General features: G+C 40.8%; 11 protein-coding genes across 11 annotated transcripts; 3 read left to right on the forward strand and 8 right to left on the reverse strand.

The window, feature by feature from the left end:
• Positions 1-1,922: 1,922 nt before the first annotated feature.
• On the reverse strand, positions 1,923-2,852 carry LOC102269073 (olfactory receptor 4C12-like). Its single transcript, XM_014483518.2, has one exon. It carries the CDS (start codon positions 2,850-2,852, stop codon positions 1,923-1,925), a length of 930 nt encoding a protein of 309 aa, XP_014339004.2.
• A 21,004-nt stretch (positions 2,853-23,856) lies between these two features.
• On the forward strand, positions 23,857-24,787 carry LOC102269627 (olfactory receptor 4C5-like). The gene is given in 3 exon segments (XM_070383244.1): positions 23,857-24,103; positions 24,106-24,231; positions 24,234-24,787. Coding segments are annotated over 3 exon segments (927 nt in total).
• Positions 24,788-32,459: 7,672 nt separating this feature from the next.
• Positions 32,460-33,380, forward strand: LOC102268799 (olfactory receptor 4C45). The gene is given in 1 exon segment (XM_005911224.2): positions 32,460-33,380. A coding segment is annotated over 1 exon segment (921 nt).
• Positions 33,381-40,952: 7,572 nt separating this feature from the next.
• Positions 40,953-41,879, forward strand: LOC102269349 (olfactory receptor 4C3). The gene has a single exon (XM_005911225.2). It carries the CDS (start codon positions 40,953-40,955, stop codon positions 41,877-41,879), a length of 927 nt encoding a protein of 308 aa, XP_005911287.1.
• An 8,357-nt stretch (positions 41,880-50,236) lies between these two features.
• LOC102268524 (olfactory receptor 4C45) lies at positions 50,237-51,169 on the reverse strand. The gene has a single exon (XM_005911223.3). It carries the CDS (start codon positions 51,164-51,166, stop codon positions 50,237-50,239), a length of 930 nt encoding a protein of 309 aa, XP_005911285.2. The 5' UTR covers positions 51,167-51,169.
• Positions 51,170-56,869: 5,700 nt separating this feature from the next.
• Positions 56,870-57,778, reverse strand: LOC102268236 (olfactory receptor 4C3D). Its single transcript, XM_005911222.2, has one exon. The coding sequence runs from the start codon at positions 57,776-57,778 to the stop codon at positions 56,870-56,872; it is 909 nt and encodes a 302-aa protein (XP_005911284.2).
• A 20,411-nt stretch (positions 57,779-78,189) lies between these two features.
• On the reverse strand, positions 78,190-79,119 carry LOC102274159 (olfactory receptor 4X2). The gene has a single exon (XM_005910246.2). It carries the CDS (start codon positions 79,117-79,119, stop codon positions 78,190-78,192), a length of 930 nt encoding a protein of 309 aa, XP_005910308.2.
• Positions 79,120-84,408: 5,289 nt separating this feature from the next.
• LOC102273870 (olfactory receptor 4B1) lies at positions 84,409-85,338 on the reverse strand. The gene has a single exon (XM_005910245.3). It carries the CDS (start codon positions 85,336-85,338, stop codon positions 84,409-84,411), a length of 930 nt encoding a protein of 309 aa, XP_005910307.2.
• A 15,396-nt stretch (positions 85,339-100,734) lies between these two features.
• On the reverse strand, positions 100,735-101,664 carry LOC102273589 (olfactory receptor 4X2-like). The gene has a single exon (XM_005910244.2). The coding sequence runs from the start codon at positions 101,662-101,664 to the stop codon at positions 100,735-100,737; it is 930 nt and encodes a 309-aa protein (XP_005910306.2).
• Positions 101,665-114,621: 12,957 nt separating this feature from the next.
• On the reverse strand, positions 114,622-115,551 carry LOC102273298 (olfactory receptor 4X2). Its single transcript, XM_005910243.2, has one exon. It carries the CDS (start codon positions 115,549-115,551, stop codon positions 114,622-114,624), a length of 930 nt encoding a protein of 309 aa, XP_005910305.2.
• A 19,316-nt stretch (positions 115,552-134,867) lies between these two features.
• On the reverse strand, positions 134,868-135,814 carry LOC102274655 (olfactory receptor 4S1-like). Its single transcript, XM_014483695.2, is given in 3 exon segments — positions 134,868-135,093; positions 135,095-135,760; positions 135,762-135,814. Coding segments are annotated over 3 exon segments (945 nt in total).
• Positions 135,815-144,179: the final 8,365 nt, after the last annotated feature.

Raw genomic sequence — 144,179 nt, forward strand, 5'->3', positions numbered from 1 at the left:
ACGTACATGCATGACTGATTCACTTTGCTGTACAGCCAGAAACTAATGCAACATTGTAAAGCAACTATACTCTGATTAAAATTAATTTTAAAAAAGAACTATGAGGATCTGTAGAAATCTGTGTGCCAAGTTTAATTTTTAAATATTAATAAAATAAAGTGTTCTGTAGGTTTCCTCACATATGAAAAATCTTTTAAGAATCAGAAGCCAAATTATATGATGTAATTATTATATAATGTGTTGTTGGTACCTTAACATAAAGATACCAATATTTTCAACTATTATTTTCATAAATCATGTGTATACCCATGGCGGATGCATGTTGATGTATGGCAAAACCAATACAATATTGTAAAAGAAAATAATAAAAAAATAATTTAAAGAAATATAAATGTGAGTGTAGTTTGGCATACCCGCAACTGTTGACAGCAGTGAATAGCAATAAAACAAAGCACAAAAACATATGGAATGAGTTTGTGGTGGCAGCAGGCTGGTCTGAGGAACATGGGTACATGGATGCAAAGGAAGAGTGAAATAGAACTGATAGAAGAACAGTATTTCAACTGTTTTAGGGATAATTAAAATTGTCTTGTGATATAAGTACCAGAACGTCAAGAGAAAAACGTTATGCTTAAAGTAGCATAAGCAATGAAGTGCAATGTGAGTAGAGATCACTGTTACAGCTGATGAACCAATGATCATCTCTGGACCCTCTGATCATGCTCAGTGGGAAACTATGTGAAGTGTTTTTTAATAAATATCACCAGTTTCATTACCTCATTTCTGTCCAAACTGTCTGGAAAAGACACTAGAGTTGCGTGTAATGAGTAAACAGTATGTGGACAAACAGTCACATCTCAGTATGGGTCTCAGCCCTACCACTAGCCTGAAGTTGGGTCAAGCATGCCATCACTTCACCCATGGGCAAAATCTACACTTTCTCCAAAGAGTGAAATCCTGGCCTGGGAAGTAAGTCCACATTCTAAATGAATTCCTTCCTTGGATACTCATTTCTCAGTCAAAGGGCTTTTATAGAGAGAGCTCATTACCCTTTTTATAGTTAGTGCCTGACATAATTAATGATTGCCTGTGAACTTTTTTGGTTCAAATCACTCTGTTCTGTTCTCTGACTGGACCCCACCTAACACAATATGGAAAATACATAACACAATGCTAGTCTTCTAAGCATGCCATAAATAGTATTTCTTTTACTGTACAAACAAGATTTAATGAACAAGAAAATTCACACACAAAAAATCTATATTGAGGCCAGAGTCCAAAGTAAAGGAATATCATTAGGCACTCTTTTTAATAATCAGTAGTAACCAACACATCTCCACGTTACATAATAAGACCGATTCAAAACTCTAGATTTGTACTTTTTAGCTTCTGAAGATATTTCCAGATTTCCCTTTAATACATAAGTATTTATTGATTAAGAAGGATTAAGTTGTGATAAGGAGAGTGAGAGATGGGAGACAGTAAGTCTGGATTCCAACCCAGGCTTTAGTTCTTGTGCTTAAGTGGCTATCAGCAAGTATTATTCATTCTGTTTTTAGATTCGACATATTCATCAAGAGGCTTGGACTGCTGCTACTGCTACTGCTAAGTCGCTTCAGTCGTGTCCGACTCTGTGCGACCCCATAGACGGCAGCCCACCAGGCTCCCCCATCCCTGGGATTCTCCAGGCAAGAACACTGGAGTGGGTTGCCATTTCCTTCTCCAATGCATGAAAGTGAAAGGTGAAAGTGAAGTCACTCAGTCGAGTCTGACTCTTAGCGACCCCATGGACTGCAGCCCACCAGGCTCCTCCATCCATGGGATTTTCCAAGTAAGAGTACTGGAGTGGGGTGCCATTGCCTTCTCGAGGCTTGGACTAGAGTACCTCTATTACTTCTATCTGTAATGTTTAATGATTCTGTTTAACTATTATCTGAACGCACTTTTTTCTTCCAGAGTTTCTTCATAGCACGTTTTACCTCGGTATTTCTGAGGGTATAGATTAAAGGATTTAACATAGGGGCCACCATAGTGTAAAAGACAGCAACAGCTTTATCAATGGGCAGAGTGGTGACTGGGCGAAGATACACAAAGATACAGGGCACAAAGAATAAGACAACTACTGTGATGTGAGAGACACACGTAGAGAGGGCTCTGCGTCTCCCCTCCAGGCTATAGCTCTTTAGGGAGCTCAAGATGACCACATAGGAGACCAACAGGAGCAGGAAGTTTAACAGGCAGATGAACCCACTGTTGGCAGCAACAAAGAGACCAAGGATGTGGGTGTCCACACAGACAAGTTTCAACAAAGGGTACAAGTCACACATGAAGTGGTCTATGACATTGGGGCCACAGAAGGGCAGCCGGACTGTAAAGAGGACCTGAATGGTTGCATGGAGAAATCCTCCAGTCCAGGCCACCCCCAGCAGGAGGACGCACAGCCTGTGGCTCATGATGGCCGTGTAGTGCAGAGGTTTGCAGATGGCCACGTAGCGGTCATAGGCCATCTCTGTGAGCAAGATGATCTCAGTAGCACCAAAAATGTGTTCTGCATAGACTTGAGCCATACACCCATTAAACGAGATTGTCTTGATCTCCTGAAGGGAGTCCACAATCAACTTAGGAGCTGAAGAAGAAGAGTAAATTGTGTCTATCAAGGAAAGGTGGGTCAGGAAGAAGTACATGGGGGAGTTCAGAGCCTGGCTGGTGGTAATGGTAACCACAATGAGCAGGTTGCCTGAGAGGGTTACCATGTACAAGACCAAAAACACCACAAACACTATTTTTTGCATTTGGGGGTTCTGTGTAAGACCTACTAGAATGAACACAGTCACATTCCTTTCATTCTCCATCATTGTGGTGTGGGTAATAAAAATTTCGAGAAAGAATGCTTTGCCTTAAAAAGAAAAGAAAAAAGAACCGTAAAAAAGTAAAATACACTGAAACTCTGCCTTTTAACAGTACTCTGATAATGTCACAGATGAGTCTTGCTTTTCCCAAAACTCTGTAGGAATAGTATCTTAAAAGTTATTTTAGTTGACCTAGTCTTTTTTTATTCTGGTCTCAAACTATTTTTATAAGACATAGAGTAACCAGAAGAAAGAAATTCAGTTTCCTTGGCCATAGTGTCTGAAATACTTTAATGGAACATCAATTTATTGGAATAATTTGGACATTAGAAGTAACAATTTTGGAGGCTAATTTAAAAGTTTGTGCACAAAATAATGTGAATTTAAAAATCACAAAATAGTCCATTTTACAAATTATGTAAAAATAGGGAAAAATTTAGTGAATATACTTATTGAATTAGCATTTAAAGATTACAGATTTTATATACATCTTTTAAAAATAAAGTTAAAATTTAAAAATTTCACTTATAAAATTTTATATACTTCTCTAATGTATGTTAAAACATATGTATAGAAGATTGGTAAGAAAAATAATTTAATACATTGAGGACATTTGCTCCTGAATGTGAGATTATGGTTGATATTTTATTTCCCATGTTCTTCAGTATTTTCCAAATTTCTACAGCTTACATAACTAATTCTATGATTAGAAATTAAATATAATCTTCATGTTTTGTCTTAGAGTTCTAAAGCTGAAACTATGTGGTTTTAAACTGATTGGAATATGCATGAGAAAACAGACATAGGGAATTGGATTTTGACACATCATGGGACCCCAAGAAATATCTAAATATAAGTAAAGTAACTGCTCTAATGTACTCAAAATTGTTATCAATTCACCAGCTAGATATAGAGTAGGGGCAGGTCTGGGTACTCACTGCTTTGAGAAAATTACTGTGAGCGGTGAGGCTGCCCTGACTGCCCCATGGGTCTCATAATTACCCTAAATCCCATCTTTATTCTATCAAGCAAAGATTATTGACCTCTGCATTTAACTTACACCATTTATACTTGTAGCCAATAAGTCCTCTGAATAATCAAACCGATCAGTTTACTCCAAAGTCTATTTCAACTTCCTTGATGAGGAATACACATATTATTCAATTAAACTTTAAGGTAGAATATAAAACTAAGTTTTATTAATGTTCACTTTTTCCATTATTCTCTTTATATACTCTTAAAGCAAAAAAAAAAAAAAAAAAAAAAGCAGTGAAGAGTAAAATGAGTTCTCCCAGTTACACATGGTCAAGTTGAATAACGAGGTATGTGGAAAGGAAACCTCTTGCAGATGATCCCATCAACTCTTCATTGAGAAGCTAGCTTTAGAATTTCAAGCTCCATGATAGTGGTCTCCCTTCTGGATAGGTCAGTGCATCAGAGAATCCTTCCAGGGAAAAGAATACCTGAGCAACAAGTTAAATGTACTTCTAATTGCCAGTTCTTCCCTAGAGAAGATGGCCCTTGGGGGAACCAGGAACCTAATAATACATTTTTATAATTTCCTGAAGGCCTGTACCAAAGGTTGGATTTCATGATCAAGATAACATAGAAAACCTCAAATATGACTCATTCATTTTTATTATTTCACTTATTGTTTCAGCTTCTTGGAAACCTTGAAGTAATCAGGACATAAGTTAAAAATAGTTCTATCTTATCAATGTCTTTGATATCCTCTATTAACAGATAGACTCAAACACAAGATCATTTTCTTTCCAGTACTAGATTTAGCTGTGCCTATTAACATTCAAATTCTCTACAATACATATTTTTGGAGAAATGAGAAATAAAGTATTAATCTCACTTTATTATTATTCCAAATAGGAAAAGGAGGACATCAAGGCTGTATATTGTCACCCTGCTTATTTAACTTCTATGCAGAGCACATCATTAGAAACGCTGGACTGCAAGAAACACAAGCTGGAATCAAGATTGCCGGGAGAAATATCAATAACCTCAGATATGCAGATGACACCACCCTTATGGTAGAAAGTGAAGAGGAACTCAAAAGCCTCTTGATGAAAGTGAAAGTGGAGAGTAAAAAAGTTGGCTTAAAGCTCAACATTCAGAAAACGAAGATCATGGCATCTGGTCCCATCACTTCATGGGAAATAGATGGGGAAACAGTGGAAACAGTGTCAGACTTTATTTTTTGGGGCTCCAAAATCACTGCAGATGGTGATTGCAGCCATTAAATTAAAAGACGCTAACTCCTTGGAAGGAAAGTTATGACCAACCTAGATAGCATATTCAAAAGCAGAGACATTACTTTGCCAACAAAGGTTGGTCTAGTCAAGGCTATGGTTTTTCCTGTGGTCATGTATGGATGTGAGAGTTGGACTGTGAAGAAGGCTGAGCGCCGAAGAATTGATGCTTTTGAACTGTGTTGTTGGAGAAGACTCTTGAGAGTCCCTTGGACTGCAAGGAGATCCAACGAGTCCCTTCTGAAGGAGATCAGTCCTGGGTGTTCTTTGGAAGGACTGATGCTAAAGCTGAAACTCCAGTACCTTGACCATCTCATGTGAAGAGTTGACTCATTGGAAAAGACTCTGATGCTGGGAGGGATTGGGGGCAGAAGGAGAAGGCTGGATGGCATTACTGACTCAATGGACATGAGTCTGAGTGAACTCTGAGAGTTGGCGATGGACAGGGAGGCCTGGTGTGCTGCGATTCATGGGGTTACAAAGAGTCGGACATGACTGAGCAACTGAACTGAACTGAACATTATTATATACATTATTATAACATTTGTTAACACTAATGAGAGTAATTCTTTTCTCTCATAAGGGCATTCATACTGCAGTTGATAGGCAAGAACTTAAACAGACAAACTTCCTTCTAAGCAGAGAAACCTTTATCACTTGTTTAAATTCCATGTACTCACACATTCGGAGAAGGCAGTGGCACCCCACTCCAGTACTCTTGCCTGGAAAATCCCATGGACGGAGGAGCCTGGTGGGCTGCAGTCCATGGGGTCACTAAGAGTCGGACACGACTGAGCAACTTCACTTTCACTTTTCACTTTCATGCATTGGAGAAGGAAATGGCAACCCACTCCAGTGTTCTTGCCTGGAGATCCCAGGGATGGGGGAGCCTGGTGGGCTGCCACCTATGGGGTCCCACAGAGTCACACATGACTGAAGCGACTTAGCAGCAGCAGCAACTCATACATTATGAAATATAAACTTTTACTACAAATCTACTGTTTTCTCATTCTTAATAGAATGCAGAGATTAATTTTAACCATATGATTCTAATAATAATTAATTAAATGTTGTGGGTTTTTGATGTGTTCACACTATACTAACAGTTTTACATTCACTATTCCATTTACAAGACCTTCACAACAATCCTACAAGGTTGGTAAACTATTATCTACTTTAAAGATAAGGAAATGTGGTTAGAAGGTAAACAATTTGCCCAAGTCATAATCAGATCAGATCAGTCGCTCAGTCGTGTCCGACTCTTTGCGACCCCATGAATCACAGCACACCAGGCCTCCCTGTCCATCGCCAACTCTCAGAGTTCACTCAGACTCATGTCCATTGAGTCAGTGATGCCATCCAGCCATCTCATCCTCTGTCATCCCCTTCTCCTCCTGCCCCCAATCCCTCCCAGCATCAGACTCTTTTCCAATGAGTCAACTCTTCACATGAGGTGGCCAAAGTACTGGAGTTTCAGCTTTAGCATCATTCCTTCCAAAGAAATCCCAGGTCTGATCTCCTTCAGAATGGACTGGTTGGATCTCCTTGTGGTCCAAGGGACTCTCAAGAGTCTTCTCCAACACCACAGTTCAAAAGCATCAATTCTTCGGCACTCAGCTTTCTTCACAGTCCAACTCTCACATCCATACATGACCACAGGAAAAACCATAGCCTTGACTAGATGGACCTTTGTTGGCAAAGTAATGTCTCTGCTTTTGAATACGCTATCTAGGTTGGTCATAACTTTCCTTCCAAGGAGTAAGCGTCTTTTAATTTCATGGCTGCAGTCACCATCTGCAGTGATTTTGGAGCCCAGAAATATAAAGTCTGACACTGTTTCCACTGTTTCCCCATCTATTTCCCATGAAGTGATGGGACCAGATGACATGATCTTCGTTTTCTAAATGTTGAGCTTTAAGCCAACTTTTTCAGTCTCCTCTTTCACTTTCATCAAGAGGCTTTTGAGTTCCTCTTCACTTTCTACCATAAGGGTGGTGTCATCTGCATATCTGAGGTTATTGATATTTCTCCCGGCAATCTTGATTCCAGCTTGTGTTTCTTGCAGTCCAGCGTTTCTCATGATGTACTCTGCATAGAAGTTAAATAAGCAGGGTGACAATATACAGCCTTGATGTACTCCTTTTCCTATTTGGAACCAGTCTGTTGTTCCATGTCCAGTTCTAACTGTTGCTTCCTGACCTGCATACAGGTTTCTCAAGAGGCAGATCAGGTGGTCTGGTATTCCCATCTCTTTCAGGATTTTCCACAGTTGATTGTGATCCACACAGTCAAAGGCTTTGGCATAGTCAATAAAGCAGAAATAGATGTTTTTCTGGAACTCTCTTGCTTTTTCCGATGATCCAGTGGATGTTGGCTATTTGATTTCTGGTTCCTCTGCCTTTTCTAAAACCAGCTTGAACATCAGGAAGTTCACAGTTCACATATTGCTGAAGCCTGGCTTGGAGAATTTTGAGCATTACTTTACTAGCGTGTGAGATGAGTGCAATTGTGTGGTAGTTTGAGCATTCTTTAGCATTGCCTTTCTTTGGGATTGGAATGAAAACTGACCTTTTCCAGTCCTGTGGCCACTGCTGAGTTTTCCAAATTTGCTGGCGTATTGAGTGCAGCACTTTCACAGCATCATCTTTCAGGATTTGGAATAGCTCAACTGGAATTCCATCACCTCCACTAGCTTTGTTCATAGTGATGCTTTCTAAGGCCTATTTGACTTCACATTCCAGGATGTCTGGCTCTAGGTCAGTGTTCACACCATCTGGTGTGACCCAGTGATTATCTGGGTCGTGAAGATCTTTTTTGTACAGTTCTTCTGTGTATTCTTGCCACCTCTTCTTAATATCTTCTGCTTCTCTTATGTCCATCCCATTTCTGTCCTTTATCAAGCCCATCTTTGCATGAAATGTTCCTTTGGTATCTCTGATTTTCTTGAAGAGATCTCTAGTGTTCCCCATTCCGTTGTTTTCCTCGATTTCTTTGCATTGATCACTGAAGAAGGCTTTCTTATCTCTTGTTGCTATTCTTTGGAACTCTGCATTCAGATGTTTATATCTTTCCTTTTCTCCTTTGCTTTTCGCTTCTCTTCTTTTCACAGCTATTTGTAAGTCCTCCCCAGACAGCCATTTTGCTTTTTTGCATTTCTTTTCCATGGGGATGGTCTTGATCCCTGTCTCCTGTACAATGTCATGAACCTCATTCCATAGTTAATCAAGCACTCTTTCTATCAGATCTAGTCCCTTAAATCTCTTTCTCACTTCCAGTGTATTATCATAAGGGATTTGATTTAGGTCATACCTGAATGGTCTAGTGGTTTTCCCTACTTTCTTCAACTTAAGTCTGAATTTGGCAATAAGGAGTTCATGGTCTGAGCCACAGTCAGCTCCTGGTCTTGTTTTTGCTGACTGTATAGAGCTTCTCCATCTTTGGCTGCAAAGAATACAATCAATCTGATTTCGGTGTTGACCATCTGGTGATGTCCATGTATAGAGTCTTCTCTTGTGTTGTTGGAAGAGGGTGTTTGTTATGCCCAGTGCATTTTCTTGGCCAAACTCTGTTAGTCTTTGCCCTGCTTCATTCCATATTCCAAGGCCAAATTTGCCTGTTACTCCAGGTGTTTCTTGACTTCCTACTTTTGCATTCCAGTCCCCTATAATGAAAAGGACATCTTTTTTGGGTGTTAGTTCTAAAAGGTCTTGTAGGTCTTCATAGAACCGTTCAACTTCAGCTTCTTCAGTGTTACTGGTTGGGGGGCAGACTTGGATTACTGTGATATTGAATGGTTTGCCTTGGAAATGAACAGAGATCTTTCTGTCGTTTTTGAGATTGCATCCAAGTACTGCATTTCAGACTCTTTTGTCATGATACCAAAATAAAATAGAGCAGTATGTATTAAAAAATTGGGATGTCTACCTCTAGCTCTTTGGAATTTAGCTCTCCAGTATAGGTCTAGTTTACCTCTTGGAATCAGCCATGTCAGAGTTTGGACAAAGCCACCACCTTTGATCATGTGTAATCCATGGCAGTTATTTGGCTAAACTGCGTGATGCACAGTCAGATGTTAATGAGTTCAGAAGCTATTTAACAAGTTCAGAATTTTTGTGCCCTAAGACTCTTTCAGTACCAAGGGATAGTTAGAAAGTTTGGGGTGGATGTGTACACACTGCTGGGTTTAAAATGGATCAACACATGGAACTGTACAGCACAGGGAACTCTGCTCAGTGTTGTGTGGCACCCGGGAGGGGAGGGGAGTCGAGGAGAAAGGGCACGTGTATATGTGTGGCTGAGTCACCTGAAGCTATCACAACAGTGTTAATTGGTTATACCCCAATACAAATAAAAAGTTTAAAAGAAAATTCTTCCAGGACCTTGCATTTTATCAACTCATATGCTCTTTAAAGATAAGGAAGCTGAGGCCCAGAGAGGAAACACAGCTGATTAGTGGTAAATAACAATCCAAGTCTTTTAATGCCCAACACAGTGATTTTTTTATCACACCACACCTTACCTCCCACAAGATGACTTAAGTCCAGTGTATACAAGGGGGAAAGAAAAATCACCTTAAGCTGACCGAGAAAATTAACTTTCATCTCTTATCTTCAGCAATATGTGTCTTGACTCTCTAAGAGAAAGGTCTAAGTCTTAGGTCAGGGATGCAAAAGTTCAGTTATATTGCAGGGACCACATCCAGTTCAGCAGAAATAAGATCTTGCCTGGTTAGAAGACCCAAGAAAGTTTGAAACTAATCAGAATAAAAAGTGCCTCAGAACTTGGGGTTTAACGTGTATTCCCAACCACAGCAAAGGGTACGTTTTCCCTTGTAAATGCTATAAATTTATATATTCTCCATTTGGAATTCAATATGAGCTGACAAATTCCTTCAAAAAACAACCTAAATGCTGACCTTCCCCTCAGTCCCGTGCAGACTTAAAAATTGTCTTCAGAATTCACAGATTGTAATCCTATTCTGGATAAATTATAAATAAATCCATATATAGGAAGGAGAACAAATATTTCTGCTAAAGATCCCAGGGTATCTAAAAGTACTCTCCCATAAAATATCAGAGAATAAATCTTTAATGATTTTCACTGTAAAAATTCCTTGAAAAAAAAGCAGAACTATAAAAACTCAAAAAAAAAAAAAATCAGTTCTAGTTCACTTACTGTGGTTTCCCCTGTAGTTAAGAAGAATGCCCAAGGTATTTAGAAATACGAAATAACCATTACTTGTAATGTCAAATCATGCATATTTCTCAAGTCCCCACTGCCTGGACAATTCTACAGGAAGCGTTTCTGTCAAGATGATACACATTTATTTAAATAGATTCAGCATGCTCCAATGCCTTGGAAAATCAAGTCAAAAGAAAAGAAAATGCTATGTTGAATTTGAAACCCAAAGTCTTAGGTGCTAAGAGGAATCTTCTGATCTTCAGAACCTAGTCTATGTATATAAAAGAAGAGACACAAATATTTCTGTTACCTAATAAGCCCTTCTTTTTTTTTCTTTTTTTTCTTTTTTTTTCTTATGTAATGATATACAACATTTATTGAACACTTAAACATGTGTCAGTCACTGTCTCAATAATCATTTACAAGTATTACACAATTCAATCCTCTTCACAACTCGATAATCCCCAGTATAGAAATGAGAAATCAGAAGCAAGAAGAAATTGAGAAGCTTGCCTGAGTGAATGAAGGAGACAGGTTTTGAATTGGTCACAAAGCCCATACTCTTACAAGCTTTATTAGGCTTCTCTTAAAATAAGAAAACATCTTCTCCATGAATCTTAGTGTTTAAAGACAATACCGAGAACATCAAAGAACCAACCTTTCTATCTAAGGCGTTATCCTCCCAGGAATTAATTATCTCTGTTTTTTTAAGATCTTGCCTATAAGCAGATATTTGGGAGGACTCACCCATGAACAACACATTTTCACCTGATTGGTTCTTTCCCTGCACTTTAACAGCCTGCATTCTTGGTCTGGAAAACTATGTGATAAAGTACTCTTCATGCAAGCCCTTGGGTATCAAGAGCTGAGGCGTGAAAGACTCTAAATGATGCAACCATGGTGTTTCATCCAGGTGGAGTATCCCTAAGGAAATTTACTCACCGACTGAGGTCACCAGAGGAGGTTGAGATACATATAGGTTCATGACTATTATATCTTGAGTAACTAACTGCTTAATCATTATAAAATGTCTTTCTTGGTCTATCGCAACAATTTATGGCCTACAGTTTATTTTGTCCTATATGTGTATTGCCTGTTCTTTTACCTCTCTTTTTGTTACTTTTTCCATAATATATATTTCTTGCCACTTTCACTTTCCACTTATCTGTGTCTTTGAATTATGCAGCTTGTAGAGAAAATATATATGAATCACGATTTTGTCCATTCTGCCAATCTCTGCCTATTAGTTGGAGTGCTAAACCATGTGTATCTTATATAATTACTGGTAAGACAGGATTTACATCTTGCATCCACTCCCGCTACTCCTCTCCCCTGTGCCAGGTCTATAAAACTCTGGGAAACTTTTGTTCAGGGCTCCCTCAACAATGAGATGACTCCCATATCTGTGCTAATCCACCTGACCCCTGACTGCACAATGTTTCACAGGGGATAATGGAACAGGGGGAAGTTGATACTTACTCTGGTTTTAACCTGTCACTTATACTATGTCAGCAAATGATTAAGGCTGCTGCTTTCATTTGTGGCTTATTAATTTATTCACTCGTCTGTCATCTGACAACTCCGTTCTCTCTTCCGCTCAGCTGAGCCCTTGAGTCTATATATAAAATTATGATATCTGTGAATAATGATGGTCTTATATTTTATTTTCCCATCTTTATACCTTTCATTTTAGATTCCTGTTGTATTGTACCAGATGGGCTTCCCAGATGGTGCTAGTGATAAAGAACCCACCTTCCAATGCAGGAGATCTAAGAGATGCAGGTTTGATCCCTGGGTCAAGAAGATCTCCTGGAGGAGGGCATGGCAAGCCACTCCAGCATTCCTGCCTGGAGAATCCCATGGAAAGAGGAACCTGGTGGGCTATAGTCCAGAGGGTTGCAAAGAGTAGGAAATGACTGAAGCGACTTAGCACATTATATTGGATAAGACCGCCAATACTATATTAAATATAGTATTTAATATATCCAATGCTGTTTTAAATTTCTGAGACTTTTCAGAAAATCATGCCCCAGAAATCCATAGATTCTATTCTCTGACTCCTGGTCAAGCCATTACATTAAAATCACTTATAATTATTTATCTCCTGCACATATCATTTACAGAACAGAAAAAAACAGATGGACACCTGCCAAACTGCTAATACATGGTGTCATCAAATGAGGTGTGGGCATTTTTAAAAGAGGCATTTCAGTTAACCAAATATTTCACCACACACTTGTTCATAAGGATGCATGACTTTGGTAACTGTTTTATCTCCTGCCACCACTAAAATTTAAACTTTATGAAAGGTATCAATATATTGATTATATAACACTTCTTTTTTTTATTATATAACAATTCATAGATTGTTAATTAACTCTAGTTCCTCCTCTAACAAATCAGCTATCATCGGATGAATATCATGGGGAGATTTTAATTCAATTTCCTAACATGTTTGATCATCGGTATCAGTATTGTCACAGATTTCATTGAAATCAAATTAATCCTACCAGTTATACCTTTATTAATCCAAAAAACAGGTACATTATGATTTATTTATTGGCTCCCTTTTTAGTAACAATTATCTTTCTATTATTTGAATTAATTTTCACTCAGATCCCCCCATTTGATATAATCCAGGGTTCCCCTTATCTTCCAGTTATCTCAGACTCATTTTGCAGACTCTATTACAAATCCATTGGATACTTAGTAAGAATCAGTACAGTCCATCTGATGCCACTACCATTATAATCCACTTCTCATTCCACAAGGAACACCACTCTTCCTTCTACTCATTGAATGGATTTAAATTTTCCTCTTCAGTGAATTGGTTTCTATGCTGCTACTTACCAGATTGATAGATGGCTTTTCACTCTTGAGCCACCATTTGCAAATAATACTGATTTTAGTCATCCTCCAATAACTGATCATAGGGAGGGACTCCTTCAGCCATGAGGTTTAGATATTCTTCTGCTGCTGCTGCTAAATTGCTTCAGTAGTGTCCAACTCTGTGCAACCCCATAGATGGCAACCCACCAGGCTCCACCATCCCTGGGATTCTCCAGGCAAGAATGCTGGAGTGGGCTGCCATTTCCTTCTCCAATGCATGAAAGTGAAAAGTGTAAGTGAAGTCACTCAGTCATGTCCGACTCTTCGCGACCTCATGGATTGCAGCCTCCCAGGCTCCTCCATCCATGGGATTTTCCAGGCAAGAGTACTGGAATGGGGTGCCATTCTTCAGGAGGCTCTAATAAAGGGCTTGAAGGCAAAGCAGCCATTGCTCATACATGCAATGACTGACTGTAATTCTACGAAAAGTAAGTCAGAAAGAGAAATATAAATACCATACAATATCATTTATATGTGGAATCTAAAAGATGACACCAAAAAACGCGTGGGTATATGTATACGTATAATTGCTTCACTTTGCTCTACACCTGAAACTAACACAACATTGTAAATTGATTCTACGTCAATAAAAATGTTAATAAAAAAATTAAACATGACACAAATGAACATATCTACAAGGCAGAAACAGACTCACAGACATGGAGCACAGAATTGTGGTTGCCAAGGGGAAGGTGGATGGGGAGGGAAGGAACAGAATGGGAGTTTAGGATTAGCAGAGGTGAACTGTTACAAACAGGATGGATAAACAAGGTCATACTATTTAGCACCAGGAACTATATTCAATATCTTGTGACAAATCATAATGGAAAAGAATATATATGTGTGTATTCTGAGTCACTTTGCTGTACAGAAGAAATTAACACAGTATTGTAAATCAACTAAATTTCAATCAAAATTTTTTAAAAAGAATACCCATAGCTTTTTTTCTTAGCTATAATTGTGTCACATGCCTATCCCTAAGTTTATCACTAGAAAGGAGAAAAACAGACATAATTACTTAAATTAATTCAGAGTCACACTATGAACTGGGGTTGAACCACAGTTTCCCCCAAACACATGACCACCTGGCACCAGAACAAAGGGAGCTTTGGTTGAAAAAAAAGATGAGAAATAACTACTCTGTGGACAACTAACCCTGTCTGCCATACCTAATACGCCTCTATTAATTCTATTAATTACTCCCTTCTCACTCCTGATCTATAACTTGCTCTCTCCTTCCCTTCCCCCTCCCATTTCCCTTCCCTTCCTCCTTCCTCTTCTCTTCCTCTCTCCCAATTTCTCACCCTTCCTCATCTCCTCTCTTTTAATGCTTCCCACTGGTATTTAAACATGACCAACTTTCTCCCATTTTGAAATACAATCATCTTCAATCCCATATCCCAAGATAGTACCTAAGTACCTAATTTGATTCTAATCAACCTATGAGGTACTGTTATTATCTCTCTTTATAAGATAGGGAAACTGAGGCACAGAGAAGTTTAATAACTTAGCCAAGATCACATAGCTTAACCAGGATTTAATAAATGATGATAAATAGTATTATAGTAGGGGAGAAATGCAAAATTTTCTCTCAACTTATTTCAGGAAATATTTTTTAGGCATAAAGCACTAATGGATAATTTTATATGCTATTTTTTGGTGTTACTCCCAATAACCCCTATTTATTTAAGCTGTACTTAAGCTGTTTTCCAGGTTCTGGTAAGTTCCATGACAAGCATAAAATCTTACAGTAAATAGAATTGATTTTCAATACCCAGGTTCATGTCTTTGGTATATTATTTCTCTAGGACTCCACCATGTCCCATTGATATAGAGTATATCCCTGGTCCTAGGTATGAATATCTGCTCAGTCTTCCCTTCTACTCTGAATGCATCAGGAAATTTCCAGAATGAAAACTCCCAACAGAGTGCTTAGGAAGACATCCCAGATGGGGGCCAAATGTGGAAAGGAAGATGAAAAATATTCTCTTTACTCAACAGTCCTTTCTGGTCAGTGCTACACAGGGGGTCTGTCTGAGGAATATGTCCTTCCTGCCACTGGTGCTAAAAGCAAAGCCTCTAAATAATGCACAGCTGGTCTGAATCACCACCTCCTCCCCACCCAATCCCAGTGCACGAAACTCATCACGAAATCAACGTCCAGTGCCCTACAACAACATAATTGTTAGAGCTCAAGCTTAGAAATTAGACCAGCTTGTGTTTCAATTCAACGTCTACTTATTAGCTTGTAGGTCTTGGTCAAAAGATACTCAAAGTAAGCATCAATTTTCATTTACATAAAGTAGGATTAATAGATCCCACATGGAGATTATGTGAGAATTAGATGAAACACCACATGTAGCACTGTGATGTAAATACAGAGCTCATTATCTGTTAGTTCTCACCGCATCCACATTTCCTGAATCTCCTACAGCCTTTCTAGGACTCAACTACACTGTCAGATTTTTTAGTGAGAGATGGCTAAACATCCATAGATTTCTGAACTATAATGACTTATGAATCAGTATTCAATACTTTAAAACTTAACCTTCCTTCTCTCTTAATTTTTGTATTAAGAAATTCTACCAACCGTAAGAATAAGGAAGCCATGTATGTGAGTTGAGACAATTCTTTGCAGAAACTTGAATCAGTCAAGCCGTGTGCTCTATACAGAAAGTGACAACAGACACCAGTGAGCTTTTGCTTTACACCAAGCACCGCTGGAAGCACTTTACATGTGCTCACTCATAGAAACCCCACAATATCCTGTGGCACATACTCCTATCGCCCTCTTCTTACAAGTGTGAGAACTCAGGTATAGAGAAAGAGGCTGAAGAACTTGCCCAAGATCATATAGTTAGCAAACAGAAGAGGCAGCAAAACTCTTACAGTTAATCATGATTCACTATTCTATTACTAAAAGCAGTTTCTCTAGCCTGCAGTTGCTCAGTTGTGCCTGACTCTTTGCAATCCCAAGGACTGTAGCCCCCTAAGCTCCTCTGTCCATGGAATTCTCCAGGATTGGGTTGCCATTCCCTTCTCCGGGACACCTTCTCAACCCAAGGACTGAACCCAGATCCCCTGCATTGCAGCAAATCCATTATCGTCTGAGCCACTCTAGCCTGCATGCCTTTATCTACAGGGCATTAGCAGTAGAATAGCAGTTTTGCAGGGACTTAGATATTTCCACATGTTATCTTCCTCAATCCCTCCTACAACTCTGTGAGACAGGTATGAATAAGGCTCTTTTGGTGATGGACAGGGAGGCCTGGAATGCTGCAGTTCATGGGGTTGCAAAGAGTCAGACACGACTGAGCGACTAAACTGAACTGAACTGATGAACACTAGGGAGCTCATGCATCCATTATGCCATGACAGGACCTTCTGTGCCTTGGGTCCCAGAGTCCAAGATCATTTTCTAAACACACTCATAGAGGGGCTGCAAACCCAGCCCAGATGCCTCCCCCTCATCTCCTTAATCACAGATGCCGTGGCCACAAGAGAGAATGGATAAGCTAGTTTGGCTGCCATCTTGGTTGAAGTTGCTAGTTTTAATCCTCTGGGAGTTGAGAGATCAGAGACTCTCTAACTCCTTGCACTTGAGTAATACTTTTTGAAACATTTCCCTGTAACCACACTTGAAAGTGTTGGTAAAGATAAACCCAGGAAGACCATATAAGCATAACCATCCCCAGATCACAGAAGCTGTGTGGTGTGTTTTTGTTTTGTTTTGTTTTGTTTTTTTTTCTTGACACCATGCACTCAAACTCTTAAAGAATATCAGCCTTCACTTGTATTCCAGTTAAAAGTAGGGTAAACTGGGCCTGTCATTCATGGCTGACTTCCAGGAGGAAGAGAGTTTTGAGCCAGTCTACTGCTGCTAAGTCGCTTCAGTCGTGTCCAACTCTGTGTGATCCCATAGATGGCAGCCCACCAGGCTTCCCCATCCCTGGGATTCTCCCAGTCTGAACAGTAGTAAAATGCAGAAGCCAAAGTAGGCTGGCTGCCAGGTGTGGGACAGCCATGCACAACGCACAGATATCACTGCCCTCATGGTGCTGACTTCAGTGTTTTGTTTGGGCACTTTGTTTTGTCTTTTCATTTTTTATGGGCTTCCCAGGTGGCTCAGTGGTTAAGAATCTGCCTGCCAATGCAGGAGATGTGGGTTCGATCCCTGGCTGGGGAAGATACCCTGAAGGAGGAAACGGCAACCCATTCTAGTATTCCTGCCAGGAAAATCCCATGGACAGAGGAACCTGGCGTGCTACAGTCCATGGGGCCGCAAAGAGTCAGAGACGACTGAGTGCCTGATCACCCAAAATATATTTAACATAATACTTATCATCAAAATAATTTTTTGAATTTCATTATTTTTTTAAATTTTCATTAGAGTATAATTCATTTTAGTATTGTGTTAGTTTTGGGTGTTCAACAAAGTAAATCAGTTATTATATACACATACATACACTCTTTTTTTTTTTTAATTCGTTTCTCATATAGACCATTACAGAATTTTGAGTACTTCCTTATGCTTTGTAGCAGATTCTTATTAGTTATCTGTTTCATATATAGTAGTGTGCCTATGTCAATCTCAATCTCCCAAATTTTAAAAAATTTTTTTTTATTTTACAATATTGTATTAGTTTTGCCATACATCAACATGAATCCACCACGAATGTACACGTGTTCCCAATCCTGAACCCCCCTCCCTCCTCCCTCCCTGTACCATCCTTCTGGGTCGTCCCAGTGCACCAGCCCCAAACATCATGTATCCTGCATCCTGCATCAAACCTGGACTGGCAATTCATTTCTTATATGATATTATACATGTTTCAATGCCATTCTCCCAAATCATCCTACCCTCTCCCTCTCCCACAGAGTCCAAAAGACTGTTCTATACATCACTGTCTCTTTTGCTGTCTCACATACCGGGTTATTGTTACCATCTTTCTAAATTCCATTGGAGAAAGCAGTGGCACCCCTCTCCAGTTCTCTTGCCTGGAAAATCCCATGGATGGAGGAGCCTGGAAGGCTGCAGTCCATGGAGTCGCTGAGGGTCGGATATGACTAATCGACTTCACTTTCACTTTTCACTTTCATGCATTGGAGAAGGAAATGGCAACCCACTCCAGTGTTCTTGCCTGGAGAATCCCAGGGACGGGGGAGCCTAGTGGGCTGCTGTCTATGGGGTCGCAGAGTCGGACACGACTGAAGCGACTTAGCAGCAGCAGCATACTGTATTAGTGTTTTTCTTTCTGGCTTACTTCACTCTGTATAATAGGCTCCAGTTTCATCCACCTCATTAGAACTGATTCAAATGCATTCTTTTTAATGGCTGAGTAATACTCCATTGTGTATATGTACCACAGCTTTCTTACCCATTCATCTGCTGATGGACATCTAGGTTGCTTCCATGTCCTGGCTATTATAAATAGTGCTGCGATGAACATTGGGGTACACGTGTCTCTTTCAATTCTGGTTTCCTCGGTGTCTATGCCCAGAAGTGGGATTGCTGGGTCATAAGGCCGTTCTATTTCCAGTTTTTTTAGGAATCTCCACACTGTTCTCCATAGTGGCTGTACTAGTTTGCATTCCCACCAACAGTGTAAGAGGGTTCCCTTTTCTCCACACACTCTCCAGCATTTATTGCTCGTAGACTTTTGGATCGCAGCCATTCTAACTGGTGTGAAATGATACCTCATTGTGGTTTTGATTTGCATTTCTCTGATAATGAGTGATGTTGAGCATCTTTTCATGTGTTTGTTAGCCATCTATATGTCTTCTTTGGAGAAATGTCTATTTAGTTCTTTGGTCCATTTTTTGATTGGGTCGTTTATTTTTCTGGAATTGAGCTGCAGGAGTTGCTTGTGGTTTTGAGTCTCCAAAACATTTGGATCCAGACTCCTAGGAATCAAAGAAGATATCCATAAGCTGAGCACAAGCTTAGTTAGAAAAAAATTTGAAAGAGCTAACCTCAGGGAATTGCTACTTCAAATCAACTTTTATTTGTTGCTGATTTTATAGTGTTTGCAATTCCTAATTTTTCTACTTTAACAGTGTGATATTTCCAGGGCTTTAAGTCAGGATAGATCTCAGGTCAAGTGGCTCTTTCTAATACACTTCATCTGGGCACAAGAAGGACTGACAAATCTATAGTAAGATGGCATAAATGGAAATTTCCTCCAATGGTTAGGCTTTTTCCCATCACTTTCTTTTGAAGCCTAACACTTCGGAAGGTGTCAGACTAAAGAAATTTGTTATCTGAGCTGAGATGTATGTGCCTCACTCACATAACGATATGAGCCAATAAAGCAAACCTAAAACCCAGTCCATGAACTCAGCATTATTTAGGAATTCTCTTTCAGCAGTCATTTTCAAACCATTAAGTAAGGGAAAGGAAATTTCCATTTAAGATAAAAAGTGAATAAACCTTTAAAGCAGCAATTGTTGATGGGTCAACGATCGCTACCCCCAGGCAAATTATGCTCTACAAGTAACACCTTGTTATGAAATGAGCATGTCACTTATTTCCCAAAAGCATCTGGAGAGGTAAGCACAACCTGTGGTTTCTTTATCACATTTTCTCAAAGTGATACTTTGTTGTTGCTGTTCAGTCATCATGTCCAACTCTTTGCGACCCCATGGACTGCAGCACGCCAGTCTTCTCTGTCCTTCAACATCTCCCAGAAAGTGCCCAAGTTCATGTCCATTGAATCCGGTGATGCCAACCATCTCATACTAGGGTATTCAAATTACAGGTGAATTAGGTTTAAACACTTCAGTATTCATGCCTGGAGAATCCTGTGGACGGAGGAGTCTGGTGGGCTGCTGTCCATGGGGTCGCACAGAGTCAGACACGACTGAAGTGATTTAGCATGCATGCATGCATTGGAGAAGGAAATGGCAGCCCACTCCAGCACTCTTGCCTGGAAAATCCCAGGGACAGAGGAGACTGGTGGGCTGCCGTCTATAGGGTCGCACAGAGTCAGACACGACTGAAGCGACTTAGCAGCAGCAGCAGCAGTAGGTTTAAACATCCATTTCTATTGTCACAGACTTTTATAAATAGTGACCAACATACTGAGAAAAGGAGTCAGAATACTCTCTTTTATTAAATTATTTTTCTTATTATAAAGGTAATATATTCTCTTTGTAGGAAATTCAGATCAGAAAAATTTAAAAAGAATACAAAATTTATCTTAAATCCATAATCCAAATAAGCATTATTAGTCTTTAGAGCATTTCTTTTAGGTACTTTTCTATATTTATATGTCATTTTGGACCACTTAGATCATAATAAAGAAGTTGTCTAGTACCTTGTGTTTTCTGCTTAATATTATGTTGGAAGAATTTTTTCACACCATGAATTTTTCTTGTAAATAACCTCAATGTTCACCTGATATTTCATAACTATAATTTGCTTAATTTTCCCTCTTTATGTAGATATTTGAATTGTTTTCACTTTTTCATTATCTTACAAAATATGAAATATAGCCTGTATGCACAGTTTTTGTCCATAATCTTTATACAGAATAGATTCTGAAGAATAAGGAGTACTGGGTCAAGGGGATGACCAATTATAAAGCTCTTATTATACAAAGTCAAACTTCTTTCCAGAGTATTTACATCAACACAGTACTAATATAATTATCATAAAGTTCTGCTCATTTTCCAATTTAAAGTATTTCACTGTTTTTAAATTGCTTTTCCTTGATGGCTTATGAAATAGGGATTTTTTTTAAGGGATCTAATGTTTTTTCTAAGAATTTTCTTTTTATTAAAAAGTTTTGTTAATTTTTATAATTATGTAGGTAGAACATTTTTTTGTAAAAACTACATCTATGATAATAGTTATCTATCATACTTGTTGCAAAGAGTTTTCCAATGTGTTCTATACCTTTATGTAGTTAAATCTGTTCGCTTTGTCCTAGTTTTTATTTTGACTTTTTGCTTAAAATGCTCTTTCCCACACCTAGATTAGATATACATTTGTTCATTTGATTTTCTGTTTTTCTTTTGTTTTTCTGAAAGTTTTGAAGTTTTTTTTTTCTCTTTTTTTCTATTTATTTTATTTTGATGGCATACTAAGACCTTTTTATTCTAAAAAATTCTTACTCAGTTGTTTTTAAAATTTGCTTTATGAAAGTCTTTAATGCATAAGATTTCTTCAAATTTTCTTTTTTTTAATTAAAGAAAATTTTTATTTTAAAAATATTCAGTTGTTAAAAAATCTTTTATGAACTACACATAATATTTCTTCAAATTTTCTTTCAAAATAATGCCCTTTTACAGTTTGACCATATTTGCCTCTTACTGAGCTTGTCTGCTCATTTATTTCATTCATTTTTTAATATAAAGTTATTTATTTTAATTTGAGGCTAATTACTTTACATTTAATATAGTGGGTTGCATTCAACTTTTTATGAATATATTGACATGAATCTAACCCACAGGTGTATTTAACATGTTCCCCATCCTGAACCCCTCCCACCTCCCTCCCATCCCATCCCTCAAGCCAGGTCATCCCAGTGCACCAGCCCTGAGCACCCTGTCTCATGCATCGAACCTGGACTGGCAATCTGTTTCACATACAACAGTATACATGTTTCAATGCCATTCTCCCAAATCATCCCACCCTCTAAAAAAAATTTGAATTCATTTATAGTCTACTAGTTTTCTATTATTTAATATATTGATTTCTGCAGTCAACTCTTTCTGAATACAATTAGTTGCTTTTCTAACCTCTTGAGTTGATTACTTAATTCACTTATTTTCTCTCTTTATTTGTGTTCTTTCTAAATACTAACTATAATAATCAAGTATTTCAAGGATAAGAATAATGATATGTCTGTTTCTTCACTTTTATAGTCATCAAAAATTTGGAATATGTGGAAAGTTATGCATTTTACTTTTAGCATAGCATGTTGACCTATTATTATTATATAATAATATTCTTCAATTCCTCCATACCATCTGTTATTTTTCTTAATTTGTATATGAGAAAGTTTAGATGTAGTAAGACTAAGGTCGGTACACAACATCACATAGCTGCTAATCAGTGGAAACAGAATTTAGGAATACCTGACTGCACAGAAGCACATGCTGGTAAACAAATTGTAATGCTTGTTTCCTTGCCTTAAAAGTACCTGTGTTCTAAAGAGGTCTAGAGAATTTTTCATAGTCTTCCCTAAACAGCTTGATTTGCAAAATTCTTCTGAAACCTAAACACGATAAAAATTCTCCAACTATAAAGAAAGCTAAGCGCCGAAGAATTGATGCTTTTGAACTGTGGTGTTGGAGAAGACTCTTGAGAGTCCCCTGGATTGCAAGGAGATCCAACCAGTCCATCCTAAAGGAGATCAGTGCTGGGTGTTCATTGGAAGGACTGATGTTGAAGCTGAAACTCCAATACTTTGGCCACCTCATGTGAAGAGATGACTCACTGGAAAAGACCCTGATGCTGGGAAAGATTGAGGGCAGGAGGAGAAGGGGATGATAGAAGATGATATGGTTGCATGGCATCACTGACTCAGTGGACATGGGTTTGGGTAGACTCTGGGTGTTGGTGATGGACAGGGAGGCCTGCGTGCTGTGGTTCATGGGGTCACAAAGAGTTGGACACGACTGAGTGATTGAACTGAACTGAGTGAATCATAATGTTTCAAATAAAGCTGGGGGATATTGCATTGCATCGTGCTATTTTATCCTCTTCAGAATAATCTTTTTTCTTCTTGTGTGATGGTATCTTAGAAAGTTTTATTTGAATGTAATATAAACTCACAAATCTAACCACTAGTTATACCTCAAAAGTGAAAGTGAAGTTGCTCAGTCATGTCCGACTCTTTGTGACCCCATGGACTGTAGCCCACCAGGTTCCTCTGTCCATTGGATTCTCCAGATAGGAATACTGGAGTGTGTTGTCATTTCTTTCTCCAGGGGATCTTCCCTAGCCAGGGATTGAACCAGGGTCTCCTGCATTGCAGGTGGATTCTTTACCACCTGAGCCACCAGGGAAACCCTCAGTTATACCTTGTTAAGAAGTATACCTTAGGTAAAGAAGCTATACCTTACTGGAGCCTTAAGGATTCAATCAGTTCAGCTTTTTCTGAGGTGCAACTACATTACCCCTAATTTTGAGTTGAATTTACCCGATGTTTTATATTCACCCTGAAACAAGTTAAAAGTAAGAATAATAAATTCTGCAGCTTAACCTCATCAGCACAAGTGACTAGAGAAGGGAAACAAGGGAGTAAATTCTCATGAACTCAAGCCTCTGCTCCTTTGTATGGGTTCTCTTTTTATTCCTCTTTTCCTACAGGAGAAAATACATGAGCATTTTGGGGGGAATACCCATCAATGTACAATTATAGAAAGATGACTGAATGTCAACAGTGATAAAACTGTGGTTGTGTATATGAATGTGTATGTGCATGTGTGGGTGAGTGGGAGTGTGTGTGTGTGAGAGAGAGAAGACAGTTATGTGTTCATTTTGTGGCTAATAATATGGCCCAACTTTAAGTCTTGGGCTTATCTACTTGATGTTTTTATCAGTCTTACAAAAAATGATTCTGAGAAAACTTACTAAGATTGGTCTAAATTGATCCTCACAATTGTGATCCCTGTGCTATTCTCAGAGAAATCAGTTATCTGAACACCAGACTGGATTCAAGGAGCAAATGAAGAATGTGACGGAATTCCTCCTGTTTGGCCTGACACAGAACGCAGATGTACAGAAACTCTTGTTCGCTCTGTTTACCCTCCTCTACTTTCTCACTGTGGCAGGCAACCTACTCATCATTGTGACAGTCACCACTAGCAGAGCCTTAGGTTCCCCCATGTATTTATTCCTGTCTTTCTTGTCCTTCATAGACCACTGCTGCTCTTCTACCATGGCACCCCAAATGATATTTGACTTACGTGCTCAAAAGAAACCATCTCCTTCGGTGGGTATATGACTCAGCTCTTTGCAGAGCATTTCTTCAGAGGAGTTGAGATCATCTTGCTCACGGTGATGGCCTATGACCGCTTTGTGGCTATCTGCAAGCCCCTGCATACGCCATCACAATGAACAGGCAAGTGTGTGGCCTCCTGGTGGCCATGGCCTGGGCTGGAGGATTTCTTCATGCTCTGATTCAAATTCTTTTTATAGTCTGGTTGCCCTACTGTGGCCCCAGCATCATTGACCATTTCATCTGTGACCTTTTCCTTCTGCTGAAATTCTCCTGCATGGACACTCACATCTTTGGTCTTTTTGTTGCTGCCAACAGTGGGCTGATGTGTATGCTCATCTTTTCCATTGTTATCACCTCCTACGTGCTCATCCTTTGCTCTCTAAGAACACGCGGCAACACTGCAGAACAGCAGAGAGCGCTCTCCACTTGCGCCTCCCATGTTACTGCAGTGATCCTGTTCTTTGTACCCTGTACATTTGCGTACCTTCGGCCCACGATCACCTTCCCTATTGATAAAGCAGTGGCTGTGTTTTATACCATGGTAACACCCATATTAAACCCTTTCATCTACACCCTCAGAAACTCAGAGGTGAAAAATGCCATGAAGAAGCTCTGGAGCCAAAGAGTAACCTTGGGTAACAATTTTTGTGAGTAGACAAGATAAAACAAAATCTATTCATATCTTAAGAACAAGTGTGACTAATAGAAAGGATAATGATTTTGAAGTTAAAAGGTATGACTTTAAGGATATTATTCACCCCTTGCTTTCTGGACTCTTTAATGATTCATCTTTCATAAAATGTCACAATTTGATTAAATGATGACTAAAGTTCTTCAATTAGAAATTTCTTTGCTTCTACAAATTACTACTAATCAAGGGGACATTGTTTTTAAAAAATTATTACTTTTTAATTTTATTTTTTTTTTTTTTGTGTTTTTTTTTTGTTTTTTCTGGTTTGTTTTCTAATTTTTTCTCTTTTGTTTTGTTTTAAGTGTTTTGCTACACTGAGTCTTTGTTGAGTTGTGACACACGGGTTTTCAGCATCTGGATAGCGGATGAGACTGAGGGCTTCTCTCTAGTTGAGGTGATTCTTAACCACTGGACCACTGCAGCTGCTGTTCTCTAATTTCACAGAGGCTGGGGCTTTAGGTGTCAGGGAACTTCAGTAAAGTCATATATAGAATGGTGCCTGGGCAGTATTTTAACAACTACATATTTTTTTTTAATGAATAGGTACACAGGTAGGTTTTTTGTGAGAGATTCTCAGCATGAGGGGATCTTCCCGGATCAGAGATTGAATCCATATCCCCTGCAGTGGCAGGTGGATTCTTAACTGCTGGACCACCAGGGAAGCCCCCAAAGGGGCATTGTTAATCAACTTAAAGAATCACAGAGGCTGGAAAAACTTTGAGTTACTGTATTCAGTAGAAGCACTCTCTGTAAAGCTTCAGATATAGAGTGTATAACCAATAGGCCAAATAATTAAAATATCTAAACAATAAGTCCTAACAACCAAATATTTTTTTAATGACGTTTTAGTCCAAAGTACTGTAGGCAAGGTAGAGCTATTATTGTGAGAGATAATGACCAATGAGAAAAGAATGAGTTTTGAGAAATGAGAGTGACATAAAGACAGGACTCATTTCAAAATTAGTACCAAGTGCTGCACAATTCCAGGGGCACCCTTTACAGTGTAATCTGGGCTCTTCTCAAAATGAATTATTTTCTATGTCTAAAGCTAAGAAAGGATATAAAATTCTTCCAGGCACAACTGTAGAGCCATCTTGCACACAATTTCCCAGGCAGTGTTTTATGGAGCACTGTTTTTGTAAAATATATTCAAAATACTTTTGGGGGGCGCCAATTTGTGCTTTAGCTAATGGATAGAGAAGTATCCAGTACAAACAAAAATTAACTTGGTGATAGGTGAGTAATCAAGTCAGAAAGTGTGCACATTCAAATTTGAATGGGAAATTTTAGACCAATTGCAAACCAATGAGATGGAAAATCATGTGAGATATAGACAGAGTGCAAGTTCAGGATTCATTTGTTGCACAGCAAAATGGTCCTATCCTGACTAGTTACATTGAACCATTTCATCTTTTAAAAGACTTATAAATATCAAGGAGAGAAAAGGTTTCCATCACTTTTGCAATTATCTTCATTCTCTAAGCACAGAATGAATAAATGTCCATCTTTACGGAACCAAGTCTAAATAGAGCATTTTCTTCAGTGTAATGCATTACATTAACTGAAGTTTCTAAACCAGAAATTCATACACCATCATGTCTTTCCCTCCACCAGAGATATAAGGCGATCTTGAAGAAAATTATTAACTAGCTATTGCTGCTCAGTCAGTCAGGTCTGACTATTTGTGAACCCAAGGGCTGACTGTAGCCCTCCAGGCTCCTCTGTCAGTGGGTTTTCCAGGTAAGAATACTTAAGTGGATGGCCATTTCTTCCTCCAGGGGATCTTCCCAACCCAGGGATCTAACCTGAGTCTCCTGCAGCTCCTGCATTGGCAGTCAGATTCTTTACCACTGAGCCACCTGGGAAGCCCATTATTAACTAGGAAGGAGCGCCAACAAAAATTTCATCTCTAACGTGAACCATGTCTTCAAAACTTGTTAAGCAAATGTTCTGGCTGTTCCAAACAGTTCCTTCTTCCAACACATTCTTTTTAGTATATGTTCTAAATTTTCACTGATTTCCTATAAACTTTATCCCCACAAAATGTCCATGTATCTCAGGAGGATGCTATGCTTCCCACTTCTCAGGAAAAACCAGGACCAAAACAGAATCTTTCTCTTAATCTCAAGCCTCCTCATCAATAATTGTATCCATATCACCTTTTAGCCCTCTGTTGCAAGCTATTAATAGATATGCAAGGGTTCCTATTTAGTTTTAATGTAGCTATGTGTGTTCTGCATGCAACTGCCTTCTCTCTTCTTAGAAATCTTAGTTTGTTAACTATCAAAATTTTAACCTTTGGTCATTAATCTTTATGCTCTAACCAAACCGCCATTCACATGCAATCTGGGGTCAAAACAAGGAAACAGTACCTTTGGCTCCAATCTATGTGATCACTTAAATCCCTTCTCAGTTATTCCTAACCTCATCCCTACTCTTCCTTCTCCCACCAAATTCTCATTATTAGCTTATTTCCCTTTCTAATAATCCTTCCTTCTATAAATTAGGAGACAAGCTCTTCCTATTGAATTCTCAATCTCTTTGCATGATTTCACCATTCTATCAACTACCAGATTACACTCAAATTGTCCTTGTCGTTTTTCAGTCACCAAGTCATGCCCCCCTCTTTGAGGCCCTATGGACTGACCTGAAGTATGCCTGGCCTCCTTGTCCCTCACTATCTCTCAGAGTGTCTCTGGGTCTTGATAAATCTAAGGGATTGGGTCCCAGAAGAAAAAAAATAAGAATGATAACAAAAGCAGTTTCCTTCTGATCTTCTCAAAATCAATGATCAATCAGAATTATAGTTATTCTGTGTCGTTACTAGGAAGTTCCCACTATGGGTCAGTCATCCTGTGTCTGTTGGCATCCTCCTCCCAGGACAAAACCCCAACCAACCAGTCAAGCTGATGGAATCCATGTTCTACATATGTGAATAAGTGTTTCTCTAAATTCCCAAGGACTCTGACATTTTCCCCAAAGACAGTTTTTCAATAGGGCATTGTTCTGTGGGTAGGGAGCATAACCATTCCTGCTCCTGATCAATTCCTTAGGTAGAGGAACAACCTGAACTCAAAATGCCCAGTTAATTACATCACTCCAGATAATTCCTGACAAGGTTGCAATCAACTCCACATCAGAGTCTGAAAAAGAGGAAACAGAAGCAAAGTTCTCCTACTTACAGTGCTTTTTTTCATTTTTGTACAGGGGTATTCTACAAAGAAGTTTGACTGAGTGTGATTTTCTCAGTCACTTCTGGACAGAAGCATAATCCTTTACTTTATGTCCTCAAGATTCCCCATCATAGAGTAGGAAGCAAACTGCTATTCTCCCAAACAGATTATGATATATTGACACCTGGATTGTCATGAAAAAAAAAGTTATATAATGATGACTAGGACGTAGGGGGGGGGAGGAATGATAAATTATTATTTAATGAATATGGAGTTTCAGTCTGAGAAGGTGAAACATTATGAAGATGATTGGTGAGGTGTTTGCACAACAATGTGAAGGTATTTAATGCCACTCAAGTGTGTACTTGGGTGTGAGAGTTGGACTGTGAAGAAGGCTGAGCGCCGAAGAATTGATGCTTTTGAACTGTGGTGTTGGAGAAGACTCTTGAGAGCCCCTTGGACTGCAAGGAGATCCAACCAGTCCATTCTAAAGAAGATAAGTCCTGAGTGTTCTTTGGAAGGACTGATGCTAAAGCTGAAACTCCAGTACTTTGGCCACCTCATGGGAAGAGTTGACTCATTGGAAAAGACTCTGATGCTGGGAGGGATTGGGGGCAGGAGGAGAAGGGGACAACAGAGGATGAGATGGCTGGATGGCATCACTGACTCGATGGACGTGAGTCTGAGTGAACTCCGGGAGTTGGTGATGGACAGGGAGGCCTGGCGTGCTGCGATTCATGGGGTCGCAAAGAGTCGGACACTTTGCAACTGAACTGAACTGAAGTGTATACTTAAAATGGTAAATTTCATTCTATACATATTTTATGACAATTAAAAAAAAATCAGAGAGTGGGCCAGACTGAGAGTGAGGGTGACCGCTAACAGAAGCAACATCATTAACTGTCAAGAACATGAAAGCATTGCTTCTCTCTCTGCTCTGAATTTCAGGAATGCATCAGTTTGGTTTAAAGTTAAAGGTAGGTGAGAAAGAAAGATGACTCTGTGCAGTTCCAGCCAGCTCTTCACTCGAAGCTGAGGGAGAGAAGACTATAGTGGAGTGTCCTTTTTGTAGTTTCTTTTCTTTCCCTCTGGATGTCTCTATACACGAGTGCTTGGCTGAGCGTGACTTTTTTCAAAGTTTACTCTGAGAAAGCATGGAGAGCAGTAAAATCGCTATACATCCCAGTGGTTCCCTCTGTGTGTGGCAAAGCTACAAGCTCTATAGTACATCATGAGGCTGTCACCTAGGTACTCATCCCAGAGATAGTTTATATGTTCATGGCTTTTAAATTACTCGAGGTCTGGGAGCTGGGAACCTGCTAGTTAAGTCTCCTCGGTCAGTCACTAATAAACATGTCACAATGTCTGAGGGTAATCTGGCCCAGACTGGCATTTCTACTCTCAGGGTAACCATATAGTACCAAACACTCATGTTTTCAGAGAGAAATCCATTCTCTGAACTCTGACCTATGCCTAAAACCACCCCATATATCCTTTGGCAAGGTCACCAACGTCAAAATGAGCAACAAAATCCTAATATCAAGCTTTGCTCTTATCTTACCTAAGTTTCATTCTAAACTATAGCCAGAAGTGTGTGTGTGAGTCAGTCATGTCTGACTCTTTGTAACCTCATAGACTGTCACCCACAAGTCTCCTCTGTCCATGGAATTCTCCATGCAAGAATACTGGAGTGGATAGCCATTCCCTTCTCCAGGGGACCTTCCCAACCCAAGGATCAACAACATCTCCTGCATTGCAGGCAGATTCTTTACCACCTGAGCCACCAGGGAAGCCCATAGCCAGAAGTATATTTTTAACCAAAGCTCAACTGCATTTCTAAAGCTGGTCTCTAATGTTGTTTGTGAGAGTCAAACAGGAGCAAAAAAAAAGTCCGTGGCTGATGCTTTAGCAAAGATTCCAACAGAGCCAATTACTAATCCTCTGAGGACTTGGGAGATTGATGTATTACCAAACCCTGAGCTTTTTTGAAAGTCTATTTAAACATTTCTCTAGAGTCAATGAAGAAAGAATTACAAACAAGGGCCTTGAAGTAAATAACAGCCACAGAGCCATGCATCAACAAGGTGAAGATCTGTTTGGGAGACCCTGCTCCCAAGGTTAGTACGAGTTAGAAGAATGGATTAAATCAGGAATAAAAGGAGTTCAATCCCTGGGTTAGGAAGATCCCCTGGAGAAGGAAATGGCAACCCACTCTAGTATTCTTGTCTGGAGAATTCCACGGATAGAGGAGCCTGGTGGGCTACAATCCATGGGGCCGCAAAGAGTTGAACACAACTAAGTGACTAATACTTTCACTTTCACATACATTCCACAATTTCATATGCAAGTTTCTTCTTACTTTGAAGAATCAAATTTGAATAATTTGATGTATACATTTGAATAATATATTTGAAGATGCATGTATAATCTCATAAGAATCCTGGAAAGTGAGTTAAAATTAAATCTGAAAGCTATCAAAGTTTCCTAATTCAAACAGCTTGTTTTCTGAGTAAATCCAGAAAATGGGAGAGTTGTCTAGAGACATAAGAATTCTACTGTCCTCCTTGTTAGTTGACAGTCTATTTGCAGCTGTGGGGCAAATGCCTGGTGGGAAGAAAGCGATGTCTGGATTTAATCTACAAACTGAGGAATCCACAACCAACTGATCCAAGTTAGTGATAGCTAATTCTCTTCCCCAAAATTTAAGATGGTTAACTTAGCCAATTTCATTTCACTGAAATAATATTTGTGGTTAGATTCTGTAAATTGAAACTTAGCCTTTCTCTCTAAAAATGAATTTGGACACAATGATGTGAAAATGTCAATAGAAAATACTGTATGGAATGTTCCCAGCCAAGATGCTGTTGAGAATCACTAAAGTCACTTTTACAAGATTGGGATTAACATTTATGTCTTAGCACCCCACTCCAGTACTCTTGCCTGGAAAATCCCATGGACGGAGGAGCCTGGTGGGCTGCAGTTCATGGGGTCGCACAGAGTCGGACACGACTGAAGCAACTTAGTAGTAGTAGTAAGTAGATTGATCCTGAAGATCTCTGTAATTATTAAAAATTATTTCCTCTTTTCATGATTTCCATGCCACCACATTGAAGTATTTGTGAGTTAAATCTTTGAAGAATGATTGGCCATCATTGGAGTCATGGAGAGAGAAAAACAGCTGAGGCATAAGCTTTCCTGAAAACTCTAAACTATCTTACTTCATCTTTATTGAAACCTCCAAGATCATGATGCTGAGTTCTGTGCCCAGAAATTTTTGAGGAAAAAAATATGTAGTTATGTTTTTGGCAAGCGTTAGGGAAAGAAGAGAGAAAGAAAGATAACGAATAAAATAGCTTATGATCTTGGTTACAACAATGTGTAGTCTATCTTGAAAACCTATATACAGTCTCACTCCCCAGGAAAAGAATGCATTCTTATATATATTCAATATTTTTACATTAATGTAAAAATGTAATGTAATTTAAGTAATGAAAATTTCAAGTTCATCTTAATTGATAAAAACTTATTCCAAAAGGGGAAATTGTATTATTTCAGGTGGTCCTGATATTTTTGTCTGGTCAATAGGAAACAGGAAAACTTCTTGACTTACATCATTTCATAGCAAAATGTGAGTAGGGTAATATAACTAATCCAGAGCATTATTCTATATGCAGTGAAAGAACAATTACACAGAAAGCTCATTTCAGAAATATTGAGGACTTTTCAGGGAACTTTGCACCACTTACATGTTCACATTCGAAGATGTGGAAAGAGTGAGCATAACTATCTTGTTGGGCCAGACACAACATCCAGGGTCGCTGAGTGAATGCTGCTCAAAGAGCTGTTATAAAGAGAGTTTCTTGGCATTTTGAACGACAAAAACTCCATCTGCAGCTCTGTCTGTGTGTGTGCATGTGTGTTAATTCAAAAAAAAAGGAATAACAGGTCACAGAACACAGCTGGTATAGAGTAAGGTTTGATTGGTACTTTTCATGTCTGATACAAAGTTAATTTTTAAAATATTGTGTCCATATACCTATGAATATTCATTTCAATAGACAAGCATTAATATAACTTTATAAAGAATTGTCAATGAAATCTGTCCCCCAGAGTAAAAAAAGGCTATCTGTGAGACATTCAGAGCTAAAAAGAAAATTTAGAAGTTAACTGCATGTCAATATTCATAAAAAATATCTTGCTTTTATTGTGGTATTTGTAAGGTATTGTCACAATATATTTAAATTATATGAATCAGGAGAGATTTAAACTCCTCCCATTCTTCTTTACAACTCTCTGTAAAATATCAGAGATAAGTGAAGGGAGTAGCTTCACCAGTCCCAGGGACCCAGGCTAAAGAGATGATGAAATTTTTTCCATAGAATTTAAAATATCATCACTCAGAAATATTGTAATCTTTCCAGATCAACTACGTGCGTACAACTCAAGATGAACTGAGGGAAAGGATGAGCAACATAACAGAAATCCTCCTACTGGGCCTGACCCAGAATCCAGGACTGCAGACACTCTTATTTGCTGTGTTTCTGATCGTCTACTTGATCACATTGGCAGGTAACCTGCTCATCTCCATCACCGTCTTCACCAGCCCAGCCCTCGGCTCTCCCATGTACTATTTTCTGTCCTATTTGTCCATGATAGATGCTTTCTACTCTTCCTCCACAGCACCCAAGTTGGTCTTTGACTTGGTCTCTGGAAAGAACACCATTTCCTTCAGTGGCTGCATGACTCAGGTCTTTGCTGAACATTTCTTTGCTGGAGCCGAGATTGTCTTGTTAACTGTCATGGCCTATGACCGCTATGTGGCCATCTGTAAGCCCCTGCACTACATGGCCATGATGAGTTGACCCGTGTGTGCTCTCCTGGTTGGAATGGCTGGGGCGTTAGGCTTTCTCCATGGAGGGATCCAGATTTTGTTCATGGTTCAGTTACCATTCTGTGGCCCCAATGTCATTGACCATTTTATGTGTGATTTAATACCTCTCCTGGAGCTAGCCTGCACAGACACTCACCCTCTGGGGCCCCTGATTTCTGCCAACAGTGGGTCACTGTGTCTGCTAACTTTCCTAATGTTGGTTGCTTCCTATGTTGTCATCCTGCGCTCCCTGAGGACTCACAGCTCTGAAGGGCGTCGCAAAGCCCTGTCCACCTGTGCCTCTCATGTCACAGTTGTCATCCTGTTCTTTGTACCTTGTTCGTTCCTCTACCTAAGACCCACGACCTCCTTCCCCATTGACAAAGCTGTGACTGTGTTTTGCACCATAGTAACTCCTATGCTGAACCCTTTAATCTACACCCTGAGAAATGCAGAAGTGAAAAATGTCATGAAGAAGCTCTGGGGACAAATAATGAAAACTAGTAATGAATAAATCTTGTGTGGAGTATTTAGGCAAGATTTCTCCCCTTCTTAATTGATTGAACTGGGATGATTCTTCTGTCTGGATCAATTTTCTCTAGGGGCTCATACATTGTAAGCCAGGGTTGATATTCAGAAGGCATAGTACACTCAGTGCTGAGAGCCCACGATAGTCTTAGGAGGTCATGAAATGTTTTAATTTCTTTTACAACAGAAAGAAAGAAATTAATATAATCTAAATGCAGCTTAGATTATAGTCATCTATACAACCATGCAGTCAGAAAAGATAATTTTTAACATTTTCATGGAGGAGAAGACCCAAGAGGAAGAAAGTACCAAAGGTCCACGAAAGTCATAATGTTGCCCTGAGTGTGGGTACGAAACAGATCAACAGCAATATTCTTGAACACTTGTTATACCCAGCACCATAGCTAGAATGAAGTTTTACTTTAAAAGAGGGAAGACAACTACAAATGAAAAAAGGACAGAACAGTAGGAAATAAGCTTTCAAAAAGTACATTTATACACTTTTTCTGATCTTTCTAAGTTTGAGAGGTTTATAAATAAAGACAGCAATAAAAAGAAATTTTTACTTATCACAATCCCAAACAGATGGCATTTGCACACAAAAGTACTTTTTGAAAATTACACTTCATCATTCCTTGTAGTATACAAGAGTTTACAAAAAGAATTAGAATTGGATGGCATAAAATAAACATAGTTGATAAAGTCCATAGAGCTAAGGCAGAAAATATCTATACATTAAAGTCTGGTTTTAGACACAGACAAAGGAAAAGAAGATTCTCAAGACAAAACAGTGGTTATAGGAAATTTCCAGTGATTTAAGAACAAGTCATGGAACTGTCATGGAACAGCACAAAATCACAAATCTGAGCTAGAGTAAAGAATCCATACCATGTACGTAATGAAATTCTAAGAGATTCAAAAATAGAGATTAAGAGCTTTGGACAAAGTAGGCTTAATTTCTCTTATTGTCTCCAGCATTAATTATTCGAGTAAATGTTAGCAAATTGTTTCATCTATTTTTTTCATCTTTAATAAAAAAAAAAAAAAGAATTTCCCAGGTGGCTCAGTAGTAAAGAATCTGCCTGCCAAGTAGGAGACACGGGTTCGATCCCTGGGTTTGGAAGATCCGCTGGAGAAGGAGGACTTGGCAGCTCACTCTAGTGTTCTTGCCTGAGAAATTCTATGGACTGAGAAGCTTGGTGGGCTACAGTCTGTGGGGCTGCAAAGAGTCAGGCACAACATCACAGCTAAGAAACAACAACAAATAGGAAAATAACATTACATGCTTCCTTAAATTGTGCAGATTAAATGATTTCAAGAGGAAAACTGAGTCAGCTAAAAATTAACAAAAATTGCTTAGACTTTGTTTCAACTTTCAGAGATTCCACAAGAGCATAAACTATGCTGGGGGCAGTGGTTCCTAACAGAGGAGCCCAAGAGCATCGCTACCATTATTCACTAACCAGGACAGCAGGGAGACCAAACGTCCATCCCAGCCTCACTTCACTCCAAAATGTGTCATCTCAGCCAATAAAAAGTTCTCTGAATGTTGAGAGCGAGTGCCTCACCAACTCCCTATTCTGGGATTAAACTCCATTTAAATATCTCTGTAGTGACAAATGGGAGAGCCGGTGGGATCAGCTATGAGATGTTTGAAAGTGAAAGTCACTCAGTCATGTCTGACTCTTTGAGATCCCATGGACTATACAGTTCATGGAATTCTCCAGGCCAGAATACTGGAGTGAGTAGCCAGTTTCCTCCTCCAGAGGATCTTCCCAACCCAGCAATCGAACCCGTGTGTCCCACATTGCAGGTGGCTTCTTTATCGGCTAAACCACCAGAGAAGCCCAAGAATACCAGAGTGGGGAGCCTATCCCTTCTCCAGTGGATCTTTCCAACCCAGGAATCAAACCGGGATCTCCTGCGTTGCAGGCGGATTCTTTACCAGCTGAGCTACGAGGGAAGCTTGAGCAGCATCTATTTCAGAAGCTCTCGCTGATAATGGATCCTTTTATCCTGTTTCCATCCTCTAGAAGAAAGAGAAAAAGGGAGCGCTCAGTTGGAAAGACGAAGAGATCAATTTCTGTACAGAGTTTGTGATTTATGGGGAAGACTTCAGAAACTTGTTTTCAGGAGGGTTCCCAACCAGGAATTTGAACATAAGGTGATGCCAGCATTGCATTTCTAATGTTCTTAAGATTTTATTGTCAGGTTAGCTCTCACTGTATTTATAAAGGCTTTAAACAACAGATACTTTGCCATAATCTCCTATGAGTGAGTATTTTGAAAAATATATATATATATATATATAAATATATATATAAGCAACTGTGTATTTAAAAACTCAAAATTATCTTTTAAACATCTAGTGGTAGTTCCCAAGAAACATGGAATGTCACAGGATGATGTAGAAAGAAGGCTGATGATGGTGATGATGATACTGGTAACGCTGGTGACAATAGCTGTTTACTGAGCCCTTTCTGTGAATAAAGTCTTGACCTGAGCACTCATTCTGTGTGTTTGGGAGGCAACAGATTTCTGACCTTAATTTATGACTTTAAGTCTCAAGCCGAGAAAACCTCTGTCTAAAATATTTCTTTATTTGAACATAATGGTGAACCTACCCTTGCTGCGCTGCTGCTAAGTCGCTTCAGTCGTGTCTGACTCTATGCGACCCCAGAGACGGCAGCCCACCAGGCTCCCCCGTCCCTGGGATTCTCCAGGCAAGAACACTGGAGTGGGGTGCCATTTCCTTCTCCAATGCATGAAAGTGAAAAGTGAAAGTGAAGTTGCTCAGTTGTGTCTGACTCTTATCGACCCCATGGACTGCAGCCCACTAGGCTCCTCCATCCATGGGATTTTCCAGGCAAGAGTACTGGAGTGGGGTGCCATTGCCTTCTCCGAACCTACCCTTAGGATGGGGTAAACATCAAAAAATCAATGCTAGTGTAAAAAACATAATTATGACAGCTTTTTCTATTTGTGTGTTTACTCTGTGCAAGGAGCTTTTCTTTTGCTATTTAATTCTTATTAAAGCCCAGTAAGTACAGTAATTGGAGAAGGCAATGGCACCCCACTCCAGTACTCTTGCCTAGAAAATCCCATGGATGGAGGAGCATGGTAGGCTGCAGTCCATGGGGTCACTAAGAGTCGGACATGACTGAGCGACTTCACTTTCCCTTTTCACTTTCACGCATTGGAGAAGGAAATGGCAACCCACTCCAGTGTTCTTCCCTGGAGAATCCCAGGGATGGGGGAGCCTGGTGGGCTGCCGTCTATGGGGTCGCACAGAGTCGGACACGACTGAAGCGACTTAGCAGCAGCAGCAAGTACAGTAATATTGATATTTACCTAACATTGTTGTATGTAATATATGGCCTCCCCGATGGCTCAGTGATAAAGAATCGCATGTAATGCAGGAGACTTGGGTTCGATCCCTGGGTTGGGAAAATCCCCTGGAGAAAGAAATGGCAAACCACTCCAGTATTCCTGCCTGGAGAATTCCATAGACAGAGGACCTGTGGATTACAGTCCATGGGGTCGCAAAGAGTCAGACACAACTTAAGGAGTAAACGACAAAGGATACTATATGTGAAAGCGCCTAGGACCTGCACTTAGAACACGAAGATGATCAATAAATGCGATTAATTTTTGTCCTTGTTGTCCAGTCATCAATTTTCCTAAAGACACTAACCCTCCAATATCTGTTCCTGAAATATCCTAACTCCCTTTTCCTCCTGACAACTGGTGGACTCTCTCTAGATGCTAGAAGGACACTAGGCACTTTTAGGAAGTAAGGTGAAAGTCTCTTCCTTGTGAGACCAAAACTGCATTCAAAGGGACTAATTAACGATGGCACCACAGTGTTCTAACCTGTGAATGAGGCAAAAACCAAGCCCCAGAACTGTTTCAGCAAGTGATGCTGTGGGGAGAGGATTAGCCTTCAGAGAAACCTCGCAGTGATAATCGCATGTTATCACGCCCACCTTATAAGTCACCCTTTTCAGTGGCAAGGGAAAGATTTTCTGAGACCATGTTGATGAGCATTGTCAGTGGAAAGCAGAGACGACAAGCCAGCTATTTTGTTTTGAGGCTTTTCTCCCTAAGCTGAGCCACAGCATTTTTTTGGCTTCTCAATGATAGAGAAAGCAGATACTGGATTATCTACTATTATCTGTTATATACTGTTCTCTACTGATTGGTGGTGGTGACACTGGAAAGCACAGAGGAGTGCCGAGTGGCCTGGGTTCCAGCTGCGCCTCCACCACGGACCATCAGTCCAACTTTGGACCATCTGCTCCTCATCTGAGTCTTAAATCCACCACCTTTAATACAGAGACAACTGGAAAAGGTGATTTGTAATGCCGTAGGGTTTTTCAGGAAATAAGAGGGAAATGGATAATGGAACAAATTCTCAGCTGCTTGTGAATGAATGATGCCCTTTGGAATTTTCTCCTAATACTAGTCTAAGAAACTTGCAGCTCAGATGCATTCCTGCAATCAACAGCACATCCCCAGTGTGAGATCTGCCTAAATGAGAAAAGCAATTTTAATCTCACGCAGGAGTTTAGGCACATGAAACAGTGATATTTGGGTTGATATGCTTGGAGCTGGTCTAGGTGACCCTTCAATAACTCGCCCAGGTCCACTATTTCATGATGTTAGGATGTAAAAGAACAAAAACAAAGACAAAACTCCTGACGACATACTCGTGTCCTCAGATCCAGTGAATGTAACTTGCTGTCCGTGGCATTGATGACAGTGACTTCAGCGATACCATTGCTGGAGTGGGTGTCATATCCAGGCTCTGTACAAACACTTGATATGCACTGTTTTCATGACTGCTGTTTGCAGACTCAGGGTGTAGCAGTACTCTTATTTTTCATTTTATAGATAAGAACACTGAGGCTTTGAGAAATTGCCCATGATTACACGGAAAATAAATGGTACTGGGAATACTCAAACTTAAGTGAGTTTATGTGTCAGGATACTATGGTGAAGCCCACAGACTCTATAGCAGAACTGCCTGGGCCCAAGTCTTAACTCTGCAACTTATTGGCTGACTATGCTTCTGTAAGTTTCTAAATGTGTTTCTCACTTTCTTCCTCTGAAGAAATGAGAAGAAAAGTAATAATCTATCTTGTGGGGATGTTGAGGATTAAATGAGCTTATATATTTAAAGCTCTTAGGACAGTGTTTGCAAAGACTAAGTGTTATACAGATGGCACTTATCACTGCTATTTGTGCTCTTGGCCATAATGTTCTCTTCTGAAAAGTTCATAATCAGATTTGTTTCCTGCATAAACTGCATTTGCCTGTGTAACCACGCTTAGAAAGAAAGTGTGCAGCTTCCTGATCAATACAAGAATCTTCTCTCCAGCACTTCTTATATTTGCATGTCTCTTCCTCTGACACTCAGTGACTCTCCTTTCATTCATATCATACTGAGCATAAAATCTTCAGCAAGTTGGGAGATTTAGTTACTTTAAGAAGATTTATGTTTCCAGGAAAATTCTGAAAGAGATGGGAATACCAGACCACCTGATCTGCTTCTTGAGAAATCTGTATGCAGGTCAGGAAGCAACAGTTAGAACTGGACATGGAACAACAGACTGGTTCGAAATAGGAAAAGGAGTACATCAAGGCTGTATATTGTCACCCTGTTTATTTAACTTATATGCAGAGTACATCATGAGAAGCGCTGGGCTGGAAGAAGCACAAGCTGGAATCAAGATTGCCAGGAGAAATATCAATAACCTCAGATATGCAGATGACACCACCCTTATGACAGAAAGTGAAGAGGAACTAAAAAGCCTCTTGATCAAAGTGAAAATGGAGACTGAAAAAGTTGGCTTAAAGCTCAACATTCAGAAAACGAAGATCATGGCATCTGACCCCATCACTTCATGGGGAAACAGTGGAAACAGTGTCAGATTTTATTTTTCTGGGCTCCAAAATCACTACAGATGGTGACTGCAGCCATGAAATTAAAAGACGCTTACTCCTTGGAAGGAAAGTTATGAGCAACCTAGATAGCATATTCAAAAGCAGAGACATTACTTTGCCAACAAAGGTCCGTCTAGTCAAGGCTATGGTTTTTCTTGTGGTCATGTATGGATGTGAGAGTTGGACTGTGAAGAAGGCTGAGAGCCAAAATATTGATGCTTTTGAACTGTGGTGTTGGAGAAGACTCTTGAGAGTCCCTTGGACTGCAAGGAGATCCAACCAGTCCATTCTGAAGGAGATCAGACCTGGGATTTCTTTGGAAGGAATGATGCTAACTAAAGCTGAAACTCCAGTACTTTGGCCACCTCATGTGAAGAGTTGACTCATTGGAAAAGACTCTGATGCTGGGAGGGATTGGGGCCAGGAGGAGAAGGGGGCGACAGAGGATGAGATGGCTGGATGGCATCACTGACTCGATGGACGTGAGTCTGAGTGAACTCCAGGAGTTGGTGATGGACAGGGAGGCCTGGCATGCTGCGATTCATGGGGTCACAAAGAGACGGACACGACTGAGCAACTGATCTGACCTGATCTGATCTGATGTTTCCAGGAAAATAATAGATGGTTGGTGGGTGCGATGAGTGACAGTTTTTGTTTAATCAAAACTTAGAATAGCGCAAACATTTCTTTAATGTAATTAGGAGAATAAAGCATGAGTAGCAATATTTTGTCAGATGAGATTCTAATTTACAAGGACATTGGTTAAGACAGAATATCTCTTCTTCCTCCTCCTGTAGCTTCCTTTATGTAGTGAATAGGCAGATAATCATTTAATAGAATCTTTCACTGCTGGTCACTTTTAATTTTTTAACTTTGACTCATCCCTGTCGATTGTAGAAGGACTGGAAGCCTTTAACTAGAAGGATTTCACCAAGTCCAGAGAAAGTAAAGCCCAGACATACATATAGTGTGTACAGCAAGGGGGAAGAGTAATTTAACTTCTTATACATGATACTGCCCGCAGCTCAGGCAGAAGTGGGAGCAAATGAACAAGGAGAAACAGAGAACTTGGGCGTCTCCAGCTGCAACCAAGTCAATGTCTCCCTACTCTACTTCAGTTTGCTTTGCATCAATTTCTGTTACTATTGGAAGCACAACAGAAAATGTAGCAAACCTCATTGCAAGGAAAAAGAGTTAATTCAAAGGGTATGAACTATGCATGCAGAGATTTCAGAAGATCCTAAGTATTCATGGGTTTCTTGAGAGCCATTGTATCCATGTGGAACCCTGCTGAAAACTGTCAGAGATGTTTTCTGGTCAAATTAGAAAATCGATGTCCACCAAATGTTCCATTTAACAAAATAAATTCTAGAAAATTGAATAATTATTTTCATATAATAACTTAGATATCTATTGCCCAGTGATGCTAAAGTTAACAGACATGCTTACATTTTGTGGTTAACAGGATGAATTGGTACACAAGTTTTGGAACAGAATGGGTTAAGAGGGATGAAGAGAAGTGGGTTTGGCTAAACGAAATCTTGTAACATTTTGTGTCTCTCTTGACTTTATAGGCAATGCTGTGCTTGCATCCTCGGTGTCCTTGGACTCTATGGAAATACCACACAACATCACAGAATTTTTCATGCTGGGACTTTCACAGAACCCAGAAGTGCAAAGAGCTCTCTTTGTGGCCTTTTTGACCATATACGGGATCACAGTCTGTGGCAATATTCTCATTGTGATCACCATCACCTGTAATCCCACGCTGGTTTCCCCTATGTATTTTTTCCTGGCCAACCTGTCCTTTATTGATACCTGTTATTCTTCTTCTATGGCCCCTAGACTCATAGCTGACTCCTTGTATGAGGGGAGAGCCATCTCCTATGAGGGTTGCATGGCTCAGCTCTTTGGAGCTCATTTTTTTGGAGGTGCTGAGATCATCCTGCTCACGGTGATGGCCTATGACCGCTACGTGGCCATCTGCAAGCCCCTGCACTACACGGCCGTCATGACCAGGCATCGCTGTGCCCTGCTGGTGGGGCTGGCTTGGCTGGGGGGCTTCCTGCATTCCCTGGTTCAGCTCCTGCTGGTCCTGCAGTTGCCCTTCTGCGGGCCTAACGTGATCAATCACTTTGTCTGTGACTTGTACCCCTTGCTGGAACTTGCCTGCACTGACACCTATGTCATCGGCCTGCTGGTGGTGGCCAACAGTGGCGTGATCTGCCTGTTGAACTTCCTCCTGCTGGCTGCCTCCTACCTGGTCATCCTGCGCTCCTTGAGGTCCCACAGCGCAGAGGGGAGGCGCAGGGCCCTCTCCACCTGCGGGGCCCACTTTACAGTTGTTGCCTTGTTCTTCGTGCCTTGTATGTTTACTTACATGCTGCCGTCATCTACTTTATCTATAGACAAAAACATGGCAGTATTTTATGGTATCCTGACTCCCATGTTGAATCCACTCATTTACACTCTGAGAAATGAAGAGGTAAAGAATGCCTTGACAAAGTTCTTCACACAGCAAGATCTTAAATGTAGCTAATAAGTTGGAAAGTAGGAAATAAAATGGCTTTATTTTGGAAAGTGGAACAAACCAAAACCTGTTACTTATTGCCATATACATCTTAATCCATCTTATCCATTCCTTCATCGTCACAGACTTCATTGATTTACTTAGACTTTCATATGAATTGCCTAATTTGATAATAAAACAACTATATGAAATGCATATGGCATGAATGATTATTATTCCTGTTTTAGAAATGAAGAAACCATATCTACAGATGTGGTTAATTGATTCATTAAAATTATCTAGCTTTGAACTGCCTGATACAAAACTCAGAATCAGTTATTTTTGATCCATCTTACCGATCTTTAAATGGCAACCTATGCTGACATCATTGGAGTCTGTATGATAATCAGTTGAGTTATAGAAATGAGAGGCAAAACCCTTAAAGCAAATAACTTCACTCATCGCCATATGTAGTAGTCTGTGTGCATACAAGTCTGGCTTCTCTTCCTTCTCATCACCATTTATGGCATCAGCAGCACAGCTGCTACGATACAGCAGAGGGAAGGTCTCAGTTCTGGAGACAGATCAACCTGAGTTGAGTCTCAGTTCCCACACTTCTTCATGGCACAACTAGAGGCAAGTGGCAAAGCTTCATAAGCCTCTGGTGCTTGTCTTGAAAATAGACACAAACGTGTCCAAAGCAGTATCATAGGAATTAAATTAGACAATCTATGTAAAGTTTTTATCCAATTTACGGCACATATGGCCCCCTAAATTTAGCTGCTATTTCTACTTCAACCTTCTGTAACCTTCCATAAAGAGGCTGCTTTCTTTCACTTTTCTATATCTATTTAAAGTTTGAAACACATACTTCATTTAGAACAGACTGGCTTATTTTTCTGCCAATGATGGAAATTGACGTTTCCTTATATATTTACTGACTCTGTTTCAAACTCTGAGGGATCCTAGTGTTCTGGAGTTTAAAACATGCATCCATATTCATTTTATTCCTTTCCTGGAATGAGAGAAATGAAACTCTGACCACATCCATCCCTATAATTTACAATAAGCTTATATCTTGTTTGACAAATGATTTGTAATTCACTGTGCCACAAATATCCATTTTTTACACTAAAAAAGGAAAAACCAAAAAACTAGAAATTAGTATGGAAAAATAATTTTCCTTCTACAGGTATTCAAAATCAGTCTCCAAGAACCATTAAGTTCAGAGATAATTAGGAAATAGTTATTGCTTTACCCTGAACTTCTATGCATAACAAAAACAACAGTTGCCGAATTCTTAGGCAAAATATTGTCTTTCTTAACTTTACCACATTTTGATGATGTAGTTAATAATAGCTAAGTATAGCAGACCTTGAGCCTTTACCAATTCATTTTTGCTGTTAGATTATAAAAATATAATTGAGCTAATTTTCCAATTAACTACAAAATATGAAATCATTGGGAGGGTTACTAAAAAGTTGCCAAGCCAGCTTCCCACAGTTAACTCTCAGGAAGCTTTCTAGAAAAGAATACTTTTGAAATTCAAAAAGCACTTTTATTTTTATTACAGTTAAAATAGCAAATAGCCAAAAGGACTGATGTAGTGCCCTCTTGTTTTTTGTTGTTCAAGTCGTGATTAACAGCAGCTCAACCATCTTACAAATACTGCTCATTTTTGAAAAATTTCAACCTGTTGGAATAAACACATCAGTAAATACCACCAGAAGTTTTCTAGATGACTCATAAATTATTGCTGATCTTGTTTACAAAGGAAGTGTTATCTCCAAGACTATGTAAAATATTTTTCCTCCTAAACACATATCTCTTTTAGAATTTAGAAAATAAGACTGGCAACACACACACACGTGTGTGTGTGTGTAAATCCACTTATAAGCCCACTACCTAAAGGTAATCACCATCAACAATTTGGTAACTATCCTTTTAATCATCATCATCTTTTTCTTCTCTTCCACTTATTCCTTCCACTATTTCTACAAACTTGGTTAAGCTTCTACCATTCTAAAAGTTACTCTCTGGGACTAAATTGTTTCTTTGTTTAGTTTACAAGGCATCTTAGGCAAACAAGCATTTCTGATCCTCAGTTTGCGCATCCAGCAATGGGCAGTTTAGGGGACTTCCCTGAGGGTCCAGAGGCTAAGACTCCACGTTCCTATTGCAGGGAGCCAGATTCAGTCCCTGGTCAGGGAACTGAGATACCACAACAAAGCCTGAAAGCCACAGCTACTGAGCCCTAGGGCTCCAGTGCCCATAGGCCAGGACTAGAGAAGCCCACGTGCCTGAAGCAAGACCCAGTTCAGTTCAGTTCAGTCACTCAGTTGTGTACAACTCTTTGTGACCCCATGGATTGCAGTACGCCAGGCTTCCTTGTCCATCACCAACTCCCGGAGTTCACCCAAACTCATGTTTATAAGGTTGGTGATACCATCCAACCATCTTATCCTCTGTCATCCCTTTCTCCTCCTGACCTCAATCTTTCCCAGCATCACGGTCTTTTCAAATGAGTCAGTTCTTCACATCAGGTGGCCAAAGTATTGGAGCTTCACCTTCAGCATCAGTCCTTCCAATGAACATTCAGGACTGATCTCCTTTAGGATGGACTGGTTGGATCTCCTTGCAGTCCAAGGGACTCTCAAGAGTCTTCTCCAACACCAGAGTTCAAAAGCATTAATTCTTCTGCACTCAGCTTTCTTTATAGTCCAACTCTCACATCCATACATGACTACTGGAAAACCATAGCTTTGAGCAGATGGACCTTTGTTGGCAAAGTAATGTCTCTACTTTTAAATATGCTGTCTTGGTTGGTCATAGCTTTTCTTCCAAGGAGGAAGCGTCTTTTAATTTCATGCCTGCAGTCACCATCTGCAGTGAATTTTGAGCCCCCAAAAATAAAGTCTGTCACTGTTTCCATTGTTTCCCCATCTATTTGCCATGAAGTGATGGGACCGTATGCCGTGATCTTAGTTTTCTGAGTGTTGAGTTTTAAGCCAAGTTTTTCACCCTCCTCTTTTGCCAAAATAAATATTTTTAAATTTTTTAATTAAATTTAATTTTTAATTTTAAAAAATTTTAAATTTTAATTAAAAATTTAAAAAGCAGCACAATCTCATCCTTATGACCTTATGAAAGGAGATTGACTATGAAAAGCATTGTATCTGACAGGTGATAGGAGTCTAATGAGTTGTCAAAAATATACTTGTGGGAAAAAAAAAAAGAAAAAAACTGTATCTGGCATTATTATTCCACTGGTCATGGTTACATGTCTATTGCTCAGCTACTTAATAAAAAGTTTATCATCTCTCTTGAACTCCCCTACCTCAAGAAGAGTATTATTTTATTTATTTATATTTTTTTTTCTAATTTTATTTTATTTTTTAAACTTTACATAATTGTATTAGTTTTGCCAAATATCAAAATGAATCCGCCACAGGTATACATGTGTTCCCCATCCTGAACTCTCCTCCCTCCTCCCTCCCCATACCATCCCTCTGGGTCGTCCCAGTGCACTAGCCCCAAGCATCCAGTATCGTGCATCGAACCTGGACTGGCAACTCGTTTCTTACATGATATTTTACATGTTTCAATGCCATTCTCCCAAATCTTCCCACCCTCTCCCTCTCCCACAGAGTCCATAAGACTGTTCTATACATCAGTGTCTCTTTTGCTGTCTCGTACACTGGGTTATTGTTACCATCTTTCTAAATTCCATATATATGTGTTAGTATACTGTATTTATGTTTTTCCTTCTGGCTTACTTCACTCTGTATAATAGGCTCCAGTTTCATCCACCTCATTAGAACTGATTCAAATGTATTCTTTTTAATGGCTGAGTAATACTCCATTGTGTATATGTACCACAGCTTTCTTATCCATTCATCTGCTGATGGACATCTAGGTTGCTTCCATGTCCTGGCTATTATAAACAGTGCTGCAATGAACATTGGGGTACACATGTCTCTTTCCCTTCTGGTTTCCTCAGTGTGTATGCCCAGCAGTGGGATTGCTGGATCATAAGGCAGTTCTATTTCCAGTTTTTTAAGGAATCTCCACACTGTTCTCCATAGTGGCTGTACTAGTTTGCATTCCCACCAACAGTGTAAGAGGGTTCCCTTTTCTCCACACCCTCTCCAGCATTTATTATTTGTAGACTTTTGGATTGCAGCCATTCTGACTGGTGTGAAATGGTACCTCATAGTGGTTTTGATTTGCATTTCTCTGATAATGAGTGATGTTGAGCATCTTTTCATGTGTTTGTTAGCCATCTGTATGTCTTCTTTGGAGAAATGTCTATTTAGTTCTTTGGCCCATTTTTTGATTGGGTCGTTTATTTTTCTGGAGTTGAGCTGTAGGAGTTGCTTGTATATTTTTGAGATTAGTTGTTTGTCGGTTCTTCATTTGCTATTATTTTCTCCCATTCTGAAGGCTGTCTTTTCACCTTGATAATAGTTTCCTTTGTTGTGCAGAAGCTTTTAAGTTTAATTAGGTCCCATTTGTTTATTTTTGCTTTTATTTCCAATATTCTGGGAGGTGGGTCATAGAGGATCCTGCTGTGATGTATGTCGGAGAGTGTTTTGCCTATGTTCTCCTCTAGGAGTTTTATAGTTTCTGGTCTTACGTTTAGATCTTTAATCCATTTTGAGTTTATTTTTGTGTATGGTGTTAGAAAGTGGTCTAGTTTCATTCTTTTACAAGTGGTTGACCAGATTTCCCAGCACCACTTGTTAAAAAGATTGTCTTTAATCCATTGTATATTCTTGCCTCCTTTGTCAAAGATAAGGTGTCCATATGTGCGTGGATTTATCTGTGGGCTTTCTATTTTATTCCATTGATCAATATTTCTGTCTTTGTGCCAGTACCATACTGTCTTGATAACTGTGGCTTTGTAGTAGAGCCTGAAGTCAGGTAGGTTGATTCCTCCAGTTCCATTCTTCTTTCTCAAGATCGCTTTGGCTATTCAAGGTTTTTGTATTTCCATACAAATTGTGAAATTATTTGTTCTAGCTCTGTGAAGAATACTGTTGGTAGCTTGATAGGGATTGCATTGAATCTATAAATTGCTTTGGGTAGTATACTCATTTTCACTATATTGATTCTTCCAATCCATGAACATGGTATATTTCTCCATCTATTAGTGTCCTCTTTGATTTCTTTCACCAGTGTTTTATAGTTTTCTATATATAGGTCTTTAGTTTCTTTAGGTATATATTTTTAATGGACAACAGCAGAATGAATACATATTCATATCAAATATATTTGCTAATTTTAAAAAATTAACACAGGAAAGTACTACAGTATAAGCCAATTGTTATGTATAAACTAGTGCAGATGGAGAAGAAAATAATTTCAAAGGAATTTCCTATTACATGGGAATCAAAAAGTTTCGGAATCACCACCCAGTCACTAGCCAGTTCTTCTCAGACTCATGCATTTCAGGTCTGTTAAAAGAAAGTCCACTTTCCAATAGGTTAACACATGAAGGCCAAAGGTTTCAAGAAGAGAATTCTAAAGATTCAAGGGAAACATGAGAAATTTAGTTTATTGGCTGTTTATATTAGGGGGGTGCAAAATGGTTTTGGTAATGCACTAAGGCTGTGGGTCACATAGGCTTAGATTTAAATTCTCATTCAGCCAAACTTAAGACAACTGATCTCTAGCAATATAATTGACCTCTCTGACACTTTGTTCCCTAATTTATGAAATGGGAATATTAATATGACTGCAATTATTGGGCTGTAGTGAAAATTAAATAAAACAAATATAAACCACTTTGCACAGGGTGAAAACATAAGTAAGAAAAGCTGTCATAATTTTTACACTAGCATTGATTTATTTACATTCACACCATCCTTAACATAGGTTTCACCATTATGTTCAGATGAAGAAATATTTAAGACAAAGATAAGTTCCACAGTTTGAGACAAATTAAAGAAAGACATAAATTAAGGTCACAAATCTGTTTCCTCCAAAACATATAAAATGAGTAAGTGCTCAGATGAAGACTTTATTCACAGAAAGGACTCAGTAAACAGCTATCATTATCATCACTATTATCCTTCCTTTTATATCATCCCGTTTCATTCCAGCTTTCTTGGAGACTACAACTAGATATTTAAAAGATATATGTGATTTTTTTTTAAACACACAGTTGCTTACATATATTTACAAAATGATCACTCATAGGAGGTTATGGCAAAATAAAATATCTATTTTTTTTATAGCAAACAGGGATTTTTTTTTATTGAAGGATCATTGCTTTACAGAATTTTGCTGTTTTCTGTCAAACCTCAACATGAATCAACCATAAGTATACATATATACCCTCCCTTTTGAATCTCCTTCCCCATCCCACCCCTCTAGGTTTAAAGCCTTTATACATACAGTGAGATCTAACCTGATAATAAAGTCCGAAGAACATGAGAAATGAAAAGCCAGCATCGCCTGATATTCAAATCCTTGGTTGAGAAATCTCATGAAAACAAGTTTCTGAGCTCTCCCTCAGAAATCACAAGCTCTGTACAGAGATGGGCCTTTTGGTCTCTGGAACTGAGCTGTCCCTTATCCTCTTTCTTCCTGAGGACAGGATCAGGACAGGATCCTGGAACTGAGCTGTCCCTTCTTCTCTTTCTTCCTGAGGACAGGATCAGGACAGGATCCACCATCAGTGAGAGCTTCTGAAATAAGTGCTGCTCAAGTATCTCACAGCTGATTCCACCAGCTCTCCCACTTGTCACTGTAGAGATATTTAAGGGCATTTTAATCCCAGAATAGGGAGTAGGTGAGGGACTAGCTCTCAATATTCAGAGACCTGGCTCTGGCTTACATGACACATTTTGCAGTGAAGTGAGGCTGGGATGGACGTTTGGTCTCCCTGTGATTGTGGTTAGTGAATAACAGTACTGGTTTCTGGGCTCCTCCATCAGGAACCACTGTCCCCAACATCCCTTATGCTCTGGTGGCATCTCTGAAGGCTACGACAACTTCTGAGCAATTTTAGCCTTTCAGCAGACTCATTTTCCCAATTCAGTTATTTAATCCTCACCACTTAAGCAAGTGCATAATGTTAGTTCCCTTTTACAGATGAAAAAAACAACAACAAAAAAAAGGCAGAGAGGTGAAGCAACTTGCTAACACTGACAAAGCTGATTCACGCTGTAGACGATGAGAAATCAAGAGTTTTTAAGCCAAAGCTCTTAGTTCTGATTTCAAAACAACTGACTGTTTCTAAATCTCTTAGAATTCCCTTACATTTATGGTACAGATTCTTTTCTATAACACAGATGTGTGATTGCTGCCAAGTTCTGGGCACACATTCTTGCACTTGGTCACTTGGTCATGTCCCACTCATTGTGATGCCATGGACTGTAGCCCACCAGGCTCCTCTGTCCATAGGATTTCCCAGACAGGAGTACTGCAGTGGGTTGCCTTTCCTTCTCCAAGGGATCTTTCTAACCAAGAACTGAATCCATGTTTTGGGCTTGGTAGACAGATTCTTTACTACTCCACCACCAGCAAAACCCTCTATGAGACACTTGTTCTTAAATCACTGGTGATTTCCCATAACAGTTGCTTCATTTTCAGAGTCTTCTTTTCCTTTTTTGGAGTCTTAAACTACTTTAATGTACAGGTATTTTCTGCCTTAACTGTACAGACTTTATAAATGATACTTCTTTTATGCTCGCCAATATTCTATTTCCAAGTCTTTTTGCGAACTATGGTACAATTTTTGAAAGCTACTTCTGTATGCAAATTCTCTCTTCTTGGGAATGTGATAAGTAAAAAGTTGGGTTTTTTAATTACTGTAGTGGGAGAACATTTATAAACCTCTCAAACCAAGGGTGATCAGAAAAAGTATACTTTGATAAATGTACTTTTAGAAGAGTTTCTTTACTGTTCTACATTTTTTTCATGTATAGTTGCTTTCCCTCTTTTAAAATAAAACCACTCTAGCTAAAGTGCTTGGTATAATGAGTGTTCAAGAATATTACTGTTGATCTGTTGCATACCCACAATCAGGGCAACATTATGACTTTTGTGAGCCCTTGGTACTTACATCCTTATAGACCATTTCCTCCATAAAATATTAAAAATCATATTTTCTGACTGCATTTTTATATAGATGACTATAATCCAAGTTGAATTTAAATTATATTAATTTTTTTCCTGCTGTTTTCAAAATAAAACATTTCAGGGGCTCTTAAAACTATTGGGGGCTGTAGGCACTGTGTCGACTATGCCTTAATGGATAGCAACCCTGGCTTACAATATATGAGCCCCTGAAAAAAAACTGATCCAGACTAATACAGGAAATAAATTTCTATAAAATATCACTAGTGTTTTTTTTTTAACCTGAATACTCCACACAAGGTTTATTCATCACTAGTTTTCATTATTTGTCCCCAGAGCTTCTTCATGACATTTTTCACTTCTGCATTTCTCAGGGTGTAGATTAAAGGGTTCAGCATAGGAGTTACTATGGTGCAAAACACAGTCACAGCTTTGTCAATGGAGAAGGAGGTCGTGGGTCTTAGGTAGAGGAACGAACAAGGTACAAAGAACAGGATGACAACTGTGACATGAGAGGCACAGGTGGACAGGGCTTTGCGACGCCCTTCAGAGCTGTGAGTCCTCAGGGAGCGCAGGATGACAACATAGGAAGCAACCAGCATTAGGAAAGTTAGCAGACACAGTGACCCACTGTTGGCAGAAATCAGGGGTCCCAGAGAGTGAGTGTCCGTGCAGGCTAGCTCCAGGAGAGGTATTAAATCACACATAAAGTGGTCGATGACATTGGGGCCATAGAATGGTAACTGAACCATGAACAAAATCTGGATCCCTCCATGGAGACAGCCTAACGCCCCAGCCATTCCAACCAGGAGAGCACACACGGGTCGACTCATGACGGTCATGTAGTGCAGGGGCTTACAGATGGCCACATAGCGGTCATAGGCCATGACAGCCAACAAGACAATCTCGGCTCCAGCAAAGAAATGTTCAGCAAAGACCTGAGTCATGCAGCCACTGAAGGAAATGGTGTTCTTTCCAGAGACCAAGTCAAAGACCAACTTGGGTGCTATGGAGGAAGAGTAGAAAGCATCTATCATGGACAAATAGGACAGAAAATAGTACATGGGAGAGCCGAGGGCTGGGCTGGTGAAGACGGTGATGGAGATGAGCAGGTTACCTGCCAATGTGATCAAGTAGATGATCAGAAACACAGCAAATAAGAGTGTCTGCAGTCCTGGATTCTGGGTCAGGCCCAGTAGGATGAATTCTGTTACATTGCTCATCCTCTCCATCAATTCATCTTGGTCCACCTGGAAAGATCACAATTTTTCTGAATGATGGCCTCAAATTCAATATAAAATAATTCATATGTACAGAATCAATCTATTTGGTGATACATAAATACTAAGACAGTTTTCTAAAGTGATTTGTAGTTTTCAACAGCGTCTTTTGGGGAACGTTGTTGCTGTTTGGTCACTAAGTCATGTCTGTCTGTTTTGTGACCCCATTAACTGTAGGCCACCAGGCTCCTTTGTCCATGGGCTTTCCCAGGCCAGAATACTGGAGTGGGTTGCCATTTCCTCTACAATGGATCTTCCCAACCCTGGGATCAAACCCATGTTTCCTGCATTGGCAGGCAGATTCATCTACCACTGAGCACCAAGGAAGCCTGTTGGGAACATTATAGTGTTTCTTATTGATATTTTCTCATCATTACATCCAAATTCATTCTTAGAAAGTTTAACCTTCACTACACATAATCTAACTACAACAATTATTTCAGTGAAACAAAATTGGCTAAATTAAGTTAACCTTTCTTAAATGGCAGAAAAAAGAATTAGTTATCACTAACCTGGACTGGTTAACTGGAGATTCCTCAGTTTTTAAATTAACCACAGTCATTGTTTTCTCCCCACCAGGCATTTGCCCCACAGCTGCAAATAGACTACGTGAACTATCAGGAGGAACACTGGAGTTCTTTGTCTCTAGACAACTCTCTCATTTTCGGGATTTACTCAGAAAATGAACTGTTAGTTAAGAAAGTGGTAGCTCTACGATTTAATTTTGACTCGACTCACTTTCTTGGCTTCTTGTGAGGTTATAAATGCATCTTCAGACATGCATTATAAACAATTCTTCAAATCAGGAAAAACTAGTATATGGAATTATAGAATGTATAAGTAAATCAAATCCATTTGATTGGACATGGTTTTCTCAAATCAATTCTACCAAAGAGTCCTTGGGAGCAATGAGTCCCAAACAGATTTTCAGCTTGTTGATTTATGGCTCTGTGGTTATTTATTTCAAGGTCCTTCTTTGCAATTCTTTCTTCATTGACTGTAGAGAAGCGCTTAAATAGATTTTCACAAAGTGCAGGGTTTGGTACATTGACCTGTCAAGTCCTCAGAGGATTAGTAATTGGCCCTGTTGGAATCTTTACTGATGTGTTGCCAAGGACTTGCCTTTACCCCCATCTGGCTCCCACAAACAACATTTAGAGGCCAGAAATGCAGTTGAGCTGTGGTTAAACACATGCCTCTGGCTATAGTTAAGGCTGAGACTTGGTAAGGTAAGTGCAAACTTTGGTGACAGGGCCTTGTTCTTCATTTTGGCATTGATGATCCTGGCAGAGGATATATGGGGTAATTTTAGGCATAGGTCAGAGTTCAGAGAATAAATTTCTCTCTGAAAATATGAATGTTCTAAAGGGTATGGTTGCTCTGAGAATGGAAATGACAGTCTTCAAAGTTATGTGCCAGCTTATTCTGGGACACTGTGACATTTTTATAAATGATTCACTGAGGAGACTGAAATGACAGGAGTCCCAGTTCCCAAACACTGAGTAATTTAAAAGTCATAAACATATAAACTTCCTCTGGGATGAGTACCTAGGTGACAGAGTCTCATGGTTTCTGTGGTATTCTCATGGCATTCTCTCTACTCAGAGAGAGAATCATGGGAACTTACAGTAAATCCTAGGCCTTCACAGAGTAGCCATTGAGAAAATCACACCCAGCTAGTCTCTCATGAATAAAGATGTCCAGAGGCAGAGAATGGAAACACTACAGAAAGGAGGCTCCACCACTGTCTTCTGTCCCTCCGCTTCTGAAGTGATGAAGAGCCAGCTGGACCCCTGCACAGAATCACCTTTCTTTGTTATCAGCCTTTACCTTTATTTATTTTTTTTAATTTTATTTTATTTTTAAACTTTACATAATTGTATTAGTTTTGCCAAATATCAAAATGAATCCACCACAGGTATACATGTGTTCCCCATCCTGAACCCTCCTCCCTCCTCCCTCCCCATACCATCCCTCTGGGTCGTCCCAGTGCACTAGCCCCAAGCATCCAGTATCGTGCATCAAACCTGGACTGGCATCTCGTTTCATACATGATATTTTACACAGCCTTTACCTTTAAACCATATGAATGCATTCCTGAAGTTCAGAAGCCATGCACTCAAATCTGTCCACAACAGTTAACAACTTTGCTCCTGTTTGCTGCCAACCTCACTCAAAGTCTGTCCCTCCCCCTTGATTATTTTAGTCATACAATACACATAACGTGAAATTTACCATTTTAAGTGCACAGTTCAGTGGCATTTAATACATTTATTAATACGTTGTCATGTAAACATCTTCATAAGTTTTTCATCTTCTCAGATTGAAACTCCACATCCGTTAAATAATTGCTTCTCATTCCTGCCTTCCTCCAGCCCCTAGAAGCCATAATTTTGCTCTTTTTGTCTCTAAGAGTTTTATTATTTTATACAATTAAATAAATTGAATTATGCAGTATTTGTCCTTCTATCACTGACTTATTTTACTTATAATAATGACCTGAGTGTTCATCCATGTTGCTACAAATGGCAGGGTTTCCTTCTTTTTAGAGCCTGAATGATTTTCCACGTAAGTATGCACCACGTCAGAAAATCCATTCATCTACTGACGGACATTTAGGTTGTTTCCAAGTCCTGGCTGTTGTGAATAATGCTGACAGTGAAAAGTGAAAGTTGCTCAGTCATGTCTAACTCTTTGCAACCCCGTGGACTATACAGTAAATGGAATTCTCCAGGTCAGAATACTGGAGTGGGCAGCCTTTCCCTTCTCCAGGGGATCTTCCCAATCCAGGGATCAAACCCAGGACTCCCACATTGCAGGCAGATTCTTTACCAGCTGAGTCACCAGGGAAGCCCAAGAATACTGGAGTGGGTGGCCTATCCCTTCTCCAGCAGATCTTCCCCACCGAGGAATTGAACTGGGGTCTCCTGCATTGCAGATGGATTCTTTCCCAACTGAGCTATCAGGGAAGCATGAAAGTGAAAGTCGCTCAGTCGTGTCCAACTCTTTGAGACCCCATGGGCTATACAGTCCATGGAATTTTCCAGGTCATTACTGGAGTGGGCAGCCTTTCCTTTCTCCAGGGGATTTTCCCAGCCCAGGGATTGAACAATGCTGAAATGAGCTTAATAGTGCAAATACTTCCTTGAGATTCTAATTTAAATTGTTTTGAATAAATACCCAGAAGTGGGATTACAGGACATATGGTACTTCTAACTTTGATTTCTTGAGGAAACCCCATCCTGTTTTCCAAAGGGTCTGTACCAGTTTATATTCACATTGACAATAAGACAAAAGCCCCCATTTCTCCACATCCTTGCCAAACCTTTTGTTTTATATAATGCATGTTCTAACAGTGAGGGGATATCTCACTGTGGTTTGGATTTGCATTTCCCTGATGATTAATGTTGTTGAACATCTTTTCATATACTCGTTATTCATATGTATGTCTCTTTTGTAGAAAAACATATTCAAGTCCTTTGCCCATTTAAAAAATTAAACTATTTTTGAGCATGTGAACACTAGGTTAAAGTGAAAGTGAAATCACTCAGTTGTGTCCAACTTTTGCAACCCCATGGACTGTAGCTTACCAGACTCCTCCGTCCATGGGATTTTCCAGGTAAGAATACTGGAGTAGGTTGCCATTTTTTCTCCAGGGGATCTTCCCAACCCAGGCATTGAACCTGGGTCTCCTGCATTGCAGGCAGACCCTGTACCCTTTGAGCCACCAGGGAAGCCCTTTAGGTACTAGATACCTAAGTTATTACATGAAAATAATAATTTAATTACCTAAAATTCATTTTGTTTCTACTGAATCAGAACATTTGGCAGACATTGATTCTTCTAGTTCAACCTGAGTACATCTCTGACAATTTTCAGCAGGGTTCCACATAGATACAATGGCCCTTGAGTAATGAATAGGGTTTCCTGAAATCTCTGTATGTATAGTCCATACTTTTTGAGTTAAATCTTTCTTCTGCTACGCAATGAGGTTTTCTACATGTTCTGTTGTGTTTCCAATAGTAACACAAATTAATGGAAAGTAAGCTGAAGTAGAATGGGGAGACAGTGACTTGGCCATAGCTGGAGACTTGCCCAGCTTCTCCTTTACCCCCACTTGCTCGCTTACCCCCACTTCTGCCTGTGCTACAGACAGTATCATGAGTAAGAAGTTAAATTACTCTTTCCCCTGGCTTTATACATTATATATACTTCTGCGTTTTGCTTTCCTTCAACTTGGAGAAATCCTTCTAGTTAAAGGCTACCCATCCTTCTACAGTCTAAAGGGATGAATCAATGTTTAAAAAAAAAAAAAGAGTTTTGTGACTGTCAGTGAAAGATTCTATTAAATGACTATCTGCCTATTCACTTAAGGGAAGGAGGAAAAACCAATGCCCTGTCTTAAGCAATGTCCTTATAAATTAGAATCTCATCTGATAAAATACTCCTACCTACCCTTTATTCTCCTTATATTCAGGAAATGCCTGTGTTTATCTAAGTTTTAGTAAAATAAAAACTGTCCCACCTACCAGTAGTCTACTATTTTCCTGGAAACATGAGTCTCCTTAAAGTAGCTAAATATCTCAACCTGCTGAGAATCTGATCAGTATGATGAGATGCTTGGATGGCATTGTCAACTTGGACATGAATTTGAGCAAAGTCCGGGAGTTGGTATGGGAACTCCCAGGGAAGCCTGGCATGTTGCAGTCTATGGGGTCTCAAAGAGTTAGACACAACTGAGCAACTGAACTAAGCTGAATGATAAGAAGTGGGGCCTCTCCAGTGGTTCAGTGGTAAAGAACCTGCCTGCCAATGCTGGAGATTTAAGAGGTGCAGGTTCAATCCCTGGGTGGGGAAGATCCCCTGAAGGAGAAAATGGCACCCCACTCCAATATTCTCGCCTGGATAATCCCATGAAAGAGGAGCTTGGCTGGCCACAGTCCATAGGGTTGCAAGTGTCAGACACGACTGAGTGTCTGAGAAGTGGAGCAGTGTGTGCTGATACCAGATCAATGCTCGATAAACCATACACCATGTAGGGGTATATGTGTTAGGGCTGCAAGTGTGTGTGGTCACATGTGCACACTGGACATTTGTTTCAGAATTTCACACCACATTACAGTTAGTATACAATCATGCTTATGTTTTAGTGTATAAACCTATTCTATACACTTCCATGACTTTAGTTCAGTCAACCTTAATTGTAGTCCCTGTTTTCTCAAAGTCCCATCACACTATGGATTCTAATATCACTGTCAGTATAAATCAGGTGCAGGTGAATCATCAATAGCTGTTGTGATCAGTACTCTGATGCGCAGTTGGAGGACCAGGTTAGTAACATTTCAATAAGGAGATTTTTATCGTGACTGAGGAAGGCTCCATCTCAAATACAAGTTGGGAAGAGAAATGTGGTGCTTCCATGCTCTGCGGTTTAGGACAAACTTAAGAATTAAAACCATGAAGGGGCATATACTCACTTGCATGGTCAACAACATAGGATATGGATATACTAGGCATAATTTCAAACTTTCAAATCAGCTTTATTCTGAAATTTTTTGATGATTTCTCAACTTTCACAATGACAGTAAGAATTCTTCTCTGAGAGTGACTGGTCATTTCTTTCCCTAGGTTCCTGTATCCTCCATCCACAATTGCTCATTTTTTCCAGAGATTTTTCAAGGCATTTTTCACCTCTGCATTTCTCAGGGTATAAATCAGGGGGTTGAACATGGGTGTCAAAATACAGTAAAACACAGCCACTATTTTGTCAATGGACAAAGTAGATGACGGCCGCATGTAAATAAATATACAGGGCATGAAGAACAAAGCAACAACCGTGAAGTGGGCCCCGCAGGTGGAGAGGGCCCTGCGCCTCCCCTCTGCGCTGTGGGACCTCAAGGAGCGCAGGATGACCAGGTAGGAGGCAGCCAGCAGGAGGAAGTTCAACAGGCAGATCACGCCACTGTTGGCCACCACCAGCAGGCCGATGACATAGGTGTTGGTGCAGGCAAGTTCCAGCAAGGGGTACAAGTCACAGACAAAGTGATTGATCACGTTAGGCCCGCAGAAGGGCAACTGCAGGACCAGCAGGAGCTGAACCAGGGAATGCAGGAAGCCCCCCAGCCAAGCCAGCCCCACCAGCAGGGCACAGAGATGCCTGGTCATGATGGCCGTGTAGTGCAGGGGCTTGCAGATGGCCACGTAGCGGTCATAGGCCATCACCGTGAGCAGGATGATCTCAGTCCCTCCCAGTAAATGGGCAACAAAGAATTGAGCCAGGCAGCCCTCAAAAGTGATGGCTCTCCCCTCATACAAGGAGTCAGCAACAAGTTTGGGAGTCATACATGAGGAATAGCAAGTATCAATAAAGGACAAACAGGAGAGGAAAAAGTACATAGGTGAGCCCAAGGTGGGGCTGAAGACAATGGTGATCATGATAAGCAGGTTGCCTCCAACAGAGACCAGGTAGACAATCAAAAAGAACACAAGCAAAACCCTCTGCACCTTGGGGTTTTGTGAGAGTCCCAGCATGAAAAACTCCGTGACATTTCTTGGACTATCCATGAATCGTGAGCTGCCACAAGAACTTGGGTGAAGAGGTTTACCAAGAAAAAATTGTTACTACCTCTTATAAGACATTTCAAAAATAAAAAATGGGGGAATTCAATGTGCAATACAATTAAACCAAATCCTGAATCCCAAAGCAAAAACATACATATTATTTTCTGCACTTCAAATCAGTAATTTTCCCAAAGTACAAAGCTAAATCATAGACAAAATAACTCTGCAAAATATTACACCTCTTGCTTTGTAACCATTAAGAATAAATTCTCATTTTTTTAGATTGATATCTTCAAGGAGTCTTTTATAATAAAAAAATATTATATATATATATACATATAAGTTCATTAAAAATAGCCAGTTATGGGAAAATAATTTTCCTAAATATTTTTCATACCCACACTTCCAACTCCCCATTGTACTGTTCAATGCACCTGGTTATCTTCTATATTTCCTCCACCATCCACTATAACCATGGAAATCATCCTTGACTTTTCCCTTTACTAGTCCATCTTATAATACCAAAATGAATCACTGCAACTTTTCAAATCTTATTCCTTAAACTTCATCCATTCTTCCATTCATTTATTCCTTCATTTATTTATTCCATAAACATTTTTGAGTACCTACCACACTATGGGCTTTCCTAGTGGCTCAGACAGTAAAGAATCTGCCTGCAATGAGGAGACCCAGGTTCAATCCCTGGGTTGGGAAGATTCCCTGGAGAAGGGAATGGCTGCCCCACTCCAGTATTCTTGCCTAGAGAATCCATGGACATAACAGCCTGGCGGGTTCTCAAAGGGTCAAACACACCTGAGTAACAAACGCTTTCACTTCACTTTCGCCATACCCAACCATAGTGCTCAGCACTAGATTTAGACTAATTAGCAAAGTAAGTTGATGGCTGCTACAATAACATCATAGCTGGTGTCTCCGTCATCTTCCTCACCCAGACACCTGCTCAGTGTCCACACTTCAATCACAATGATATTTATAAAACATAATCATTCAATCATGTCATTATCCAGTTTAAAATTCTTCAAAGACTCCTCTTTATATTCAAGATAAAATCCAAGCATTTTAGTCTCATTACAAGTCCCTGGACCCTGAAAACCCATCCATGTTATCCTTCAGCTCCCCTCCCTGTTCACTACTGTGGACTACCCTAAATTTCTGACCAAGTCATGCTCATTCACACCTCATTGCCTTCCACATGTTATTCCATCACCCCACCTACTGCCCCATCCTACATACCCATTCCCATTTCTACTGACTGACTCTTAAACATCCTTCAAAATTTCCACAAGGAAAATGGTCTCTTCCCTCACCTTAGTCTAGATTATAAGAACTTCCACTGTCCACCTATACCATCTCCATCCTGGACTTTTGCACACTATGCTGTGTTGGTTTTCCTCTATCTTCCCACCCTACATTAGGAGCAGCTCAAAAGCAGGAATTTTTTGTGCTAAGAATCTCATTGCCACACCTGGAGCAGTGTTCAATGAATAGCTGTTGAATGACTAAAAATCTAAAACCAAAAAATATAGGAAACTTACAATACCTGGACCTAAGAAGGTTGATAGTTTCCTATTAGAATTTCTGTTACATTCTAACACAGCAGGGTGACAGAACCAATAGAATTCTTAACAGGTCATCTGGTCTGTATTTCTGCATCATCTGGTCTTTCTTCCCCCTGCTTTGATGATATGTGTGTTAAATGCCTAAATAAGATTTTTTAAAGTTCCTGCTGAGAGGGAAAAAAAAAACGCAGTGAGAAATTATCTATGATTTCATAATCTCTTCTTTGACTCGGAAATCTCCCACAATCCTCAGTCACCCAGGTTCAAAAGCTGGATGAGGGATTTCATTTATTTATGGGCTACAGCAGACTTCTTAAATCATCACTTCCCACACACTTTTCATTGGATCATTCTATTAGGTTAGAAAACTGACTGAGTTTCATAATTCTTTCTTTCCTAAGTAACACCATTTGGTGTTAATAGTGCCTGACTGAGTCAGGAGTGCTGTGTTCTGGTCCTAACTTAGCCAAGAGGTAACTGTGAGATTTCTTGAAATTCACTTCACCTTCCTGAGCCGTAATATTCTCACTTGTAAAGTGAGGGAAACTGAAGGTAAAGAGTGTTATCAAGACATAGAGAACAAACATATGGACAGGGGCAAAGGGGGGATGGGGTAAATTAAGAGATTGGAACTGACATATATACACCACTATATGTAAAATGTATAACTAATGAGAACCTATAGTATAGCACAGTGGGGGGAAATGTTCAATTAGTTTGTAGGACATATATTAAGTTAACCTTAAAAATGCATTCCAATATGCACTGAGTGCAGACAAATACTGTTTGATCCCACATATATGAGATACCTAGGCTTCCTTGGTGGCTCAGGTGGTAAAGAATCTGCCTGCAATGTGGGAGACCCAGGTTCGATCCTGGGTTGGGAAGATCCCCTGGAGAAGGGAATGGCAACCCACTCCAGTATTCTTGCCTGGGAAACCCCACGGACAGAGGAAGGAGTCTGGCAGGCTAGAAGTCCGAAAGAAGGGCTTGACTTATTCTACATGCACCTTGAAAGATGAGCTATAGAAAATCATAAGGGAAATGTCATATTCAAATTACTTGTAAGCCATGTAAAGCTGGAGTTCATTCACAGCTCCTGAGATTCACAGTAGGTTTGAAAGTCCCACCCACAATTATTAAACCCAAAAATACATTCTCTTGGCAGCCAGGAAGAAATGGATCTAGCTACAATTTAGCAATGAGAAAATTTATCCTCCATGTTCCACTCTCCTTGCAGACATAATCAACCCAAGGCACTGGGAGAAACTAACAGATTGGGACCGGCACTCCAAACATGTGTTGTAGTCTTCTGGTTATATGGCAGGTCATGGGGAGACACATTATAGGGAATCCATCATCTCAGGAAAACTATAACCTGTGATTGAGGTTTCAAGAAAATTTTGCCTAAGTAGAAAGCCTCACTCACCCAGCCTAAGTTTAGTATCAAAGAACAGTAGTCTATTGTTGTAAAAAAAAAAAAAAAGTTCAAATTTACACACAAGAGGGAAAAGTCTTAGTAAAAGGATGGAGGGAAGAGAGGCATTTTCTACAAACAGGAGCTTCTGGGAAGGAGGAGTCAGAGAAAGAGCAATCAAGGAAGAGAGATCGTTTGGGGCTTTTTTGTTTGTTTGTTTACAGAGAGTAAGAACAAGCATGTATTGATGTTTAATTGTCACTGGTTAGAAGGAAATGGCAACCCACTCCAGTAATCCTGCCTGGAGAATTCCATGAACAGAGGAGCCTATCAGGCTACAGTCCATGGGGTTGCAAAGAGTCAGGCACAACTCTGAGTCATCACTCACTCTGCAGTAAACTCTTCACATGCATTATCTCACTCAATCTCCACAATAATCCTTAAGATACATGTGCCATCTTTATAATGAAGAATCCGTGTCAAAGACAATTGGCATGCTCAAGCTTACTTCTCATGAGCAGTAAGTAGTCCAGTCTGGATTTTAACTGAAGCTATCTATTTGAATACACATCAGGGGTTTGAAACAGAATGACCCTGAAGTACTAAATGGTCAATTGTGATCAACTGGAAATAGCAATAGATTCTGCCAGAATGAGCAGATGCTCACTCTGGGTAAAAAGGAAATTTACAGGCTAAAACATCATTAAACCAGAAGATTCATAGCTGGGGCCCAGAACTTAAAAATGTTATTACATTGAGGAATTCAACCAGATCCAAAGACCAGCCTGTCCTCTTTTAAAAACTGGGAGAGAGAAGTATCAGTTTCATGCTTTGTTATAATAAAGACTGAGACATAGGGTCAAAAAGAACAAAATTTTAAAAGCCCAAAATTTAAAATTCAGGGCTTTCCTTGTAGCTCAGTGGTAGAGAATCTGCCTGCCAATGCAGGCAGATTGGGTTGGGTTCAATCCTCAACCCAGGAAGATCCCACGTGCCGTGGAGTGGCTATGCCCGTGCACCCCAATTATTGGGCCTGTGCTCTGGAGCCCAGAAACTGCAACATCTGAGCCTACACCCTGGAGCCTGTGCTCTGATACAGGAGAGGCCACCACAATGGGAGGCCTGCTCACAGCAGCTAGGGATTAGCCTGTGCAGCAACAAAGACCCAGCACAGCCAAAATAAATAAATACACAAAATTTTTTTTTTTAAACTTAATTCCTTAAAAAAAAAAAAAAAACTCTGGAATTCTAATGGACACAAGTGATCCAAAGAATATTTTTATTCAAAAAGGAAAAAAAAATTACAGTATCAAGCCAGCAAAGGAGCAGTTTAGTGTATTCTAAAATCCCTGAGAGTGGTCAGAGCATTCCCAGTCCCTTTGGGATCAGCTTCCTTACAGACAGAGGTCCACATCTTAGTGGATGAGCACTAACACTTCCTAGAATTAATCAAATCAAATTAAAATAGCACTGAAATATGGGAAGAGCCTTAGACTCTCTATTCATTTACTCATGTATTCATTTATTCAACAGGTATTATTTTAGGTATTGGGCTAACTGATCAGGAAGCAGCAGAGGAAATCAGCTTGATTCCTCTTCTCACAGAGAGCGTGGTATTCAGTGCTGTGACAGACATTTGCCCAAGGACTGTCTGAGCACAAGGATGAGTCCCACCTCAACCTGGAGGCAAAGAGTGGGAAAACTGAATTACTCACAAGCGCTAAACTTAGTTCCCTGGGTGCTGAGCACTCTAAGCTTCTCACTGCACAGACAGACTCCACTCTCACCTGGGAGCCCTGCCGCTGCCACCCTGTGGCCCCTGGAAGACAGCCCCGCAAGTGTCCCTTCCAAGTCCATACCAAGTCTATTTTCCACAGTTCCTCCACCCATCCAGCTCTCCCAGTCATGGGACCTCTTTATTTCAAGTTCTGCAATGCCCTCCTCTATCACTAAGCTCCGATCTCGGACACCCAAGTTGTTGATTAGGGCCCATAAATTTCAACACACTGATTGTAACTGACACTTCCGGCCTCATCCATAATTGTGAGAGTCATAAACAAAGAAAGTCAAAAGAACATTTTTTACGAATGCTGCAGAATTCCAGAAGAAGGTGCTATGGAATTGCTAGGTAAACTCACTGATCCTTGCAGATAATGGTAGCTGAAAATATATTTTAAAGAGAAGCTGAATCTCTTTCAGAAAGAGCTTGAGAAATTTTGTATTATCTTGCATCCTTATAATGAGGGGCTGGCAGAGGAGAGGTAGAGAAATCAGGCAAAACATATTTATAACAATTCTGAATGGGTGTGGGACTCACTACCCTGGACTGGGCTATTCTACATCTGGTTCTGATGACAAGTTCTTAATATTATTAGATCCTCAGATTCTGAAATAGCTGTTAACCCATGGAGGTCCCAGGTCTTCCACTCAGACAGTTTGAGCCTCAGTTTCTTCATTTGTAAAATAGGGATGCCAATAATTATTCTCTACCTGCTATGGATAAGATCAGATGAAAAAAATAAATGAATAGATTATAGACATTGCAAAGCTTTAGGAAAAAACGTTGTTGATTATTATTACTTACATATTGTTATTTTTTCTTAATTCAAACCTTGAAAACAGGTATACAATAAGATTTTGAAAACTTTAATCAAAATTTAGAAAAATGAACTTTAGGTTCATTACAGACTATCAAATGAGTTCTTTCATTGTCTATTTCCATCAGAAATGATAGGAACTTTGAATTAAATAGAAAATATATCAACAATGAAGGAAAACTTACTTGTACAGCAAGGTTGAAGGACTTGAATAATGTGTAGTTTATTTTCTTGCTTGGATATTTCTCTAGAAAAAGTATTGAAGGTTAGAAATTTCTGAAATATGAGTTGCAGTTTTGGATTCTGCCTGTGGTTCCCAGCATCTCTCTTGTGACAATCACCACAGCACTGAACTCACTTAAAGCTGGTCGAGACCTGCTGGCTGTCTGGAGTCAGGGTCGGGAAGCGAGAGGCGGCAACACCACGCTTTAGATGACCCCAGTCCTAAAGCCCTGATGTCTGACCGCTTAGATGCAACCACTAAATGTATAACACCCACCAGAACGGGAACATCTTAATCTCATTGTCCTGGAAACAGGAACAATTGAAAGGAACTGACACCCTCCTCCCAGTCAGCTGGAAGAAGCTGGCAATGGACCAGGAAGTTAAACATTTCAGTCCTGTGGGACCCTGTCTCAAAGGCTACCACATATTCTGAGTGTGGGCCAGGACCAGCACATGGAGATACAGAGAAGTGGACAAAAGTGGTCACAAGTACTGAACCTGTGGCCCCAGGTTGCCTAGCCTTCGATGGTCAACTCTCTGTTATTAATACTATTCCAATAAAGCAGCTTAACACTCTGCCTTGGATTCCTGCAGAAAATGATTCTGGAGCATCTGGGTTTCTGCTCCAGGTTTCTCCCTTTAGGCAACTTATTTGACATTTAACCTTCTGTGTTTCAGTTTCCTCACCTGAAAAATGCGACTAAAATAGTGTTTACTTGGGAATTAACAACACAGAAACATGTTAAGAGAGCAGATTTTAAATATTCTCACCACACATCCAAAAAAGTGATAAGGAAATGGAGATGTTAACTGACCTATTGTGGTCATCATTTCACAAAATACATATATATATATATATATTATATATATATATATATATATATATATATATACATATATATATCAAGTCATCACATTGTATACCTTAAACTTACATATGCTACATGTTAATAATATCTTGATGAAGCTGGGAAAAAATGATGCCTACCTCATAAGGTCATTATGAGGATAAGATGAGAGTTTGTATCAAATGCTTAGAGCAATGCCTGGCAGCCAGTAACTGCTATGTAAGTGTTTGCTATCACTGCTACTGGTAGTAACACCATCATCATTATTATCTTCAGTGTTGCTATTCCCTAACCATGTGCTCAGGCTTCGCTGGTGGCCCAGCGGTGAAGAATCTCCCTGCCAGTGCATGAGACGCAGGTTTGATCCCTGAGTCAGGAAGATCCCCTGGAGAAGGAATCGGCAACCCGCTCCACTCTTCTTGCCTGGGAAATCCCAGGGACAAAGGAGCCTAGTGGGCTACACTCTATGGAGTCACAAAGAGTCGGACATGACTGAGCGACTAAACAATAACAACCATGTGCATCTCGCCACTTCTGTGCCACTGCAGCAACCTCATTGCAGCATACGGACACTTGACTGGATTATATGACACGAAGATAGCATAAAGAAAGTTTAGTAATATAAAGGAAATCCTGATGACCTAGAGCAGGTGAAACGGGGGCAGGGGAGGGGAGGCTCAAGAGGGAGGGATCCATACTTATGGCTGATTCACGTTGTTGTATGGCAGAAACCAACTGAACATTGTAAAGCAATTATCCTCCAATTAAAAATAAATAGAACAGGAACAAAATAAAGGAAATCATTTTAATATTTCAGGCACCAGTATTTTAAAAAATTAAAAAAAAAAATACCATGTCCAAATAAAGGAAAGTCTCTCAGGCACCAGTGCTCTCAGGTCGCCACCCACATCTAGACTCTAGGAGTCTCTAGATCAGGTCACCCCCATCTCTCGAGGGTGCTTCTTCCAGCCCCATCACATCTGCTGGATCTTCTCTTCCCTCTATCTATAGCCCTACATGTCTACCTCCAGTTCTTTGGAGAGAGAGAAAGAATCAGTTAGCATCCTTACAACTTCTTCACTCAACATAATCAGCCTTTTATTTTACTATACTTTATTCTGTTACTAGTATATTTTATTAGGTACAAATAACCTAAACAGTGCAGCTTAGATCTTCTCTGCCTCAACTTCTTTATAGAGATTCAGAGACCTAGATTTATAAAAGTTAAATGATAATGGAAATCTTTTTCTTAAAAAATCAGTGGAACCCACCCCAAATATGACTTTTGCTATCGTCTTTAGTATGTTGAAAGACTTATTAAGGCTCATTTTTTATAGCGTGAAACTGAAAATCTTCTAAAATGTTCCCTTCACCTCCCCTAATGGCCATAGACCACCTAGAGGCCCTCTTCCTTCTGTGACTTTTTCAGCATCATCACTCGCAAACGATGGCCTTCAGGGCTTGGCTCTAAATCTTAGCATGCTATCACACGGTGCTGCCTGCTTCACACGTTTGTCTCTTTCCTCCTCCCATTGGTCATTTTATACCCAGAGGGTACATTAGGGAACTGTAAAAATGACACTATAAGGAATCCATTATTTTTTCTTGAAATAGTGGGATATAAAATCTGGTAGGGACATTTGAAATTTTATAAATCTAACTTCTCATTTAAAAAAAAAAAAAAGAGAGACACACACCTCAGAAAAGGTAATGAAAGTGTGAGGAAATGGTGGAAATTAAGAGCTAGGATCCATCTCAGAAAATGTACAGCCTTGTCAAAGTCACCACACCACTCTGAGCTTCATCCCATCTGCTCATCCTTCCATCCAAGAGGAACTGACACATTTGAGCTGGACATTCTACACAATGAGGTTTCAGGTTAAGGAGGGTCATATAGAAAAAAAAAAAAACATGGCTTCCTCCCCCATGGCATGGTCAATCTAGTAGGCATAATGACTCATTTAGGGGGATACAATTTGGGATCAGGAAGATTCTTCATGATTTCAACAATATAACCTAGGGGCACCTTGGAGTTAAACACTGTTAAAAGCAGAGACATTACTTTGCCAACAAAGGTCCGTCTAGTCAAGGCTATGGTTTTTCCAGTGGTCATGTATGGATGTGAGAGTTGGACTCTAAAGAAAGCTGAGCACCAAAGCCTTGATGCTTTTGAACTGTGGTGTTGGAGAAGACTCTTGAGAGTCCCTTGGACTGCAAGAAGATCCAACCAGTCCATCCTAAAGGAGATCACTCCTGGGTGTTCATTGGAAGGACTGATGTTGAAGCTGAAACTAATACTTTGGCCACCTGATGGGAAGAGCTGACTCATTTGAAAAGGCCCTGATGCTGGGAAAGATTGAAGACAGGAAGAGAAGGGAACAACAGAGGATGAGATGGGTGGATGCCATCGCCAGCTCAATGGACATGAGTTTGCGTAGACTCTGGGAGTTGGTGATGGACAGGGAGGCCTGGAGTGCTGTGGTCCATGGGGTCACAAAGAGTCAGACACAATTGAGCGACTGAACCGAACTGAACTGAACTGAATAGTAAGAATTGTGCTTTCTCTTATCTGTGCATTGAATTTTGCAAAGGATTGGCTCATCCATAAACACTTTTTTGATCAGAATGTTGTGTATTAATAGAAGGCAGGGCAGATGTGGTTATCAGTGTTCATTTATTCTGTAATACACTGCTGCCTTAGCAATCATTAATTCAGCTCAGAGGTCTAAGTTTCCTCATTTCAGAAATTCTCCCAAGTAACGGTGTTCCTCCACCACTAATGCAGTAGTTGTGCTGCATTCACCCTCGGCACCAGGTAGCTGGGGGCATTGTGGGGAGGTGTCCAGAGGTTAGAGAGATGGGGCAGCACAGCAAGAGTTCTATCCAGGACAGCTCCTGGTCTCATGAATAGTGCTCCTCGGAATGGTCCATTCATCCAGTCCTTCCTAGGTGCCCCTATCCCTACCTCTTCCATTCTTCACGTTATCAAATAAATTCATTAGCAACTCTATTATCTGTATTAATTGTCATGGGCTAGAAATGCTGTTGTAGTACAAAATAGCCCAAAATCCAGTGGCCTAACCCCAGTGACCACAGCCTTGTTTAATTCAATGAAACTAAGCCATGTCATGTGGGACCATCCAAGATGGCTGTGTCATGGTGGAGAGGTCTGACAGAATGTGGTCCACTGGAGAAGGGAATGGCAAACCACTTCAGTATTCTTGCCTTGAGAACCCCACGAGCAGTATGAAAACACAAAAAGATAGGACACTGAAAAAAGGAACTCCCCAGGTTGGTAGGTGCCCAAAATGCTAATGGAGAAATAACTCCAGAAAGAATGAAGGGATGGAGTCAAAGCAAAAACAATACCCAGTTGTGAATGGGACTGGTGATGGAAGCAGGGTTCAATGCTGTAAAGAGTAATATTGCATAGGAACCTGGAATGTTAGGTCCATGAATCAAGGCAAATTGGAAGTGGCCAAACAGGAGATGACAATAGTGGATATCGACATTCTAGGAATCAGTGAACTAAGATGGACTGTAATGGGTGAATTTAACTCAGATGACCATTATATCTACCTCTGTGGGAAAATCCCTTAGAGGAAATGGAGTAGCCATCATAGTCAACAAAAGAGTCCCAAATGCAGTACGTGGATGCAATCTCAAAAATGACAGAATGATCTCTATTCATTTCCAAGGCAAACCATTCAATATCACAGTAATCCAAGTCTATGCCCCAACCAGTAATGCTGAAGAAGCTGAAGTTGCACAGTTCTATGAAGACCTACAAGACCTTCTAGAACTAACACCCCAAAAAATGTCCTTTTCATTATAGGGGACTGGAATGCAAAAGTAGGAAGTCAAAAAACACCTGGAGTAACAGGCAAATTTGGCCTTGGAATACAGAATGAAGCAGGGCAAAGGCTAATAGAGTTATGCCAAGAGAATGCACTGGTCATAGCAAACACCCTCTTCCAACAACACAGAAGAAGACTCTACACATGGACATCACCAGATGGTTGACACCAAAATCAGATTGACTATATTCTTTGCAGCCAAAGATGAAGAAGCTCTATACAGTCAGCAAAAACAAGACCAGGAGCTGACTGTGGCTCAGACCATGAGCTCCTTATTGCCAAATACAGACTGAAATTGAAGAAAGTGGAGAAAACCACTAGCCTATTCAGGTATGATCTAAATCAAATCCCTTATGATTACACAGTGAAAGTGATAAACAGATTTAAGGTACTAGATCTGATAAATAGTGCCTGATGAACAATGGATGGAGGTTCATAACATTGTACAAGAGACAGGAATCAAGACCATCCCCAAGAAAAAGAGATGCAAAAAAACAAAATGGCTTCTGAGAAGGCCTTGCAAATGGCTGTGAAAAGAAGGCAAGTGAGAAGCAAAGCAGAAAAGGAAAGATATTCCCATTTGAATGCAAAGTTCCAAAGAATAGCAAGGAAAGATAAGAAAGCCTTCCTCAGCAATAAATGCAAAGAAATAGAGGAAAACAACAGGATGGGAAAGACTAGAGATCTCTTCAAGAAAATCAGAGATACCAAGGGAACATTGCTTGCAAAGATGGGCTCAATAAAGGACAGAAATGGTATGGACCTATCAGAAGCAGAAGATATCAAGAAGAGGTGGTAAGAAGAACTGTACAAAAAAGATCTTCATGACCCAGATAATCATGATGGTGTGATCACTCACCTGGAGCCAGACATCCTGGAATGTGAAGTCAAATAGGCCTTAGAAAGCATCACTATGAACAAAGCTAGAGGAGGTGATGGAATTCCAGTTGAGCTATTTCAAATCCTGAAAGATGATGCTATGAAAGTGCTGCACTCAATATGCCAGCAAATTTGGAAAACTCATCAGTGGCCACAAGACTGGAAAAGATCAGTTTTCATTTCAATCCCAAAGTAATGCAATGCCAAAGAATGCTCAAACTACTGCACAATTGCACTCATCTCACATGCTAGTAAAGTAATGCTCAAAATTCTCCAAGCCAGGCTTCAGCAATACGTGAACTGGGAACTTCCAGATGTTCAAGCTGGTTTTAGAAAAGGCAGAGGAACCAGAGACCAAATTGCCAACATCCGCTGGATCATGGAAAAAGCAAGAGAGTTCCAGAAAAACATCTATTTCTGCTTGATTGACTATGGCAAAGCCTTTGACTGTGTGGATCACTATAAGCTGTGGAAAATTCTGAAAGAGATGGGAATACCAGACCACCTGACCTGCCTCTTGAGAAACCTATATGCAGGTCAGGAAGCAAGAGTTAGAACTGGACATGGAACAACAGACTGGTTCCAAATAGGAAAAGAAGTATGTCAAGGCTGTATATTGTCAACTGTTTATTTAACTTATATGCAGAGTACATCATGAGAAATGCTGGGCTGGACAAAGCACAAGCTGGAATCAAGATTGCTGGGAGAAATATCAATAACCTCAGATATGCAGATGACACGACCCTTATGGCAGAAAGAGGAACTAAAGAGCATCTTGATGAAAGTGAAAGAGGAGAATGAAAAAGTTGGCTTAAAGCTCAACATTCAGAAAACAAAGATCATGGCATCTGGTCCCATCACTTCATGGAAATAGATGGGGAAACAGTGGAAACAGTATCTGACTTTATTTTCTGGGCTACAAAATCACTGCAGATGATGATTGCAGCCATGAAATTAAAAGATGCTTACTCCTTGGAAGGAAAGTTATGAGCAACCTAGATAGCATATTAAAAAGCAGAGACATTACTTTGCCAGCAAAGGTCCATCTAGTCAAGGCTATGGTTTTTCCAGTAGTCATGTATGGATGTGTAGTTGGACTCTAAAGAAAGCTGAGTGCTGAAGAATTGATGTTTTTGAACTGTGGTGTTGGAGAAGACTCTTGAGAGTCCCTTGGACTGCAAGGAGATCAAACCAGTCCTTCTTAAAGGAGATTAGTCTTGGGTGTTCATTGGAAGGACTGATGTTGAAGCTGAAACTCCAATACTTTGGCCACATTTTGCAAAGAGCTGATTCATTTGAAAAGCCCCTGATGCTGGGAAAGATTGAGGGCAGGAGGAGAAGGGGACAACAGAGGATGAGATGGTTGGATGGCATCACCTACTCGATGGACACGGGTTTGGGTAAACTCCGGGAGTTGGTGATGTACAGGGAGGCCTGGCGTGCTGCAGTTCATGTTGGACACAACTGAGTGACTGAACTGAACTAATCCCAGTGAAAGTTTATTTCTCATTCATACTAAGTCCAATGCAGATTTGCAGGTTTTAGGGAGAGCTGTCCACCAAGCTATGACCATCAGTAACAGGCCCATGGCAATCTGTGGTACCTCTGGTCTCCTGGGGCTTCAGGACCATCTGCTGGGTCATGTGCGCCCAGCTAGCCAGTCATCAAAGTTAAATTGAGGATTACTAGGGACATTTTATGGACCAAGCCTAAACAGGTATATTATTTCCACCTATTAGGAACAAGACCCCATGTGGATGTAAGGGGGCCAGGAACGGCAGCTTGTGTGCCCAGAAGAAAAAGATGAAGTAATTTGGTAAACATATTCCATTGTTCAGACCACAATTCCTCATTTTCTGGCCTCTTTCCCTCCCTTCAGAAAACTAAGATGATGGCATCTGGTCCCATAACCTCATGGCAAATAGATGGGGAAACAATGGAAACAGTGACAGACTTTATTTTCTTGGGCTCCAGAATCACTGTAGACAGTGACTGCAGCCATGAAATTAAAAGACGCTTGCTCCTTGTAAGAAAAGTTATGACCAACCTAGACAGGATATTAAAAAGCTGTCAAAGCTATGGTTTCTGCAGTAGTCATGAATGGAGACTCTCATATCAGTAGTCATGATATGAGAGTTGGACTATAAAGAAAGCTGAGCACTGAAGAATTAATGCTTTTGAACTGTGGTGTTGGAGAAGACTCTTGAGAGTCCCTTGGACTGCAGGGAGATAAAACCAGTCAATACTGAAGGAAATAAGTCCTGAATAATCATTGAAAGGACTGATGCTGAAGCTGAAGCTCCAATACTTTGACCACCTGATGCAAAGAACTGACTCATTGGAAAAGATCCTGATGCTGGGAAAGATTGAAGACAGAAGAAGGGGACAACAGAGGATGAGATGGTTGGATGGCATCACCGACTCAATGGACATGGGTTTGGGTTGACTCCTGAAGTTCATGATGGACAGAGAGGCCTGGCATGCTGCAGTTCATGGAGTCACAAAGAGTCAGACACAACTGAGCGACTGAACTGAACTAAACTGAACTGAGGTGCTTAATGTATATCAAGTATTATTAGATCTCAATGGTTGCACGTTAGAGTCAAGTAGGAGATTAGTTTACAAGGCCACTGCCATAGGATTTAATTCCAAGGTTCTCTTTTACTTCTATTTATTTCAAAACATTTTTATTAAATTTCAATTACAAAGAATCATAAAACTTAGGATACCTAACGGGCAAGTTGGTCTAGTTCTATACAGTTCACAAAATGAAAATAAATAAATAAATAAAGGTTTATGAAGACGACTGAACGCTACACGTCCTGTGGCACAGTCTGCAGTCATAATAGAAAGATGCAATAGTGACGTCATCCTAAGAGGTGAGGTGCCGAGGTCCAGCCCCAGCTGATCCAGGGTATTCGAAGGAGAGACGGCTTCGGCGACCTATTTATTTATTTATTTATCAAAGATATAAAGAGTAATAGGATGAGGATAGCTCAGTAGGAGCTGGTGAGGCAGCTCTCAGAGGCAGGCACCCTCTCTGAGTCAACACCTTAGACACCTTCTTGAGTGGGTCTTAGAGCCCAGGCAAATAAATGGGAGAGGATATCCGCGCCCAGATGGAGACTCAGCTGGAGTTAGGGGAAGAATGACATGGGGAGACCAAGCGTTGGTAAGCAAGGCCCGTAGTTTTATTTTCAACAGGGGCTTTTTATACCTAAGTTACACATATAGAGGATAATAGGGGATGCAAAGTCAGCAGTCTTTGATCCTTATCAAAAACCAGGTTTCTTTCCTGCAAATTTATCATACAAATGGTTTAGGTGATTTACATCATCTTCTGGCCAGAAGGCTTATTAACATTTTATTGACAAAGACTTATCAACCTAAGATTTATTCTCTGGTAATTACTTGATAAAATTGCATTCCTATAGGGCGGATGTGTAATGGGTTTACAACAAAGGAAAGAATTTATTACCTTAAGGGGTTACTAACACCAAGGCCACTACTTTTTTTTCTACATACCAACTATATTAATTAATACACATTCAAGGATACAATTCAGGGGATGTGAAAACTCTGCAACAAGCATTGGCTCATCAATGAAATTTTTTACTAGTTTTATTCTGACAGTTTCTAACTCTCAGGCTCTGCTATTTGAATATCTTAAGGTGCCTCTCGAGGCTGGGAGACTGTAAACAATCGGCTGTAGGAGTCCGGGTAAATTTGTCAGGCGAGTTAAAGAGCCATCTGAGGGGTTTGGATTTAAACACTCCTAATTGCCCAGGAACTTTATTAATTGGAGCTGGTTAACTCTTTGACAGAGAGCGAGATGGTGGTAGGGGACAGCCCCAGTAAAGAATGGATACATGTAAAGTAGGCAGACTCTGGCTTTTTCCTTTTGGTGTCCACCTGAAACTCTCAGCCTCCTTACACCTTTGTATGGAATGTCGCTGGCTCCCGGCAGTAGGCAATTTCAGCATAAAATGCATGTTCAAAGTTCAGCCTGATTGGGCACACTATCTTTTCTGAGGCATGTTTTAGGAAAATTTTCTTTAAAAGAATTATGGGGCAGCCTCTAGTTTTAAAATGGATACATTGGCTCGTGCTCTGCCCCCTGTCCACCTGAAACTCTCACAACAGTATTAAGTCAGCTATATTCTAGCATAAAATAAAGTGTTTTAAAAATCCTCTTGAAAAATGATCTAGTTTTAAAGAAGAAGGCTTGGCTCTGCTCCCCCTGCTCAGAATGGTTGTTTCCTAAAGCCTGTCACTCCATACCAAGCTGCAGAACCTGACTATGAAGAAATTAAGAAAGACATGTAGACGGAATATTTTACAATGTTTTTTTTTAAGTTTCTTAAAGGATTTGACTATCTTTTATGAACATAAATCTTACATGTAAAGCTTATTTTTCAAAAAGAAACAAGATAATCTGCTGCTTTAATTGAAGTCCCACAAGGACCTGTTTGACTGCATCTTGTCCTCTCCTGCTCTGCCTCTTCACCAATCCCTGAGGTGCCTGAAGAACTCTGGGTTCTAACTCATGGTTCACAAACAGCTGGTTCAGAAAAAACAACCAGGGCTTTGGAAGAGTCCTTGACCTGCAGTTTCCTCAACTGCAAAGTGAGCATTGTCCTACCTATGGGGCAGTGCCCTTCAGGTCTAATTTTAGGAAATTGAATAGAGGATACTCAACTCATATTAGTCTTTGACTTCTATTTCCCATTTTCTGAAACGTGTGTCAGTCTCAAGAATGCTGCCTTTTTCAGCATTTGAAAAATTCTTCTTGACCAACATAAGGCATTTTGATCCTATATATTAGCTAAGCCTTGCAGCTCAGTGAGCTTTTCCTTTCGTGAGAATCAGAGGCTGAGCTGCGAGGAGCACTGTGTCTCCCTGGTGTTTCAGCTCACCATTTCCAGATCTGGCATCTCAGGCCCTGGTTTTCTGTGGACCCAGGAATACTTGCGACCAGAAGGCAGTTCAGGCTGTATTTCTAAGAAACACTTTTCATTTACGTTGAAGTGATTCCACAGAAAAACACCTGACAGTAACAGAGATTATGAAACCTCAGTTTTGGAATCCAGAGACTTAGATGTGTTTGTGTTCTGTGATCCTTAAAGAGAAGCAGAGGGATACACAGAGAGAGCAAGAACTTAGAAATCAGACAGTCCTGGGTTTGAGTTCAGCCTTTGGGGGACCTAACTCTCTGACCTGGATCAAGGCACCTACCTCCCAAAGCCTCAGCCTCGTTATCTATAAAGCAGGAGACTCACACCTACATCACCAGAGCATTTTAGGATGAAATGGAGATAAAATATATGAAATCTCTTGGATAATAGTAAAATATATACATAATACATGCTCTTTTCGTATGCATATATAACGTGTGTGTGTTCTAAGTGACCTCAGTCATAGCTGACTCTGCGACCCAATGGACTGTAGCCCGCCAGGATCCTGTCCTTTGGATTCTCCAGCCAATGTATGTTATTCTCAGAAAAAATTAAGCAGTGATTATTGATTTGGTCTCAAGCAGTATAATATCAGTTTATTAATTAGATAGTTGAGGCGAAGATACAGATGTAACAACCACTGTCCACTTACAATCTGAAGCACTACTGACTTCTGGAAATTTAATAGACCATATATTTATTACGGTTTACTAGATATCATTAAGAGCAAGGTATAAAAATGAGTAAGATTCATGCCATATACCCAAGAGTTAAAGTCTAGGGGCAGAGTCAGGGCTGGAGGAGTAAGAAAAATAAACACTGAAATTTAGGGAGCAAAGACTTGAAAAGATTCTAGCTAAGTGCTGTGGGAATTCAAAGTATTGAATACATTTTTCTCTCTCTTTTATCCTGGGACTCCTAAAATGCGAATGTTGGTATGCTTGATGTTGTCACAGAGTTCTGAAAATTATTCTCGTTTTCTAAATCTGTCTTTTTGCTGTTCTGGTTGAGTGTTTTCTGTTATTCTGTCTACCAGATTGCTTATATTTTCTTCTGAACCATCTAATCTGCTGTTAATTCCCTTTAGTGTAGTTTTCACTTCATTTATTGTATTCTTCAGCTCTGATTGGTTTTTATACTTCCTTAATCTTTGTTAAAATTCTCACTGTGTTCAACTGTTCTTTTCCCAAGTTCAGTTACGATTGATTCAAACTCTTTATCAGGCAAGTTATTTCTCTGTTTCACTCAGATTTTTTCATGGTTTATTTTCTTGTTCTTTCATGTGAAACCTGTCCCTTTGTCTTCTCATTTTGTTTACCTTTCTCTTTGAAATTAAGTGAAGCTGTCACCTATGCCGGTCGTGAAAGCATGTCCTTTTGAGGAAGCAGCTCTGTGCAGTCTGTGTGCCCCGTGGCTTGGAGGCAGAGCTTCCCCTGTGTGCAGTGGCCGTCCCCGCCCTGTTGGAGGTGGACTCTGGCCCAAGGAGGTGAAGCAGGAGCCCTGAGAACACCGGGCTCCTCCCAGGTTTGATGGCAGTCTCCTCCCTGGTCTGGGACCTTGCTGGGGTGTGAGGTCTTGCAGCTGCACTTCCCAGGTGGTGCTGGTGGTAAAGAACCCGCCTACCAAACGCAACAGATAAGAGACGCAGTTTCGATCCCTGGATCAGGAAGATCTGGTGAAGGGCATGGCAACCCACTCTAGTATTCTTGGAGAACCCCATGGACAGAGAAGCCAATGGGCTACACACAGCCCATGGGATCACAAAGAGGTGGACACAACTGGAGTGACTTAGCATGCACACACGTGTGTACCTTAGTTACAGGATGGACTGGGGTCTGAGCAGTGGGTGCCACACCACTGGGCTTGTCCCACTCCCTCCCGAGTGTGCACAGGGGATGCACGCCCCAGGGGTGGAGGTCTCTATGCTACCGCCTCCCCCTCTGCCTTCAGAGAGTGTGCACGGTGACAGACGCTCTGGCGGGGGCCATCTCCGCTCGGGAGCTAGTCTCGCTCCCTCTCCAGGACGTGCACCAAGGCGTGCACTGACAGTGGCTGCCTCCTCCCCAGTCAGAAGTGGGGCCAGAGTCCAAGCTGACTTTGTTCCCTCAAAGTCTGCACCCCTTCACTGGCAATGGCAGCCCCTGCTTTTGTGGGAAGAAGCACCAGAGCAGGAGGGGCTGCAACAGGAGCCCGGTGGGGACCTGGGGACACTGGGGTGACCCTGGTGAGCCAGCAGGAGCAACAGGCAGCTTTTGACCCGCTGCCTTCGAGCTGTGACTGGAAGTAAGCAAATATGTGTGTGTGTTGTTTTCAAGAGCAGAGTCTCTCACAGTCCTCCAGTAATCCTCACCAGTTTTCCAGTTAAGAGGCTTGTCTTACCAGTATCAGAACCAAAGGGCTGGGGTACCTAAGGTGTAGGTCGAAATCCTCACTCCCCAGGGAGGATTCCTGACCCTGTAACACACTCTCGTGTGTGCCCCTGGGAAGTATGCGTCCTGACCAGACTGCTTCTCCTCCCTTACTAGCAGACTCCATGTGGATCTTTCTTCACAGCTTTAGTGGTAGGAGAATTCTGCTAGCACCCAGGTTGACTACAGGCAGAGTCACTATATATGTAGTTGTAGTTTTCATGTGTTCATGAAGGGAGGTGAGCCAGCATCCTCCTACTCGACTATCTTGATCTCTTTCCTTGCAAACTATTATTCAGCGCAGGCTTAACTGATATTTTCTGATTAAAGTGACATTGTATATTTTTTATAGAAATGCTACAGTAATTATGCTGTGTGCCTCTCAGTCTAAATATCATAAATGTGTCTAATTACTAAGAAGAGTACCTTCCAGGATTCTTGATTGTAAAGTCATATTTATCCTTTTGCAATTAATAAATATCTTACGGGGAGATGAGATGAGACTATCTAAAATACTATTTCTCATCAAGAAAAAATTTAATGACTGTTGAGTTACAAACATTCTGAGAATTTATTTAGCACCACGCATCAAAAGTTATTACACTTTTTAACAAAGTAAGGTTTCTATAGCAAATAACTGTTTAAAAATCAGTATCATTAAAAAATTCTGTTCAAGAAACGTAGAACATTGTTATTTATAAAACTTCAGAAACAATTTAAACATCTGACAGAAAAGTGGCCAATTAAGTAACAGTAAGAGATAAGAAAAAGCCTCTTGATGAAAGTGAAAGAGGAGAGTGAAAAAGTTGGCTTAAAGCTCAACATTCAGAAAACTAAGATCATGGCATCTGGTCCCATTACTTCATGGGAAATAGATGGGGAAACAGTGGAAACAGTGTCAGACTTTATTTTGGGGGGCTCCAAAATCACTGCAGATGGTGATTGCAGCCACGAAATTAAAAGACACTACTTGGAAGGAAAGTTATGACCAACCTAGATAGCGTATTCAAAAGCAGAGACATTACTTTGCCAACAAAGGTCCGTCTAGTCAAGGCTATGGTTTTTCCAGTGGTCATGTATGGATGTGAGAGCTGGACTGTGAAGATAGCTGAGTGCTGAAGAATTGATGCTTTTGAACTGTGGTGTTGGAGAAGATTCTTGAGAGTCCCTTGGACTGCAAGGAGATCCAACCAGTCCATCCTAAAGGAGATCAGTCCTGAGTGTTCTTTGGAAGGACTGATGCTAAAGCTGAAACTCCAATACTTTAGCCACATGATGCGAAGAATTGACTCATTAGAAAAGACTCTGATGCTGGGACGGATTGAGGGCAAGAGGAGAAGGGGACGACAGAGGATGAGATGGCTGGATGGCATCACCAACTCGATGGACATGGGTTTGGGTGAACTCCAGCAGTTGGTGATGGACAGGAAGGCCTGGCATGCTAGATTCATGCAATCGCAAAGAGTCGGACACGACTGAGTGACTGAACTGAACTGAAGAGAAAATATATGGTAATTGATTATAGTGAAGTTGATGGAGAGTAACTCTAAAATTAACAAGTCCTGGGAACTTGTCCTTCATCTCATTCTGCCCCTTCAGTTTGACAGAGCATCACCTAAACCCAAGGATCAAGACCAAGGCTCAGCCTCTACCTCTCTTCTAGCTTCATTGCTCTGACCCACAGCCTCTTCATGGCCTTCTTCACTTCAGCATTTCTCAGGGAGTAGATGACAGGGTTGAGCAGTGGGGTGATCACCGTGTAGAACACGGCCACCGTCTTGTCCACAGATAGGGTGGTAGAAGGTCTCAGATAGATGAAGATGCAGGGCCCAAAGAACAAGGTGACCACAGTGATGTGGGATCCACAGGTGGACAGGGCCTTGCGCCGCCCCGCGGAGCTCCGAGTCCTCAGATGGAGCAAGATGACCACATAGGAGGCTAAGAGGACCACAAAGCTGATCACGGACAGGGTCCCCCCATTAGCAACGATCAGAAGACCAATGAGGACGGTGTCAGAGCAGGCAAGTTTGAGCAGGGGAAGCACGTCACAGAAATAGTGGTCGATCACATTGGGGCCACAGAAGGGCAAGCGGAAGATGAGAAGGATTTGGGCCAAGGAATGCACTAAGCCCCACACCCATGCTGCTCCCACCAGGAAGGCACACACCCGCCGGTTCATGATGGTGGTGTAGCTGAGGGGCTTGCAGATGGCCACGTAGCGGTCATAGGCCATCACAGTGAGCAGGAAAATCTCAGTGCCGGCAAAGAAGTGGAGAAAGGAAAGCTGTGTCATGCAGCCCCACAGAGATATGGCTTTCCTCTCAGCCAGCAGATCTGAGATGAGTCTGGGGACTGTCGTCGAGGCGTAGCAGATCTCAACAAAGGACAGGTAGCTCAGGAAGAAGTACATGGGGGAGCCAAGGCTTCTGCTGCTCATGACAGTGAGGACGATGAGGAGATTCCCCAGCACAGTGGCTGTGTACAGGAGCAGAAACATCACAAAGCAGACTTTCTGCACCTCTGGATTGGAAGAAAGTCCCAGGAAAATGAATTCTGTCACATTGTGTGTTTCAGCCATGACATAGCCACCAGGAGGCAGGAATTCAGAAGGGTGATATGAAATGATACAAAACAAAAGACTCCTTCCTTAAGGAGTGAATTATATAATAGTCCCTTGCGTACCTGAAATGCTACCATTCAGACTCTATAAACTTAGTCTTCTCAGAAATAGGAAATCCATCTCTGCAATCCATAGACCCTTACAGTCGGTAAGGGTCTACACTCTTCTCTTAGGACATTCTGGAAATACAGCACTTTGCACATTGAATTGGAATTGTGCTATGTGACCATCTGGTCCACCAAACTGTGGACGTTTTAGAGCAGAGAGTATGTGTGGCTACCACTCCATCTCCAGTGCTAACTGAAGCACCTGCACAAAACTACACTCAGTGAACGTACTTAGGGTGGGAACAGTGCATATAGATCATCCTGCCTTCTTAGCACAGTATTTGGTACACCACAGAAGTTCAGAAAATACTGAAAGAACAGAGGTCACCAAGGAGCAGGACCACATCTTTTCATCCCTGAATCCCGTGTCTAGCAGAGCGCTATTTCAGGCAAAGACCAGACCAGCGTGAGAGCACTTAGCATTCCCTTTACTTTCAAAGCGGAATTATAATCATCACATGCTCACAAAACAAAACTCACCCCACTGTTTCTGGGCCTCTGCTGTCTCACCACTGTTCCTTTTATCTGTTCCGATCCCAGAGAGCAAAATAGTGCCCTGAGACCATCCATTACCTCGTGACGGTTTCCCAGTTATTCAATCTCCGAGCATTAAGGCCAAGTTATGTGCCAGAGCTCATACATCTTAGGAGTTGCCAGATGGAGGATCTGCTCTCCCTGCAGCCTTAGGAATGCTGAGACTAAGCCAGTAAGTCGATTCCACCTGATTAAAAACAAGAGCACAGCAGACTTGCCTCTCAGATGGCCCACAGAGAAATAAGAATTCTGGCAGCTCAGGCTTGAGTTCACACTGCTGAGAGATACTGGGGGTGGAGCGGGGCGCACTGTGATCAAATGAGAGGAGATTGGTCCCCAGAGAGCAATGCCTTTCCCCTTCTTCATCAGGCACCTACCTCATGGGAAGCGGGACCCGCTTGAGAGATACCAACCTCTCAAACTTTCTTGTAGGTAACATAACTTCAGAAATCAATAGGGAATATATTAAATTAATTTTACTCTGTTCACAGAGCACTTAGGCTATGGGACTCTATGCTGTTCTGAGGGCAATTAGATCCAGCTCTTGCTTATCATGAACTCAATTATGTGATTTTACATATGATGCCATCCCAAGGATGGGTTCAAGGAATTATGGACCACAAATGTCAGAAACTGAGACAGCCCTTCTCCCGGCCTTTGGTGTGGATGACAGTGAGGCTACAGAATAGTGGTTCTCAACCATGGGTGATTTTGCCCCCAAGAGGATATGTGGCAACATCTAGAAACATTTTTAAACTTTCATTTCCTAAACTTTTCATTTACCTGTGTGGGAAGACGGTGTTATTGGCACTTACTGGACAGAGGCCAGAGATGCTAACACCCTACAATGCGGAAGACAGCCCCTACCACCACAGCAAGGGTTATCTGAGCCAAAATCACAATGCAACTGCTGTTGAGATGCCTGCTCAGAAGGAAACAAAACCTTTCTAAACTGATCTTTATCAATACTAAACTGGATATTGGTTTGAAAACACTACATGTGAGTTTATTACTCTGCTTTGGCCTCATCTGTAATAAATTTTCTGTCATGAATAGTTTTACAAATGCTATAATAACACTTTGTATGATCAGCATGCTCTCTCCCAGTCCTAAACATAATTGTCATTAATTTAGCCTGACTAAAATTAAAGCTGAAACAAAATGCCATTTTCAACTAGTGATTAAGAGACTATTATGACCATATTTTTTTTTAATTATTTTACAGGTTTTAACATAAGATGTCATGTAAAAAACCCAAACAAACTTTTTGGCCAACCCAATAATTGCTTTTGAGAGTGCAAACTCTGAATTAACCATTATCATTTTTTTCATTATCCATTATATTTTTAAAAAACATTTAGGAGGAACATTAACAAATAATTACATAAAAGCTCAAAATATTTAAGAAAATCTACATTTATTCATTTATTCTGTACATCTCATCACTAAGCTTTTGTGGAAGGCTGTAAGTCAAAATCTTTTCTCTGTTGAATGATTCAGTTTAACACATCTAAGGAAGATGAGTTTTTAATATGAGTCTATGAACATGCGTTATAGGAAAATACATTTGTTAAAATGTTTGTGGTATGAGACTATTTGCTCAGCTAAAGTTATACATTTTCAGGAAAGGCTGATGTTATTTTCTAACCTGGTGAAGATTAACCCACTGACTATGGCCACACTTGCCTAGTTCTAATTAAACTCCACCATTATATGAAAAGTACAGATTCTTTAAGAATTAGGGATAGTACTACACAACTTTCGCCATTTTGCAAGTTAAAATGAAGATGTGAATTGGTCAGCTTACCCTTTTTATGTTTATGCCACTACTTACTATTCCAGGCTCCTTTGCATCTAGGGATAGATATATAAGCTAGTTCCGCTCAATAAGAACAAAATAAGAATTGTTCTGGAAAAGTCCTTGGAACTGTTTTCTGAAATGAAATGAAAACCCCTCCCTTCTTACATGTGAGCATGTAATACCGAGAGCTGCTTTAGACATCTTGCAGCCATGAGGGGCCAGCCAAGAGAACTGAAGGGGCTTGGGCATGGTGGGAATAACAAAACAACCCTGGGACCACTGACCTCCCAACTTCCTGTTGAGTAAGCAATAAATGTTACTATGGCTTAAGCCAGGGGCTGGGAAACATGTTCGGTAAAGTGCTACACAGAAAATATACAGGCTTTGCAAGCAGAGTCATGAATGTAGAGAACAAGCTTAGAGTTACCAAGAGACAATGAGGGGTGGGACAGATTGGGAGATTGGGATTGACGTATACACACTGCTCTACACAAAATAATAACTTGTGAGAACCTACTGTTTAGCGTAGAGAACCCTACTCACTGATCTGCGATGACCTAAATGAGAAGGAAATCTAAAAAAGCGGGCATATATGTATACATAGCACTGATTTGCTTTGCTGCACAGCAGAAACTGACAACATCATAAAGCAGTTTACTCCAATAAAAATTAATTTGTAAATAAATATAAAAATTTCATACATAAAAAAAGAAAATATATGGGCTTTGCAGACCACACAGTCTCTGTCGTAACTATGCAACCATGCCACCCCAACACAAAAGCTGCCATAGATAAAAAGAGTAAAATAATGGGGCATGACTGTAATCCAATAGAACTTATTTGTGGGCAATAAAGCTTAAATTTCATCCAACTTTTATGTGTCACAAAATATTATTTTACTTTAATTTTTTCAACCATTTGAAAATGTAAAAGCCTTTCTTGGCTCACAGGTCATACAAAAACAGGCAACATTTTGGCTTAAGCCATGCATGACTGAGTGACTAACACACACACACACACACACAAGCACATAACTCAGTGCACATACAACTGTCTAGAAAGGAAAGGGTCTTGTAAAATTATTTGGATGAAGATATGAATGGCTGTTTATTTATGGCTGAGTCTTTGCGGTTCACCTGAAACTATCACAACATCGTTAATCTGCTATACTCCTACACAAAATTAAAAGTTTGAAAACAAAAAGATATGCCTGGTTGCATGCCTGCTCAGTTGCCGTCAGGTCCGACTCTGCAACCCCATGAACTGTAGCCTGCCAGGTTTCTCTGTGCATGGGATCATCCAGGCAAGAAACTGGAGCAGGTTGACATTTCCTCCTCAAGGGGATCTTCCCAACCCAGGGATCATACCCTCCTCTTCTGTGTCTCCTGCCTTGGCACGCAGATTCTTTACCACTGAGCCACCTGGGAAGCCCATGTGAATGATTAATCATAGCTCTATTATATTTCACCTTCCACAGACCTTTCCATTCTAACAATGTCCTACTTCCATGAAACAAAGCTCCTACTGTGGAATTTGAGGCATTGGATTCAGGTCAATGAAGGGGGAAAACTAAAATTAAGTTGTTGGTTTTTTTTTTTAAGAAATAGACAACTTTAATAGGGTTGATATTTGAGAAGATGCATTCCTAAAAAATTGCCTTCATATTTTTTTCCATTTAAAAAACATCGGAGAGAAAAACCTTCTCCTATGATAGAATTATATATACAGTTGTCAAGAGCTGATAAGATGATTCCTGCTAACTGAACTTTGACAAACTTAATTGATCAAGTTTATACATACTGGTTTGAAAAGCCATCTATAACAGTATCTGAAAGGATGAGAGAGAGGTGCTGAGTGCAGCTGTCACAGAGATGGGAGATATTTAAATATTTTCACTTACTAGAAAAGATGAAATAGTTATGTTCTTAGCAATGGTTTTTCAGTTTTTAACATTATTAAAATTTTTATTTTGTACTGGGGTAGAGTTGATTAACAAACAATGTTGGAATAGTTTCAGGTGAACAGTGAAGGGACTCAGCCATAGGTATACATGTTTCCATCCTTCCCCAAACGCCCCTTCCATCCAGGCTGCCACATAACATTGAGCAGAGTTGCATGTGATCTACAGTAAGCCATTGTTGATTATCCATTTTAAATATAGCAGTGGGTACATGCCCATCCCAAACTCCCTGTGCACGCTAAGTCATTTCAGTCGAGTCCGACCCTTTGGGACGCTATGGACCACAGCCCACCAGGCTCCTCTATCCATTGGATTCTCCAGGCAAGAATACTGCAGTGGGTTGCCATTTCCTTCTCCCCCACACTCCCTAACTAGACCTAAAATGAAGTATTGATAGAAAAGCCTTCCAGGGATTCCCACAAGAGCACATTGATAGAGGGAAAGAATAAAACATAAACTTATTTCTCCCAGTACCACAATCTTTCCACACATTGCAGCATGCTAAGAAGTATCGTTTACTGAGAAGTAAAGTAAATGAACCCAGGGTTCGCAGGTAGAAGGTGACAGAGTGGGAATTCCAACCCAGGTGATCCCTCCCTAATGTCTATGCCCTGTATACTGAAGAACATGAAGAAAAACAACAATGCAGCTCAATTGTCAACTTTCTCCAAAATACAGAGGGCTATGAAAAGCATCTGATTTATTTTATGGAATATAAAGCCCTCACCTAAAATACAACCAAAAAACATAAATAGGTGAACATTTGCTCTGTTCTTCATAGTTCACTAAAATCAAACTTCTATTTAGTCACCATATGCATGCTCAGTTTTTTAAGGTTTTCATTGTTATTCCACCCCTGAGTTAACTTTCCTGCCCCACAGCCTCTTCAAGGCAATTTTCACCTCTGCATTTCTGAGTGTGTAGATGATGGGGTTCAGCATGGGGGTGACCACCGTGTAGAACACGGCCACCAGCTTGTCCTCAGTGAAGGTGGAGGGGGGCCGCATGTAGAGGAAGATGGCGGGTCCAAAGAACAGGACGACCACCGTGACGTGAGAGGCACAGGTGGAGAGGGCTTTGCGTCTCCCCTCAGCTGAATGGTTCCTCAAGTTGACCAGGATGACAATGTATGAGGACACCAAGAGGAGGAAGGAGAAGACAGAGATTAATCCACTGTTGGTCAACACAATGACGCCCTCCACGAATGTGTCAGTGCAGGCAAGCTTGAACAAGGGATGGAGGTCACAGAAGTAGTGGTCAATCACGTTGGGACCGCAGAAGGGCAACTGGACAGTGACAAGGATCTGCACCATGGAGTGAATTATGCCCCCCAGCCAGGAAGCGGCTGCCAGGCGGTGGCACACAGGCCGGCTCATGATGATTGTGTAGTGAAGGGGCTTGCAGATGGCCACGTAGCGGTCATAGGCCATCACCGTGAGCAGGAAGATCTCAGTAACCCCAAAGAAGTGAAAGAAGAATATCTGAGCCACACAGCCCTCCAGGGAGATGGTCTTAATCCTGACAAGTAAGTCTGTGATGAATTTAGGGACAATAGTAGAGGAGTAACTGATCTCCACCAGCGACAGGTGGCTAAGGAAGAAGTACATGGGGGAACGCAGGCTCTTACTGACTCTGACCATCAGAACAATGAGGCCATTGCCCACCACCGTGGCCAAGTACACGGGCAGAAACACCGCAAAGCACGCTCTCTGCACCTCTGGGTCCTGGAAAAGACCGGTGATAATTAACTCAGTCACATTATTGGTCCTCGCCATGGAATCCTTTCAGACGCGATTGGATAAGAGCTACTGAGAGCCCTGTAATAAAACAAACACTGATCATAATTAATTCACTCCGTATATAGCATGTTGGGCAGTGCAAACAACTTTATAATACACTTACTATGATATCATTCATTTAGCCAGTATGAACGTATTAAGGATTAACAGTTTATATATCAGAAAATTAAGGCTCAGAGAATTGGCTTTTTACCCAAGATCGCACAAAAAGTAGTGAATTCTGGGACTCAGAACCAGACTTTCTGACTTTAGCCACAATTCGTTTTAGTCCATTAAAAGATATTCTGAATTTAGGGAATCATTTAAGTTCAGAGCTTATAGTTTTATTATCCTTTTGCATTTTTTAGTGTTCTTTACTTCATTGCATTTTGAACGCTGTCTCCTATTGGGGGATTTTCATGAGACATTTCTTTTCTTAACTTCCTTTTTCCCTTATCTCTGCCTCAGGGAATCATCTTCCCACTGATATTTCTACCTTTTTCCAAAAGGTCTTCTGTCCTGATTTCTTCACTCCTTTCTGCCAGGCCTCAGTCTCTTCAGGTCAGATTCCTTCTCCAGTTTTGCATCTTCAATAACTATGTTCCTATGACAAATGCTCAAACACACTGGAGATAATTCAATCCACAGCTTGTCACCATCATTACACTTTCACTTTCAAAACCTGTGACCCTCTGCTCAAGCTGCTGACAGATCATGAGCTCACAGAGCTGGTCCTTAGACAGCAAGGGTGGCCAGCCTGCTTATTTTTTTTCCAGGTTAGTAGAGAATTTCTCTATGAGTTATATCCCTGGAACATACTTACTGACACCCCTTACACATCTATACAGCCCCAAACTAGAGGGAAGAAATACAGATCATGATACCACCTCAAGCTAACAATGCCATGTAATTCAAAAAAAAATCTTCCAGATTAAGCTAACCAACTAGGACTTTTTTCACCACATAAAGTCCATGAGACATAAGAATGAAATAGTATTAATGCTTTGAATTTCTAAGTTTTATCCTATTATCTTTCCCCTTATCTCCAGGAGTTGGTGATGGACAGGGAGGCCTGGCATGCTGCAGTCCATGGAGTTGCAAAGAGTCTGACATGACTGAGCAACTGAACTGAATTGAGCTATCTCTGATTTTATACTAAAACTTTCAAAAACTATAGCTTTGGACATGATACAAATGAACTCATTTACAAAACAGAAAAAGAAATAAAAATAGGGGGAAAAAAGAAAAGAAAAAAAAAAAAGATGGAAAGGCTTCAACCCCAGGGATGCAAGCGATCATGGAAACATTTCCATTCACCATGATTCCAAACTTTTCCCATACAGAACTTTGTTTCTTCTGCTGCCATGTTAAGTTTGAACAGCTTTTCCATTTCTTGAGGTCTGTTCATTTAGATAGTAATTCAATACTGTTGTAGACATCTACTCTAGTGTTGGGGATGTGGGGAATATTATTTTTGAAAAGGGTTTAGGAATATATGGTTCACTTTAAAAGAGCAGAAATTCTGTCTTGTCAATTTATTTACACTAAGGGAAAGCATGTTGGTTGCTTACATACCTTGGTCTTGTTAGGATCTTTGCTTTATATTTGTTCGCTTTTACAATTTTGACTTGAAGTGTCACGAAAGAACTATTATCTTATGCCCTCCAAATCTTAATCAGCCTTTGAAATGTACACCTCTCAGAGCTGTTAGTAAACACAGATTTTTGCTTGTTTGCAAAAACAAGAAAGAAATATACTTTTGAAGAACTGAAAAAGAAAACCTCAACAGCAAGGAGCAGAACTAACAACAAAAGAACAAAACCCAAAGGTCAGTGATCTGGACTGATGGAAACAAATCAGGTAAGGACATAAGTCAAGGTTAAGACTGTACGAAGTTACTGAACTTGAAAAATTATAGAAACTAGTGTTCTGGAGCAAAGAAAAGACTAGAGAAAGAGGTCATGACTTCTGAGAGAGTCAAAGAAATGACTGAGGTGACTCTGAGACACACTAAAAATAAATGCTCATAAAGCATATATACTCTTCTGGGGCTTCCCTGGTGGCTCAGATGGTAAAGAATCTGTCTGCAATGCAGGAAACCCAGGTTTAATCCCTGGGTCAGGAAGATCCCCTAGAGAACAGAATGGCAACCCACTCCAGTATTCTTGTCTGGAGAGTTCCATGGACAGAGGACCCTGGCAGACTATAGTCCATGGGGTCACAATGACTCAGACACGACTGAGCAACTTCACAACAACAATAAAATAAGTGCCCATAAAACACAAATACTATTTTTAACAAAAGTAAAAGATTGGTACTTGGAGAGTTGGCATAATGAAAAAATAAACAAGTTTCATTTTAAGTTGTAGACGTGGAGATCAGAACAACCATTCTGAGAACAAATAGTATGCATCAAATGTACACCCCTTTGTTCATACAATTAATATTCCATGAAGACATGAGTTAAGTGTACAAGTGTTGGAAGCTGTGCTGTGTTGGACCCAGTTCAGACCAGCTCAGGAGAATCTGTCACAGGCATCTCTTTCAACTCCACACATCACATTGGTAGCTTGAAATTAGCCATGGTGGGAGCACGTTGGAAATCAGGAAATGATACAAATCAGTGCTCTTTACTTAGGAGAGCCAGTTATTAACTATTTACCAGCACACCACCGATAGGAGGCTGGAGGAGAGCCTTTCCGCTACATTCTTGATGTTTGCTTCACACAGAGGAAGTTACAGCCACTAAACTCCTGGCACCACGCTGCCTCCGCGGAGGTGGAGTAAATTGGGAAGCGGAGATTAGGCATGCCCTCTCCTCCTTTTCTTGGAGTGAGATGCTGCAGAGAGAACACTTTCTACACTGCCCTGGGGCAAGTTCTGTTTCAGTGAGGCAGAGACAGACAGCTTCTTAGGGTAGGTCCCATCTGTGTCTGTGTCAGTCACTCAGTCATGTCTGACTCTGCAAGCCCGTGGACTGTAGCCCACCAGGCTCCTCTGTCCATGGAATTCCCCTAGAGTAGGAAATGGCAACCTACTCCAGCATTCTTGCCTGGAGAATTCCATGGACAGAGAACGGTGCCCTTTTGATATAAGTCCCGAGTATATTTACTTGCCATGAGTGGATGTGAAGCTTTACCTGAGACTAGGGTTCAGAAAAGCCACTTGTAGCAGATTATACACCACAATCTTCATTATCATCTTTTCCTGTTATATCTTTGATCCTAAACAAAGATAATGTTTCTTCCCTTCAAAATGCCCTATTCCTTTAATTTAGAAATTAATTCACCATCCACATAGAAAGAGATATGTTAAGTTTCTTCAAACCCCCAAATGATATCTTTTCTCACAAACGGTTTATTAAAAAAAATATTCTATACCGACATAAATATCCACCAAATCTGCCGTGGGATTATCTGTCTGCCTGAATGGGAATCAGAACAATATAATTTCTTGGAAGTAAAATAAAAATAATAGGAAATTCTCTTTGCAGAAGCAAAGGAGTTTTGCCATTCAACAAAGAAGAAAGCTACCTACTAGAGAGCTAAAATTCCAGGAAGGTGGATGCTGCAGAGAAGTTGTGTTGATGGTCATGCCAAACAAAAGCAGTATTGTTAAGCACATCACAGTGTGGTGGGATTTCCAATAGAGGCACCAGGGACCCAAAATCATTAAAAATACCTGGCACAATCTCCCACCTTGGGAAATCAAGCAGCTCAATGGTTGAAAGAGAAGACTGTGATTCTCAAGAATCACCATTACTACATTTACACTCACAAACCCAAGAAAATGATTTGGACAGAGATTAGGGTTGAATCAAAGAAGGAAATGGCAACTCACTCCAGTATTCTTGCCTGGAAAATTCCATGGACAAAGGAGCCTTGTGGGGCTACAATCCATGGGGTCACAAAGAGTCTGACACAACTGAGTGACTGAGCCCATGAGGTTGAATCTAATAAGACTAAACTACAGAGTAACAGGAGACCTAAAGCAAGGGTGACCTGGAAGATACCTGGAGGCATCATCAGCCTCCAAGATGTCAGGCTTGTCGCCGTGGTGTCCTGTGTGATCCATGCCTCCCTTTCATCCCCGCACCCAGTCAGTTACCACATCCCATTCATTCTGTCTCTGATCACCTCTCCTCCTACCTCTTCCCATTCATTTTGTCTTTGATCACCTCTCCTGCCACCGCATCCCGTTCATTCTGTCTTTGATCCTCTCCTGCGGGCCATTCTTTTTTCCATTCTTCCTGCTACCACCGTCTATACTGCTGTCAGCTGATACCAAGATTACCGGAGCTTCTCAGCCTCCAGATGGTCCCACTCCATCCATCCTGCAGACTACAGCCAGAAAAGTGTTCCTTAGACCCTTCTTTCCTCAGATCCTCCACTGGCTTTGAATGAGTTGGGGAAAACCTAAGCTCCCCTGCCCACTTTTAAAGACTTGAACAGATTGAGCCACTTCAACTATCACCCTCCTACCCACTAAACTTCAACTCACCTCTATTCAACTCAGGGTCCTCTCCTCCTCACACAAGCCCACCTTGATAATCCCTACCACAGAGCCCTCCTTCACCAGAAATGACTTCTCTTTATCCCTTCCAATTCAACCCACCTTCCAACCCAGTCCTGTTTGTTCAATGATGCTTGCCTTTAAGACTCCTCCAACCATGTGTCTTCTCTTCTTTAGGCACTGTAAACCCTTTGGTGATTATCCTTAAATGTAAATCTTGTTACGCTACGTCTCTACCTAAAATCTAGCGACAGCCCCCCATTGCCCATGGCACAAAATATAATATTCTCACTATGAATTCCAGGTCCTTCTTGAACTGACCATTGCCTGTGTTTGCATCCTTGTTTTTTCATTACCCAATGGAATATTATACGGTATTTCTTAACACAAAGTTTCTTTCCTCTGTCTTTATGCTTAGCATCCCTACTTTAGAGATAAAGAACCTCACTACTACAGGAGTAATAGTCTTTTCTTTGGTCTCTCATAGTATTTTATCATACCTCTTCTAAATCATTTCATAATTATAGCTTCTGAGTCTATACAGACTATCATATATTATGATGACATTCAAAATTTTCTGCTTAATATTCTTCTTCAGTCTTTATTATTAATTGCATTTTTTGGTTAATAATTATAGCTAGCATTGCAATAGTACTTGCTATTTACATACATTAATTCATTTAATTCTCACAACAGGCCTGTAATGTGGATATTATTATAATCACTGCTTTTTTTATACAGATGAGGAAATAGAAGCACAGGTAAGATGTTGGGGGCCAGCGTGAGGTACTCCACCCGTGGCAAAGGTCATGAGGAAGGGGGCTTGACATACACAAAGGCGGAATCAAGCCTCAGGAGTCCCCCTGGAAATCCTCGAGCATCTACCCCCATAACCAGAGCCTGCCTACTTTACTACTTTGTGCTCTCACCTACACCTCTGACTTTACGGGGAGCTGTCCCCCACCACCTCTTTTGGAGAAGGAGTTAACTTAGACCTCCAGTTAATAATAATTCCTGGGCATGATAGGAGTGTTTCAACCTACAGACTCCTCTGAAGGTTCTCTAGCCTGCCTGACAGGCTTGTCCAGCCACATGTGATTGTTCACAGCCTCCCAGCCATGAGAGGCACGAGATGCTTTAAACCTTCTAAAAACAGGTTCCTTAGAAAAGTTAGGAAACTATTAGTATAAGTATAGTGGGCTGATTAGAAATTGTATTGGTGAAGGGTTTTTCATTTGTTGAGCCAATGTTTGTTGCTAAGTCTCCACATCCCCTGCCCTTACACACATTAATGAATATATAGAAGAAATAAGTATTAACCTTTGATATAAATCACGTTAGACCTTAGGCTAAGTAAATTCTTTCCTTAACTAAAACCCACTACACCCTCACCCTATAGGAATGTAACTTTATTTGAGTGGTGTCTATTTTGAGAATAATCACCCCTGGAGAAATAAGTGTCCTGGTTGACTGACTGCTGTCACAAGGAGAGGGTCATAAATTGTCAGCAGGCCCCCAGCCAGAAGACGATGTAACATCCCTAAGACCTCTGTATACATTTGTATGAAGCACCTGACTTTGATAAAAGTCAGGACTGCTGGCCCCACGTGACTTTTGCATAACATCTCAGTGTATAAAAGTAGACCATGGAAAATAAAGAATTGGGATCAGTTTCTCAAAATACTGGTCTCCCCATGTTGCTCTCTCTCTCACTCTGGCTGAGTCTCCATTGGAGCGCGGAACCCACCAAACTTACTAATTTTGCCTGGGCTTCTAAGATCCGACCGGGGAGGCCTCAGTGTCTCCTCTCCTTTGGGAGAACGGAAGGATGCCTGCAGCCTACGTAAGTGGTGCAAACTTCTTGTCTTGAAGTTTTAATGGTCTCCCGCGTAAACCAAGCTACTCAGCCTCTTTTCTCCACTGAATTTTCCTACTGAGCTATCCTCATTCTATTACACTTTACATCTTTAATTAATATCTAATTAAAGCTATTGTATCCTGATCCTCGCCGACGCCGTCCCTGCTTCAAATACCCTGGATCAGCCAGGGCTGGGCCCCGGCAGTAATGGAATTAACTGGCCATTCCCACCATCTCTCCCACTTAAGTGAGAAGACATACCTCCTTGTTCCCTGCAAAGCTGCCTCCCCAAGAAACATGGAAAGAAGACGTGACCAGCATGTAAAAGCCTAAATCAGCATTTGAGCCTGTACATCAGGTAACCTGCTGGACTGGGGCCCAGAGCCAGTGATAGATAGAAGGCAGACAACAAAAGAGAGCTTCACGTGCCACTGGGACTGGTCTCGGAATGAAGTCCCTCCATCTCAATGACATGGTTCTCACTTGATAATCCCAAATATTACCTCACAGAATCACAAAATTGTAAAAGACTTACAAATCACCAAATCTTACATTACGTATATTTTACAAAAATGAATAAATCGATTCCTTGCCCTGTCCCCTCCCTCCAAAAAAATCTTCAAAATCGACCACCTAATTAACAAAGGAGGGACTTCCCTGGTTGTCCAGTGGTTAAGACTTCCCAGGAAGGGGGTCATGGGTTTGATCCCTGGTCAGGGAAGTTCCCACATGCTTGTGGCATAACCAAAAAAATAAATAAATAGCATGATCTTCCCTGGTGGCTCAGACAGTAAAGCGTCTGGCCTATAATGCGGGCAGACCCGGGTTCAATCCCTGGGTCAGGAAGATCCCCTAGAGAAGGAAATGGCAACCCACTCCAGTACTCTTGCCTGGAAAATCCCATGGATGGAGGAGCCTGGCCGGCTACAGCCCGTGCGGTCACAGAGTCGGTTTAACAAATGAGGGAGTTCCCTGGTTGCCCAGTGGTTAAGACTTCCCATGCAGGGGGACATGGGTTTGATCCCTGGTCAGGGAAATTCCCACATACCTGTGACATAACCAAAAAGAAATAAACAGTATGCAATTTGTAAATTAACAAATGAGCGTTTGTGGCTGAAAGAGAACTGACTTGCCCAATATTATACATATGGCTAGTCAGAAACTCTACAACTTACTTCCAGTCACATCACCTACCCTTAAGTCAGAGAATCTGGTGTGGTCCGCTCTGCCTTAGGGCAGGCAACTGCTCAGATGGATCCCAAATGCATTCAAGTGCCTCCAATTCAGCATGAAGTTAGCTTCTGCTGGAATCGATCATTACTTCAGGAAATGATCTGGTTTGGAGAAACTGGGAGGGGATGAAGCATTAAATCTCTCTGGGAATCCTAACAAGCAAGATGCTTTGGCTAATATTAACACACTCAGATGATTTTCCCCTGAGGGCCCCCAGTGAGCCAAGTTCAGGTCACACTCAGCTACGCCACTCTAAGAGTCGTGCTAAAAAGATTTAGAGACCTTTCATTCTAACCTCCTTTGTTTATAGATAGAGTGACAGAGGATGAGCCATGTTAATTGGATCCTAAGGCACACACCAGTTAGTTGCCAGGTTACTAACTTAGAAATGAGTGCTCTTTCAATAACACTAAGCTGCCTTCTGATGGGACTGTGTGGTGGTTGCTACTGGACTCAAGATCAGATCTTGTCCCCAAGAGAAAAATCAGCAATATTCCTAGGACTTTTAGAAAACAAAGGTCATGGCTAAGATGAATCAGCAAAAACAAAAAGGAAAATACAGAGGATTTGGATACAGATTAACATCTGGATTTATAAAATATAGAAGAAATACACATAAGCCCAGGAAGCAGCAATCCAGAGATTTTTAAGATTCTGCCTTTCCTGTAGACAAACCTATCCACCCACTGAAAGTCCAAGGGTTGTGATTAAATGCTTAGATCCGTGAACTATTTGAAATAATGTCAGCCACACATATAATCAAGGGAACAATTTCCCCATGGAATTTCCTTTCTCTAGGGTGAACTTTACCAAGTAAACTATGACTTGGGGAAAGATTCAAAATCACTTTCAGTTAGCTTAGTGAGATTTCTATAAGGTTTTTGCACTCAAGAATGAGACAGTAAGAGAGGAAACTTGAAAGTAAGATGAAGGAAAATTTTTTCCAGACTGTACTACTGAGAATTAACAGGAGAAAAAACAGAGAAGAAAAAGGACCGCAGGGAGCCAGGACCCCTGGGCACTAGCTGGGTCAGGAGTCGATTAACTAACTTAGGCCACGTCATCTCACCATTTCACCTCTCACTCTCCCGGGTTTCCTCTTCTGTATAACGTGACAGGATTGCACTAGGTTAACTCCAATGTACCTCCTGATTCTAACGTTCATGGATTCAAGTCACTTAGTTCCCCCCATGTGTCAGTCTCTTCATCAACGTCTGGAATGCAGCACATGCTCATTAAGTTTTGTTGAATAAGTTATTAAATGTATCTGAAAATTCCGAAGTGAGTGAATAATTAGTAAATTATGCCACAATTGGACTCTGTGACATAATCAAGCTATCAAAATCATGTTTATAAAAAGTGTTTAATTACATGGGTAATAGATTCCCAGGTGGTTCAGTGGTAAAGAATCTGCGAGATGTAGGTTCAATCCCTGGGTGGGGAAGGTCCCCTGAAGGAGGAAATGGCAACCATTCCAGTATTCTTGCCTAGAAAATCCCATGGACAGAGGAGCCTGGTGGGCTACAGTGCATGGGGCCACAGAGTCTGACACGACAGAGTGACTGAGCATACAATAGACTCTAATAGACTGCCTGAGACCATAAGCCAATCCTTACATCCATCCTCTTCCCTTTTGGAACAGGGCAAAACCCTGATATTTAGCAGAACATAATTCTACACAGAAGAAAATATTTTAGTTTCCAATCTCCCCTGCAAATAAGGGTAATCATGTGACTAACGTCCATCAAATAATGTGAAAGTAAAAGTGCTATGTGGCACTTTTGAAAAATCTGAAAAGAAAGGAATTCATTTGCCCCTTCCCCGTACTCCTTTCCTGCTTCCTGGGAAGACAGATGAAATGTGAGAGCTGTGTTGTCCAGCATGGTACCCACTAGCCCCACGAAACATTTTACCTTTAACTTATTAAAAATAAATACATTTCAAAATTCCATTCCTTGGTCTGGATAGCCACATCTCAGTTGTCACTATCACACAGGACAACACCGACAGAGCACGTCTCTAGCTCAGCATAAAATTCCACTGGGCAGCACTGGAGCACAGCACTGGCAGCCCTTCGAGGTGATGAGGCTAACGCTGCAGGATTCAGGTGGCGGAGTCTAGATTTCTGATAGTATTGGTAGACCTCAATAATCACGCTGGCTTGTCTGCCTCTGTACTTCCATCTTATAAGCGGCTCTGTTTCCTGTTATATGCAGTTCAAGCTATACCCAAAAGGATACAAATAATAAGTGGGAAGAGAATACAAAATTGTATACACAGAGTAGTCTTCTGCCCTCTACAAATTTTCTTTTGTACTACTGTATTGCCTACAGCTACAGCTAAGTTGCTTCAGTCGTGTCCGACACTGTGTGACCCCACAGACGGCAGCCCACCAGGCTCCTCTGTCCACAGGATTCTCTAGGCAAGCATACTGGAGTGGGTTGTCATTTCCTTCTCCAATTTATTGCCTAGAAAACACATTTTCTTGGGGTTTTATGTTGTAACAGAACTGACAATTAAGAACCTAACCAGGAGGTCTCCAATGCTGTGTAATATCATTACACTTTAAGAAGGCATTTTAAACATTTTACAATCTCTGCCTCTTAAAAAAAAAATAAAATGTTTTCATTGATTCCTGTGTTTTTTCCAGTGAGACCAGGAAAAAAGTGATCAATTATCCCTCAATAGACCAACTAACTCTCAATCCTCAATAGATGAGATAATCCCTGAGAATTTTGACAGTTTAGTAGAAGTAGATATTATCTGTTCTTGCAATATCCAGTGACTCAAGTTCATTGCTAATGTCCATTCTGTAGATCTCAGGAGAAAATGAAACATCCACATGAGTAAGCAACTCCTATCACAGCCTGCAGACTAACATCCTAGCCTGCTGCATCAAGGACTGAGAGAAAGGGAGGGCAGCTCCTCTGAGTTTAGGTCTGGACCAAATGCTTTCAGTTCAGTTCAGCCGCTCTGTCGTGTCCAACTCCCTGCTACCATCCTCCTCATCTTCACGCTGAGTGGACTGAGGAAGAGGAGGAAGAAGAGGGGTTGGTCTTGCTGTCTCGGGCAGAGGTGGAAGGGGAGGCAGAAGAGGCAGATGCATTTGATGTAACTTTACGGAAATACATCATAACTTCTGTCTGACTTTTTGCTTTTCGTTTCCGTAAAATTGTTTCTACAAAGTACTAATCCTTCTTCTACTATTTACTTTCTGTGGCTATTTCATAGAAGCGTCTATGTTTTAAAAGAAGTCAAAATCAGCCCTTTCTAATTGGAACCCTTGTGCAAGCTGTCCAATGTCAGTGTCTCCTGGTGCTACTTTGATGTTTTCTTCATTTTCGGGCGCTGATTTGGAAGCACTTACCTCCATCAAGGTGCCTTCTGCTAATGCCACTAGCGTGCAGTCTATTAGCTCTTGAATTTCTTCAAGATCCATGTCTTGAAACACTTCACTCCCTACCTTTTTTGTTTTCCATATCCACAATCTCTTTCATGATTTTCTTGATTGGTTCTGTCATAAATCCTGTGAAGTCATGCACAGCATCTGGAAAGTTTTCTGTAGCAGGAATTTATTGTTTCAGGCTTGATGTTTCACAGATTTTTCAATAATGGCATCTTCACTGGTGTGATTATTCCAGACTTTCATGGTGCTTTCTCTATCAGGTTCTCTCCCATAGTGTTGACAATCCTTTCCATAGAGCAACACAGATAATGAACCTCAAAGGTCCTTCACTTCAGTTCAATTCAGTTCAGTTGCTCAGTCGTGTCCGACTCTTTGCGACCCCATGAATTGCAGCACGCCAGGCCTCCCTGTCCATCACCAACTCCCGGAGTTCACTCAGACTCACGTCCATCGAGTCAGTGATGCCATCCAGCCATCTCAACCTCTGTCGTCCCTTTCTCCTCCTGCCCCCTCCCTCAATCTAGAGGCTTAATTATACTCCTTGTGTTTGGGGACAAGCAGACAACTTTGATGCTTTCAGTGTTAACCTCACAGGGTTCTGAGTAATCAAGTCCAGTTCAGTCACCCAGTCGTGTCTGACTCTTTGCGACCCCATGAACTGCAGCACGCCAGGCCTCCCTGTCCATCACCAACTCCTGGAGTCCACCCAAACCCATGTCCATCGAGTCGGTGATGCCATACAACCATCTCATCCCCTGTCATCCCCTTGTCCTCCTGCCCTCAATCTTTCCCAGCATCATAGTCTTTTCCAATGAGTCAGCTCTTCGCATCAAGTGACCAAAGTATAGGAGTTTCAGCTTCAATATCAGTCCTTCCAATGAACACCCAGGACTGATGATCTTCTTTAGGATGGACTAGTTGGATCTCCTTGCAGTCCAAGGGACTCTCAAGAGTCTTCTCCAACACCACAGTTCAAAAGCATTAATTCTTTGGCACTCAGCATTCTTTATAGTCCAACTCTCACATCCATACCTGACCACTGGAAAAACCATAGCCTTGACTAGACGGACCTTTGTTGGCAAAGTAATGTCTCTGCTTTTTAATATGCTGTCTAAGTTGGTCATAACTTTCCTTCCAAGGAGTAATCAAGGGCATTGTCCAAAACCAAAAGAGATTTAAAAGACAGTCCCTTACTGGCAAGGTACTTCCTGACTTCAAAGTGTCAATGGAACCAATAGCTGCAATGATAGCTTTATGGATTTTCTTTTTACAATCATCCTTATACTAGAATCATTTATCTTAAAGTGGCAGGCGGCCCTTGCTGCATATCTCAATCTATGGAACATATCAAGCAATTCAACTTTTCTGTAACGTCATGACTTTGCTTCTTAAAAGTACTTCTAGAATCACTGGTGGCACTTCATAAGGGTCCCTAGTGTTATCCAATGTTTACGATATTGCACTAAATATGATGAAAACTACACAAGAACCTCAAGAGATCACTTTTTACTGAGAAAAACAATTTACTGCAGAGGTGACTGCTCATGGGTAATTGATTAGCATGAAGATGCATTTTAAGTGTATCTTTGCAACACTTGAGCTCACTGTCATAGCAACAGGAGGTGGCAATGGAATTATTACAGTCATACTGTATGTACTACCATTAGTTTTATGAAGTTTGACTTGATATTGCATCTTCCCATTTGTTTACATTTCTCTCTACTGCAAATAGTACCATGCTTTACACTTACATGGTCTGTAAGTGTGTGTGTACCTACGTTTTGATAAATTTTAAGGCAGCAGCATTTCAGGTGGGTTTTTGAGGGTGGGTAGGATGTTAACAGGTAGAGAAATCTGAATGACTGTTCAATGAAGTAAGCGGACAAGTCCCTTCCAATTACTGTATTATTGTTTCAATTTATATTAATATAAATTATATATATACATAATTTATAATTTATATATAAAATTTATATATATATATATAATTTATATAGTCTTATATAGTTAGATCCTCCTATAGTAAGTATATTATAAATGCTATATCACCTTCTCATATTTATCACTTTATCATTGTGTAATGTCTTTTCTTGTCTATTATAGATTTTTTTAAAGCATATTTTGTCTGAAATGCATATTGCTATCCCAGCTTTCTTTCCATTTCTGTTTTCATGATACATTCCTTCCATCCCCACACTTTGTTTGTTTGTATCTTTATCTCTGAAGTCTCTTGGAGGCAGCACTTAGATAAGCCTTGTTTATTTATCCAAATAACCTCCCTAAGTCTTTGGTTAGAGCATTTAGCCCAGTAAAATTTTAAGTAATTGTTGATAGGTATGGACTAGTGATTTTGCCATTTATTTTCTGATTGTCTTTGTAGTTCTACTCTGTTGTTCTTTTAGACTCTTCCCTTGTGGTTTGATGATTTTCTTTAATGCTGTTTGTGCTTCTTTCTCTCTAATTTTTGTGTATATATTGTAGGTTTTTGATTTGTGGTAATCATGGAATTCATATATGTTGACCTGTATCTACTTGTTTTAAACTGATTGTCATTTAAATGCACATTCTAAAATCTCTGTATTTTTCACTCCTCCCCACATTTTTTGATGTTATATTCTACATCTTCATGCATATCCCTTAACTCTTTATTGTAGTGATACCTGATTTTACATTGTCTTTTAAATTTCATGCTAGTTTATTTAAGTAGCTGATCCACAGCCTTTATTATATATTTGCCTTTACCAGTGGAATTTTCCCCTTCCTATAATTTCTTAGTTCTGTAGCCTTTTATCTTTCCCTTAAGTAGACCCTTTAATACTTCTTATAAGGTCAGGTTAGTATTGATGAAATCTTTTCGTTTTTGCTAGTCTGAGAAGTTATTTATTTCTCCTTCAATTTTGAAAAATAATCTTGCTGGTAGAGTATCCTAGGTTGTAGGCTTTTTCCTTTCAGTACTTTGATTGAGGTCTCCACCTAGAGCTAGTTTCGCTCCCTTCTGAGAGTGTACAGAGACAACAGCAGAGGCCCTCTCTGCCCTGGAGCTAGTCTCACTCTCCCAAGTGTGTGCACCAAAGCATGCACTGGCAATGGCTCCTTCTGCCCCAATCAGAAACAGGGGCTGGATTCATTCTGGTTTTTTCCCTCAAATATGTGCTCCCTGTTAGTAGTGGCAGCCTCTGGCTTACTGGTAAACAGCCCCAGAGCATTAGGGGCCCAGCGCAGACAGGCAAGAAGAGTGGCATGCTTGAGGGGTGCTGGAGGAACATCTAGATCCCCAGACAGTTTTCAATCTGCTGTCTTTGTGCTGTAACTTGGAGTAAGCAAGGCTGTGTGTATGCTTTTAAGAGCAGAGTCTTGGATTCTTAAATCCTTCTGGTAAGCCCCACTGGTTTTCAAGCCAGCTAAGAGGGCTCCTCTTCCTGGTATCAGACTTCAGGCCTGGGGTGTTTAATACGTAGTTTCAACCCCTCAATACCCTGAGTCTATAATATCCTCTCCTTTTCTGTGTTCCCCACTGGGGGTGTGAGTCCTAAACAGATCACATCTCCTCCCCTTCCATTAAAATCCATGGGGATCTCTCTTTACAGCTTTGGTTGTAGAAGAACAATTCTACTAGTACCTGTATCAACTTCAGTGAGAGTCACTATATATGTAGCTGTAGTTTTCATATACTTATGAAGGGAGATGAGCCAGCTTCCTCCTACTCTACCATCTTGATCTCTCTCCTTTCAAAATGTCTTTTGACTAAAGTTTGACCGACTTTTTTTCATAAATAAACTCATATTATGTATTTTGGGTAGAAATATCACACTGACATTGTGTGTCTCTTTGTAAATGGCAATAATAAATGTGAGTAATAGTTAAAGGAAGTGTCTACCAGGTTTCACAACTATAAAGTTACCTTTAAATTTTTACAATTAATAAACATCTTGTGGGGAGGTCATTTGAGAGTGTATAAAACTTTATTTCTCACCAAGAAAAACTGTAATGACTGTGCTGGATTACAAACCTTCTGAGAATTGATTTGAGACTATGCATCAAAAGTTATAGTAACTTTTAATGCAGTAAATTTATGATAGCAAATTAGACATAAAAATGAGAAGTATCAATCAAGATTTTTATTCAAGAATACTTAGCACATTATTATTTATAGTAGTAAAAATATATAAATAATCTAAACATGTAACAGAAAAATGGCTAGTTAAGTAATAGTATATCCATAAAAGAAAATATTTAATAAATGAGTACAATGAACCTGTTGAAGAATGGAACCAGTTGGAGTAATCTAAAAATAAACCCTAGGAAGTGTCCTTCATTCCATTGTGTCACTTCACTTTTATTCACCATCTTTCTAAGCCCGAGGATCAAGACCAAGGCTCAGCCTCTACCTCTCTTCTAATTTGATTGCTCTGACCCACAGCCTCCTCATGGCCTTCTTCACTTCAGCATTTCTCAGGGAGTAGATGACAGGGTTGAGCAGTGGGGTGATCACCGTGTAGAATATGGCCACCGTCTTGTCCACAGACAGGGTGGTAGAAGGTCTCAGATAGATGAAGATGCAGGGCCCAAAGAACAAGGTGACCACAGTGACGTGGGCCCCACAGGTGGACAGGGCCTTGCGCCGCCCCGCAGAGCTCCGAGTCCTCAGATGGAGCAAGATGACCACATAGGAGGCTAAGAGGACCACAAAGCTGATCACGGACAGGGTCCCCTCATTGGCAATGATCAGAAGACCAATGAGGACGGTGTCAGAGCAGGCAAGTTTGAGCAGGGGAAGCACGTCACAGAAATAGTGGTCGATCACATTGGGGCCACAGAAGGGCAAGTGGAAGATGAGAAGGATTTGGGCCAAGGAATGCACAAAGCCCCCCACCCATGCTGCTCCCACCAGGAGGGCACACGCCTGCCGGCTCATGATGGTGGTGTAGCTGAGGGGCTTGCAAATGGCCACGTAGCAGTCATAGGCCATCACAGTGAGCAAGAACATTTCAATGCCACCAAAGAAGTGGATAAAGAAAACTTGTGACATGCAGCCCCACAGAGATATGGCTTTCCTCTCAGCCAGCAGATCTGAGATGAGTCTGGGGACTGTTGTCGAGGCGTAGCAGATCTCAACAAAGGACAGGTAGCTAAGGAAGAAGTACATAGGGGAGCCAAGGGTTCTGCTGCTCCTGACAGTGAGGACAATGAGGAAATTCCCCAGCACAGTGGCTGTGTACAGGAGCAGAAACATCACAAAGCAGACTTTCTGCACCTCTGGATTGGAAGAAAGTCCCAGGAAAATGAATTCTGTCACATTGTGTGTTTTAGCCATGATGCAGCCACCAGGAGGCAGGAATTTCAATGGGTGATCTGAGATGAAACAAAAGACTCATACATTAAGTAGGAAAATTGCATAACAATCCCTTGCATGTCTGAGAAGCTTGTGACCTGGATACTGAAAGATTAGTAGGAGTTAGTCATGTGGAAAAAAAGGGAAGAACACTTCAAAAAAGCAGAAGAGGATGTACAAACAATGGAAATTCATTGAGTAAGGCTGGAGTAAAGTGGAAATAGAAATACTAAAGCTGGAAATAGGTTATAGTATCACTTCATAAAAGACTCCTATGGACTTTGGAGTTCAGTCAACAGACAATGGGAAATCCTGAAAAAAGTCAGGCAACTGAAAAGTAAAAGCATTTTGTAGGTAGAGGTTGGACTAGTGGATGAGACTTTGAACTGTGAAACAGCTGAAAGTGTTAGTCTCTCAATTAAGTCTGACTCTTTGAGGCCCTATGGGCTGTAGTCCACCAGGCTCCTTCATCCATGGAATTATCCAGGCAAGAATACTGGAGTAGGTAGCCATTCCCTTCTCCAGGGGATCTTCCTCACCAGAGGATCCAACCCAGGTCTCCTGCATTGAAGGCAGATTTTCCAGAAAAACATCTACTTCTGCTTTATTGACTATACCAAAGCCTTTGACTGTGTGGATCACAACAAACACTGGAAAATTCTTAAAGAGATGGGAATACCAGACCACCTGATCTGCCTCCTGAGAAATCTGTATGCAGGTCAAGAAGCAACAGTTAGAACTGGACATGGAACTACAGACTGGTTCCAAATTGGGAAAGGAGTGCATCAAGGCTGTATATTGTCACCCTGCTTATTTAACTTAAATGCAGACTACATCATGATAAATGCTGGACTGGATGAAGCGCTAGCTGGAATCAAGACTGCTGGGAGAAATATCAATAACCTCAGATATGCAGGTGACACCACCTTTATGACAGAAAATGAAGAACTGAAGAACTTCTTGATGAAAGTGAAAGAGGAGAGTGAAAAAGTTCGCTTAAAACTCAGCATTCAGAAAACTAAGATCATGGGATCAGGTCCCATCACTTCATGGCAAATAGATGGGGAAACAATGGAAACAGTGACAGACTTTATTTTTTTGGACTCCAAAATCACTGCAGATGGTGAGTGCAGCCATGAAATTAAAAGACGCTTGCTCCTTGGAAGAAAAGTTATGAGCAACCTAGACAGCATATTCAAAAGCAGAAACATTACTTTGCCAACACAGATCTGTCTAGTCAAAGTTACAGCTTTTCCAGTAATCATGTACTGATGTGAGAGTTGGATTATAAAGAAAGCTAAGTGCCAAAGAATTGATGCTTTTGAACTGTGGTGTTGGAGAAGACTCTTGAGAGTCCCTTGGACTGCAAGGAGATCCAACCAGTCCATCCTAAAGGAAATCAGTCTGAATATTCATTGGAAGGACTGATGCTTAAGCTGAAACTCCAATATGTTGGCCACCTGATGTGAAGAACTTACTCATTGGAAAAGACCCTGATGCTGGGAGGGATTGAGGGCGGGAGGAGAAGGGGATGACAGAGGATAAGATGGCTGGATGGCATCACTGACTCAATGGACATGAGTTTGAGTAAACTCCGGGAGTTGGTGATGGACAGGGAAGCCTGGCGTGCTGCAGTCCATGGGGTCGCAAAGAGTCAGACACAAATGAGTGATGAACTGAGCCACCAGCGAATCCCAGACTTTGGACTAGGAGAAACCTATTATAAAATTTGTTGCCCCATTGGGTGATATAGGGGCAGAAAGGACAGTGTTGCTATCTTCATGATAATCATCTCTGTATTGACTTTGAATGCTTTGGTTTTTACCTACAAATTTCCATTATCTCACTGTCTTTTGCTCCTTTTCTCTTTGTGGCTTACAAAATAGGATTCTCACCTCCCCATATACCCTTCAGAGTCTTCTGAAGAAATTTCACTTGACACTCAGGACTCCTTATTTTTGCTTCTCCTCCTAATTATCTGCTTCTACACTTGGACACTAGGTGACCTAGTTCCTTGCAAAAGCTCCAGTTCAATACATTCACAACTCTCTACCCAGGTACCTTCACTTTTTCAATTGTATATCCCCAGTGGCAACAGAAGTGCAAACGACTTCTCCACCCAGAATCCCAACTAGTGCCTTGACAAATCCTCCTCTGAAGTCCAACCTTACAACACCTAAAGCATCACCAAGATTGTGCACTGACTGTTTAGCAGACTCTTTTCATCCATCTGGATTTATCCAAGTTGACTGAGACCAGTGTGTATCAACATAGGCCCTTGTATGGTTAAGCTCCAGGGTGCTTGACACTAGGAGTCATATGACATCAACTCATGCCACAAAGCTTCCTTCCTTTAGCATTGGAGACAGGCCCAGATGATCGAGGACTATCATGAGTCACCACCATAAAGAAACTGACAGAGTTTACAATTGCAGAGACCAGCACTAACCTCTCAGATCAGCTTGGGAATTTTACCAAATCACTCATGGAAGAAAGAACTGCTTGGAGTCCTAGGTATACATACCAATATCCTTAAGTGGTAACTTATCTGGAAAGTTATTTCACCTCACAGAGACTCAAGATCCAAATTGTACCATGGAATCAAAACCTACCTCACAGGTGGATGTCATACATCTCCATCCCAGGAGAAATTAAGGACTCATTCACTGTGCTGCCGTGGATGCTTCTCAAAGATAGGAAGTCCATCTTCTGAATCCACAGGCCTTGCAGTCAGTGGCCTTCTACTCTCAGGACGTTTTGGAATCACAGCACTTTACACACTGATTTATAATTGTGTTATGTGACCATCTGCCCCACTAAGTTGTGAACTTGCAGAGATTATGTCCTGCTCAACACTCCATCTCCAGTGCTAACTGAATATCCTCCATAATACAGCACTCAGTGGTGTACACAGAATGAAGAGTGGCTACAGATCTGGTGGTTTAGATGGTAAAGAAACTGCCTACAATGCAGACGACTGGAGTTCAATCCCTGGGTCAGGACTATCCCTTGAAGAAGGGAATGCCAAACCACTCCAGTTTTCTTGCCTGGAAATTCCATGGACAGAGGAGCCTGGTGGGCTACAGTACATGGGGTCACAAAGAGTCGAACACGACTAAGAGACTAACACTGACTAACTACCGTCATAGCACAGTATTCAAAGGTTGTTGTTGCATCATGCGATGACACCGGGATTCTTGGCCCCCGGAGGAGGATTCAATCCGGGGCCAGAGACGAGGCTTGATGGCTCAGAGCTTTTGTGTAATAAAGTTTTATTAAAGTATAAAGGAGATAGAGAAAGCTTCTGACATAGGCATCAGAAGGGAGCAGAAAGAGTACCCGCTTGCTAGTGTTAACAATGAAGTTATATACTTCAAAGAATGTCTGGAGGTTGTAAGGACCTCCCATAATTTACATTTTAAGATAACAGAATTAGCCAGAAGGTTTGATCCAGAGACTGTCCTTAGGCAGGATACATTATTGTTATATAATCCTAAGGAATGTAATGAGAGAGTCATTTCGTAGGCAGGTTGATAGGGAGTCTAGGGGTCCTCAAGGAGAGAGGGATCTGGAATTCTCAAGGAGGAAGAAAGGACAAACTTTTTTTCTTTCTCCACATTCCTTAGGCTTATATAACAATAATGTATCCTGCCTAAGGACAGTCTCTGGATCAAACCTTCTGGCTAATTCTGTTATCTTAAAATGTAAATTATGGGAGGTCCTTACAACCTCCAGACATTCTTTGAAGTATATAACTTCATTGTTAACACTAGCAAGCGGGTACTCTTTCTGCTCCCTTCTGATGCCTATGTCAGAAGCTTTCTCTATCTCCTTTATACTTTAATAAAACTTTATTACACAAAAGCTCTGAGCGATCAAGCCTCGTCTCTGGCCCCGGATTGAATTCTTCTCCTCCAGGGGCCAAGAATCCCGGTGTCTTCGCGTGATTCAACAACAACCTTTCAGTATTTGGCAACATTGTAAGCGTTCAGAAAATGTTGAAAGAATAAAGGTCCCCAGGGACGAAGACCACATATTCTTCATCCCTGAATTCCAATATTTGGCACAGTGCTTGCTTCTGGCAAAGACCAGACCAATGTGAGAGCACTTTGTAAAATGCCATGGGCAACTCACTTTGCTTTCAAAGTGCAGTTGTAATCGACACATGCTCACAAAACAAAACTCACCCCAATGTTTCTGTGGCTCTGTTGTCTCACCACAATTCTTTTTTCTGTTACGACCACAGAAGGCAGATGATGCCCTGAAACTACCCCACAGAGCATGCAGGTTTCCCGGTTATTCAATCCGAAAGCACTAAGACCAAAATCTCAACCAGAGCTCATACATCTCAGGAGTTGCCACATGGAAAATATGATCCCCTTCCAGCCTTAGGCTTGCAAATGTTGAGACTAAGCCAGTGCATCTACTCCACCTGATTAAAAACAAGAGCAGAGTAGACTTGCCTCTCTATGTTCCATAAATAAGAAGTCTAGCAGCTCAGCCTTGAGTTCACTCTGCCGAGAGATACCAGGGGGAAGGCATGATGATCAAGTGAGAGAAGATTGGTCCCCAGAGACCCATGCCTGGCCCCTTCCTAATCAGGCACCTATCTCATGGGAAGCAGGACCTGGATATGAACATCTCAAACTTCCTTGTAGGTAACATAACTTCAGAAATCAATAGGAAATGTTAAATTAATTTCAGCCAGTGTTCACAGGGCACTTAGGCTATGGACCTCTATGCTGTTCAGAAGTCAATTAGACACACCTCCTGCTTATCGTGAACTCAATCACGTGACTTTACATGAAATGATACCATTTCAAGGATGGGCCCCAGGAATATGGGCCACAAGGGTCAGAATACTGAAATAGCACTTCCTGGCCATTGATGAGGATAAGGTATAGTGGTTTTGAATCATGGGTAGTTTTTGTCCCCCAATATCTGGAGACATTTTTTATCATCCCAATCTGAGTGGAGAGGACATGCTGCTAGCAACTCGTGAGAAGAGGCCAGAGATTCTGAGCAGTATCTTACAATGCACAGGACAGCCCCCCACAGCAAAGGTTACCTGAGTCCAGAGCAACAATACTACTGCTATTGAGATACCCTGCTCAAGAGGAAACAAAATTTGTCCAAAGCAGTATTTATTCAAGCTGGATTTTGGTTACATGTGACTATATTAATCTGTCTTGACCACACCCGAATATGTATTAAAATTTTTGTAGTGAAAGCTTTCACCAGTGCCACAATGGCACTTTGAAAGCTCAGTGTGCTCTAGACCAGTGCTATTCAGGATGTCATTAATTCAACGCTGATTAAAGTTCTAACGAGATGCCAAGTTTTAACTAATGATTAAGGAGAAAATCATTATACATTTTAACATCATTTTAAAGACTTTAATGCAAGTGCTTTTGAGAGTGAAAACCCTGAATTAACCATTACCCTTTATGTTGCAAAAGAGTGTGTAAAATAGCTAGGGAAAGCTGCTCTGTGGTGGTCGTTCAGCCCAGCGATGCTCTGTGATGACCTAGACGAATGGGATGGGGGCAGGGGGTGGGCGGGAAGCCTAAGAGGAAGGGGATATATATCTATACACTTATGGCTGATTTGCATTATTGTATGGCAGAAACCCGGAGAAGGCAGTGGCAACCCACTTCAGTACTCTTGCCTGGAAAATCCCCATGGACGGAGGAGCCTGGTGGGCTGCAGTCCATGGGGTCGCTAGAGTCAGACACGACTGAGCAACTTCACTTTCACTTTTCACTTTCATGCCTTGGAGAAGGAAATGGCAACCCACTCCAGTGTTCCTGCCTGGAGAATCCCAGGGACGGGGAAGTCTGGTGGGCTGCTGTCTATGAGGTCCCACAGAGTTGGACACAACTGAAGCGACTTAGCAGCAGCAGCAGCAGCAGCATGGCAGAAACCAATGCAACATTGTAAAGCAATTCAGTTCAGTTCAGTTCAGTCACTCAGTTGTGTCTGACTCTTTGCGACCCCATGAATCGCAGCACACCAGGCTTCTCTGTCCATCACCAACTCCCGGAGTTCACTCAGACTCATGTCCATCGAGTCAGTGATGCCATCCAGCCATCTCATCCTCTGTCATCCCCTTCTCCTCCTGCCCCCAATCCCTCACAGCATCAGAGTCTTTTCCAATGAGTCAACTCTTGGCATGAGGTGGCCAAAGTACTGGAGTTTCAGCTTTAGTGTCATTCCTTCCAAAGAAATCCCAGGGCTGATCTCCTTCAGAATGGACTGGTTGGATCTCCTTGTGGTCCAAGGGACTCTCAAGAGTCTTCTCCAACACCACAGTTCAAAAGCATCAATTCTTCAGCACTCAGCCTTCTTCACAGTCCAACTCTCACATCCAAACATGACCACAGGAAAAACCATAGCCTTGACTAGACGGACCTTTGTTAGCAAAGTAATGTCTTGCTTTTGAATATGCTATCTAGATTGGTCATAACCTTCCTTCCAAGGAGTAAGCGTCTTTTAATTTCATGGCTGCAGTCACCATCTGCAGTGATTTTGGAGCCCAGAAAAATAAAGTCTGACACTGTTTCCACTGTTTCCCCATCTATTTCCCATGAAGTGATGGGACCAGATGCCATGATCTTTGTTTTCTGGATGTTGAGCTTTAAGCCAACTTTTTCACTTTCCTCAAGAGGCTTTTTAGTTCCTCTTCACTTTCTGCCATAAGGGTGGTGTCATCTGCATATCTGAGCTTATTGATATTTCTCCAAGCAATCTTGATTCCAGCTTGTGCTTCTTCCAGTCCAGTGATTCTCATGATGTACTCTGCATATAAGTTAAATAAGCAGGGTGAACAATATACAGCCTTGACGTACTCCTTTTCCTATTTGGAATCAGTCTGTTGTTCCATGTCCAGTTCTAACTGTTGCTTCCTCATCTGCATACAGATTTCTCAAGAGGCAGGTCAGGTGGTCTGGTATTCCCATCTCTGTCAGAATTTTCCACAGTTTATTGTGATCCACACAGTCAAAGGTTTTGGCATAGTCAATAAAGCAGAAATAGATGGTTTTCTGGAACTCTCTTGCTTTTTCGATGATCCTGTGGATGTTGGCTATTTGATCTCTGGTTCCTCTGCCTTTTCTAAAACCAGCTTGAACATCATGAAGTTCAAGGTTCACGTATTTCTGAAGCCTGGCTTGGAGAATTTTGAGCATTACTTTACTAGCATGTGAGATGAGTGCAACTGTACGGTAGTTTGAGCATTCTTTGGCATTGCCTTTCTTTGGGATTGGAATGAAAACTGACCTTTTCCAGTCCTGTGGCCACTGCTGAGGTTTCCAAATTTTCTGGCATATTGAGTGCAGCACTTTCACAGCATCATCTTTCAGGATTTGAAATAGCTTAACTGGAATTCCATCACCTCCACTAGCTTTGTTCATAGTGATGCTTTCTAAGGCCCACTGGACTTCACATTCCAGGATGTCTGGCTCTAGATGAGTGATCACACCATCATGATTATCTGGGTCATGAAGATCTTTTTTGTACAGTTCTTCTGTGTATTCTTGCCACCTCTTCTTAATATCTTCTGCTTCTGTTAGGTCCATACCATTTCTGTCCTTTATCGAGCCCATCTTTGCATGAAATGTTCCCTTGGTATCTCTAATTTTCTTGAAGAGATCTCTAGTCTTTCCCATTCTGTTGTTTTCCTCTATTTCTTTGCATTGATCGCTGAGGAAGGCTTTCTTATCTTTCCTTGCTATTCTTTGGAACTCTACATTCAGATGCTTATATCTTTCCTTTTCTCCTTTGCTTTTTGCTTCTCTTCTTTTCACAGCTATTTGTAAGGCCTCCCCAGACAGTCATCTTGCTTTTTTGCATTTCTTTTCCATGGGGATGGTCTTGATCCCTGTCTCCTGTACAATGTCACGAACCTCAGTCCATAGTTCATCAGGCACTCTATCTATCAGATCTAGGCCCTTAAATCTATTTCTCACTTCCACTGTATAATCATAAGGGATTTGATTAAGGTCATACCTGAATGGTCTATTATGTTTTCCCTATTTTCTTCAATTTCAGTCTGAATTTGGCAATAAGGAGTTCATGATCTGAGCCATAGTCAGCTCCTGGTCCTGTTTTTGTTGACTGTATAGAGCTTCTCCATCTTTGGCTGCAAAGAATATAATCAATCTGATTTTGGTGTTGATCATCTGATGATGTCCATGTGTATTGTTGGAAGAGGGTGTTTGCTATGACCAGTGCATTTTCTTGGCAAAACTGAAAAAAAAAAAAAAAACACTTGGAGAAGGAAATAGCAACCCATTCCAGTATTCTTGCCTGGAGAATACCATGGACAGAGGACAGTCCATGAGGTCACAGAGAATCGGACACAACTGAGTGACTTTCACTTCATTTCACAAAAAAAAAAAAAATTAAAAAAAGATAAGCAAATAATTACATAAAAGTTTCCAATATTTAAGTAATATTAAGTATTGACAAATTTAGCAGTTTATAATGGATTTGTGTGTATTATTTGCAGTAAATAGCAAAGTAGGCTAATATCTACATGTTTTTTTCTTAATTTCTTAATTTGAGCTTTTTCTTAATTTTTTAGATATTTCTGTGCTCTGTGGTTCATCTACCAGCTGTTTCAAATTGTCACAAACCTCGAGAAATTTTTCAACATATTTATTGGAAAGTATCCTCAGATAAGTGACCCTGCACAGTCCAAATCCATATTGTTCAAGGATCAATCATGTAAGCATATTTAGCATAAAGAATAATAGAGATGCTATGTTACAGACAACATCTATGTAACAAGTACTTATTGAGCAGCTACATCATACCAGGTACTGTACCTGGCAAACAAAAACTATTAAGCAACAGAGGCCAAAGAAGCTTCAAAAAGGAAGAATTTAATTGCCTCAAATGCCTGAAAATGGAGAGTGACGGCAGCATCACGCTGGCATAGGATGCGCTCAGTTCCGCCCCCTCCCTTTAACAGTAAACACTTGGTATCCACCCATGAGCAAAAGTGCCTCTATGGGAAATGTGGGATCCAGCTCCATACGCCAAGGAACTCACCAAGAACCTCACCCACAGGTGTATGGGGCAAGAGGCAGGCAGATGTCAGGACCAGCCGTGTGGCCTACAGGAGACTGTGAATGAGTTCTGGCCCCTCTTGGCCCTGTCATGGGAGGGCCAGTGGGAACACTAACTGGGGATTTCACCTACATATGAGAGAATCTTTGTGGAGGTGAGACTTTTCAATGGAACTTTCACACTCCATTGAAGCAATATACGTGTATCACACACACACACACACACACACACACACACACATATATATATATATACCTTTGGATGCACTAGGGTGTGAAGAATGAACATCTTGACTTTGCGGGCATCACTCCTCCCCCAAAGGGGCACAACTTAGGGCTGACCTTGGTTGCCTGTGATTTTCCCACGGGAGAAAAGGAGAGCTGGTGAGTGAACATATGACTTCACCAGCTCTGCAGGATGCTGCTGAGAAGGCTCGTTTCACCCTCACAGCTTCCAGAGAATTGTATGGGGGGTTTCATGATTAGCACAGATAGGGAGGGAAGGAGGAAGCAGATGGGTGGTGAGGAATTTTGGATTCTTGAATTTATTAAACAGACTTAAGTTCACCCTGTTTATTTAATTTATATGCAGAGTACATCATGCAAAATGCCAGGCTGAATGAATCACAAGCTGGAATCAAGATAGCTAGGAGAAACATCAACAACCTCAGATATACAAATGATACCACTATAAGTAAAGAGCCTCTTGATGGAGGTGAAAAAGGAGAGAGAAAAAGCTGGTTTAAAACTCAATATTCAAAAAACGAAGATCATGGCATCCGGTCCCATCACTTCTTGGCAAATAGATGAGGAAACAATGGAAACCGTGACAGACTTAATTTTCTTGAGCTTCAAAATCACAGCAGATGGTGACTCCAGCCATGAAATTAAAAGACACTTAAACCTTGGGAGAAAAGCTATGACATACCTAGATAGCATATTAAAAAGCAAAACATCACTTTGCTGGCAAAGGTGCATATAGTCAAAGCTATGGTTTTTTCTAGTAGTAATATACAGATGTGATAGATGGACCAGAAAGAAGGCTGAGCAATGAAGAATTGATGCTTTTGAATTGTGGTGTTGGAGAAGACTCTTGAGTGTCCTTGGACAGCAAGGAGATCAAACCAGTCAATCCTAAAGGAAATCAGTCCTGAATATTCATTGGAGGGACTGATGCTGAAGCTGAAGCTCCAATACTTTGGCCACGTGATGCAAAGAACTGACTCATTTAAAAGACCTGGATGTTGGGAAAGATTGAAGACCAAAGAAGCAGGTGACAGAGGATGAGATGGTTGGATGGCATCACCAACTCAATGGACATGAATTTGAGTGAACTCTGGGAGATAATAAAGGACAGGGAAGTCGGGTGTGCTACAGTCCATGGGGTCACAAAGAGTTGGATACAGCTTAGTGACTGAACAACAAGTTCATACTGATTGAATTCTAGATTCCATCAGGAAGATTGTTCACAAGTCATGGAGCAAATCTCATCCAGGAACAGCCACCTAAACCACTGGCATCCCCAGCACACTGCATGCAAGCTCCCACCTTCCCCTCTTCTGCAGCCAACTCCCAATGCATACTCCCAAGAGCAACAGCAAGATCAGGTTCTAACAGATAGGCGGACATGTAGAAATAGCACCAGGTGTCTGGGCATAAACCTGTACTGTGCACTGTATCCAGGGGAAAAGGAGAGAGACAGTTCCATTGACACAGTGTAAGCTCAAAAGAATACAAATAATCTTAAGAATTATGCCACAAAGGAAGCAAGAGGTTTAGAGCTGGTACATCTATACAAAGTATGAGAAAGGCTTAGAATCTATAACATCTTAGAATCAGTAGCAAGACTGATGAAAGATATTTTATCCTAAAGCAATTGGTAAATAACAAAGCAAGTGGCAGTTAAATTAAATGCAAGAAGAACAATGCAAAATTCCCAGGAACATAAAATATCAAGGAAACAAGACAACACCAAAAGATTGCGGTAATCTTCCTGTAACCAAACCCAAAGACATGGAGATCTACAATTTAGATAGATAATAGATAATTCAAAATTTCCTTTAAGGAAATTCACTGAGTTTCAAGAAATCATAGCAAGACAATCCAATGAAATCAGGCAAACAATACATGATCAAAATGAGACAATTAACAAAGATTAGTGATCATACAAAAGAACTAAACAGAAATTCTGGAGCTGAATTTCTGAAGAATTCAATAGATAGAAAATGCAATACAGAGCATCAAGAACAGAGTAGACCTAGAAAAAAAAATCAGTATATACAGAATGTGTTTAGTTGCTCAGTCATGTCCAACTCTTTGTGATCCCATAGCCAGGATCCTTTGTTAATGGGGATTCTCCAGGCAAGAATACTGGAGTGGGTTGCCATTCCCTCCTCCAGGGGACCTTCCCAATCCAGGGTTCAAACCCACGCCTCCCTCATTGCAGGTGAATTATTTGCCATCTGAGCCACCAGGGAAGCCCAGACACAGAATAGAAACATTGGAATATCCAATGCTGAATAGAAAAAAATTAAAAGGTGAAGAAATGTTACCTATAAGAGACCACAAAAAAAAAAAAAAAAAATCAATATCATTGTCATTCCAAAGAAAAAGAGAAGGGGTCAGACAGCTTATTTGAAGAAATTACAGAAGACTCTCCAAACCTGGAGAGAGATTTGGGCATTCAAGTCATGAAAGTAATAAATTATTCATTATATCAATCCAAAATGACCTTCTCAATACATATTATAACAAAACTGTAAAAATCAAACACAAAGGGATAATCTTCAAAGCAGAGAGAGAAGAGAAGTTTGAAGCCAGCAAAGAAACCTCCATTAGATTATCAGCAGATTTCATAGCAGAAATCTTGCAGGCTTGAACGGAATGAAAAGATATTCTCAAATTATTGAGAAAAAAAAAAATGCCAACCCAGAATACTCTATCCAGAAAAGTTATCATTCAGAAATAAAGAAGAAAAAAATTTTCACAGATAAACACCTAGGATAATTCAATATCACCAGACATACCTTACAAGAAGTGTCAAAAGTTCCTTATGGTAAAATAAAAAAAAGATAGTGACTAGTAACATGAAAATATATGGAAACTATTCAACACATAAAATAAAGCAAATGTATAGTCATATTCTGAAAATCTAATACTGTAATAGATGTGTTAACCACTTAACTATGGTATAGCTACTATAATTTATGAAAGAACACACAATATAAAAAGAGGCATGTTGTAATATTGAAGACATTTGGAGCTATAAGAGGGTAAAGTGTTTGTATGCAATTGAATTAAGTTGCTAACAACATAAGGTAGACTAGTTTGTTGTCTTTTATGTAAGCATCATAATAACCACAAGGCAAATCTACAGTAGATTCACAAGAAATAAAGATAAGGAAATAAGAGGATAATGCCATGCAAAGTCACCAATTCACAAATGTAGGTAACAAGAGTATTAAAAATTAACCACAAAACAGCCAGAAAGTATTTCATCAAATGGAAACAGTAAGGCTTTACATTTCAATGATTATTTTAAGGATAAATAGATTGAATTCTCCAATCAAAAGGCACAGACTTGCTGGATGGATTTTTAAAAAAGAAGAGGAATTCCCTGACAGTCTCATGGTCAGGACTACAAGGTTTCAATGATGAGGATGCAGTCTCCATTCCTGCTCAGGAAATTAAGATGCCACAAGCAACACAGCTGGACTGGGGGGGGGAAATGGATTCTCACAAGGTTAAAAAAAAAAAAAAAAAATATATATATATATATATATAATTACATATATATGTAATATATATATATAATATATGTAACTATTTGTGGTGATGGATGTTAATACCAAGACAGCAAGCTCAGCCTCTACCTCTCTTCTAGTTTCATTGCTCTGACCCACAGCCTCTTCATGGCCTTCTTCACTTCAGCATTTCTCAGGGAGTAGATGACAGGGTTGAGCAGTGGGGTGATCACCGTGTAGAACACAGCCACCGTCTTGTCCACAGACAGCGTGGTAGAAGGTCTCAGATAGATGAAGATGCAGGGCCCAAAGAACAAGGTGACCACAGTGACATGGGCCCCACAGGTGGACAGGGCCTTGCACCGCCCCGCGGAGCTCCGAGTCCTCAAATGGAGCAAGATGACCACATAGGAGGCTAAGAGGACCACAAAGCTGATCACAGACAGGGTCCCCCCGTTAGCAACGATCAGAAGACCAATGAGGACGGTGTCAGAGCAGGCAAGTTTGAGCAGGGGAAGCACATCACAGAAATAGTGGTCGATCACATTGGGGCCACAGAAGGGCAAGCGGAAGACAAGAAGGCTATCAACCAAGGAATGCACAAAGGCCCCCACCCATGCTGCTCCCACCAGGAAGGCACACGCTTGCCAGCTCATGATGGTGGTGTAGCTGAGGGGCTTGCAGATGGCCACGTAGCGGTCATAGGCCATCACAGTGAGCAAAAAAGCCTCAGTGCCACCAAACAAGTGGATAAAGAAAAACTGTGACATGCAGCCCCACAGAGGTATGGCTTTCCTCTCAGCCAGCAGATCTGAGATGAGTTTGGGGACTGTCGTCGAGGCGTAGCAGATCTCAACAAAGGACAGGTAGCTCAGGAAGAAGTACATGGGGGAGCCAAGGCTTCTGCTGCTCATGACAGTGAGGACAATGAGGAGATTCCCCAGCACAATGGCTGTGTACAGGAGCAGAAACATCACAAAGCAGACTTTCTGCACCTCTGGATTGGAAGAAAGTCCCAGGAAAATGAATTCTGTCACATTGTGTGTTTTAGCCATGATGCAGCCACCAGGAGGCAGGAATTTGGAAGGGTGATCTGAAATGACAGGAAACAAGACTCCTACATTAAGTGGGAAATTTACATAACAATCTGTTTTAAGTGTGAGAAGCTTGTGAGCTGGGTACTGAATGATAAGTAGGATTTAGTTATTTAGAAAAGAAGGGAAGAACACTGCAAGGAAGCCGTGGAGGAAGTGCAAACTATAGAAATTTGAGCGAGGCTGGAGTAAAGTGAAGAATAGCAACCATAAAGTTGGAGACAGGATCTAGTACCAATTCACAAAGGACTATTATGGACTTTGGGGTTTGCTCAACAGACAATGAGTAATCATCAAAAATGTTAGTGGACCCAAAGGCAGAATCACTTGGTATGCAGAAATTGGACTAGTGGACCAGAGGCTGAACTAGGAGAAGTCTATTAGGAGACTGATTGCCTCACTGGATGACGTAGGGCAGCAGGTACAGCATTACTGTGTCCATAGTAACTGTCTCTATTGCCACTGAATGCTTCTGTCTTTCGCCTGCAGATTTCCTTCATCCTACTTCCTTTTGCTCCTCTCCCTTTCTGCTTTTCAGAATAGGAGTCTCACCTTCCCATATACCCTTTAGGGTCTTTTGAAGAAATTTCCCTGGACATTCAGCACGGTCTCTTATTTCTGCTTCTTCACGTAATTATCTGCTTCTACATTCGGTCACCAGGTGACCTAGTTCCTTGCAAAAGTTCCAGCTCAATCAATTCACAATTCTTCTCTTTACAGGTGCCTTCACTTCTTTCTGGCTTCTGTCCCTCAGTGGCAACAGAAGTACAAACCACTCTCCACCCAAAATGCCGACTATGACACATCCTTATAAGAAGGCAGGCCTTCCAACACCTCAAAACATCGCCATGATTGTGCATTGACTGGTTAGCAGACTATCTTCACCCATGCTGGATGTGGTCAAGGTGACTGAGATCAAACTGCATCAACATGGTCCCTTCTATAGGTGGACTCCAGGGTACCTGAGACCAGGAGTCATGTGACATCCACTCACACCACAAAGCATCCTTCCTTGAACACTGGCAACAGATGATTATGGACTATCACAAGTCACCGCTATAAGGAAATCACCAATAGAGTTTATGACTGCAGAGACCATCACTAAACCCTCAGATCTTTTGAGAATTTTACCAAATCACTCCTAGAAAGAAGAAACCACTGCTGGACTCCTAGGTCCACATTCCAATTACTACGGGTGGTAACTAATCTAGAAAGTTAGTTACCCTCTCAGAGACTCAAATCCACACTGTTCCATGGAGATAAAACCTACCTCACAATCAGATGCCATATATCTCCCTCCTAGCCCATCCCAGAAGAAGTTAAGTATTCATGTACTGTGCTGCCTTGGAAGCTTCTCAGACATAGGAAATCCATTTCCCAATGTATAGACCCTTACAGTCAGTGATCCCTCCTCTCTCAAGACATTTTGAAATCACAGCATTTTACACACTGACTTATAACTGTGTTCTGTGATCATCTGCTCCACTAAATTGTGAATTTATTGGGGCAGAGATTATAAGCTGCTCAACACTCCATCTCTGGTGCCAACTGAATATCCATCACAATATAGTACTCAGTGAATATGCATAGAATAAGCAGGAAATACAGATCTTTCCTAGCTTCTGAGCACAGTATTTGGTACATTGTAAATGTTCATTAAATGTTGAAAGAATAAAAGATTAACACCACGTATTCTCCATCCCTGTGTCCTGTGTCTAGCACAGTGCTTGCCTCAGGCAGAGTGTAAAATGCCATGGATGTCTTACAATATTCCCTTTGCTTTCAAAGTGAAATGGCAACCATCACATGCTCACAAAATAAAACTCACCCCAGTGTTTATTGTCTCACCACAATTCTTTTTTCTGTTCTGACCAGAGAGAGGCAAATAATACCCCAAGAACATCCCCTAGAGATGCAGTTTCCCAGTTATTCAGTCTAAAACCATTAAGGCCAAGCGACCAAAGAGAGCTCATACATCTCAGGATTCACCAGATGGAGAATCCGCTCCTCTGCAGCCTCAGGCTTGGGAATGTTGAGACTAAGCCAGAAGGTCCACTCTGCTGATTTAAAACAAGAGCACAGTAAACTTGCCTCCCTTGTGTTCCCTAGAGATATAAGAATCCTGGTGACTCAGCCTGAGTTCACGTAGCTGAGAGATACCAGGGAGGAAGGTATGGTGATCAAGTGAGAGAAGATTGGTCCCCAGAGACCCATGCCTGGCCCCTTCCTAATCAGGCACCTACCTCATGGGAAGCAGGACCTGGATACTAACATCTCAAACTTCCTCGTAGGTAACATAACTCCAGAAATCAATAGGGAATGGTAAATTAATTTCACCCAGTGTTCACAGGGTACTTAGGCTATGGGGCTCCATGCTGTTTAGAGGTCAGTTAGATCCAGCTCTTATCATGAACTCAGATATTTGACTTTACATGAAATGACACCGTTCAAAGGATGGGTCCAAGGAATATGGGTTCCGTTCAGTTCAGTCACTCAGTCGTGTCCGACTCTGTGCAACCCCATGAATCACAGCACGCCAGGCCTCCCTGTCCATCACCAACTCCCGGAGTTCACCCAGACTCACATCCATCGAGTCAGTGATGCCATCCAGCCATCTCATCCTCTGTCGTCCCCTTCTCCTCCTACCCCCAATCCCTCCCAGCATCAGAGTCTTTTCCAATGAGTCAATGCTTCGCATGACGTGGCCAAAGTACTGGAGTTTCAGCTTTAGTGTCATTCCTTCCAAAGAAATCCCAGGGCTGATCTCCTTCAGAATGGACTGGTTGGATCTCCTTGCCGTCCAAGGGACTCTCAAGAGTCTTCTCCAACACCACAGTTCAAAAGCATCAATCCTTCAGCGCTCAGTCCAACTAAGCACAGTCCAACTCTCACATCCATACATGACCACAGGAAAAACCATAGCCTTGACTAGACGGACCTTTGTTGGCAAAGTAATGTCTCTGCTTTTCAATATGCTATCTAGGTTGGTCATAACTTTCCCTCCAAGGAGTAAGCATCTTTTAATTTCGTGGCTGCAGTCACCATCTGCAGTGATTTTGGAGCCCAGAAAAATAAAGTCTGACACTGTTTCCCCATCTATTTCCCATGAAGTGATGGGACTGGATGCCATGATCTTCATTTTCTGAATGTTGAGCTTTAAGCCAACTTTTTCACTCTCCTCTTACACTTTCGTCAAGAGGCTTTTGAGTTCCTCTTCACTTTCTGCCATAAGGGTGGTGTCATCTGCATATCTGAGGTTATTGATATTTCTCCCGGCAATCTTGATTCCAGCTTGTGTTTCTTCCAGTCCAGCGATTATCATGATGTACTCTGCATAGAAGTTAAATAAGCAGGGTGACAATATACAGCCTTGACATACTCCTTTTCCTATCTGGAACCAGTCTGTTGTTCCATGTCCAGTTCTAACTGTTGCTTCCTGAGCTGCATACAGATTTCTCAAGAGGCAGATCAGGTGGTCTGGTATGGGTGGTGTCAGTAAACTGAGATAGCACTTCTACTGGCCTTTGGTGTGGATGAGGGTACAGAAGAGTAGATCTCAACCGTGAGCAGTTTTTGCCTTCAAGAGTATATATGGCAATATCTGGACACATTTTTCATTGAACCAACCTGCGGGGGAGGAGGTGTTATTAGCATCTAGTGGACAGAGGCCAGAGATGCTAAGAAACATCCTATAATGCACAGGATAGCCTCTACTGCATAGCTTATCTGAGCCAAATCACAATACTATTGCTATTCAGATACCCTGCTAAAGAGGAAACAAAAATCTGAATTGGTGTTTATTAAAACTGGACTTTGATTGCATATGAGTTTATTAATCTGCTTTGTCTCTGCAACAAAATGTTTTACCAATGCCATAATGGCACTTTGCAGAATCAATGTACTCTACACCAGTGCTATTCATGAATGTCATTAATGCAGTCTTGAGTAAAATTAAAGCTGAAACAAGATGAGAAATTTCAACTAATAATTAAGGAGAAAATTATAATGATATATTTTAAGATTGTTTTAAAGATTTTAATGCAATCACTTTGAGAATGCAAACCCTAATTAATCATTATTCTCTATATTGAAAAAAAGCACTAGGAAGAAGATTAGCAAATAATTACATAAAAGCTTCCAATATTTAATATTAATATTAAATGTGCATATTTTTGACAAATTTTCACTGCTTGTGATGGATTTGTATATATTTAATTGTAGCAAATGGTAAAGTAGATTCATATCTATTCATGTGTATTTTACTAATGACATACCTAACTTTTTCATAATTTTCAAGGTATTTCTATGCTACATGGTTCCTCTAAAGTTTTTCAAACTGTCACAAATCTCCAAAAATTTTTCAATATACTTATTAGAAATAATCCTCATATAAGTGGCCCTGCATAGTTCAAATCCACGTGTTTCAAGAGTCAACCATATAAGCATATTTAGCATAAAAAATAGGAGAGGTGTTATGTTACAGACAATATCTATGTAACAAATATTTATTAAGCAGCTATATTGTGCCAAGTACTGTGCCTGGTAAGCAAAAACTATTAAGCAAAACTGGCCAAAGGAGCCTTAAAACAGAAGGACTGAATTGCCTCAAATGCCTGAAAATACAGAGTGACAGCAGCATCATGGTGGCTTAAGACACCCTCACTTTTGTCTCCTCCCTTCATTTAACAATAAATATTTGGCATCTACCCATGAAGAAGTCCATCTATGGGACATGTGGGATCCAGCTCCATATGCCAAGGAACTTGAGAAGAGTCTCATCCACAGGTGTATGGGGCAAGAGGCAGACAAAACTCATTATGCCAATCCAAAATTACCTTCTCAAGACACATTATAATAAAATTGTAAAAGTCACGAGTGAATCCTAAAAGCAGCAAGAGGAAAGAAGTTTGAAGCCTGAAAAGGACCTCCATGAGATTATCAAAAGATTTCTCAGCCAAAATCTTAGAGGCCTGTAGAAAATGAATTGATATTCTGAAATTATTGAACAAAAAAAAAAAAAATTTTTCCAACACAGAATACTCTATCCAGAAAAGTTATCACTCAGTAATAAAGGAAAAAAAGACTTTCTCAGACAAATAGCTAAAAAAACTCAATTCCACCTATCTTACAAGAAATACGGACAGTTTGTTTGGCTAAAGTAAAAAACATTAGGTAGAACATGAAAATATATGAAAAATATATAACACACTGAATAAAGAAAATGTATAGTCAATTTCTGAAAATCTAATACTGTAACAAATGGTGTGTAACCGCTTAACTCTAGTATAAAGGTTAAAAGACATGAGTATCAAAAATAACCACAACTACTGTAGTTTGTGAAAGAATATGCAATATAAAAAGAGGCATATTACAACATTAAAGACATTAAAGGAGACGTAAGAGGGTAGAGTTGTTGTATGCAACTGAATTAAGCTGCCATCGACATACTGTGTTGCTGTTTCATGTAAGCTTCATGGTAACCACAAGCAAAACCTACAGTAGATTCAAAAAGAATAAAGGCAAGGAAATCAGAGCACAACACCATGCAGTTACCAATTCAAAAATGTAGTCAGCAAAAGAATCAAAAAATCAACTAGAAAACAGCCAGAAAACAATCAAATGGCAATAGTAATTCTTTACATTTCAATGACTGCTGTAAGGATAAGTGGATTGAATTCTCCAATCAAAAGGCACAGAGTTGCTGGAAGGATTTAAAAAAATAAAAAGAACACTCAGTTATATGCTGTTACACAATAGATTTAGGAAAATCTACACCCAAGAGAAGGGCTTCCCTCGTAGCTCAGTTGGTAAAGAATCTGCCTGCAATGCAGGAGACCTGGGTTCAATCCTTGGGTTGGGAAGATCTCCTGGAGAAGGAAATGGCAACCCACTCCAGTATTCTTGCCTGGAGAATCCCATGGACAGAGGAGCCTGGCAGGCTACTGTCCATGGAGTCACAAGAGTCGGACATGATTTAGTGACTAAACCACCACCACACTCAAGAGTAAAGGGGTGGAAAAAATGCTTATGCAAATGGAAACCAAAAGAGGGCAGAATAGCTGTATATTTATATCAGACAAAGGAGACTTTAGGACAAAAACTGGAATAGGAGATGACGGTCATTAGATAATAATAAAGTAGTCAATTCATCAAAAAGGTGTAGTGTTTGTAAATATATATGCAACTAACACTGAAGCACCTAAATATTTTGTTGGGCAAAAAGTTCATTCCATAAGATTTTATAGAAAAACTCACACTAATTTTTTGGCCAATCCTATATGTTAAGCTAATACTAATGGGGAAAATCAACAATAATACAATGAAAGCAGGGGACTTCCATATGTTCAGTCCCATGAAAAATGTCATGTATTGGACAGGGATCACATTAAATCTGTAGATTGCTCTGGTGATATGGCCATTTTAACAATATTAATTCTTCTAACCCAGGAGCATGGGATATCTTTTCATTTCTTTAAATCATCTTCAATTTCCTTTATCAGTGTTTTATAGTTCTCAGCATATAAGTCTTTCACCTACTTGGTCGGGTTTTCTCCTATGATTTTTTTTTATGCAATTTTAACAGGGATTGTTTTTTTACTTTATCTTTCTGATATTTCCTTGTTCATCTAAAGAAATGCAATAGATTCCTGTATTCTTTTATATGCTGACTTGCTGAATTCATTTGTCAGTTCTAATGGTTTTTCTGTGGAGTTTTAAGGGTTTTCTACACAGAGTGTCATGTCATATGCATATAATGACAGTTTTACCTCTTCCTTTCCAATTTGGATAACTTTTTTTTTTTTTTTTTTTATTTTCATTGGAGGCTAATTCTTTACAATATTGTGGTGGTTTTTGCCATACATTGATATGAATCAGCCATGAGTGTACATGTGTTCCCCATCCTGAACCCCCTCCCACCTCCCTCCCCATCCCATCCCTCAGGGTCATCCCAGTGCACCAGTCCGAGCACCCTGTCTCATGCATCGAACCTGGACTGGCGATCTGTTTCACATATGATAATATACATGTTTCAATGCTACTCTCTCAAATCATCCCATTCTCGACTTCTCCCATAGAGTCCAAAAGTCTGTTCTTTATATCTGTGTCTCTTTTTCTGTCTCACATATAGGGTTATTGTTACCATTTTTCTAAAGTCCATATACATGTGTTAGTATACTGTATTGGTGTTTTTCTTTCTGGCTTACTTCACTCTGTATAATAGGCTCCAGTTTCATCCACCTCACTAGAACTGATTCAAATGTATTCTTTTTAATGGCTGAGTAATATTCCATTTTTTTGTTTGTTTGTTTAATGACTGTAACCAAGACTTTCAATACAATATGGAACAAGTGGTGAGAGTACTCATCCTTGTCTTTTTCCAGATTTTAACAGGAAGACTCAGTTTTTCACCACTGAGTATTATGTTGGCTGAGGGTTTGTTGTAAATAGCTTTTATTATATTTTGATATGCTCCCTATATACCCACTTTGGTAAGAACTTTTACATAAATGGATGTTGAATTTTATCAGATGCTTCACTGTATCTAATGAATGATCATGTGGTTTTTATCTTTTCTTTTGTTGATCAAGTGCATCACATTCATTGATTTGTGTATTGATTTGTGTATGTTGAACAGTTCTTGTGATAGGGACTTCCAGTCCCATAGAAAGACAATGCCAAAGAATGCTCAAACTACCACACAATTGCACTCATCTCCCATGCTAGTAAAGTAATGCTCAAAATTCTCCAAGCCAGGCTTCAGCAATATGTGAACCATGAACTTCCACACGTTCAAGCTGGTTTTAGAAAAGGCAGAGGAACCAGAGATCAAATTGCTAACATCCGCTGGATCATGGAAAAAGCAAGAGAGTTCCAGAAAAACATCTACTTCTGCTTTATTGACTATGCCAAAGCCTTTGATTGTGTGGATCACAATAAACTCTGGAAAATTCTGAAAGAGATGGGAATACCAGAGCACATGACCTGCCTCTTGAGAAATCTGTATGCAGGTCAGGAAGCAACAGTTAGAACTGGACATGGAACAACAGACTGGTTCCAAATAGGAAAAGGAGTACGTCACAGCTGTATATTGTCACCCTGCTTATTTAACTTATATGCAGAGCACATCATGAGAAACACTGGGCTGGAAGAAGCACAAGCTAGAATCAGGACTGCCGGAAGAAATATCAATAACCTCAGATATGCAGATGACACTACCCTTATGGCAGAAAGTGAAGAGGAACTAAAAAGCCTCTTAATGAAGGTGAAAGAGGAGAATGAAAAAGTTGGCTTAAAGCTCAACATCCAGAAAACAAAGATCATGGCATCTGGTCCCATCACTTCATGGGAAATAGATGGGGAAACAGTGGAAACAGTGTCAGACTTTATTTTTCTGGGCTCCAAAATCACAGCAGATGGTGACTGCAGCAATGAAATTAAAAGATGCTTACTCCTTGGAAAGAAAGTTATGAGCAACCTAGATAGCATATTCAAAAGCAGAGACATTACTTTGCCAACAAAGGTCCGTCTAGTCAAGGCTATGGTTTTTCCAGTGGTCGTGTATGGATGTGAGAGTTGGACTGTGAAGAAAGCTGAGCACTGAAGAATTTATGCTTTTGAACTGTGGTGTTGGAGAAGACTCTTGAGAGTCCTTTGGACTGCAAAGAGATCCAACCAGTCCATTCTGAAGGAGATCAGCCCTGGGATTTCTTTGGAAGGAATGATGCTAAAGCTGAAACTCCAGTACTTTGGCCACCTCATGCAAAGAGTTGACTCATTGGAAAAGACTCTGATGCTGGGAGGGATTGGGGGTAGGAGGAGAAGGGGACGACATAGGATGAGATGGCTGGATGGCATCACTGACTAGATGGACATGAGCCTGAGTGAACTCCGGGAGTTGGTGATGGACAGGGAGGCCTGGTGTGCTGCAATTCGCGGGGTCACAAAGAGTCGGACATGACTGAGCAACTGAACTGAACTGTGACTTTGGGATGAAATAACCAGATGGGACCTATCAAACTTCTAAGTTTTTGCACAGCAATGGAAACCATAAAACAAAACAGAAGGACAACCTCCAGAATGGGAAGAAATATTTGCCTTAGGAAAGAGAGAGGGCAGAAATGAAAAAAAAAGGGTTGGAAGTGGTAGAAAGTCCAAGACCTGTTTCCATGGACAAACTTCACTGGCCCCACCTAGAATGTGTGAGGAGTGAGGATTCAGGGGTGGGCACTGATATAGGGGTCCATGTCTCATGTACACCCTCATCTCAGGCTTCACCCCAATCCACACTCACACCTTGAAACCCTTTGTCTTGTTCCTCCAGCTCAGCTACTTTTCTGAGAAAGAGCTGGGTGCTTGCCTGTATTGAAGAAACACAAACACAAATTGGAAAAAAAAAAAAAGAACAAACCTATCACATACTAAGTGATCAACAGACATGTGAGGAAGGACTAATCAATATGGTTATTAGAGGGCTTTAGGTCAGGGACAAAGTGAGGAATAGGAAGAGAAAAGGGATTAGAAGACATTATAAAGGAACAGAGGTAGCAGCCACCCCTGAACAACAGTCTTTGATATAAGAATGTATAAAGCCCTGAAGGTCCCCTTGAAACCTTCTGAAGCTGGTATTATTACTGTCTCCGTTTGTATTTGTAGAAACTGAGACCCAAATGAATTAAATGATCCATGAATGGTTGCTTCAGTAGGACTTCTAACCCTGCTTTTCAAATTCCATCCTAAACAAACTGGCCCTGTCTAGAGTAAACAGGGCAAAGCAAAGGAGATTAATGTGTAACAGTCCCTGTTCTGCTGGAGAAGGACTGGACACTACTGGGTGGAATGCTAACAACCTATTCTCCCCAGCTCTGCTCCCCAGCATCCCAGGAAACCATCAATTGTTGGTCCCCAAAATTCCTGGTCCATCCTGACTGGTAGCCATGCACTCAGTCTTTGTCATGGAGTCCTCTGGAGGTGGTAAGAGCCCTGGGAAGCAGACTTATGATCCTGGTCACCACCTTGCTCAAGACTTACTGTGTGACCTGGGTAAATCTTTTAACCTTGCTACATTTATTTACTCAGCTATCTCCTGAGAGCACAAAATGAGGAATATAAGTAAAGTGCCTTGAATATCATAACCAAAAGAAAGTGAACTTCAACAACTATTGTGCTAATAAAGGAATTATTGGGTGCTATTATCCATTTTATAGATGAGATACCTGTACATTCACCAGCTGTCATAGGTTTCCTGAATGAGCCTTTGAATATCACACTAAGAGCCTCATAAAGGCTTCCACTATGGCTCAGATGGTAGAGAATCTGCCTGCAGTGCAGGAGACCCAGGTTCAATCCCAGGATCAGGAAGATCCCCTGGAGAATGGAACAGCTAGCCACTCCAGTCTTCTTGCCAGGAGACACCCATGGACAGAGGAGCCTAGCAGGCTACAATCCATGGGGTTGCAAAGAGTCAGACATGACAGAAGCAATTTAGCATACATGAGCCCCCGGGACTATGACCCCACCTCGAGTGTAGTGATTACAATTTACTTTTATTTGTATTCCCAGTGCCTCACTCATTGCGGATAATAAATATCTGCAAAGATTGAGGGGTAAGTGGAATATTATTAGAAAAAGAACAATAGTTGTCATTACAAGCATCAGACCAGAGATGCAAAACTGTCTTAGAGAGGGAGCAGCTAAAATGGTGGAGGAGTAGGATGGGAGAACACTTTCTCCCACACAAATTCATCAAAAGAACATTTAAATGCCGAGTAAATTCCACAAAACAACTTCTGAATGCCGGCAGAGGACATTAGGCACCCAGAAAAGCAACCCAAGTCTTCGAAAGGAGGTAGGAAAAAATATAAAAGACAAAAAAAGAGACAAAAGAGGGAGGGGGCGGAGCTCCGTCCTGGGAAGGGAGTCTTAAAAAGAGAGAAGTTTCGAAACACCAAGAAACCTTCTCACTGCCGAATCTGTGCCGAGCCTTGGAAGCACAGAGGGCAACATAACAGGGAGGAAAAATAAATAAACAATTAAAACCCGCAGATTGCAAGCCCTATGGTAACTCCCCCAGCGGAGAAGCAGCACAGACGCCTGTGCATGCCACTAGCAAGCAGGGGCTGAGCAGGGAGGCGCGGCGCGGGCCGCATCGCTTAGAGTAAGGATCTGGCCTGAATACCCTGAGTGCTATCTGAGTGAAATAATTTGAGCTAGCAAATCAGACTGTGGGATATCTACCACGCAAAAAGCCAGCCCTAACCTAAGACACCGCCAGGCCCACGCATGGAACAAAGGACTGAACAGAGATAGCCAGCTACAGCCCATCCCCCTCCAGTGACAGGCAGCCAGAGCCAGAAGGGGGCAATCGCAGCCCCAGAGAGACATTATCTAGAAAACTGTAAGCAGGCCTTTTTGCTAACTAAAACTTCTTGGGGGTCTGGACGGTCAACATCCGCCTGAGAAGGTGCGCCGCTTGTACACCTAGATAACCGAGCGGCGGGGAGGTGATAAATCGCAGCAATTGCGCTCGCCAAACACCTCATCACCTGAGCTGCTCGGTCCTGGGAAGGGCACAAAACGCAGGCCCAACCAAGTCCGTGCCTCTGAGGATTACCCCAGTGCCTGAACCTGAGAGGCTTGGACCCAGGAGGTGCAAGCAGCCCAGGGCCCGCCACAGATGGTTCCTGGCGGAGCAAGCTAGAGCCTGAGCAGTGCGGGCAGGGAGGCTACACACGCTGTGAGTAGGGGGCAGACCCAGTGTGGCTGAGGCACTGCGAGCCCACGCCAGTGTTATTTTTTTGCAGCGTCCCTACCTCCCCACAGCGCGACTGAACAAGTGAGCCTAAAAAAAAAAGTGTCCTCCACCGTCCCCTTTGTGTCAGGGCAGAAACCAGACACTGAAGAGACCAGCAAACAGAAGAAGCAATAACAGAAGGAACCACCTTGGAAGCTACAGGCAATAGATTAAAACCCTGTGGTTAGTACCGACTACATAGGAAGGGGCCTATAGATCTTGAAAAATATAAGTCGGACCAAGGAACTAGCCAAAAATGAACTGAACCCACAATACTTGCAACAAAACCAGAGAAAGTCCTAGATATATTTTTACTATTTTTATGATCATTCTTTCTTTTTTTTATTTTTTAAAAAACAATTTAAGTCCTCTATTATTCCTTTAATTTTCACTTTGATAACCTATTACTTTGCAAAAAAAAAAAAAGACTATTTTATTAAAGCAAACTTCATATATATATTTTTATAATTTTTTTGACCTTGTTTATTTTTTTTTTCTTCTTTTCTTTAACATTGTATTTTTGAAATTCCAAACTCTACTCTAGATTTTTAATTTTAGCTTTTTGGTATTTGTTATCAATTTTGTACCTATATATTTTTTATAATTTCTGTGACTTTTTCTCTGTTTCTTTCTCTTCTTCTTTTATATAACATTGTATATCTGAAATTCCAAACTCTACTCTAGATTTTTAATTTATGCTTTGTGGTATTTGTTAACAATTTTGTACCTGTATTTTCCTTTTATTTTTTAAATTTTATTTTATTTTTAAACTTTACATAATTGTATTAGTTTTGCCAAATATCAAAATGAATCTGCCACAGGTATACATGTGTTCCCCATCCTGAACCCTCCTCCCTCCTCCCTTTAAACTTTACAATATTGTATTAGTTTTGCCAAATATCGAAATGAATCTGCCACAGGTATACCTGTGTTCCCCATCCTGAACCCTCCTCCCTCCTCCCTCCCCATACCCTCCCTCTGGGTCGTCCCAGTGCACCAGCCCCAAGCATCCAGTACCGTGCATCGAACCTGGACTGGCGACTCATTTCATACACGATATTATACATGTTTCAATGCCATTCTCCCAAATCTCCCCACCCTACTCTAGATTTTTAACTCTTGCTTTTTGGTATTAGTTATCAACTTTGTACCTATATTTTCTTTATAATTTTCGCGACCTTGTTTGTTTTTGTTTGTTCCTTTTTTCTCTTTCTTTTCCTTCTTTTCTTTAACATATTTTTGAAATTCCAAACTCTACTCTAGATTTTTAATTTTTGCTTTTATGTACTTGTTACCAATTTTGTACCTTTAAGAGCCCAATCTTCAGTACCCATTTTTCACTAGGGAGCGAGATTACTGGCTTAACTGCTCTCTCTCCCTTTGGACTCTCCTTTTTCTCCACCAGGTCGCCTGTGTCTCCTCCCTAACCCCTCTCTACTCTACCCAACTCTGTGAATTTCTGTGTGTTCCAGATGGTGGAGAACACTTAGGGAACTGATTACTGGCTGGATCTGTCTCCCTCCTTTTCATTCCCCGCTTTTATCCTCCTGGCCACCTCTCTCTCCTTCCTCCTTCTTCTCTTCTCTGTATAACTCCGTGAACATCTCTGACCGGTCCAGTTGTGCAATGCACATAAGGAAGTGATTACTGGCTAGCCCGCTTTCTCCTCTATTGATTCCACCTCATCTCTTTCGAGTCACCTCTAACTCCCTCCTCCCTCTTCTCTTCTCCATGTAACGCTGTGAACCTCTCTGGGTGACCCTCACGGTAGAGAAACTTTTCATCTTTAACGTAGATGTTTTATCAATGGTGCTGTATAGAAGGAGAAGTTTTGAAACTACTGTAAAAATAAGACCAATAACTGGAAGCAGGAGGCTTAAGTCCAAACCCTGACTCCAGGGAACTCCTAACTCCAGGAAACATTAATTGATGGGAGCTCATCAAATGCCTCCATACCTACACTGAAACCAAGCACCACACAAGGGCCAACAAGTTCCAGGGCAAGACATACCAAGCAAATTCTCCAGCAACAAAGGAACACAGCCCTGAGCTCAAAGATACAGGCTGCCCAAAGTCACCCCAAAACCATAGACATCTCATAACTCACTACTGGACACTTCATTGCACTCCAGAGAGAAGAAATACAGCCCCACCCACCAGAACACCAACACAAGCTTCCCTAACCAGGAAACCTTGACAAGCCACCTGTACAAACCCACACAGAGTGAGGAAATGCCACAATAAAGAGAACTCCACAAACTGCCAGAATACAGAAAGGACACCCCAAAGTCAGCAATTTAAACAAGATGAAGAGACAGAGGAATACCCAGCAGATAAAGGAATAGGATAAATGCCCACCAAACCAAACAAAAGAGGAAGAGATAGGGAATCTACCTGATAAATAATTCTGAATAATGATAGTGAAATTGATCCAAAATCTTGAAATTAAAATGGAATCACAGATAAATAGCCTGGAAACAAGGATTGAGAAGATACAAGAAAGGTTTAACAAGGACCTAGAAGAAATAAAAAAGAGTCAATATATAATGAATAATGCAATAAATGAAATCAAAAACACTCTGGAGGCAACAAATAGTAGAATAACAGAGGCAGAAGACAGGATTAGTGAATTAGAAGATAGAATGGTAGAAATAAATGAATCAGAAAAGAAAAAAGAAAAATGAATTAAAAGAAATGAGGACAATCTCAGAGACCTCCAGGACAATATTAAACACTAAAACATTCAAATCATAGGGGTCCCAGAAGAAGAAGACAAAAAGAAAGACCATGAGAAAATACTTGAGGAGATAATAGTTGAAAACTTGCCTAAAATGGGGAGGAAATAATCACTCAAGTCCAAGAAACCCAAAGAGTCCCAAACAGGATAAACCCAAGGCGAAACACCCCAAGACACATATTAATCAAATTAACAAAGATCAAACACAAAGAACAAATATTAAATGTAGCAAGGGAAAAACAACAAATATCACACAAGGGAATTCCCATAAGGATAACAGCTGATCTTTCAATAGAAACTCTTCAAGCCAGGAAGGAATGGCAAGACATATTTAAAATGATGAAAGAAAATAACCTACAGCCCAGATTATTGTACCCAGCAAGGATCTCATTCAAATATGAAGGAGAAATCAAAAGCTTTTCAGACAAGCAAAAGCTGAGAGAATTCTGCACCACCAAACCAGCTCTCCAACAAATACTAAAGGATATTCTCTAGACAGGAAACACAAAAACGGTGTATAAATTCAAACCCCAAACAATAAAGTAAATGGCAACGGGATCATACTTATCAGTAATTACCTTAAATGTAAATGGGTTGAATGCCCCAACCAAAAGACAAAGACTGGCTGAATGGATACAAAAACAAGACCCCTACATATGTTGTCTACAAGAGACCCACCTCAAAACAGGGGACACATACAGACTGAAAGTGAAGGGCTGGAAAAAGATTTTCCATGCAAATAGGGACCAAAAGAAAGCAGGACTAGCAATACTCATATCAGATAAAATAGACTTTAAAACAAAGGCTGTGAAAAGAGACAAAGATGGTCACTCCATAATGATCAAAGGATCAATCCAAGAAGAAGATATAACAATTATAAATATATATGCACCCAACATGGGAGCACTGCAATATGTAAGACAAATGCTAACAAGTATGAAAGGAGAAATTAACAATAACACAATAATAGTGGGAGACTTTAATACCCCACTCACACCTATGGATAGATCAACTAAACAGAAAATTAACAAGGAAACACAAACTTTAAATGATACAATAGACCAGTTAGACCTAATTGATATCTATAGGACATTTCATCCCAAAACAATGAATTTCACCTTTTTCTCAAGCGCACATGGAACCTTCTCCAGGATAGATCACATCCTGGGCCATAAATATAGCCTTGGTAAATTCAAAAAAATAGAAATCATTCCAAGCATCTTTTCTGACCACAATGCAGTAAGATTAGATCTCAATTAAAGAAGAAAAACTATTAAAAATTCCAATATATGGAGGCTGAAAAACACGCTGCTGAATAACCAACAAATCACAGAAGAAATCAAAAAAGAAATCAAAATTTGCATAGAAACGAATGAAAATGAAAACACAACAACCCAAAACCTGTGGGACACTGTAAAAGCAGTCCTAAGGGGAAAGTTCATAGCAATACAGGCATACCTCAAGAAACAAGAAAGTAGTCAAATAAATAACCTAACTCTACACCTAAAGCAACTAGAAAAGGAAGAAATGAAGAACCCCAGGGTTAGTAGAAGGAAAGAAATCTTAAAAATTAGGGCAGAAATAAATGCAAAAGAAACAAAACAGACCATAGCAAAAATCAACAAAGCCAAAAGTTGGTTCTTTGAAAGGATAATTAAAATTGACAAACCATTAGCCAGACTCATCAAGAAACAAAGGGAGAAAAACCAAATCAATAAAATTAGAAATGGAAATGGAGAGATCACAACAGACAACACAGAAATACAAAGGATGATAAGAGACTACTATCAACAATTATATGCCAATAAAATGGACAACGTGGAACAAATGGACAAATTCTTAGAAAAGTACAACTTTCCAAAACTGGACCAGGAAGAAATAGAAAATCTTAACAGACCCATCACAAGCATGGAAATTGAAACTGTAATCAGAAATCTTCCAGCAAACAAAAGCCCAGGTCCAGATGGCTTCACAGCTGAATTCTACCAAAAATTTAGAGAAGAGCTAACACCGATCCTACTCAAACTCCTCCAGAAAATTGCAGAGGAAGGTAAACTTCCAAACTCATTCTATGAGGCTACCATCACCCTAATACCAAAACCTGACAAAGATCCCACAAAAAAAGAAAACTACAGGCCAATATCACTGATGAACATAGATGCAAAAATCCTTAACAAAATTCTAGCAATCAGAATCCAACAACACATTAAAAAGATCATACACCATGACTAAGTGGGCTTTATCCCAGGGATGCAAGGATTCTTCAATATCCGCAAATCAATCAATGTAATACACCACATTAACAAATTGAAAAATAAAAACCATATGATTATCTCAATAGATGCAGAGAAAGTCTTTGACAAAATTCAACATCCATTTAGGATAAAAACTCTCCAGAAAGCAGAATAGAAGGAACATATCTCAACATAAAAGCTATATATGACAAACCCACAGCAAACATTATCCTCAATGGTGAAAAATTGAAAGCATTTCCTCTAAAGTCAGGAACAAGACAAGGGTGCCCACTTTCACCATTACTATTCAACATAGTTTTGGAAGTTTTGGCCACAGCAATCAGAGCAGAAAAAGAAATAAAAGGAATCCAAATTGGAAAAGAAGAAGTAAAACTCTCACTGTTTGCAGATGACATGATCCTCTACATAGAAAACCCTAAATACTCCACCAGAAAATTACTAGAAATAATCAATGATTATAGTAAAGTTGCAGGATATAAAATCAACACACAGATATCCCTTGCATTCCTATACACTAATAATGAGAAAACAGAAAGAGAAATTAAGGAAACAATTCCATTCACCATTGCAACGGAAAGAATAAAATACTTAGGAATATATCTATCTAGAGAAACTAAAGACCTATATATAGAAAACTATAAAACACTGGTGAAAGAAATCAAAGAGGACACTAATAGATGGAGAAATATACCATGTTCATGGATTGGAAGAATCAATATAGTGAAAATGAGTATACTACCCAAAGCACTTTATAGATTCAATGCAATCCCTATCAAGCTACCAATGGTATTCTTCACAGAGCTAGAACAAATAATTTCACAATTTGTATGGAAATACAAAAAACCTTGAATAGCCAAAGTGATCTTGAGAAAGGAGAATGGAACTGGAGGAATCAAACTACCTGACTTCAGGCTCTACTACAAAGCCACAGTTATCAAGACAGTATGGTACTGGCACAAAGACAGAAATATAGATCAATGGAACAAAATAGAAAGCCCAGAGATAAATCCACGCACATATGGACACCTTATCTTTGACAAAGGAGGCAAGAATATACAATGGATTAAAGACAATCTCTTTAACAAGTGGTGCTGGGAAATCTGGTCAACCACTTGTAAAAGAATGAAACTAGAACACTTTCTAACACCATACACAAAAATAAACTCAAAATGGATTAAAGATCTCAACATAAGACCAGAAACTATAAAACTCCTAGAGGAGAACATAGGCAAAACACTCTCCGACATACATCACAGCAGGACTGTCTATGACCCACCTCCAAGAATATTGGAAATAAAAGCAAAAATAAACAAATGGGACCTAATTAAACTTAAAAGCTTCGGCACAACAAAGGAAACTAATAGCAAGGTGAAAAGGCAGCCTTCAGAATGGGAGAAAATAATAGCAAATGAAGCAACTGACAAACAACTAATCTCAAAAATATACAAGCAACCCCTACAGCTCAACTCCAGAAAAATAAATGATCCAATCAAAAAATGGGCCAAAGAACTAGACATTTCTCCAAAGAAGACATACAGATGGCTAACAAACACATGAAAAGATGCTCAACATCACTCATTATCAGAGAAATGCAAATCAAAACCACTATGAGGTACCATTTCACACCAGGCAGAATGGCTGCGATCCAAAAGTCTACAAGCAATAAATGCTGGAGAGGGTGTGGAGAAAAGGGAACCCTCTTACACTGTTGGTGGGAATGCAAACTAGTACAGCCACTATGGAGAACAGTGTGGAGATTCCTTAAAAAACTGGAAATAGAACTGCCATATGATCCAGCAATCCCACTGCTGGGCATACACACTGAGGAAACCAGAAGGGAAAGAGACACGTGTACCCCAGTGTTCATCGCAGCACTGTTTGTAATAGCCAGGACATGGAAGCAACCTAGATGTCCATCAGCAGATGAATGGATAAGAAAGCTGTGGTACATACACACAATGGAGTATTACTCAGCCATTAAAAAGAATACATTTGAAATCAGTTCTAATGAGGTGGATGAAACTGGAGCCTATTATATAGAGTGAAGTAAGCCAGAAATAAAAACACCAATACAGTATACTAAAGCATATATATGGCATTTAGAAAGATGCTAACAATAACCCTGTGTACAAGACAGCAAAAGAGACACTGATGTATAGAATAGTTTTATGGACTCTGTGGGAGAGGGAGAGGGTGGAAAAATTTGGGAGAATGGCATTGAAACATGTATAACATCATGTATGAAACGAATTGCCAGTCCAAGTTCAATGCACGATACTGGATGCTTGGGGCTGGTGCACTGGGACGACCCAGAGGGACGGTATGGGGAGGGAGGAGGGAGGAGGGTTCAGGATGGGGAGCACTTGTATACCTGTGGCGGATTCATTTCGATATTTGGCAAAACCAATACAATATTGTAAAGTTTAAAAATAAAATAAAATTTTAAAAAACTGTCTTAGATGCTACAAAGACGGGAAGTCTCCCAAGTCCAGGCTCATGAGAAGCCTTGTAGTTTCACTTCTCCCCCCGAGCTCCCCTTGACCCTGAAGATCTTCCTCATGGCATTTTTCACCTCACTGTTCCTCAGCGTGTAGATCAGAGGGTTCAGCAAAGGTGGCATGACGATGTTAAAGAGGATGACAAGTTTGTCAGCGGCCAGGGTGGTGGAGGGTCGAATGTACATGAACATGGGGGGCACCAGGACCAGAAGCACAGCGATGATGTGAGCCGCATGTGGACAGAGCCTTGCGCCGGCTCTCAGAAGACCGGCTTCTCAGGTTCAGTAGAATGACCACATAGGAGATAATAAGGATGATGAAGGACACTAAAGAAATCATGCCGCTGTTGGCCACCACGATGAGCCCCACCACATAGGTGTCTGCACAGGCCAGCTTCTGCAGGGGATGGACGTCACAGAAGAAGCTGTCGATCTCGTTGGGCCCACAGAAGGGCAGCTGGACTGTGAGGAGTGTCTGCAGGATGGAATGCAGGAAGCCAGCCACCCAGGAGGCCCCCGCCAGCAGGCCGCACTTCCGGCGGCCCATGATGGTCGCATAGTGCAGGGGCCGACAGATGGCCACATAGCGGTCATAGGCCATGGCCGTGAGGAGGAAGATCTCGGTGCCACCAAAAAAGTGGGCAGAAAAGAGCTGGGTCATGCAGCCCTCGAAGGAGATGGTCTTGCGCTCCACCAAGGTGTCAGCAATCATCTTGGGTGTGGAAGCGGATGGATAGCACATGTCGGCAAAGGACAAGTGGCAGAGGAAGAAGTACATGGGAGCGTGCAGGGTCTTGCTGGCGTTGATGGTGACGACGACCAGAAGGTTCCCCAGGACCGTGAGCACGTGGAAGAGAGAGAAGACCAGGAAGCAGGCACGTTGCATCTCCGGCTCGGAAAAGGCCGAGCAAGACGAACTCAGTCACGTTGTTCTTGGAGCCCATGGATTGTCTATCCTGAGCACTGACAATCTGGTTAGGTCTGCAAGGACACAAACTGCAGGATATAAGAAAGCTTCCCATAGAGAAGGGGCTTATGGACACAGTGCGGGGTAGGGAGGGCGGGATGAACTGAGAGAGCATTATTGACGTATATACATAGGCTGCCATGTGTAAATAGATAGCTAGTGAGAGGCTGCTGTAGAGCACAGGGAGCTCAGTTTAGTGTTCTGTGGTGACCTAGAAGGGGAGGGATGGGGGGATGGGAGAGACGCTCAAGAGAGAGGGGATATATGCATTCTCATAGCTGAATCATGGTTGTTGTACAGCAGAACTTTGCAAAGCAATTACAGTCCAATTTTAAAAATAAATTTAAAAAAAATTACAGATAGTTTCCCAAATCCAGGAGTCAGTACACTGTATTCAAGTCTGATAATGATTTTAACACCCTGTTTCAAAGGGTGTTAAAACTAACATTCATAACTCCTTTCTATGCCATAGCTAAAATACAGTATGTGGAAAACATTTTGTTATCTAGAACCTGTAAGATTTCATGCACAGATCTACCCTAGAACATACATATATCAGAACACAGACCAGAGACAGACCTGGCAAAAGAGGAAAGCATGTAAAACAAATAAATGAAATAATAAGTGAATGCATGAACAAATGTCTCAGATACTAAATTTATAAGTGATTAAGATATAAAAAATTGCATTAAATTCAACAAAAATTGTTGAGCCCTCTAAGTGCCAAGAAACATTGTCACTGATCCTTAAGTGCCTAGAACCATATCAAATGTCCTTAACCACAGGGCTGTGTATAGCATATAATTTAAAAACTTTAAGGGGGAAGGTGAGAGATGCTAACCTTACAAAGCTGGGCTTCGTGTACATCAATCAGTAAGTATGAAAAACCACCATAAGTACCTCAGTAACAACCAGAGAGTGCTGGATGGTAATTATTTCATAGTCAAGGGCAGGTTGGTAGAGTGTAGGGGGAAAGGAAGGGAAATCATACAAGACTGTTCTGAGTAGTGCTTTTATCACAAGTGTCTTGTTATCATGGCTGTTGAAAAACAAAAATGGCAAATAACATTTATGAATAGCAGAACAGTAAAGTGATAGTTGCTCAGTCATCTCTGACTGTTTGCGACCCCATGGACGATAGCCACACCAGGCTCCTCTGTCAATGGGATTTTCCAGGCAAGAATACTGGGGTGGGTAGCCATTCCCTTCTCCAGGGGATTTTTAGAGATCGAACCTGGGTCTCCCACATTGCAGGCAGATTCTTTACCGTCTGAGCCACCAGTGAAGCCCAGCAGAACAGTAAAGATGCTCACATCTGGGGACTTTCCTACTGGTCCAGTGGCTAAGTCTCCACACTCCCAATGCCAGGGGCCCAGGTTCAATCCCTGGTCAGGGAACTGGATCGCACGTGCCACAACTAAAGATCCTGAGTGCCACAACTAAGAAAGGGCCAGTCAAATAAATAAATATAATAAGTATGTTTTTAGAAAGATGATCACACTGTATGTGATCAACTCCAGTCCCTACATTCCCAGGCGACTTAGGATCCTGGAAAAGGTTCACAGAAGACAGAGAGGACGACTCGAAACACTTGGGACATTGACCCACAGAGGCTGACACAAAGAATTCACACTCAGAGCCTCTTCCACTCCTTCCTACCTCCAATTCCAGGTCCCAGACACACTGCTTGTCTTTAAGCGGTTGAATCTGCTTTAAGCTGAAAATTAAAACAATAAACAATGACAATGCCAGAGGCAAGAACAAGGGAAAAATTGTCATGCCCTGGGATATTACCCAGACTTATTTAGTATCTCCCTTATCCAGAAGTTTCCTAAAATCCAGGATCTTACAGCAAGATTCTTCTACTCCCTGCTCAACTACTCCCTGCTCAAATTGTGCAAATGCTTTGATCAGATGGTTAAATTCACCCACAAGGCAGAGAGGAGAGATAGCACTAGAAATAGCCAGTTCCTGCCAGCCACTGAAGGAGAATGCTATAAAAAAAATAATGATACAATCATTGTGCACACCCCAAAACAGATTTTGATAGCAGATAAATAATCTAACCATTATTTCCATGAAAAAAAAATGTCTGCCATATTTTATTTAGTCTTGTAATAAATGTAAAATACACCCATTGTTTCTATCTGGCATTTTGTCATGCTGAAAAAAAAAGACATTCTGATGTGAGATCAAATGCTTGGAATTGCACAGCTGGTGTTCAGGCCATCAAATGAAAACTGCTTGGGAGGCAGTATCAGAGTCAGCAAGAAGCTAGCCACTAGAGACAAATTCTGTGAAACTAATTTCCAGTTCTTCCAGTCCCTCTCTGGATGACATTGGACAAGTTGCTTGACCCCTCAGAAACTCTGTTTCCTCCTATATCAGATAATAATACATATCACCTAGGCTGCCATTATAAGATAAGGGAAGAGTATTTAGGACTTCCCTGGTAGCACAGTGGATAAGAATCCTCCTGCCAATGCAGGGGACATGGGTTCAATCCTTGGTCCAAGAAGACTCCACAAGCTGCAGAGCAACTAAGCCAGTGTACCACAACTTTTGAAACCCACACACCATAATGAAAAATAGCTGCTGCTCGCTACAAACATAGAAAATCTGTACACAGCAGCAAAGACCCAGTGCAACCAAAAATAAATAAATAATTTTTTAAAGAAAAGAGCATTTAGCCCAGTTATTTGCCCTTAGTAGGTGCTCAGTAAATACCAAGTATTACTAGGCCTCAATGGTTTCACGTCATTCTCAGGTGGGAGATTGGTTTGCAAGGGCCATCTCCTAGGATTTATAGCCAAGGTGATTTGCCATTTAATTTCCAAACATTTTTATTAAATTTCTAGTACGAAGAATCATTAAGCTTGGGATATCTAATGAGCAAGACGGTCATCCACCTGCTCTTAAAGCCAATTCCTCTGAGGACAAAGAGGGAACAACATGCTTGGGTGATGCAAGTCAAGATTTGTTCTCACTTCCCTTTCTCTCATGAGACTCTCTTCTGACCCAGACGCTCCCAGAGAACATCATCTTAATCATATGAACTTTACTTTTATGATTTTTATCATAAAATAATGAAATAATACATGCCTTTGTTATTTAATCCAGAGTATATGTTTACTGTCCTTATCCCCATTTTACAGATAAGGAAAATTAGGCTCAGGGAGATTAGCTAATTTGCTCAAGTTCAGCATATTCACTAGAGATACTTTGGAAAGTAGTGAAAATACTATTAGAAGTTAGAAGTCATTATTATTACAGAGAGCTTCTTTTGGTTGTTTCCTTCAGTTATGAAAACATTTTTATGAATTTGAAAGAGATGTATACATAGTATTATATTCAGCATTTTCCCTTAACACTTTCTTTAAGCATTTCCCCAAGGCGATAGTTTTCAAGAGATTGTTTTTAACGGTGCATCTTAAAACACATACCCTAATTTATTTGACTATTTTTTTTTTTATTTATGAGCTTTGAGTTGCTCCCTATTTCGTACTCCAGTGTATGGCCTCCCTCTGTAAATATCTTGGGATCAATTTCTTGGAATGGGAAGACTGAGGTAGAGGGCATGACAATTTTTTAGGGTCCAGCTAGAATCTCATGCAGTTTGAAACAATATCATTTGCTGTTCCCAGAAGTAAACACTGATGAAATAAGAATGCTCATTAACTCCCAACACAGACCACTTTTCCCCAACCTAAACATCTCCATACACCTTCAGCCTCTCCTCCAAGGACTCATTTCTGTCCTTGTTTCCTCCAAGGTTCTTTCTGGTTCCCCCCAAAGTCCTCACACCACCCTTAACCTGTAAACACATCTTTGGACCTTGCAGCCTGTGAGGACCTGAACAAGACTGCATGGAGTGCAAAAAGGACTTTTCACCTCTTGCGGTTCATGCTGCCGTCACCCTGGCAAAGCTGCCGTGGGTCAGGCACGGCTCATGACCTTCATTCACGCATTATGTGAGTTCACACTCATAACAAACCTTTAAGACAACTATTACTATTCTCACTTAGGAGGTGAGGAAAAGGAAGCTCTAAAACTTTAGTGTTTATGGGACTTGCTCGAGGTCACTGATAGCAAACACCGTGACAGGTATTACAAGCTGATCTGAAAGACACTTGTACACCTTATTGTCAGAGAGGTCTCCCTATTGCAGTTGTGAATGAAAACGGTTGCCTGCTGTATCCGCAAGCAAAGGATGCTGCAGCCATCAAGCCGTCACATTACAGCCACACCTCCAGTGAGCCCTGAGGGAACTCAGGTTGGAAAGAGGACGCCTGACATCTAGCAGCCACCTGCTGCAGCCATCCTCAAGGGCACTCCCTGAGGAGACTGGGATGAGGAAAGCAGAGAGCTGAGTGCATCTCAAAGGGGCAATTTCAGGGAGCCCAGACTCCTGCATCCTCCCACACTTAGAAAAGTGCTGAATTCGTCAACTGGAGCTATCTGGTTTTCTTTAGTTAACAATAATCTTTGGTGTTCCAACTGCCTGGTCTTTGTTGCAAAAACTTCTATATATCTTGATTCCTGTCCCTGCATCTTCAGACCACTCCCTCAGAGTTATCTGAGAGGCTGTGTCCCTAGCTTAAATCCTCAGTTTTGTCCACCAAATAAAACATAATTGTAAACTTCTAGGTTGAGCCTTTTTTTTTTTTTTCAGTCAATACAACAGTCCCCGCACCCCTATTGCAACCATTTCCTCCTACTCTCTCCCCTACAGTACTTGCTACTCTAAACCTACTGAAAATTTTCAGGTGATTAACATAGAGTTGACTTTGCTCAAAAGCAGCAGCTTGAAACCCTGAAAAGGGCATTGACCTGGAAGTCAAAAGACCTCAGTATTAGTCCCAGCTTTGTTGTTTGCAGTCACCTCAAACAACTCTCTTTCTCTCTCTGCCTGGTGCCCTATTTCCCCATCTATTCAAAATGATAGTAAGACAAAGTACTATGATTTTAAGGTGGGAAAGTAGAAATACACAGCCTTCAGGTTAATTTCACTGATAAACATCATCAATATCGTGGTGAATTTTAAAATAACTAGAAAGCAAGTAAATACCTTTATATGATTACTCACGTCTTTCACTCCCTTGCTTAGGCACTGGTGGGGGTTTGGGATATACATTTCATATTTCCCATGCCTTACATTGAATTTGAGCTCACACGAGTTTTCAGATATATTCTCTCTCTTGAAAGAGAAAGGAAATTTGTAATGCAATTTAGAAACATTTTTACCTTAAAAGATTAAAATGTCAGTAAGTCTTTTAAGAGGCTTTCAGACTTAGGTATCTAAGGAGTCACTGACATGAACGACTACCTTGCCAGCTGGGCTTTGGGGAAAGGGTGCTAAGACTGTGCCTCAGTGAAATACACTCTGGAATCTGCTCGAATTTCCAGGAAGTTGACTGGTGTCAGGGACCACACACCAGGACAGCCCATGGGAAAAGCTGGGAACTCAGCCTTCTCTGCGTACTCTGATCCTTCCATTCTGCCTTCAGCAACCCCCAGCCAAGGACGGGGCATTCATATGGCAAGCCTCTAAATAATAAAATATCTGTGAAAACACTCTCTGAGTCTGAACATCTCCACAAGTAGAGGGAATGGTCACCCAGGCACGAAGACATTTGCTTGCATTTATTAAGCAATGCTGTATGCCAAACCCTACAGGGAGCACTTAAAATGCATCATCTCAGTAAATCCACTCAACAATACTTGGAGGAAGCTAGATGCTTGTTTCTCTTTTTCAGATGAGGGAAATAAGGATTAGAGCAAATGAGTGACTTGGCCAACTTCTCAGACCAGTAAAAGTCAGAGCCAGAAATGCAACCCAAGGTACACAGCTCCAAAGTCATGCTCTCAGTTGCTGCACAACACTCCTGACTAGGAAAGTAGGAGCATTTGATCATCCAAAAAGGAGGGAGATGACGGCTGAAGGCAGCAGACAGAAGCTCAGTGATGAGAGGTGAGCACAGGCTACATTGGACCCTGGAAAAGATGCTTTCGGGGCATCCCTGCTTTGTAACCACAAAAATGCCATGTCTTCAGGAAAAAAAAATCAAGACAAAAGGAGAACAATTACATCAATACGGTGACGGTGCATGGGGAGGAAGCTTGAAAAATTCAATTCCTTTATTTCTTTAAATTACTCAGATGAATTCCACAAATATGTTACAAATTCTGGAATGCTTCTTTTTAAATCTCTAAATCTTTACAGTAGAGTGAATTTCTATTTTTCATCTAGATACATTTAACTTTGTTTAAAATAAGGTGATCTAAAAAAGGAAATTTTCTCAAATAAATAATTCTATGATATACTGCTGTTGTTTAGTCACTAAGGTGTGTCCAACTCTTGCAACTCCATGGACTGTAGCCCACCAGGTTCCTTCTGTCCATGGGATTTCCCAGGCAAGAATACTGGCTGCTGCTGCTGCTAAGTCACTTCAGTCGTGTCCGACTCTGTGCGACTCCATAGTCGGCAGCCCACCAGGCTTCCCCGTCCCTGGGATTCTCCAGGCAAGAACACTGGAATGGGTTGCCATTTCCTTCTCCAGTGCATGAAAGTAAAAAGTGAAAGTGAAGTCGCTCAGTTGCGTCTGACTCTTAGCGATCCCATGGACTGCAGCCTACCAGGCTCCTCCGTCCATGGATTTTCCAGGCAAGAGTACTGGAGTGGGGTGCCATTGCCTTCTCCATGGTTGCTATTACTTTCTCTAGGAGATCTTTCTGACCCAGAAATCAAACCCGCATTTGCATTAGCAAGCAGGTTCTTTACCACTGAGCCACCAGGGAAGCCCCTCTATGATATGTGTGTGTGTGTATATATATATGTGTGTGTGTGTGTGTGTGTGTGTGTTTACTGTATAGCAAAAAAAGAAAATGGCTGAAGCGGAAGGATTCTAGTGATGCCGTGGGAATATGAAAATAAATCAATTTGACACTTTATGCATTTAAAGGCAAGGACCTGAGAAACACTAAGATACTGTGCAGCAGGACTTCTATCTTTGTACTGAGAACAAAACAGAGAAAGCACAGACCAAGTGAAAACATCTGTTTTCTGTAAGAGTCCCTGGTTGGTTCAGGTTTATTCTAGCTAGAGAGTCCCCCAGAAAACCATGACTACATGAGAACTGACCTTAGTGAGCTCCACCCTCCTAGCTGAGCAGTGAGAGTAAAGGACTCTGGCTGGAGAAGTGAAAGGTCTCAGGAAACTTTTAAGCACAAAGTGTTCAGGGAATCTTACACAGAATTTCCACAGGCAAAGCCATTGTAGAGCTTGGACACCTCTGCTTCTGAAGTGTCAGCAACACACATTCATGGTTGGCAAGAGCACCTTGAGGTTTGCTAATGAGACCCCAAAGGCATTACAATCCAATTAGAGGAGGGGGCCACAGAGACAGGCACAGCTCTCTTGTCGCATTAACTTAGTGGCTCAGACAAACCACCACGCTGTGCTTTGCTGTGTCCAACTCTTTGCGACCCAATGGACTGCAGCCCACCAGGCTCCTCTGTCCACAGAAACCACTTTTTTATCCCAACTTTGAATTTCCGTACCAAATCATCCCAAACTCATTCACTCAACTATATTTATTAAGTCACTACTACATACAGGGAACAGTTCCCTGTTATCAATTTTTTCTCATGACACAAAACTGTGTTATCAGAATTTTGCCAAGAGAATGCACTGGTCATAGCAAACACCTCTACCAACAACACAAGAGACATGGACATCACCGGATCGTCAATACCGAAATCAGATTCTTTAGCTGAAGATAAAGATATTCTTTAGCCAAAGATGGAGAAGCTCCAAACAGTCAGCAAAAACAAGACCAGGAGCTGACTGTGGCTCAGATCATGAACTCTTTATTGCAAAATTCAGACTTAAATTGAAGAAAGTATGGAAACCACTAGACCATTCAGGTATGACCAAATCAAATCTCTTATGATTAAAGAGTGGAAGTGACAAATAGATTCAAGGTATTAGACCTGATAGAGTACCTGAAGAACTATGGAAGAAGGTTTGTAACACTATACAGGAGGCAGTGATCAAAACCATCCCAAGAAAAAGAAATGCAAGAAGGCAAAATGGTTGTCTGAGGAGGCCTTACAAATAGCTGCGAAAAGAAGAGACGCGAAAGGCAAAGGAGAAAAGAAAAAATATATCCACCTGAATGCAGAGTTCCAAAGAATAGCAAGGAGAGATAAGAAAGCCTTCCTAAGTGGCCAATGCAATGAAATATAGAAGAGCAATAGAATGGGAAAGACCAGAGATCTCTTCAAAAAAGTTTAGAGATACCAAGGGAAATTTTCATGCAAAGATGAGCACAATAAAGGAC

This window comes from Bos mutus, chromosome 15 (assembly GCF_027580195.1).
Source record: "Bos mutus isolate GX-2022 chromosome 15, NWIPB_WYAK_1.1, whole genome shotgun sequence".
NCBI classification, from domain to species: Eukaryota; Metazoa; Chordata; class Mammalia; order Artiodactyla; family Bovidae; genus Bos; species Bos mutus.

Coding starts and splice junctions, on each gene's coding strand:
- LOC102269073 (XM_014483518.2), bottom strand. CDS start 2,852: ATGGAGAATGAAAGGAATGTGACTGTGTTCATTCTAGTAGGTCTTACA.
- LOC102269349 (XM_005911225.2), top strand. CDS start 40,953: ATGGAAATACCACACAACATCACAGAATTTTTCATGCTGGGACTTTCA.
- LOC102268524 (XM_005911223.3), bottom strand. CDS start 51,166: ATGGAGAGGATGAGCAATGTAACAGAATTCATCCTACTGGGCCTGACC.
- LOC102268236 (XM_005911222.2), bottom strand. CDS start 57,778: ATGGATAGTCCAAGAAATGTCACGGAGTTTTTCATGCTGGGACTCTCA.
- LOC102274159 (XM_005910246.2), bottom strand. CDS start 79,119: ATGGCTGAAACACACAATGTGACAGAATTCATTTTCCTGGGACTTTCT.
- LOC102273870 (XM_005910245.3), bottom strand. CDS start 85,338: ATGGCGAGGACCAATAATGTGACTGAGTTAATTATCACCGGTCTTTTC.
- LOC102273589 (XM_005910244.2), bottom strand. CDS start 101,664: ATGGCTAAAACACACAATGTGACAGAATTCATTTTCCTGGGACTTTCT.
- LOC102273298 (XM_005910243.2), bottom strand. CDS start 115,551: ATGGCTAAAACACACAATGTGACAGAATTCATTTTCCTGGGACTTTCT.